At 40.4% G+C, this 144,179-nt stretch overlaps 1 protein-coding gene across 1 annotated transcript; it reads right to left on the bottom strand.

The window, feature by feature from the left end:
* Nucleotides 1-51,190: 51,190 nt before the first annotated feature.
* On the bottom strand, nt 51,191-137,566 carry GUCY2F (guanylate cyclase 2F, retinal). Its single transcript, XM_047715101.1, is given in 23 exon segments — nt 51,191-51,278; nt 51,354-51,375; nt 51,378-51,441; nt 57,300-57,394; nt 60,308-60,406; nt 64,166-64,208; nt 64,417-64,547; nt 67,998-68,209; nt 69,176-69,339; nt 71,636-71,784; nt 74,639-74,648; nt 74,846-75,032; nt 79,439-79,469; nt 80,122-80,248; nt 82,478-82,654; nt 99,377-99,466; nt 105,441-105,572; nt 110,864-110,960; nt 114,856-114,935; nt 116,297-116,658; nt 128,189-128,509; nt 136,836-136,975; nt 136,977-137,566. Coding segments are annotated over 23 exon segments (3,411 nt in total).
* Nucleotides 137,567-144,179: the final 6,613 nt, after the last annotated feature.

Here is a 144,179-nt window from a genome sequence, read left to right as displayed (position 1 = left end):
TGAAAGGACTACATTGAGTTGATTACTGAAGACCTTTCCTTCTGAGAATTGTTATTCCCAAAGAAAGAAAATGTATATAAAATCTTGAAAGATCTGTTGGAAAACTTCCTGTTGTGATAAGAGTTTTGACTAGGGAAGAGAATCCTGATTTGGCAACCATTGATCGTTGATCAAAATATATGCTTTTATTATAATTATATGCCAAAATCATATACAGAATGTAAAGATTTGAAGAGACCTTAAATTAGATCATCTAGTCCAGGGTTTCTCAACCTTGACACTATTGACATTTTAGACCAGATTATTATTTGCTTGGAGGGGGAGACTGTCCTGTGCATTGTAAGATGTTGAGCAGCATCCCTGGTTCACCAGATACCAGTATCAATTCCCCCAGACACACACAACTTGTGACAAACAAAAATGTCTCCAGACATTGCCAAATGTCCCCTGGGGATATGATTGCCAGATTTAGCTAATGTATTTTATCTGGCAACACTACCTGCAGATGGGCGGGGCAACTCATCCCCAACTGAGAACCATCAAAATTGTAGCCCCTTGCTACTTCGAAGTTCAGCATGGGCACCACCATGGAACTTGCCAGAAAAGCAGAATCTCGGGCCTTAACCTAGACCTACTGAATAAGAAAGGGCAGGCATTTAACAACTCCCCAGGTGATTTATATGCATATTAAAGTTTGAGAAACCTTGACTTAGTCTTAACCTTGTATATATAAAACCTAAGATTTATGTATCTATAGATAGATGATGATGATAGATGATAGATAGATAGATAGATGATAGATAGATATCAGACTTACTGATGATGCTTTAAAAAAGTACAGATTCCCACCATGATGTATTCTAATTTGGTAGGTCTGAGGTAAGGCCCCAGAATCAGTATTTCTAATTCTCACTGCTGCTTCTGCCCAGTAAGCCTAAAATGCATCAGGGTTTATAGAACATTTACCTATTTGCTCCAACCCTTTCATTTCACAAATGAAGCTAGGGTCCAAATGTGGTAAGTGACTTACACAATTCACAAAGTCTGAGTTGAAGAAGCATGTTTAAGCTTCAGAATTAGACCCCAGGCCTACTGACTTTTCATCTAGTATTCTCTTGCTATCCACTACTCCTTACACTGTCATTAAAGTTGCCTACCAAAAGTTGTCTCCTCCTAAGAGAAGATAAAGAAAGCAGGTGTTGCAAAATCAAATGGACTCTCACACCTCCAAAAACTGACATCCAGGACAGATAGTGCCCTAGTAGGAATGCTGATTCTGATATTTATCATCAGCTGTAAGGAATGTTGCATTTGAAAGCAGGCTGACCTAGGAGAAATCCATATCTCAATTCAGCTCAGCAGAGATTATTGCAGACCAAAGAGCAAGAGGCTTATAGATTCAGGTGCATTTTGAAATGAAATGAGGAGCTAGCAGTGAACATCTTAAAGCAATGAATCTGTATTCTACTTTAGGTTAGTTACAGCACTGAGACACACACACACCTGGCCAGTGTCACCAACACAGCCCCATCCCTAAGTAGGCATCCCAAGATGCAAAAGCATACCTTCTGGGTAGGATATGTGAGCTCAGTGCAAGGTATGCTGGGAGCCAGCCTTCACTTCAAAAGTATTTAGGTACCACCTCACTTCACAGATAACATTAGAATACTCTGGCATGGAGCAGTCTTTGGCTGCAGTTTGGGGCTTCCAGAAGCCACTGAAATTTGTGGGGAGGGGTCCAAACACTGTTTTTTGGGGGAACTGGTTTTTCCCAAGATTTTGTTTGTTTATCAGAGAGAGAGAGAGAGAGAGGGAGCACGTGCGCATAAGCAGGGAGAACAGCAAGCAGAGGGAGAAGGCTCCCTGCTGAGCAAGGAGCCTGATGCAGGACTCAATCCAGGACCTTGGGATTATGACCTGGGCTGAAAACAGATGCTTATCCAGCTGAGCCACCCAGGCACCCCCCAAACACAATTTTGACCCAAGGTCAGGGCTGGAGAATTTATTGCCTTCAGAAGTCAGCTTGATTTCCAGTATCTTCATATTCCAGAAAAAAAAAATGCAACATCCACCTCTTAAAAGAAGAAATCTGGAAATGGCAAGCATGAAGCAATATTTGCAGGCTGTCCACCCCACCCCAACCCATATAGCCCAGGGCAAAGGCAGATGGAAAAATTAATGTGTTCATTTGACAACTCCCCCCCAAAGGCTAAACCCTATAATTCATTTTTTCTAAGCCTCTAAGTTATTCATTAGTAAGTCTGAAGAGTGCCCAAGGGACACTGCTGGATTATATTTACCTTTATAGTTAAAATGATTTGTTAGGGTTTGTGAGCAATTTCTTGAATGCCAGTTGATTATTGGGTTGTCTTAGAAAAAAGAAAAAAGCTCATTCTCAACAGCTTATGACTGCCAATTTTCCCACCTGAAATTAATCAAGAAGTAGTGAAGTAGACAGGTAGAGTGCCTACTATGTGCCCTGTGCTGTGGTCAGCATGATACAAAATAAAGGATAAAAAAGATAGGCTATTTTCTTAATTCTTAAAGAACTCATAAATTTCATACACATGGAACAAAGACAATTACAAATTAAGGTACATGCATTCAGAGTTCAGAAAAAGAATAGTTACCTGAGAAGAAAGGCTTCATGGAAGAGGTGGAAATGTCTAGGACAGGGTGACTTTATGCCTTCCTAAATCACAAACCATTTCTAAAGCAAATAGTGATGTATATGAGATCATTGCTTCAAAATATGAGGTGAACAATGAGAGACTATGGACTCTGAAAAACAATCTGAAGGGTTTGAAGAGGTGGGGGAGTGGGAGGTTGGGGGGAACCAGGTGGTGGGTATTAGAGAGGGCACGGATTGCATGGAGCACTGGGTATGGTACAAAAACAATGAATACTGTTATGCTGAAAATAAATTTTAAAAAATGAAAAAATTATGAGGTACAATCATCTATTTGGGATTTACGTAGTTTTTTTTTTCAAATGTTATGACATTCATCCATTCAACAAATATTTATTGACCCCTACTATGTGCCAAGTATTTTTCTAGGAGCTGGGGATACACCAGTAAACAAGGCAGGAAAGCCCCTGCCTTCATGGAGAGTCCATTTTAATTCAGGAAAGAGACAGTAAATGTACCTTCAAATAATAGGATAGAGTGACAGAGGGTGTGATTTTATACAGGGAGAGCCAGCTAATGGCTCTGAGGATGTGACATCTGAGCTGAGACCTTAGTAGAATGAGAAGCCGGGTGAATCAGATACCTGGAAAGGACTGTATAGACTTGTTTTCCGTGGTCAGTCCTACCTTGTCTGAGCATCAGCAAGACTCTGTAACACCCTGCTCCCAAACTACCACCTGTTGCATTCAAGATAGCAGGTTCTATCTCCTCCTCTAATCCAGTCTACCTACTTCTGAGATTAAAAGAAAAAATAAATTGTTCCATCACTCCTTCAAGCTGATGGATTCTAGTTACCAGCAAGCATATTGGAAATATTGATGGGAGTTGGATGATCGTTCTAACTAACGTCAACTTTAATGCTAGAAGATGCAAATGGTTTAGTATTGACCCAGGCAGTTTAAAAACCACTAGATTCTCTATTTCTGCCAATCATTAAAAAATCTGAACTAAAACTATTTAAGACACTAATATTAATCCAACCATATTATTAGTCTGACAATTATTTTATGAAAACAACTGGAAAATGTTTCCTAAACTTAAACTCAAAAAAGCCTTCTAATTTCTGTTTTGATCTTGATAGTTTATTTTTTTTAAAGATTTTATTTATTTATTTGACAGAGAGAGACCACAAGTAGACGGAGAGGCAGGCAGAGAGAGAGAGAGGGAAGCAGGCTCCCTGCTGAGCAGAGAGCCCGATGAGGGACTCGATCCCAGGACCCCGAGATCATGACCTGAGCCGAAGGCAGCGGCTTAACCCACTGAGCCACCCAGGCGCCCTTGATAGTTTATTTTTAAGAGTGTATTATATCTACTTTATTCTGTAAGTTTCTTGAAGGCTTCAAACCAAAAGCAATAAAATTCTGAACTGATATAAATGCCTTCCCCTCCACTTCTCCAATTCTTTTCCCTGCCAAGTTCTTATAACTCCATTAAGCCTGTTCAACCAGCCTCATGTAAGGGTTATGTCCTCAACAGACTATTCCAGGATTGTAACTACACCTTATACTTTGTTTTACCCCTCTATTGTATCTAGCACTGTGCTTCACCCCTAAGTATAAATACTTGTTTGTTGATCAACTAAATGTAGGCACTTACTGAAGTAAGTCTGGAGAGAAGTCACAGTGCTATAGAAATTGTCTTTCCAAGTTTTTTGTTGGCAGATTGAGTTACTCATGTGTTTTCTGATAACTGGAATCCTATGGACAAGGGGAATGACTGACCTCGTCAACAAGTGTGGCTTCCTGATAAGTCGCTGAGTTATTTTATGGTAATCTGCCCAGAAAACCAAGTTATTTCTTACATACACAGGTCACTGAAGAGACACTTGACTTTCTTTCTGAGAAATGCAGTCACTTGTCTGGAAAATAGAATGGTCATTCCAATATTTTATCAGTAACACAGGATTCAGGGTATACCTGGTTTTTTGGAGTAGTGTCTAGGATGATGTGAGCATTTCAAATAAATTATTAATCATGAATAGAGAAAAACTTTCACTTAGATTAGGCTGATCAAGATGCTCTAGAGTGGGGACGCCTGGGTGGCTCAGTTGGTTAAGCAGCTGCCTTCGGCTCAGGTCATAATCCCAGCGTCCTGGGATCGAGTCCCGCATCGGGCTCCTTGCTCAGCGGGGAGCCTGCTTCTCCCTCTGCCTCTGCCTGCCATTCTGTCTGCCTGTGCTCGCTCTCTCTCCCTCTCTCTCTCTGACAAATAAATAAAATCTTTAAAAAAAAAAAAGATGCTCTAGAGTGGAAGGCACAGATGCAGATGTTTTGAAAGAACAGATTTGGTAAATTATATGCTATGGAGCTAAGACAGTGTTAACATTTCTAATATGGGGCCTATAAGAATAATGACTTCTTTCTTTACCTTAAGCATTGCATTAGGTGGTCAACCCTAAAGCAAAAGGGCCAGTAGAGCCTGTTTCTCTTCTCAAGTTACTACCATTGCCTCCAGTGTTGGCCTCCAGAAGGGCTGCATTTAATGACTCCTCTTCCTTCCTTCTGTTTATTTGTTTGAAAGCTAAGCTTGTTTAGTTAACATTGATTTGTTGTGGGGCTGTCAGGGGTGATTTATCAGTAGTTGTTCATAATGACCCTTAAAATGCAGCTGTTACTGCAGCCATGTCATTTTCGCAGTATCAGAGAAATGATTTAGTTGACATAGTCATGCTCTTTTACAACTTACTAAATGTATGGGGTGCTGAGCTTTTTCTATTTGATTTTGTTTCATTAAAATCTGATAATATATTAGGTAGATATTATCACTTAGCCTTGAAAGTTAATTTGAGCATTTTAGTTACTCAAAGTATCTTTAACCACATTTCTCCAACAGGACTACAATGAATTAAATGAGCGTGAGTATTGGAACATTTGGCAAGGTGATATTTGCAAGGAGATTTAATCTTTCAGGCTGGTCTGCTTTGCTCTCAAAGGCAACTGCTATTTGAATGTGCAATCTAATTTAGTAATGTGATTTCCTTTTCTGATTTTTGCTTTTTGTAACTATGCTGACATTTTTTTCCTTAAGAGCTATGATGTTTTTCTTCTGGGCAGGAAGTATTTTCTTGAAGGGTATCTTGACAAACAAGTTGATGAAGGGCCACTGGAACTCAAGTGGTAGAGCAGAAGAATACCACAAGTTTGTGGTGCCTGACAGCAGGTATAATCTTCATCCTGAGTAGATTCAACTTAGAATTTTCCCAAGAGATTTCTGACATGATTATAGATATATGAATCATTTGGGGAGAGTATAAACAAATTGGTACAGCTTTTACAGAGAGTAAAATATCGACAATATGGTATTTTCCATCTAGGGTATTGACAAAAATTTTGAGGTTTGATAAAAGCCAGTGGTGAAAAAGGTGTAGAGTAATGGCTAGTCTTATACTGCACTGATAAAAGTATGTATTACCTTCTGGAGAGTAATTTGGAAATATGAATAAAAATTGTAAATGCATGTACTATTTGATTCAGCAACCCCTTTTCTGACACTTGGATTAAAGAAATACTCTTACAATTTGACAAATGTATATACACAACTATATTCATTGTGGAATATGAAGAGAGAACACAGTGAGAAATGAGGCAAAGAGATAGAAGTGAGGTATCAGCAGGGTACTTATTTATTATGTGAGCTTGTCTCTCTGCAGCATGTTTGGTATAGATGTCTTTCCCCCCATTAAATGCAAGAAATAACCCCCCAGTTATTATAATAATCAAAACATTCTACCATACATAAGCCTTTCTAAACACTCCTAAAGTAGTACTCCTCTTCCTTGGTTGAGAACCACTGGGGCTTGATCAAGGATGACCATTTAGACAAGAAGTAACAAGTATTGGTAAGGGTGTGGAGAAAAATGAATGCTTGTGCACTGTTGGTGAGAACAAATTTGGTACAGCCAGTGTGGAAAACAGTATGGAGTTTCCTCAGAAAATTAAAAATAAAAATACCATATAATCATATAACTTCACTACTGGATATTTACACAAAGAAAGCTAAAACATTAATTTGAAAAGATATATACACCTCTATATTTATTGCAGCATTATTTACAATAACCAAGATATGGAAGCAACCTAAGTGTCCAATGATAGATGATGGATAAAGAAGATGTGGAGTATTGTGAATTCATAAAAAGGATGAAATCTTGCCATTTGCAACAACATGGATTAACCTAGAGGACATTATGCTAAGTAAACTCGGTCAGACTGAGAAAGACAAATACCATATGATTTTGCTTGTATGTGATATCTTAAAAAAAACACAAACAAATGAATAAACAAACAAGCAAAAAGCAGAATCAGACCCATTAATTCAGAGAACAAACTAAGGGATGCCAGAGAGAAGGGAGGGGAGATAGGCAAAATGAGAGAAAAGGAGTGGGAGATACAGACTTGCAGTTACAGAATGAATGAGCCATGGGCATAAAAGATACAGCATAGGGAATATAATCAATGATATTGTAATAGCATTGTATGGTGGCAGATGGTAGCTACAATTGCAGTAAGCATAGCATATTGTATAGAAAAGTTGAATCACTATCTTTTACACCTGAAACTAACATAACATTGGATGTCAACTATACTCAAATTAAAAAAAATTAAGAAGAACCTTGTCTTAGTCAATTATGCATTGGATTCTTGATTTCAGCACAGGTCATGATCTTAGGATCCTGAGATGGAGCCCTGCTTTGGCTCCTTGCTCAGCAGGCAGTCTTCTGGAGATTTTCCCTCTCCCTTTGCCCCTCCCCACTCAAATAAATAAACCTTTTTAAAAATTTAAGGAGGACTTTTTATGGTCCGCTAATGAGTTTGGACTTGCTCCTGTAGGATCTGAGCTTCTCAAACTATAGTAGGAGATGGTGTGCAAAAAGGTAGTTGAATTTCTAAAATAAACATTGCTAATCTTCTTGAAGTATCAATTTTATCTAAATACTTTTTAAGTTAATGGAAATATGGTAATATACAATTTTGTATTAAACACATATAATAAGGAATAGAATCCTAGATTATTATGAATTATTACAATAAAAGAAGGAAAAGTTTCTACTTGCACTGAGCTGATTCTAACTATACTCCAAACTTCTGAGGCTATTTCAGGCGGAAAGTTAGAGAAGCAATGGAAATTATGAATCAATGAGTGTTGGAAACCAGGAAAGTATGATCAGATTTTCATTTTAGAAAGATCCATTTCTCTGCAGTTGGAGAATATATTGGAAGAAGATGAGACACGCAGCCAGACCAGTTGGGAGTAATAATAAGTTATCTCGGAGAGGAAGGATGGAGATGAAAGATATTTAGAAAGCATACTTCACATGGCTTAATGAATGAGTGGATATTCAAAACAAAAGAAAGTAAGCTATTGATAATGCTGACTATGATTCTGCCTTGGGCAGCTGGTTAGTAATAAGATAGAGAAGTTAAAAGATTAGCAGAATTGGGGAAGAAAAGGCAAAAGTTAATTCAAATTTTTTAACATACTGATTTTGAGTTGGCTATACATTTCCAATGGATATATTGAGTAAATAATAGTAAACATGTACTTCCAACTCATGGAAGAAATCCAGACTGGTAATCTAGCTTTTGAAATTGTAATAATATTGGTGTTCTTAAAGCCATGACATGAATGAGTTAACCCAAGGAAAGAAAAAAACAAACAAACAAACCCAAGGAAAGTGAGTGGAGTGATAAGAAGAGTTCTGAGAACAGAACCCTGGGTGAGGGGGAAACTATTTTCAAAGGTTTGGTTGAGGAAGAGGAGCCTGCAAAGGAGACTGAGAATGAGTAATCCTAAAGGTAGGGGAAGAAAATCAGGAACGAATGTTGCCACGGAAGTCAAGAAAGGAATGGAAGGGAAGGAAAGGAAGGGAAGTTTTAGGTAGAAGGGAGTGACCAACAGTATCAATTATCAACTATCAACGGAAGATACAGTCAGGTAGTGATGAGATATATAAATTGAATTTGACTGTTGAGAGAGATTATTATAGTAGTTTCAGACAGATTGCAACAGGTTGTAATGGGTTGAAAGTTCCCACTACAGTGAGATAATAAAATGCATAGTATGATAGCTGGACAGCCCTTAGCCAGTACTCCCAATAACAGCACAAAAGGGAGAGGTCTTCACTTTTAGGGAGTCCTGTGTCAAATCTACCCTCAGGACATTAAGAATTTTCATCCACAACATGATTCCCATTCCATGTCCCCTAGAAAAAGGATACCAATTAACATAGTACCCTATACCCAGTAGGGAAAAAAATATGGCAGTTTGTTACGAGCTAAACTTTGAAGCCATTTGCCAGCCAAAGAGTATGAGGCATTGCAAATAATTGCATTAGTATAGACATTATTTGGACATGGAATAGAAATGGGCCTTAGTTCGTGGTCTCCAGCATGGTTGTTTAGGCCCTGTAAAATATATTGAGACACTTTCCCCTTCCTTCTCTGTGTCATCCTATGATGTATTTTTTTTCCCTCTACTAACCTACTCATAAGGGTTAAAGCGGGCTGTACATGTCTCTTTAGCCACTAACACCCCTGTAGCTGTGACACCATCATAAGTGCCACCTTTTAATCCAGGAAACCATGAAATATGTCACAAAGTACAAAACCTAGTTACTCTAACCTACTTAATAGAGGCAATTGCCCCATTCAGGCAGGAGGAAGATATTTCCCGTATGGCTCTCTGTTTGATAGGGGAGGCTCTTTGTGAATATGTGTATAGAGGCAGGAGATTTTCTGTGGGCTCTAAGGGTGGTCTTGAGGTCTGGGAACCCTCAGGCCATATTTCTGTCCACGTTTTTATTTGTGCACCCATAAAGAACAGATCTTAGAATGACCTAAGAATAGTTGTTCCTCAGCCTCTCATGAGTCACGGGCTCTATGGGAGGTCTGTAGCTATGCGTAGAAATTCTTCCCCAACATGAAGTTTAGGGACCCCATGATTATAAATGGAAGCATGAAGAAACGTGTGTCCCATATAAAGGTTTTGGAGTTAGTTATTCTTGTTATTTGTTCTGCGGTCATGAAAAAGATCCTTAAGTCCTCAAATAACTCCCCATTGAATTATGCCACCAGGCACTATTCCTTTGGGTTAAGCATGTATCTTTCTGAATTTCTTACACCCCTCTCCATCTCTCTCTCTCCCATTGGGGAAGCTACTCTAAAAACACACAGTTAGAATAAGAAGGGAGTAAGTGGGAGTGCTGGAAGTTTTAAAGACAGCCAGAAGATGTAAATTTGGGATGCTGAGGTCAAAACTACCAACTCTGGGAAGGTCTGGTTCAGAATTTGCTTGCTTACTTGCTGTCTATACTCAGTGTGAGAGCTTAGGCAAGGAAGCATCTGCGAAACCCAAGAAAGCATAGAACCACAAGTGTCCTTATCCTTGTCGTTCAGGATGAAACTGAGTATTTGTTCAGCAGGAAGCAGCTTAGTACATAGAAAGAAGTAATTTGGGACTCTTAGGGAAGAAGACAAGACCCGAGTAAGCCAGGGGCTGATGCTGGCCTGAACTTCAAGTATTTCTGCGCTTTTAGCACTGTGAAAGTGGGAAAGCTCCTGAAAGAAGAGTAAGGGAAGGGAGTGGAGATCATATGTTGTTAATTAGAAGGAATGAGAAGAATGCCACGCTTTAGCTTAAGTTCTCCTTGTAGGTTGATGACAAGCCACATGTAAAGTTTAAGATGAGCATTTTCAAACTCATCCTTCTGTGCCATTGGAGCAGCTCCAGCTATATGGTAAAGAAGCAGATGTGGCAAAAGAACAGGATGTTTCAGGCTTTGAGTTTCAAAGAGTCAAACAGAAGTGGAGATTTGGTCCTTTGGTCTTCTAAACACTGAAGATTGAAGGGTTTGTGGCTCTCTGGGGCTGTATTTCTCAGCCTGCATAGAGGTCCTGTTTTTTCAGGTGTGACTATAGGAGAAAAAAAAGAGAAACCAGGTTGGGTAGACCCTGTGAGGCAAGAATGTGGGCTTTCTCAGGTACAATGACAGAGATAAAAGGCCATTCCTGAACCTGCCAAGAATCATTGGGTATTTCACTGAAATTGCCACTCGGGACTCCCAGATAGGACAATATGCAAGTCTCCAAAAGAAAGAAAGTGTCTTCCCTGGATAGAAGACTGCTATATACCTAGATCTCCTCTGGATAGAAAAAAAAAGAAAGAAGACGCTTGACTGGGTATGCCTTTGCCTAGGGAGAATATAAGGAATTTTAATGACTTCCTGTGTAAAGTCTTGAGGGGCCTTGGGTAGCCAGTACAAACAGGAGGCATTTCAGTTGATTGGATTTATGTTTCTGAAATCAGGAAACAGGCCAACATGGGCCTCTGTTTAGCTCCGTTCCATGGGATTGGAAGTTGGAATGCAAGGAGATGCCGCCTCAGATTTCATCCTGTAATCAGTGGCCACTCTGCCTTTTTGACTTTTATCTAGTTCCTTAAAAAAATCATACATGTGTGTGTGTGTGTGTGTGTGTGTGTGTGTGTGTGTGTGTGTATCTGTGTGTATATGTATGTATGTAGTCCTCTGTGGTGACATCGGGGGCTGCAAGGAGGTCTGGCTTCCATGGATGGAATGACTAAGTCACAAAAGGATTTCCTTCTAGCCTGGGACAGTATTTCTGTAAGGTACAGTGATTGAACCATATGATCTTGAATATTCATTTCAGAAGCTCTTTTATGTAAGAAGCACAAAGGGCATTCTGGAGCTTCCATTTTCCATTTGCTGACCAAATCTCTGGAGTCTAGACTATTTTATCTTACATTCATTTCTACCTTGTCTTGTACAAAGAACTTGACACTTAAAGTTAGCCCAGGATTCCAGCTTGGGCTTTGCACGAACTAGCTATATAAACTAAACAGTTTACTAAATAAGAATAGCCACCATTGATTGTATGTTTACTTACTAAGTCAACCCTATGCTAAATACCTTGCATAGATTATCACATCTCACCCTCACAACAAACCTGGAAGGTTTATTATAAACCTGGAAGGTTATCCTCACTTGAGGAAGCTATTGCTCCTCAGTTGAGAAAATTCAAGTTTAGTAATTTACTTAAGGTCAATGGCTAATTGGTGGCAAAGTCCAAACTGGCATTCAGAACTGTCTCCAAAAGCTCATGGTCATAAACACTACAGTAAACTGTCTCCACCCCCATGTACACTGTACCCTTTGTGTCCTGGGTCCTTGTAAAATAGAAATAATACTTTGAATAATACCTAGTCTGTATTCTTTAAAAGAATGTTTCAAGGATAAAATGAGAGGATAGCTATTTCATTTTATGAACATTTATTGAGTGTTATGGGAGAGACGTTGTTCTAGGGTTTGGGTATTCAAAAGTAAATAAGATGAGTTTCCTTCACTCTATGAGATTATCATCTGGGTATGAAACTGCCTTAAAAAACATGAAGCACTGTACAAATGCCAATTTCCTATGATACTGTTTTATTGCATGTACAGTTAAGGAAAGCTAATAGCCATAGGTACAGCATAAGCTAGGGTAAAAATCCCACATGGCTTTCAGCTGCTCCCTACAAAACTTGGCAACCAGCTGTTACCAATCCCCATTGAGAAGGAAAGGAGAGGAAACAGGCAATAATTTGAAATGTGACCATAATGTAAGGCGACTGCTGCTTTTTTACAAGCTTATCAGGACATGCATATAGAAGGAGTAGTGTCCCCTTCAGACTAACACTTTGGAAGGCTAAATCCCTGCACATTTATTGCAATGATGTTGCCATTGCTCAAAATGTTTTTTGGCACTCTTCTTTAGCAACTGAGTTCAGAACCTGAAGCACATTTGTTTGAATATCCTCAGTGGTGATAAATCTTTGTCCTTTGAGGGTGGATTTGATTTTAACAAGCAGCAAAAAGTCACTCAGAGCCAAGTCTAGAGAATAAGGTGGGTGATCAAGCTCAGTAATAGAGTTTTTAATTAAAAACAACCACTCCCTCTCTTCTCCATTTCTTTCCCTGTCCACCTTCATTCTACCTGCCCCTCTCTCCATCTCTCCAGCCCTGCCCTCCATTCAAAGTGTGACTGTGAACCATTAAGACCACTTTTCTTGCATGGTTCATAGCCTAGTGTAAACAGAGGTTAAATGACTACTGCCAAGATTATAAGATTAGGTAAGAAGCAAGCTAGCATTAGACCCTGTGTCTCCTGCAAATCACAGCATGAGAAACCAACTAACAGAGAAACTTGATGACAAAGGGGCTTAATTAATGGAAATGGATACGCAAAGGACCACGGGTTGGTTCTTCATCCCTAAAGGTCTTTCCAAATCCTTCACAGATGACATAAGTATAGTGCTGCTTGGTGGCAACAAGAATTCCCTGTGATTTGGTACTTCTCTCCGGACAAGTCCAACTGGGGATCTGCCAACATCTCTGAAAACTGACTTTCCAAATAGGGTATAAGTGGAAGGAGGTAAGAACTCCCTACTTCTTATCCACTCGGGAAACAAAACAACAGCAGCAAGACTGTAAGAAAGCCAGAGCTGTCCCTGAGCAACACTGTGAAGGCAGAAAAATATGCATCCTTGGCAACCACTTTTCCAAATCTGTACCCCTCCCCCATCACCACCTTCTCCCTATTTCCCTGTTCTCCAGTGAGGGAGAAGTGTGTCTGATTTTTGCATTCCTGCTAAAGGGTTATACAGATCATCTGCATTTTTAGAAGGGAGCATCAGGGCTGTGATTTTCCCAAAGGGAAAGAGATCAGACCAGCAGAAACTTCTGATGTATCAACGAGGCAATACTTTTAGGCAAAGCAAGGGTATGACAAATCACCCCATAGAGACAATTTCTGCCACTCTTGTGCATGAACTTATGCCTGGAGTGAGCTCTATTGTAGGCTGCTTTCCCTCAAGTGCTGGGCACTATTTAAAGAGCTGGACTTTGAATTATAGAATTTCGGAGCTGCCAAAACCCCTAGAGAGGAGACAGTTCCCTCATTTTGAAAATTGGGACCTAGGAAGGAGCAGGATGAGGAGTGGCCTTCTCCCAGATCACACAAGGAATCGCATGGCCCCATGTGGGGCTAGAGCTCAGGTCCCTGGCTTCCCACTACACCAGAGCACACTGCAGTGAACACCTGACCTTTCTCAGGCATCTTCTGGCCAGCAGTTGTTTGCAGAAAGCCCAGCTCCTCATTCAGTGTAAACCCAAGACTTTTTGAAGTGGGCCACTGTTCTCATGTTAGTTACCTCTGGCTATTAATAGAAGATACTCTTGTGTTTCCCAATGAAAAAAGGGAGTGAGAGAAATGTCAAAGTCCTACACCCTTTCCAGAAACCCAATATCTTCTCTTTTGAGGACAAACAATCCCACTGGGAACTCAGGAACATTGCTTTTGAGCCCAGGCCGCCAGCATCCCTTCCACAGCAACTCAAGTTTGTATTTGCTGTTGAATCCCCAGGATGAACTATTGGAGAAAGTATTCTACCAATTATGTTTCCATGGGGCCCAGAGCACATGGTCTTGATTAGAATGAGCAATAGCAAAGCAGATTTCCCCCTGTGAAGGTCTGAAAACAACTTGAAATCCAGCCAATATTGTTCTAGCAGCCAATGCCTGGCTTCCAGCTGTTGCTTGATAAAATTTCCAAGCTCAAGGAGATGATACCTGGTGGGGTAGGTGGAGATACAAAAGGCCAAGCTAGGGAGGAAGAGAACCACAGAAGGACTTAGTTAGAAGTGTTATGTTATGGCTTCGCTCAGCCCCTCTGTCCCAACTCCAAATCCCAACACACCCAGGCAGAGCCGATTGCCAACCCATCACAGTATGGGGCTGCATGGTGAGACTCATTGGATACTAGGTCAATTCCTACATCTTATACAAAATCTTCCCAGACTATTATATCTCACCAGGAAGCCTCCCTGGCCTCTCAGAACTTACAGTAAGAATGCTGTTTCTCACAATTGAATACATCTTTCCACTATTATGTCCAGTTTTTCAGTATCCAGTGGGTATGTTAACCTTTTCATCCTAGCTATAATGTGTGGTTCTTGAGATCAGAACCTGCTTTCTCCTCCTTTGCATAATCCATAGTGACTCATTCCGTTAAGGCCTCATAGGTGATTGACCACAGAGGAGTCTGGAAAGGGCACAGAAGTGCAAACAGTCCCTTCAGTTTTTGCCAGTCTTTTCCACCCAGGTTGCCACTCTGATGTGCAGTATTCTGGGAAGGAAGAACACGAGGAAAGGTCAGGCCCTGAAGAGGCCACTGGAAAGAAGGTAAGTTGAGGATAGGTGAGTAGGTGAGTGCTTTAGGGGGATGTGGCAGTGAGGGCAGGCAAGTTGGGCACAGGTCAGGGATAAGGACATTAAGGGAAGAACAAAACGCCCCCCCCATTTTTATCTAGAGATTACCTTGCCTGGAGGAAGATCTGTGAGACACAAGGAAAGTTACAAGGAATCTAACTTCTTCAATCCAGATGTGAGCACTATAGCTCTTATTTGGGTACATATGGGAAGCAAAACTTTGCTGCTGTAGCTGTTTATGTGTGTGTGAAGGGGTGTGCTAGGGAGAGGAGGTTAGAAAAGCCAAGAACCTCATGAATGTGTGTGTGTGTGTGTGTGTGTCTGTATATTTTCACTTTCTTTTGTTTTTCACACTGTGTCCCAGCTTGGATGCTACTCAACAAAGTAATGCCTTTGTCACATCTTCTCTGAAATGTCACTAACAGGTCCCAATCCACACAGCTCCTGGCACCAATAAGATGGCATGAGAATAATATGTTGACTGCTACATGCTAAGTGGAAACACATGACCTATCAATCAAACAAGAATCAGTTTTTCCTCTAGGATGCAGAGCACTAGTAGAAAGGGAGGCCCAAGCTAGATGCAGAGAACTGAAAATAATACCTTCACAGACAAGCTGAAGAAATAAGTTGGTTTCTGGTTTGTTTTTTCTTTGTTGTGCCAGGAATTTCTAAAGTACCCAGAAAATTAAGAAGTGCTCTGACTCTTGAGGATTCCTGCAGGACTTCCCAGAAATCATAACAGCAAAAATGGTTCTGAATGTTTTCTGGGCAAGTGTCACATACTTCAGTGAGATTTCTTTGCTGGCTCTTATTATCCTGGCCTGTTGAGGCCGGCAACCTATCCCATTCCCTCAGGCTGGGGCTCTGAGCTGTCCAAACTGCAACCAGATTCTCTATCAAGCAGAGAGGGTGACCTGATCTTGAAGGCTTACCTCCCTTGTACACCCCTAATGCCTCACATGAGATGGCCCACTCACCACTATTTGCATCACCACCAGCAAACCCAGAAGTAATGAGTTTGTGGCAGCACAAGGAATAGAAGTTAGACAAAAGGGAACATTTACAAACATTAATTAAGGGAATTTCTAAAAAATTATTTAAAATAAGTGTGCTGTGGCATCTGCCTGAAGTGGCTTAAATGTGATTGTTTCGTCTTGCCCTTGGATCTTGTCATGTAAATGTCCTCCTCCTCAGAGATCCAGAGGAAAATCAACTTTAAGAGGGGTAATGCCTTAGCCCTCATTGCCCTCTTCTCTGCCACTCCCCTGCTTCTTTATCTTTTAACCCTGATGGCTTTGTGCTTGTTGAAGGTGGAAGGCAACACTGGGAGCAATTTCAAGTGTGGGTACCCTAGTTTCAGGAATTCTTAGAATTTGAACCTATCTTGATGGATGGGTTGAGGTGGGTTGGGGGGCACCTTTAGGTGTATCTGTATATATCTTCAGTTATCTTTTTTCTTTGGGAGGAAATAGACACAGAGTTACACAGGCATATCCACAGACACACACAGCCTTCCCAAACAGGCTTAACTACTATAAGGAAGCTGAACAATAGAACTACAACATTATAATGAAGGGCAAGGGGTCAAGGAAGACTAGTTTAAAGTTTTCTATATAAAATAGTTTTTTAAATAGCAGTACTAATGACAGAATTTTGGAGATGAAAGGGATCTAGAAAAAATCCAAATCTCTTCCAGAACTCCTGCCCTTAGTTATTTAGAGAATGTGTTTATTTCCTCTCTGTCCATTGAAGATGTACCTGCTACTTCCCTTCAATGTCACCAGAACCAGCACAGTTCACAGTTCCTCATAATGTTGGCCTTTAAGTCTCCCCTGCATAAAGGGGTAATGGAGTGTAATGGAGATACTGGGTTGCTGTTGTCTGGTGTTTCAACTGAAACTTTTATCAGAACTCCACAAAAGCTGCCACCAGAGGGAGAGACTATGACTGACTTGAAGGTGGAAACATAGCAATTTGGGCCAATAGGTAAGATAGTAGGACTTAAGAAATCCAGTTGTCCAGGGACACCTGGCTCAGTTGGAAGAGTGTGAGACACTTGACCTCAGGGTTGTGAGTTGGAGCCTTACATTGGGTGTAGAGTTTATTTAAATAAGTAAGCAAACTTTAAAAAAAAAAGAAAGAAATTTAGTTGTCCATCTCCAGGTTGAGGTGCTAAGCTGCATGAGGGAAATTAACTAAATACTTCTATAAATCCACTTAGACTATCTTACTTTATATCTGCTATACTTTCTTGGAATTGTCCTAAAGTCCATTTGGGTATATTTAGATAGTAGGATAAGGCATACAAGGGCAGGGAGGACCTCCTGCTTCTTAAGTTCCTGCCATAATTCCAATGCTGTGAATTTGCCGGATATACACATTCTGGCTATCCAGCTATGTGCAAATATGATCTCAACACAGCTCATTGTCATGACTCAGGGACATACGGAGGGAAGGTTTGCTCTATTTTATTTAATTTCATTTTCCCTCCCTTCTCCTTCCCTCCCCTCTCCCCTCTCTACCAGTGTCTCTCCTTCTCTCTCTCTTTCTCTCTCTCTTCTTCTCTCTTTCATTCTTTCACCCTTTCTTTCTCTCTAGTTCTTTCCAACACCTCTTTTAATAGCAAAAACTAAAAAGGCATTTCTTGGAAATCTGTGCTGCATTCAGCATGGCTGGGTGGAAACAAGTGTGCTAACTTGGCTGCAACGGCTCCTGCATGGCACAGAACTGACTGGCCTGAGGCTTGGCCACCTGACTCGTCAGGTCAGGGAAGCCCTGGTGTTCTTGCACTCTGCCCTCCATTGCTTTGGCTCAGCTCACAGCAGAGTGCAGTGGCTGGCCTTGTGAACTTTGGCAAGACAGCACTGTTATAATAGGCCAAGATGAGGTTTTCCTCAAGCCACTGTAACAGTCCCCTGGGAGACTGTGGATGGCCCAACCTAGCTGAGAATTCACTTCCTCTTAAGACTTCATCAAGAAGTTGTAAAACGCTCAATGACTTCCTTAGACATTGGAAGGAATACAGCTGCTGTCAGGCTCGGAATACTCACCCAGAGAAGCTTTCGAAGAAGTGAAGTTTTCCTAGGTTAATGAAAGGCAGTTAACTCAGCAGCCTAGGGAAGAAGCTAAGCTGGATGGAGGCAATTAGCCAGAATGGGTAATAGGCATTCCCAATTTCTACTGACAACAACGTGAGAGGAAGTGCTCTTGAACTAAAGCATATGGGCTTTAGGGGAACTTTAAGAGACAGTCTGAATTGCTGGCAGGCAACAGCCCAGGATTGGAGGAAGACATAGAGCGGATCTTTGGCAGTTTGGGAACTAGATGCGCATAATTGCTTGGAATGCTGAGACCACTCCAGTGTACTATTTGGTACTTCTGATTGAGAGGGCAACCTGGATGGGTTGGGCTATTGTGCCAACCAGAAGAGATTTTTTTGTTTGTTTGTTTATTCTCAGGACAGAAAACAGGAAAATTCCTTTCTGTTTAGGAAGATTTAAGGAAAACACATTAAACAATCTGTGAAATTGCTTTTACCTCAAGAGGTTGCTGACAATCAGCATCTGCTCAACCAAGATGCTTGTAATACATGGGCCTGATCTAAAAAGCTGCAAATTTCTCACCCAGCATTGCTCCAGCATTCTGGTTGGGGGAGCAGCTTCAGTGAGAGCTAAAGATGAATTTTCTTCCTATCTGAAACAGGAAGCAGAGAGGGCCAGGCTTTCTTAGGTTCTTTTGATTTTCACTCCAAAAACTCCCGCACTGTCTGCCCATCTTATGTTACTCCCATCCACTTTGTCATTCTTTATTCCTTCACCCCGGCATGCCAAACCATGTTCTCTGCCATCTCTTTCTTTACTTACTCCTTAGATTATATACGTATTGCTAACTGTATATGACTGGAATGTGCATTAATCAGAATATGATAGGCTATAGTATAATAACAAATAGGCTCTTCTTATATCTCAGTGACATATAAAATCTGATGAGAGTCATCAGGGGTTCTCCTCCAACTTGGACTACTTGGAAATCCAAGCTCTTTCCATTCTGTGATGGCACCATTTCAACATGAGTTCCAAGTTCTCTGCAGCAGAGTAAAGGAGGGCTAAAAATATTTTAAAGGCCTGACTATAGAGAAGTATACATCATTTCTTCCACATCCCATTGGCAAGGATGCAGTCACATGGGCCCACACCCAACTGCAAGGAAGGATGGGAAATGTAACTTTCCTGTTAGCCCAAGAAAAGGAAAATAAAACAAGACTTTGTGAATACATAAAATTGTCTCTGACAGAATTTATGTCTGTGGCTTTGTGCCTCCTTTTTCATCTTGGTGTCCGTTCTCTAGGGGAGCACCTTACTTCCTGGGCCCCCATACAAAAGGATGGGTATCACCATCTGGTGAGCATGAACATTATCTCAGAACTAACCTAGTAAGTACAGCATGGCTCCCCCATGGCCATAGTAACATGTGAAAGTAATCTGCCCCTTTCTCTAGTAGGAAAATGGGATGTAATATTTATCTTACAGTGCTATCAGTATTAGAAATACCATAAGAGAGACACAGGTAGAAAAGGGACACCTTTACAATCTTCACATTGACCCATGAGAATTCATGACCACAGGATGAATCCAGAAGCTTTCAGGCTGGCTTCTCCAGGATACAGTGAAACCTGTAGGATCTTAGAGTGAGCTATTCCGTGATAAGTGGACTGACAATGGCTGCCTGGCTGTCACTGTCAGCCTGAGTATATATATTTCACCCTTCTGATGAGACTGATAGGCATGCCTAGGTGGGGGAGATTATCTGGGTCTGCCCAGAAGAGTAGTAAAGATTTCATTATATAGCAATAGAAAGTTCCACAGAGCTGTTTCAAGGAATGGCAATAGCTACCATTTATTGAATGCTTGCTATATGCCAATGACTTTATATGTATATTTACATCTAATCTACATAAAAACCCCCCAACTTTACAAATATGGAAAACTGAAGAGAAGTTAAGAAAATGGCCCAAGATCATACAACTAATAAGTGACCAACCTGGAGTATGAATCCAGGTCTCTCTGGCCTATAGTGGCCCCTTGGTGGGAGATAGTGAGGGAAAGTAGCGTTTGGAAGAGTGAGCCCTTCTGCTTCAACTGCATTTTTTCTTCCTCTGCTCCAACTCCAATTTGAACTCCCACTTTCTCCACTTTTCCTTGTCTTGATAGCAGAGATCCAGAAATAAGTAATGTAGGAGAATAACTTGGTTTAGAAGAAGACTTCAGACCATAGAGACAGACCACTCAGAAAGGGTTTTTAAACCAAAGGCAATCTTGTCTATCATAAATGAACAAATTAATTTATTAAAAAATAGCATATAGCTAGAGAGCCATGAGCAATTAGTGAAGCGACCTTTAGTTCTCAGCTAGTAGACCCTAGCATGAAGCATTCTTTTGGTTATATAATACACAGCTGTAGGGGAGTCCTGAGCTGACCTTGCTGAATTTGTAGTAGGGCAGAAGAGTAAAAACAGGATGAGGAAGCTTCTGCCACCAATCAAGCAGTGACCAAATAGGAAACATGCTGGTAAACAAGGTTTGAGCTACCAGGGAAGGCTCCCTCAGCCCCAAGTGAAGCTGTGGCCAGGAAATGAACTGAGGCCAGTTTGGATGAAGGATGGAGTAGTGTAGGGAGGTTGTTAAAATTACAGGGGCCTGCAGATATGTCTAGTCTAACTCCCTCATTATCCCACTAAGAAACCATGGCTCAAAGGAAAGGGGCAGAGGACTTGCCAGAAATCACACAGCTAACTAGTGTCAGAACAAAGACTAGAACTTGGGTGTTTGAACTCTAACTAGAAGGCTCTTTTCATTCTGTCAATATTTAATGCAAGCAAACAGTATTTAGAAAAGATGGGTCCTCCTCAGTATGCACATTTGGAAATGTAGGGAAGAGATTATATTTTGGGAAGACTACTTGTGCTACATTACTTTACCCAGGGATGGGTACAAGATTGTTTCTGGAAAACCCATTTTTCTACCCATAGGACCACCCTGCTTTTAGCATACCCTCATGCTTCAGAAGGGTAATGGGAAGAACCATCCTTCCATCTTTCTACCCTTTTGGTCCAGAATTTTCCTATCCTATGTCCTCACACCTGACTCTTCTGGAAAACTAACCGGTGTCACCCCAGAACAACCAGAACCTCCAAACGGCTGAGATTGTTAATTCTCATATAGACCAGAACTTTCTAGAAACCAGTATGTGGACCAGTTTCAGTCTGTGACCATGTCTCCACTGGTCTATGTTGAAATTGGATAAATCATGGGACACCTGGGTGGCTCAGTTGGTTAAGCGTCTGCCTTCAGCTCAGGTCATGATCCCAGGGTCCTGGAATTGAGTCCTGCATAGGGCTCTTTGCTCAGCAAGGAACCTGCTTCTCCCTCTGCCTGCTGCTCCCCCGTTTGTGCTTTCTTTCTCTCTCCAGCAAATAAATAAATAAAATCTATTTTTAAAGAAATTTTATGAATCAGGACAATGCAGTGAGTTTTTTATGAATTAAATTTCTCTTAATTTATTCTGTCATTGCTACCTTTTTGGAACTAAAGTGTAATTTTATTTTTTTTATTTTTAAATGAAATAATGAGATTTTTGCTTATAGTGGTTTTTTTGTTTCACAAAATAAAAGCCAACCAACCTACACATTCCTAAATAAATAATTTGTACTCTTCTACAAAATTCTAAATTCTGAAAAGCACTGATATAAGCTACCCAGTCTGTTTCCAACAACAGATCTCCCCCCTCTTTAGGCCTTTTCTCTGCTTGCTGCTTATTTTCTCAACTTTGCTTCTTGCTCTGAAAAGTAAATCTTCAGATGCCAGGAACACAGCCAGTATTAGGTTTAGTGATGCTAATGCTAATCACTGCTTTATCAAATGTTTAATGAGACACCTAGGGACAGGCACATATGCCATGTCTGTTTGTTAATGGAACTGAGGGTAGCCACAGAATTATTAACAAATTAATTGCTCCATGATGTGAACCTCACACACCCCTCAGGCTCATCCTCCTAGCTATTGGCAAGATTAAAAGAAATAATTTGTTATATTGGGGACATCCCAAAAGGAAATTTGACAATGGCAAAGGGTTGGGGTAGTCTGCATGAAGGTGATTCCTTCTCATGATTAGAGCTGGGAAGCAAGACAAATACAAAACCCATAGAGGAATGGAGATACTCCTGCAAGGCAAAAGGACACTTTCTCATAACCCAAAGTTACCTTATCTCTGTTAGGCCAGTGGTAACCACAGGAGAGGATGAATGGCATTGCCATGGTCCAATAAGACTATGTGCATCGGTGTACCTTGGTGTTCCCAGGGCTAGGGTAAAATTAGGGAGATCAATTGTATGATTTTTTTTTGTCCATTACAGCTCTGCCATTCTGTGGGTCTATACACTATATCTGGCTAACTGCAGTGATCTTTAGACATGATTAGACTAGTAACCCTGAACAAGGCAACATATTTAAACATAGGCAAGATATTAAACAAGGCAACATATTAAACCAGTGAGTTTTATAATCTCCTGAGTTCTACAAATCCTAGACACAGCCTTACTGCTGCTTGGTAGTTATCTATTTTGGAGAAAGAGCTGTCATTTCCCAATGTGTGGCACTTTTAAAGTAGGATAGGACAACTGACATTCTTAACTTCCTTGAGTACTTAGTAAAATGAGGTGAGGAGTGATTAAGTGAATACTTACAAGCATGCTAAAAATCTAACTCTGTTGATCCTGATTCTGAGAAGTAGACATCAGGGTGCAATATACACTTGGCTTCCACTAGTTTTTCTGTTCTTTCTCCCATTACGGGGGTTCCCACAATCCTTACTCCAGGCTAAATACCTGATCTCCACCCTTGCAGTGCTTCTTCACTGGTAACACAAGAAGGAAAACAGTTTACAAAATCTGTGAGTGGGTCACAGGGAAAGGTACTTAAATATGTAAGACTGGAGGGTGCTCTGGATGAAGGACTAAAAGTAAAGATGTTCTGTGTTTCAAAATTCTAACTTCCAGATCTTCATCTCTTCTGAAATAAATTGGCTTGGTTAATCCCTAGCCATGCACCTACCATGTATGTTATTTTTCTCACTTGCATCTGGGACTCTTCCACTAAGAGCTTTTAGTTTTAATTGAAGTATAGCTGAGACATAATGTTACATTAGTTTCAGGTGTGCAACATACTGATTCAACAGCTCTATATGCTCTATATGTTATGCTATGCTCATCATAAATGTAGCCTTCATCTGTCACCATACAACACCATTACAATACTATTGACTATATTTCCTATGCTGTACCTTTATCTCCATGATATATGCATTCCATAATTGGAAGCCTGTATCTCCTACTCCCCTTTACACATTTTACCCACGACCCCGGACAACCATCAGTTTTCCTCTGTACTTTGTTTTAACTTATTTTAATTTTAATTTTAATTTAATTTTATAGGACTCTGGTTGTTCATTTGTTTTGTTTTTTTTAGATTCCACATATGAATTAAATCATATGCTATTTGTCTTTCTCTGTCTGACTTATTTCACTTAGCATAATACCCTCTAGGTCCATCCATATTGCAAATGGCAAGATCTCACTCTTTTTTGTGTTGAGCTGCATAAGCTTTTTATATATTTTGGATATCAACCCCTTATTGGATATATCATCTGTAAATATCTTCTCCCATTCAGGAGGTTGCCTCTTTGTTTTGTTGATAGTTTCCTTCACTGTGCAAAAGCTTACTATTTTGCTATAGACCCAATACTTCAATTTTGCTTTTGTTTCCTTTGCCTGAAGAGACATACCTAAAAATATGTTGCTAAGGTCAATATCAAAGAAGTTACTGCTGGGCGCCTGGGTGGCTCAGTGGGTTGAGCTGCTGCCTTCGGCTCAGGTCATGATCTCAGGGTCCTGGGATTGAGGCCCGCATCGGGCTCTCTGCTCAGCAGGGAGCCTGCTTCCTTCTCTCTCTCTCTCTGCCTGCCTCTCCATCTACTTGTGATCTTTCTCTGTCAAATAAATAAATAAAATCTTTAAAAAAAAAAAAAAAGAAGTTACTGCCTATGTTTTTTCTAGGAGTTTTACAGTTTCAGATCTCATATTTAAGTCCTTTATTCATTTTTAGTTTATTTTTGTGTATAGTACAAGAGAGTAGTCTACTTTCATTCTTTTGCATGTAGCTGTCCAATTTTCTCAGCACCATTTATCGAAGGGATTGTCTTTTCCCCATTGTATATTCCTGCCCTCTTTGGCATAGATTAATATTATACAATCCTTATCAAATACCAATAGCATTTTTTACAGAACTAGAACAAATAATATTAAAATTTGTATGGTACCACCAAAGATCCTGAATAGCAAAAACAATCTTGTGACAGAAGAACAAAGCAGGAGGTTTCGCAATCCCAGATTTCAAGGTATACCACAAAGCTACAATAATCAAAACAGGCACAAAAATAGACACATAGATTAATGGAACAGCATAGAGAACTGGGAAATAAATCCATGCTTAGATCTTCAATTAATCTATGACAAAGAAGAGTGCTTTGGGAAGTTACGGACATTTTAACAATATCAATTCTTCTAACCCATGAGCATGGAATATCCTCATTTATTTTTAATTTTTTAAGATTTTATTTATTTATTTGACAGAGAGAGATCACAAGTAGGCAGATAAGCAGGCAGAGAGGAAAGGAAGCAGGCTCCCTGCTGAGCAGAGAGCCTGATGCGGGGCTCAATCGCAGGACCCTGGGATCATGACCTGAGCCGAAGGCAGAGGCTTTAACCCACTGAGCCACCCAGGTGCCCCCTCATTTGTTTTTATTATCTTTAATTTCTTTCATCAGTGTTTCATAGTCTTAGAGTATAGGTCTTTCACCTTCTTGGGTAAGTTTATTCCTAGGTATTTTATTCTTTTTGGTGAGATTGTAAATGGAATTATTTCCTTTTTTTCTCTTTCTGCTACTTCATTATTCATGTATAGAAATGAAAGACATTTCTATACATTAATTTTATAACCTGCAACTTTACTGAATTTATTACTTCCAAGAGTTTTTTTTTTTTTGTGGATTCTTTAGCGTTTTCTATGTATAGTATCATGTCATCTGCAAATAGTAACAGTTTTACATCTTCCTTACCAATTTGAATGCCTTTTTTTCTATTCCTTGTCTGATTGCTGCAACTAAGACTTCCAGTATTATGAATGATGAAAATGGTGAGAGTGGGCACCCTTGTCTTGTTCCTGATCTTAGAGGAAAAGCTCTGTTTTTCACCATTGGGTATGGTGCTAGCTGTGGGTTTTTCATATAAGCCCTTTATTATGTTGAGATATGTTCCCTCTGAACCCACTTTACTGAGAATTTTTATTATAAATGGATGCTGAATTTTGTCCAGAGCTTTTTCTGCACCAGTGGAGATGATCATTTGATATTTATTTTTCATTTTGTTTATTTGGTGTTTCACAGTGATTAATTTGTGGATATTGAACATCCTTATATTACCAGAGTAAATTCCATTGATTGTGGTAAATGATACTTTTAATGTATTGTTCAATGCAATTTGCTAATATTTTGTTGAGGATTTTTTAATCTATGGTCATCAGGGATATTGGCCTGTAGTCTTCTATTTTTGTAGTGTCTTTGTCTGGTTTTGATGTCAGGTTAATGCTGGCTTTATAGAATATATTGGAAGTTTTCCTTCCTCTTCTATTTTTTTTGAATAGTTTGAGGAGAATAAGTATTAACTCCTCCTTAGATGTTTCATAGAATTCACCCACAAATCCTTCTGGTCCTGGACTTTTGTTTATTGGGAGTTTTTATTACCAATTCAGTTTTGTTTTTAGTAACCAGTTTGTTCAGATTTTATACTTCTTCCTGATTATGTTTCAGAAGATTCTATGTTTCTAGAAATTCATCCGTTTCTTCTAGGTTGTCCAATTTGTTGGCATGTTATTTTTTCATTATACTTTCATAATCCTTTGTATTTCTATGGTGTCAGTTGTTATTTCTTCTCTTTAATTTCTTTTTTTTTCTGATTGTTATTTATTTGGGTCCTCTCTGAGAACTTTTAACTGACTAAGTTAACTAATTTGACTAAGGCTTTTTGTTTTAGGAAGAGGGACCAGAGCAAAACAAGCAGGAGCATGAAAAGTCACCTACAAAATTCATGTCACCAAAAATGGGTTTTATCTTCACCAAACTGGCATGGATGTTTGGCTTCAGCCACAACACATGTAAGCTAAAAAATGTTCATCCTGTGTTCTAGGCTGCTTTAGTAACAACATGCTTAGGGATAGGGGTCCCATATGTGTCTCAACAAGTATCTTATTAATAGGCAGCCAGCCAGTTATCCATCACATGCATTGCCACCAAACAGCAGGGGTCTTAAAGAACCATGCCATGCCAGCCAATGTTTTTGTTTGTTTGTTTGTTTTGCATGCATCTGTTTATTTTTTTATTAACATATAATGTATTATTTGCCCCAGAGGTACAGATCTGTGAATCATCAGGCTTACACATTTCAGAGCACTCACCATACCACATACCCTCCCCAATGTCCATAACCCCACCACCCTATCCCTATCCGCCCAACCCCCAGGAACCTTCAGTTTGTTTCGTGAGATTAAGAGTTTCTTACTTTTTGTCTCCCTCCTGATCCCATCTTGTTTCATTTTTTCCTTCCCTATCCCCCACAACCTCCCACCCTGCCTCTCAAATTCCTCATATCAGAGAGATCATGTGATAATTGTCTTTCTCTTATTGACTTATTTCACTCAGCATAATACCCTCTATTTCCAACCATGTTATTGCAAATGGTAAGATTTCGTTTCTTTTGCTGGCTGCATAGTATTCCATTGTATGTATGTATGTGTGTGTGTATATATATATATATATCTTCTTTATCCATTCATCTGTTGATGGACATCTAGGTTCTTTCCATAGTTTGGCTATTGTGGACATTGCTGCTATAAACATTTGTGTGCAAGTGCCCCTTTGGATCACTACACTTGTATCTTTAGGGTAAATACCCAGTAGTGCGATTGCTGGGTAGTAGGGTAGCTCTATTTTTCAACTTTTGGGGGGAGACTCCATGTTGTTTTCCAGAGTGGCTGCACTTGCATTCCCACCAACAGTGTAGAAAGGTTCCCCTTTCTCCACACCCTCACAACTTATTTCCTGACTTGTTAATTTTAGCCATTCTGACTGGTGTGAGTTGATATTTCATTGTGATTTTGATTTGTATTTGACTGATGCCAAGTGATGTTGAGCACTTTTTCATGTGTCTGTTGATCATTTGGATGTCTTCTTAGCAGAAATGTCTGTTCATGTCTTCTGCCCATTTCTTGATTGGATTATTTGTTCTTTGGGTGTTGGGTTTGATAAGTTCTTTATAGATTTTTGGACACTAGCCCTTTATCTGATATGTCATTTGCAAATATCTTCTTCCATTCTGTCAGTTGTCTTTTGGTTTTGTTGACTGTTTCCTTTCCAGCCAAATTTGTTTTGTTTTGTTGTTTTTTAGCTTTCCTAATTGTCCTGTGGTCTGTAGCACCTGGCATTACCAGAATTCAAAATTGAATTTCTCTGGTTCAGTTGCTCAATTTACAATACATAGAAAATTTTCTAGACCTATACATACCAAACTGCATACAGCATTAACTCATGGGGTAGAGATTGGGGGATTAAAAGGGGTATTTTCCATTATAGTTTATACATGTTTGTATTGTTGAAAACTTGACAAGTATGCATGTCTTTTGTAATTTAAAATAACTTAATCTGTGAATACAGATTTGGTGCCAGTTTAAACTGGTTGAAGAAAGAAGGCAGACTTAGGCCAAAAGACACCTGAGAGAAAGAGGTGCCAAGAGTACTTAAATTTCTGGGCCAGGGATTGGTGTTGTCAGCCTGAAGTAAAGCCATGAGGGCTCCTCCCAGGTTGGGGTGGGGCTAGGAGTTTCAGGACTCCTGGGGGCACTGAAGGACTTGTTTCACCAACAGCAATGTACTTCCACTACCCCCAAAAATAAAAAATCAAAGTGGTAATGGGGTGAACTGGGAGCAGAGAGAATGAAGAAGTCTGTTTCCTGTCCCTTTTCCCTTAGCTCAAAACCTAACCTTAAAGTTATTTTATACTCAAAGGACTTAGAGGGCAGAGGACTCTTTAAATATTCCTTTTTCTCTCTTCTTTATTCACACAGCCTCAGCTTCTACCCATCATCCACCCCCTCTGACACCCCACCCCTTTCTACCTTTAAAAGCTCAGGATCCTTCTGGCAGCATGGAGTAGTTAGTCTCATTTGAAGCATTAGCAAATGGCTGTGCAGTCAATTTATTTAAAACTTTGGGGGAAAGCAGATTTGTTTTCATATTCCATCAAAGTAACCATGCCAGCCTGTGATCCCTAAAGGCATGCCCAGGTGATGGAAGGAAGGTGAATAAGAATATTTGTATGTACAGAATATAGCACCTTTTGTAAGGGCCTATTTTCCTCCACTGTTAGATCGCCAGGGGGTTTGAGTCCCCCTAGACAGTCAGGGGGTTTGAGTTCCCCTAGATGGTCAGTGGGTTTGAGTCCCCTTAGGCGCTCACCAGGGACAGAGAAAATCCCCACTAGCGAGTGTTTCTAGGGGACCGAGAAAATCCCCACCAGCGGCAGGCTCTGGGTAAGGGCCACTGGGTTTGCGGTTGTCTTTGTCTTGTCTTTTTGTTGTCTGTTGTGTTGTTTGTTGTGTTTGAAGGAATGGGGCAAGCAGAGAGTAAGGGGACTCTGACTTTTAATGGCTATAACTGGAGCCAACTGTGGTTAGTCTAACTCGAGACAGAGACTTTAAGGAATATTCCCAAGCAGCTGCCAAAACTCCATTTGTTTAGGGGAAGTTCCTGTCTTCTCTGGCCCGATGTGGACTGCCTAGCCTCTCCCCCTTGCTGGCGGGAAAGCATGGCATCTGAAGTGGAGTGGGCCCAGGTGGAATGTGAAATCTGTTAGCAAAGAGATGGCTAAACTGATGGTTAATTGTCTGTCTCAGGGTTTTAATGGGTAATTGTTAAAGTAGCTTTCAAAGTCTTTGGTAACCTAAAACTTTAAACCAAATGGGATAAAATGCTAGAGCGCTAGTTGCTGGAACTGGGTTTGTGCTTTTGAAATCTATTGGTAAACATGTTTTGTGCTTAACTGAATTCTGTTGTAATAGTTCACAATTGGTTAATATTTAGTCTTCACTAGAGATTGAGGTGTTTCTAAGAAAATGTAAATGGTTTTCTCTTTGCCTGCCCAGAGTTGTAAATGAGATCTCTTTGACTCATAGGCTTTTCCTTGATATGCTAAGTTACTCAGGGAGTACTGCTAAACCAATGATAAACCTTGGGTTACATTTGGGTAAATGCTGTAACTACTCTAGAGGTTCTATACATTTCCTAAAGTTTAATGTTTTGATAGGGTCATCACTTGATATTTAACCATATCTATTCTGAGTTTTTTTCATTTGCAATTGTTTTAATTCTCTTGTAAGATGGATTCCGCCTTAAAGGAAATTCATATGGGAGACTTTCAGGACAAATACAGGTCTTTGATATGTTAAAATCCTGGAACTGAAATGGGTAAAAATTTACAGAAGTAAAAGCTGCATTCGGACTAAACCAGAATTAGCAACATGGGACTAGATGAACTGAAGGAAATTGTAATGTTGTGTCTCTTAATGTTTTGTCGTATTTTAAACATGACTGGTTCTGTAATGTTTGCTCTTCCAGACTAGGGAAACTTTTTCTTAAGTTATCTGTAACTTACAGAGATGTAAAAGTACTCATTTGTAAACAAATCAAGGCATTCAACTTTTCTCTCTATCTGAACCCTCTGAAACCAAAAGGTCTCAGCAAGTATTCTTTCTTCCATGGCAATCAGTCATTTGCATACGTTCAATAAGAATCTGTTCTCCTTGTAACAGGACACCATTGGAAACACTGGTTACTTTACCAAGGCTCTGACTGGAATGTCATATTTGAAAAAGACTCAGATATGACCAGACAGTTTAAAGGAACTAAGGTTGACTTTATAAAACCTGGAGCTGTAAAGCCCTTTGGAACTGTTGGCCTGATAACTTGCTTACAGAGTTCCCAGCAGCCTCGCCAGGTGAGTAAAGGATGTCACTTTCTGCCAGGTGCAGGACCTCAGGAAGAGGAATTCGCCCAAATCCAACAGGTATTGCAGGCATGTCTGATGGCAACTACGTGGCTCGCCTTCTGGCCTGGAGAGGCTACTAAAAGTTCAAACTAGAAATTCCTTATAAAAAGTTCCAGCAAGGGGCGCCTTGGTGGCTCAGTGGTTAAAGCCTCTGCCTTTGGATCAGGTCATGATCCCAGGGTCCTGGGATCGAGCCCCGCATCGGGCTCTCTGCTCGGCAGGGAGCCTGCTTCCTCCTCTCTCTCTGCCTGCCTCTCTGCCTACTTGCGATCTCTGTCTGTCAAATAAATAAATAAAATCTTTAAAAAAAAAAAGAAGAAGAAGAAGTTCCAGCAAAGCAGATTCTAAAAGAGCTATATGATCACACTCACTGTTCTTGCTGAGCTTATGTAAATAATTAGGCCAAGTTTATTAAAACTGGACTTGTTTTTCAAATAAATTAGTCCTGATTTGGCTATCTCTGGAAATGAGGGTTATTAATAGCATGCCTTTATGGATGTTAAATTCTAGATTTGGTTGTCTTTAAATGTTTGTTTATCTAAGCTAGACAACTTGAGGTAAACTTCAGAGAAGTTGCACGATAGCTCATTTAGATGATCTTGCTTCTGCCAGTCAGCCAGCCCCGGATATAAGAAGGAAACTTCAGAAAATTGAAGGATTTGAAAGGAAGAATCTGACTGAGTTAGTGGGAATAGCAGAGATAGCCGCTGAGGACTATGAGTCATGCTTTCGGGGGACGAGAGCTCTCTTACAGACTCTGCAGGAAAAAGGATATCAGGTGTCAGCAATGAAAGCACAGCTTTGTCAGAGCCACACCACTTATTTAGGCTTTGATCTCCACGAGGGAGTTCCTTGGGATGGTGGGCTACTGCAGGCTGTGGATACCGCGGTTCGCAGAGATGGTGTGCCCTCTCTATGAACTGGCTAAGGGAGGTCTCACTATAATAGAGTGGACAGCTGAGGCAGAAGGAGTATTTTGGGAATTACAAACAGCCTTACTGAATGCCCCAGCATTGGCCATCCCAGATGTGACCAAGCCCTTCCACTTGTATGTGGATGAAAAGGCAGGGGTGGCTGAAGGAGTTTTGACTCAGATTCTGGGGCCTTGGCAAAGGCCAGTAGCCTATCTTAGCAAGAAACTAGATCCAGTAGTGGCTGGGTTCCCCCTTGCCTCTGCATAATTGCTGCAACAGCCCTCCTGGTCAAGGACGCAAGTATATTTACAGAAATGGACTAAATTAGACTATAAAGGGGGTGGGCTAAGACTAGAACAGGAAAGTTAATTCTTCCTCGAAGACTAGGAAGAAATTAGTAAGCCAAATACATCAGGGCACTCATTTGGGGACACGCAAGCTTAAGGAGCTTATGGGCAAGCAGTTCCAGGTTTCTAAATCAGGGCGTATGGCTCAGGATATGGTTGATAGATGTGCTCAATGTCAGGTGGTAAATGTGGGAGGAACTAGAATGGGAAAAGGGAAAAGAGAAAGAGGTAAGGAGCCAGGGATTTATTGGGAAATAGATTTTACAGAGATGAAACCAGGAAAATATGGACACAAGTATATGTTAGTTTTTGTGGATACCTTTTCAGGCTGGGTAGAGGCTTTTTCCACCAAACATAAGACGGCAGGAGTGGTAGCCAAAAAGCTACTAGAGGTTTGGGTTACTTCTCGCGATCGGGTCAGACAATGGCCCTGCATTTGTGAATTCAGTCTCACAGGCATTGGCCAAGGCCATGGGCACTAATTGGAAACTACATTGTGCCTAGCTCCGGGCAAGTAGAAAGAATGAACTGGACTCTTAAAGAGACCTTGACAAAGTTAATTCCGGAGACTGGTGGTGGATGGGTGGTTCCCCTTCCTTTCACTCTCCTCAGGGTGCGATGTACACCCTACTTAAACAAGGTGATCCCATTTGAAATCATGTTCGGGAGACTCCCCCCGCCCCGCACCCCCGCTCTGCCCTTGGCTACAAGAGGTTGCCCTAGCAGAAATGACTGATCAGTCTGTACTCCAGTCACTGCAGGCATTACAGTCTGTCTTAAAAAGAACCCACACAGGGATCTGAACTGCCCACACTGGGATGGAGATGGAGGTGGAACCACATCCTTACCAACGCTGTCACCAAGTGGGAAACTTGGAGCCTCGCTGGAAGGGACAATTTACTGTCATCCTGACCACCCCCATGGCAATAAAAGTAGAAGGCATCATGGCCTGGATTCACGCGGGTCACATCAAATGAGCTGAGGATGAGGACGCTCCCAGAGATGGATGCTGCCACCTGTGGACCCCGCTGATCGTGGACTAAAGCTAAGACTCAGAAACAATGAATTCATTGAGTTCATTGTTGCTCCTATTGTTAAAGTATAGGTGGGAGATATAGACAATTGCAAAATAGAGGAGGGCTTGACACACTATTTCTAGAAAAAGAGGGGGCTCTACGTAGCCCTAGGAGAGGAATGCTGTTTCTGGGTAAATCACACTGGAGTCATTAAAAACAGTCTGGCAGCCGTTAAAAAAGGACATAGAACTGGCTGAAAAGTCAAAGATTTGACTAATCTCCAAAGAAAAGTGGGGAATGTAAGGGCGTATTTAGCCAGAGCAATTCCATCCGGTTAAAAACAAGTCCCGGAAAGCCGTCCCAGGTAACAAAGCCCAAATACAAGGGTGGGTCAGGCCAGGTGGAGATATCTAATCAGTGGGGGCGCATACTGTCTCCCTAGCTACCAAGGAGTGTAGGTCCCGCCCTTTGGGTGCCTTTTGGGCGCCAATTCTGACCAAGGTGATAGGCTAGTTCAAATATCTACTATAGGGTAAATTGTAATTCAATTGATTCAATTGGTCACTTATGTGTGACCTAGCATGACTATGCAGCTTTCTCTGTGTGTTGCAATCTCATTGGCCACCTGTGTGTGGCCAGGCCCAACCACATGGCCTTTGCCCTTAAAAGCTAGTCTGTAAGGCAGAGAGAGGTTGCCTCTTTGTAAGAGACGGCCCTGGCTGGTCGGTTTGATTCTCGATGCTTGGCGCAAAATAAAGCTTTGCTTGACCTTCACTTTGTATCAGTCTCATTCCTTTGACCATGGACCCAACACTTTCACATAAATTTAATTCAGGGACTTCATCAACAGTTTGTTGTTTATCTGTACTGGATTTGGGGTGGGTGGACACCCACCAGGACACTGAGATACCTAGTGACTTCTGATGACTTGTTCAGTGTATGCCCATGGCAAGCCACAGGAGGGCAGAACAAGATGCCAAGAAAGAGGTGAACTGCTTACTTTCTCCAGCTTACTTATTTTAGGCTATCTAAGAGACTGATGATTGACCAAATCCTGAAGGATTAAGGGGCCTCTAGCCTGGTTCTTGACATAGCTGAACCAAATAGGTCATTGCTTTGATTCTCTCTTGCAAATGTGCAGCCCATTCCCAGGGCCAGTGCAAGTTTTGGCAAAGAGAATCAAATTGGATTCTGACTTCAAATTAGACTAGCCTTTTGGCCTTTGGGCATACTTTTCTTAGGATTAAGGCTGACCAGCCCCATTAACTAGTAGCTTATTTGCTTTTTGTTCCCAGGGGCACATCTTAGTTTAGGAATATGAGAAGACAACATGATGTTTGCACAAGGCTAACCAGTGAAAACGGTTTCTTGCAGAACACCTGACCTCAATAATCTGGAAAGAAACATACACATATCTAGTAACTTCTATTTTTCCAAGGACTTCCATATATGTTATTTCTTTTGAATTTAGCAACGTCTCCATGAATGAGATGAAGTAGAAACAAATAGTCCTATTTGACTAGTGAGAAAACCAAAGTCCACAGAGGTGACATGATTTGTCCCAGACTGCAACAAGCTAATAACAGCATTTAGACTAAGTCTGAAGTTTTCTAATTCCCAGAGTTATGTTTTGTGCTATATTCTCTTATGTCGGTTTCCTTTTTTTCCAAATATTTATTGAATACCTACCACATGCAAGGCACTATTTTAAGAACTGGGGATAAGGCAACAAACAGAAGTCCTTGCTTTCATGGAACTTACATTCCTGTGAGAAGAAACAATATGTAAACAAATAAACATAAAGTTATTATTTGTCAAGTGGTGTTGGATGCTATAAAAAATTTTTAAAGGAAGATGAAAAGTGTGATGGGTGCCATTTTTTATAAGATAATCATAGAAAACATTCTCCATTAAGATGATATTTGAGCAGACACCTGAAAAAAAGGAAAAAGGAAGATTATGTGAAGGCAAAGTATTCCAGGCAGAGGGAATGGCATGTGCCACAGCAAAGACTAAGGTAAAAATATACATAATGTGTTTGAGGAACAGTAAGGAGGTCATTGCATATTTTATGATGACATCCACAGACATCCTACTGTATATGAAAGCAGACAACACTCTCCCACCCTAGTCTGTTACTCATGCTATCAGAATTTGGGTGGGTTTATCAATAATATGACTCAGGGAGCAACTCAGTCAAGGCAGAGCCAAGCTCTCCAAACAGAGTAGGGCTCTAACTCTGGTAGCTTTTGTGGCATCATCAATCAAGAACTGAAACTGACTGTGCTACATCTGTATCAATTCAATTCAAATATAATATTTAGATTATTTTGAAGTTCTGTGTTAGTTTTGGCTAAATCACTTTAGAAAATGCAAAACATCAGTCCCAGTTTGAATCAATTCACTATATGTTAAGAAAACAACAACACGCTTTTTTAAAAGTTTATTCAAATTCCAGTTACTTAACATACAGTGTATATTAGATTCAGTGTACAACGTAGTAATTTATGCTTTCATTCATCACCCTATGTTCATCGCAAGTGTGCTTCTTAATCCCCATCACCTATTTAACCCACTCCCTCCACCTACCTGCCCTCTGGTAACCATTAGTTCATTCTCCATAGTTAAGAATCTGTTTCTTGGTTTGCCTCTCTCTCTCTCTCTTTTTTTTTCCCCTTTTCTCATTTGTTTTGTTTCTTAAATTCCACATATGAGTAAAATCATATGGTATTTGTCCTTCTTTGACTGACTTATTTAACTTAGCATAATACTCTCTAGTTTCATCCACTTTGTTGCAAATGGCAAGATTTCATTCCTGTTGATGGCTGAGTAATATTCCATTATATATCTCTCTACTCCACATTCTTCCTTATTCATTCATCATGGACACTTGGGCTGTTTCCATAGTCTGACTATTGTGGATAATGCTGTAATACATACTGGGATGAATGTGCCCCATTAAATTAGTGTTTTTGTATTCTTTCAGTAAATACCTAGTAATGCAATTGCTAGGGTAGTTCTTTTTTTTTAAGATTTTATTTACTTATTTGAGAGAGAGAGAGGGAGACATAGAGAGTGAAAGAGAGAGAGAGGAAGAATACGAATAGGATGAGGGGCAAAGGAAGAAGCAGACTCCCCGCTGAGCAAGGAGCCCATTCTGGGGCTTGATCCTGGGGCTCCAGGATCATGACCTGAGCATAAGGCAGATAATTAACCGACTGAGCCACAAAGGTGCCCCAGGGTCATTCTAATTTTAACTTTTTGAGGAACCTCCATACTGTTTTCCAGAGTGGCTGTACCAGTTTGCATTCCCACCAACAGTGCGAGAGGGTTCCATTTTCTCCACATCCTTGGCAACACCTGTTGATCTTTGTGTTGTTGACTTTAGCCATTCTGACAGGTGTGAGGTGATATGTCATTGTAGTTTTGATTTGTATTTCCCTGATAATCAGTGATGTTGAGCATCTTTTTATGGGTCTGCTGGCTATCTTTACATCTTCTTTGGAAAAATGTCTATTGATGTCTTCTGCCCATTTTTTAATTGGATTATGTATTTTTGGAGTGTTCAGTTGTATAAATTCTTTATATGTTTTGGATACTAACCATTTATCAGATATGGCATTTGTAAATACGTTCTCCCATTCTGTAGGCTGCCTTTTAGTTTTGTTGATTGTTTACCTTACTGTGCAGAAGTTTTGTATTTTGATGAAGTCCAGTAGTTTATTTTTGCTTTTGTCTCCCTTGTCTCAGGAGACAGACCTAGTAAGAAGTTGGTATGGCTGATGTCAACGAGCTTCTTACCTGTGTTCTCCTCTAGGACTTTGACGGTTTCAGGTCTCACATTTAGGTCTTTACTCTATTTTGAATTTATTTTTGTGTTTGGTAAGAAAGTACCCAGTTTCATTCTCTTCCATAAACAACACACTTTGGTTCAGATATCAGTTCAGTGAGAATATTTGGCTTCAGTTTGTAAAATGTGGCTTAACAAATATGTGTGGCTAGTCCTAGCATTTGGTTTTTTGTTTGGTTCCATCCAAATTCCAGTATTCAATATCCATCAGAGGCCCCTACTGTAAGCAGAGGTAGAGCTTCTTGAAGCATTGATGGTGTTGGTGGTATGAAAGTATTGTTTTTTTGTTTTTTAAGATTTTATTTTTAAGTAATCTCTACACCCAACATGGGGCTCGAACTCACAACCCCAAGATCAAGAGTCACATGCTTCACTGACTGAGCCAGCCAGGAGCCCCTATATGAAAGTTGTTGTTTTGTTTTTAATGTTTCAATAAATGATTTTTCCTATGTCAAATGTTTTGAAACAAACCCTCTAAGAGGCTGGAACTTGGGTTAACAGCACTGTGATTTAATGGTTTGTGTTTGTATATTTCCTTTCACATTTTAAAGAAACTTATTTCCACTTACCTGGCCAGAAAAAACCCAGGGAGCACACACTCTGACTCTGGTTGCTGACTATGCTTGCCCCCGACCCTTCTGTGTTTTCCAGTATCTGCTTTGTCCATCAAGTGTCTGAAAGCTAGGAAACTGTTCCCTCAAGTGGGAAAAAAAATTCCCAGAATTCAGAATTCCAAATAGTCCAATGCCTTGCAAAGTCTGTAGTGAAAATGTTATTTTGGTCTCCTTGGATAATATCACATGATGTGAGTATAGTAGAATGTGAATGGGCTTTGGAATCAAGATGAACTGGTTTTGATTCTGCTTGCCACTTATGTTTGTGGTCTTAGGTAATATGCATAACCCCTCTGAGCCTCATTTTGTTCATTTGTGAATTGGGGTTCACAATAGTACCTGCCTTCCAGGACTGTCATGAGTACCAGAAGAGATCATGTTTGTACAGTTTCTAGGACATAGTAGGTACACAGTGATAATGCTAATAACAATAATGAGATTTTCTGCTAAAAGGAATAGATTAGCAATTTCTGGATTTGAAAATGTTGTTAACTGGCTCTTCAGAAAACTAATGTTTGGAATTAATAGCCACAGTTGATGTTTACTCCAAGGATGATCAGCTAAAAAGGAGGTAAGTCTTGAAAAGTCTACAGCGACTTGATTTCTCATAGATAGCCGAGATAATTTCAGCACCCCTATCACAAACAAAAATCCACTTTGGAGACCATTTATCTGGTTTGGCTGCTTCTGTGGATTTGATTAAAAGGGTATTTGCCAAATTTTTTTTTTTTTTTGCTGTATTTGTCAAACTTACCTTGATTCCTTGGCTGAGAAATGGATTGGAAGAGAAGCAGAAAAGAAACTCCAACTATTACCCATCTGGCACTACCTCTTTGACACTGTAATAAAAAATGACTGGAGAAATTTCCAAACACATGCTCAGGATTGCCAGGCTGTATGAATACCCAGCTGATGTCACAGGATATGGATTAACCATTGAGTTATTTTAATGAGGAAGACTTTGGACAGACTCTAGGAGACAGCTTATTCCAAATAGTTCTATTGTAGTCAGGTAGGTGGATGGTTTATCAGACCTCTGGGTATTAGTCTGTTTCAATGGTTAACATTTGATATATTCAAGTGTCCTTTGGAAGCTAAGCTTATCTCTATGCCACTGACCAGAGAGACAGACAGGGAGGACAGGTCAGAATTACAGTTCCACTGAACTTAATGTCATCACTGCCTATAACTGACTTTGAATAAATTCAATTCTTTTTTTCCCAAGATAGAGAATACCAGAGAATACCACTCTAGTGAGTGTCATAAATAAGTGAATTAGCACTCACTGGCGTAAGTACAAGATAGAGTCTTGAAATCAGTTAACTTAATATCATGAAAACATTATTCTAAGGACTTAGTCTGAAAATTGTTACCTAGAAGATATGGCAGCTCTTAGCAGATTCTCAATCTGGTTCTAACTTTTCAGTCAGAAGATTTAGGCCAGAAGATTATGGAAACTATGGAAACTAAACAGTTGATATGTGATCCTAAATTGATCCATAGATTGGTAACTTCAAATCTTTCTCCCATGGGGGAGAAGAAAGCTGAGTAAATATATTATTCACATAAGCATGATTTACTTCCTTGTAAAGTCTAAAGACTAAGTCCATTTAGAAAGTGAAAGTCAGGAAATTCTTAAGAGTGTAGACTAAATAATCAAAAGTTGAGGCCTTTCCTTTCTATGATGTGATACAACTAACCAACTGAGCTTGTCCAAAAAATAGTTTGTGTAGCTTTTTCAGTCAGTGCCAAAGAGGAAGGGAGAAAATGGAAGATCATGGAATGGGCTAGAAATTATATTGCCACATGAAGACTTAATGAATCATTAATGATTCATTGGCTTCTTTATGGAAAGGGGTCAGAATATATCAAACAGAAGAACAGAAGTCATTATGGAGGGGCGCCTGGGTGGCTCAGTGGGTTACAGTCTCTGCCTTCGGCTCAGGTCATGATCCCAGGGTCCTGGGATCCAGCCCTGCATCGGGCTCTCTGCTCAGTGGGGAGCCTGCTTCCCTTCCTCTCTCTCTGCCTGCTTCTTTGCCTACTTGTGATCTCTTTGTCAAATAAATAAATAACAATCTTTCAAAAAAAAGTCATTATGGACACTGGGTAACTTTTCAGTAGCAGATACCCTGCTGATAGCCAATGTTTAAATTTAATAGTAACTATGCACCTCAAACAGAGGAGAAGTTCTAGTCCCAGCTCTGCCACTAACCAGCTGTGCAAACTTGGAGAGGATAATTTCTTCTCTGGGATTATTTTCCCAGTCCGTGAAATAAGAAAGTTGAATTAAATGATATTTGTGATCCCATCTACCTTTAAAATTCTATAAATCTATTTATTGGGAACAGAAAAAGGAATAAGAAGGTATAAAAACTGTATATTTGGCGTCTGTAGGTAGGATATTTGGGTAGATGATAAAGAACGTGTATCATAGTAATCAACCAATAAGCTTGACTTGCATTTTTATGAATATGTGCAAGAGCCTTTGCTAAGTTCTTGAAACAGTATGCCAACACTGCTATGAATCATTGAGTTATTCTCATTGCTGCGTTTATGCCATCTACTACTCACCATATCTATAATCAGAGTGCAAATCCCATCTGGTGTTAAAATCCCATGACTTACAACATGAGATAGTAAGGTTAGAATAAATACTGAAGTGGTTTACTTTGTTAATCTGGGAGTAATCTTGAAGAGATCTAGAAATTTAGGCATACTAAATTTAGACTTTACCTTTTCTATAATACATAGAAGCTGGCGTTTCTTTACTTTTACTGCTAGTATTAGGGCCATAAATGAAAGGATAAAAATGTTTTCTTCATGTCTTTAAAGTGTTTTCAATTCAATTTTCTATCTCTTAGCCAAGTTTTTTGTTAATGGAAAAAGATGTTATGATTGGTTACTGAAATATTTACATTTGGCTTTAGAATTTTGGGTTGAATTTTTGTTTCAAGAGGTATTTGTAATGCTTAGGGACTTCACACCACAAGCCAGACATTGAAGCTGCGTTGCAAAGGGCTATAGAAAACACTGGGAAGTTTAGCTAGCCCCTCTTTGTTCTCTCTGTGTGTTGAACATGGCATCTTTCATAATGATGCATAAAACTAGTTCAAGAGGTTCTTTAGCACTTCCACTAGGCTTGCTGCCTTTTCTGACCATATCAGCCAGCAGGCTTTTACTATATCTAACTACTATTTCCAAATATTTTTGTTTCCAACTCTTGTGGGGAAGCCTATTCTATAAGTTGGAGTAGAAAAGAAGAGAAATTGGGTTAGTAACAAAAGGGATTGAAATTGAATGATTCTGGTAATTCATCTGTCCATAATGAAGAATTGACTAAGCTTCCATATCACGGTGTGAAAATTATTAATGTGTATATGTTAACTTTCTCCTCTATCAAACAGAGGTTGACTTTTGTTTTCTCAGATTTTTACCACTCCATCCTCTTTCTTCTGTGTTTGGCAAATTGATTTTTGGCTTTTTATGATGAATCAAGAAGAGAAAGAACAAGAATACATCAGAGGCAAGGGGAAAGGACTTAGGCTGAATTCTAAGGCAATATACATAATAAAGTGCTTGGAACAAAGGCAATATTGAGAAAAAAGAATTGTTCCGCCTGGAGGTCCAAGAAAAGTTGGAGGGGGGGCGCCTGGGTGGCTCAGTGGGTTAAGCCGCTGCCTTCGGCTCAGGTCATGATCTCAGGGTTCTGGGATCGAGCCCTGCATTGGGCTCTCTGCTCAACAGGGAGCCTGCTTCCTCCTCTCTCTCTGCCTGCCTCTCTGCCTGCTTGTGATCTCTGTCTGTCAAATAAATAAATAAATAAAATCTTTAAAAAAAAAAAGAAAGAAAAGTTGGAGGGGGTGATGAGTTGGAGATAGAGACACTAGAGACCTGTGGAATATGATGGAAGAAAAAACAGGAGAGAAAGTGGGATTTCAATGAGTTTTTCTGAATTCCCTTCATGGATTTTGATTAGTGCAAGGATATGAATTATTGTGAAATTCTGTTGGTGGCTAGACTATGTCTTTGACCAAGACACTACTCTGACACTGGTCAGCAAGGGTCCTTACTCCAAAAAAGTTTCATTAATTTCATAAAATCATCTTTCTCTGAAGTTGAATGCCTTACCCCTGTAGATATGCAATGACACTTCATAGCAGATCTGACAAATTGTCTTTTCCCAGTAGCTAACCATCAAAGCCCTCCCTTAGGCTTAGGCCCTGGTGAGATGCAGTCTGGTGGCAATAGCACTATCCCTCATCCCTGACATTTGGTTAGAAATTGTAACTTTCCCATTGCTTTGGCATCAATTTTCTCTTCTTCCATCTTCATAGCATCCCTATGAGTTAGGTAGGACCAGAATGCATATCTCTACTCTCCTTTGCCAGCAAATATCTGGCAGAGACCACAAATCCTTAGACTCCTAATCTCTATTTTTTATATGTTTTTTATATGTTTTATAATTTATTCAACAATAAATTATCTGTGATCCAAAGGATAACTTGATACAGGAGATACTTGAGAGCAGATACGGATCATGTTAACTGTCCATTCTTCTAGGTACTCTGTGCCATGTCTCTATATTAAGCCAGACCAACAGAAAGCAATTTACCTTAACCATAATATCTTAGCTTTCTAAGAGAAAAAGACTCCTACTGGCTTAAGATGTGACATTTTACAGCTTTTTTTTTTTTTTAAGGGGAAGCAAAGACATTTCCATTTGAAGATAGTGTCTATGTCTTTTGTAAAACTGCATTGTCCATTATAATATACTACCTATCATATAAGGAATTACATGATAAATTCCTCCTAGAATTAAGTGGTGGAGGGAAAAAATCTATCTAGGCAGATGAACTCATAGTCATTTTACTTTTTTACTTGACAGAGAACCATGTGACCCAATTTTGTTGTCTTCTTTTTCTACCTTAACTGCCAAGAAACTCAAGAGTAAAATTTAGTGGTCAAATGCAGTGATTTATCATGAGGCTATCTAAAGCTTCTAATTCTGCTTCTCATTACTTCTTGTCTGCTTTTAATTTGAATTGATCTGTTTTCATGTGTTCTTAACATTTAAACACTGCTTAATTCTATTTTAAGGAGGCATGTTAGAAAATCATGGAATCAAAGACTCAAGTGGGAAGAAATATCAAAAAACCATTTATCCCAATCCTCCATACAATGCTAGAAATATCATCTACTCTTCCTCACAACATGGCCATTCAAATTCTTCCTTACATTGACCTTTTGCCTCCAGCTTCCATCATTTGATTCAGATTCTATCTCTTGAGGACCCATAAAACAAAGCAAAACCCTGCTCCCCATGGTATCTTTTCACATATATCAAGAGAGCTATCATAGCTCCTCGTAGTCCGTTAGTCTCTACTTCTCTTGGGTAAATAGTGTGTTTCCTAAGATTGGTTCTCTTCAAAGCTTCAAGGGAAAGCCACAATAATAACTGGATTCTTTTCAATGCATGAATCATCAAGAACACAAGAAATAACAAGTGTTGGTGAATATGTGAAGAAAAAGGAACCCTTATGCACTGCTGGTGAAGATGCAAATTGATGCAATCACTGTGGGAAATAGTATGGAAGTTCCTCAAAAAAATTTTTAAAATAGAATCCAATGCATGAATGGGGAGCATTTTTGCTATCAAAGGTTAATAACCTTCAAGAAAAAATAGCTAACCAACAATAGTATAATAAAAATGTGACTTGATTTATCTCTTTGGAATTTTATGAGGGGAATATGAAAACACTACTGGTTTTCAGATTAGAAGCAATGTATTTAACCTCAATTTAACAAATTTGACAAATACAAAATATACTTTTTAAATAATAGTTAACTAAATTATATAAATATATCATTTTACATATCTAGAAATAGAGACCAAAAAGGGTGATAAGAAATAGACAGCTATATGGGAAGAAAAACATTAAAGTAAAAAGGGAAAAGAGATAAAAATGCACAGAGAAAAGTACACAGGCATAGAAACATTCATTTATTCATTTAACAAATGTTTATTGAGTGCCATTTATATGTGTCAGGCACTGTGCAGAGTACAAAGATGACTCAAACATGATTCCTGCCCTCAAGAGGCTGTAACATTTATTATTTTCTCTAGATCAAAACATAAGAGGGATAACTAAACAAACAGCTATATAAAACAAGTAAGTATTATATAAACATTAAAGAAGTTAGGTAAAACTATTATAAAAATTCAGAAATAGGAACATATCACTAGAGAGAACAAGGAAGGCTTTATAGAGGAAGTAATATTTGACTATACTTTCAAGGATGGGTTGAATTAGGGCCTGTGGTGGTGGAAGGCAGGGGAGAGATTTAGATGGGGGAAAAGCATGAATAAAGACATGGAATCAGAAAAGTTCTAGAAAAAGAGCAAGTAATAGGTTTGGGCTAGAGCGTAAACTGTAAGAAGAAGGATAGAGAAAGTTAGGTTAGAACTTCACTAAGGAATTTATAAAAATGTACAAACATTAAAATTTTTTGGAACAAGACCTCAACTCTAATCCCAGAAAAGTACACTGAAATACAGACAGAGATACACACAGAGGGAAAAAATTACTTCTGGAGTAACATAACCACATTATGATACTCTTTTGGAATACTATCACTATAAACTATTAAAGTAATGTTGGATTTTCAAATTATAGGCATAAATGAGGATATTCCATGTTAATGTTTGTCCTGTAGGACCGTACTAAGTCAACCCAAGTCTGACCAATGTGGCAGGTTCTACAGACTCACAACCTTCCCAATGAATTTACTCTAACTTTAGGTTGTTCCTGGACCAAGGAATACTCAAAAGAGGAAGCATGTCTTGCTTCTTAACCACACTGCCATTTGTAAAGAACCTAGCTCCATCAACTAGCCCCCTAAAGGGCTCCCAGCAATTGCATTCCTTTTCTTTGATCTTTCATTCCAGGAAGGCATGGTCATGAGAGGTTCACCTAGGACTATTCCACATGATAGGCTCGATCACCCTTGAAGCAGCTAAAGTCAGTGAGCACAGGAGCAAAGTCCCTCTTTGTCTAGCTTATATTCACTAGGTACACAACAATGCCCACAACTCAGATATGGTTCTGGAGGATCGAGGTGGTGTCAACAAGAGTAATCTGAATTAGTTCTTATCTTGCTTTAAAGTCTGTGGGCTTAGTTCCCCTCTGATGTCCCTCACTATATACTGGAGTATTATTTGGATGATGGGCCCAGTGAAAATATTCCTAAGATGTCCTCTGTAGTCAGGCCACGTCTCAGATATTTTTGAGACTAATTCTGTAAATGGGGCTAAGGTCATGTGCTATAAACTACAAATGAATCCACAGGGTTGGGAAAAATTGGAAGTTTGTTTTCCATACACTTGGGCCAAATCAATTTAGGAATATTTATGGCTATGAATAAGATTCTGTCTGCATGGTAGAGGTGATTTAGAAATCTGCAATCTTCTCTATCTCTGGACTGTTATGTCAGTACAGTCACCTAGCTCAAAACACTCTAAACCAAAGTATTCCTGCCAAGCTTCTGCCCATATACATGGTTAGAGGTCTTACACCAGGTTCTCTGGAAGAAGTGTTCCTAAGGTCAAAAGTTGTCCTTTATAACTGAGATCTCTTTTTGACTTTGGTAAGAGCAGTTCCTCTTCTATTAACTAGATGGTAACCATAGGAAGATGACTTCTCTTCTCTGGACCCCAGTATCCTTTTTTATATTTCAATAGGGTTCATGATCTCCAAGGCCCTTCTAACTCTATAATTCTATATGCATATTTACTTGGAATTAGGTCACCTTTGAAAAATTCTTAATGGCTCCTGGAGCCATTCTAATTTGTAGTGAGCCAAAGTGAGAATATAGATTAATGGTCACCTCTATTCTCAGTGTCTCTTTGAAAAAGATCCACTATTGTTTGCCTGCAGTACACTCAAACTGGAAAAGGGATGAGATAGCAGGGTTTTTACAAACCACTCCAGAGAAACCCAAGCAACACATGAACAAATATATCATGTATTTTTTAAAGGTAACTTGTGTTTGTGTCTGTGGTCTACCTATCAGTTATCTTGACCTAAAAAGATGGCATGGCATGGACCAGGAAGGGGGTAAAGAGAATTCTATTACAGAGTTACCACTATTTTAATTGGGCTAGAATCAACCAACCAAATAGGAAATGTGCTTGATTAGGTCAACCAGATTCAACTGGAGAACAGGTTAAAATAAAATGGTCAATCCACTGTGGACTTTCATCTAATTAATGCTTACTTGATTCAACTAAGTTTTTAAGTTATATCCAGTTGTTTGATGTCACATAGATGTGACCACCAAGTGCATGAAGTATTACTATTTGGCTGTTTGCCACCTCCTACTCCTTGCAAGTTGATTCCACTTGGATTAAGGACAAGAATGTGATGAGATGAGTAGCTTGGTAATAAAGCTGTTTATAGTAAGTCACAAACAAAATAGACAGAATGGAAGTCCTTGGAACAACACTTTTTGGTAGAGTAGCTTTATGTAGTAAACCAAGTTAGAGCTCACTGATGAGGTATAGCCATATGCTATCTCCTCCTGCTTAGCTATGCCAAGAGAAATAAGAACAAGTGGATCACTGAAAGCTGCCCACATTCTAAGCAGGTTCAGTCTCTTACCACCAAAAGTATATGTAGCATGGGTAGGAATACAATAAAAGTGAAACAGGCTAATTTGGGAATCAGCTGACTTAAGGTATTATTTGGCTAAGTGGGTATTATAATAACATGCAATAATGTATGAAGTGAGCTCAAACAAGGATAAAATAGAATAAAGGATCTAAGGGGAATCTGAGCAATTTAAATTTCCTACAAACCTTTCTGTGTTTTTTAAATTTGCTATAATGAACCTGCATTGCCATTGAGATCAATAAGAAAAAAATCTCAAGGGACTTAAATGATGCCCCATGGGATGACCATTTTGTTAAGTTACATTGTAAAGTACAAGAAAACCTCAAATAAGCAGAACCTAACTTGCAATTTATTAACACTTAACTTTCTTTCTCTAATAATCTATTCTTAGAAGAGACAAATCACAAGAAAACAAGCAAATATAAGAGAGGTGATTAAACAAATTCAAATCTTTTGAAAACATGTGCAAATTGTTTTCCAAATATTTTGTTTTGTACAAGGAATATAAGCTAGAAAAGAGTTGTGATAAAAAATCATTTTGGTCCCTCTTAGCCACTAACTCAAGCCACTGTACACTAGTAACAGGTGAAGAGAAAAATAATCAATTGTATATAAGAAGTGGGCTTTACCACTATGTAAGTCAAGTGGTTCATGGGAATAGAGAGTGTTTTTCTTCTCAACAGATAAGTAAAATGCTCAGGCAAATTAATGAGAGCTTAGTTTTGGTCCATGCAGAAGGCCTTAATAAAAAAGAATCCAAGAAAGGATAGGCTGGTTTTAGATAGGGCTTCATGACTGAATCAAGCAAAGGCAGACGTGATCATGCACAAGACAAGATTAGTAGGCAGTTTGGTTGATATGCTGGGCTTGAGAAATACCAAAGAGGGAATAGGGGAAAGGATCAGACACAGAGCTAATGTATCAACCTCAGTGGGTCTTGTTGCTCAATATTTTGCAGACCTAGCCCTGGGGCTATAGTTCCTGCATTAAGGGACTGGACTAGGTTTGGGAGAATCCCAATCCATGGAGCCTATAGCTGAAGCCCCATCCCCCTCCCTTGCCCTCAATGATCCTTGCAGTACATACTAGAGGGCAGTGCCACCTCTTGTAGGAGAAGTGAAGTCCTCTGTTTTGAGTGGCTATCTTTCTTGGAAACTTCCCTTAGGCCTTGCCTCTCTAGAATTCTTTTTTTTTGGGGGGGGGGGGCCTCTCTAGAATTGTTAAAAGCTCAGCTTTTGACTAAGACCTAGCCACAAATGGAGGATAATATTTCATGTCTCCTCCTCTGCCATGTCTAGAAAAAGGAATTAGAAACTCTGATCAAGGAAGCTGAAAGGCAGCTTCAGACTTTTCTGCATGCTCTTGAACAGCTTTAGCATAGTAAATAGACAACCTGAGGCTGAGAGAGGTTAAGCTTCTGTGAACAGTCCGAGGGTGTTTTGACTGAAAGTGGAGGGGAAACTGCCGGGAAGAGCTTTTGACTTTAAGCTTAGATTCAGGGTAAGTTGATAATAGAGAAATTAAATATGAGTGAGAAAGGAATCAAATTATTCACTAGGCATTTTTTTAAAGTCTTGTTCTAAAGAATTAACTGCTTTACTGGCTGATATGTTTGGGTTCAGCTCTTTTAATAAAGAGATTTATTTTTATAATAAAAGGGAGGAAAAGCTTACTTAACTATTTTAAACATGTCTGTGACTTAAGTCTTATTGTTTTGGTCCATGTGACTGTGGCAAGCCATTGCCAATAACCCCTTGAAAGTAGAATCTGGAAAACTAAAAGCACAAAGTAAAAACAAATGTTCAAAGGGATCTATTTTAGGCCAGGGTAGGAACTTGAAAGGCAGAGTGGGCAGGAGAAGGGAGAAAAAGAACAAAATTTAAAGGGAATTGCCCAATTCACTCCACTACTTCTGTATCTTTTATCCTGACAATATCTCTTACCTCTCTTCCGTCAAGTTCAGAATATAATCCTGAGGCCCAGTGAGCTACTCGCCTATCTAGCAAGGACAATTGAATTATGTTGCTTAGATTCTCCTTACTTAGATAGGAAAAGAGGCCATGACAGTTGTGGAAAGATTTGAATAGTAAGCAATAAGAAAACAAAGGAACTTCTTCTTAGCCTTCAATTATCCAAACAACACAATTAACCAGACTCTTCTCCTCCTCCCTATTCCCTATGCATTCCAGTCAACTAAGGTCATAGTGGACTGGGATTCAGATGTATGTTTGCTGGAACGTTTGGTTTTTTTTCCTGGCACTAATCTCATAGTATCTGAGTTATAAATTATACTCATTAAATACTTTCTAGAGATTCAAACAAAATGAAAAAGAAACAAAGTGCCTCCTACTTTTTCCTGTGAAAATAGAGACCTTATCTTAGTCCAAGTTGGGCCTGCTATTTGGGAATGACTAAACTTAGAGGTGGTTCTCTACCCTTTCATAGGATTCACATCCATTGCATTTTACATTCAAATGGCCTTTTTGGTGATGGCTATGTAATGAACAAAACTTATTAAAGTTACTTCCCAGGGGCTCCCTTACACAAGAATTAGGCTTGAATAACCCTGTAGACTGGTCATCCTCAGAGGTATAGTCATTCACTAACTTCTTGCCCAGGCAGAAAAATTTGTTGAACTGGAGCATGGTTTTCCATTGCCTCACCAAAAGATTCCAATCTCACAGCCCTTCACTCGTGGGTGGGAGAAGGAGAACACAGTAAGTATACCTTCTCCATCCTAGCCTTTCACAGGATTTCAGTATGAATGATTCCAAGCCACACAACACTGCTCTACACGAAGAGCTTGCAAATTGCTAAACCTTCCTGGATCACTGAACAAATAAACATTATATTTGTCAGGTTTTCATAGCTAAATGTTGCTATTTATAAGGGTTTTTTTTTACAAGTTTAACAAAAAAGGGGGCATGTTAATATATAAGTAATCCTCAACTTACTAATGAGATGTGTCCTAAACATTTATAAGTCAATGATTTGGAACTTGGAATGCTCTGTTCCATAGAAACTGTGTTTATATATATATATATATATATATATATATATATATGTAGTGGTCAGGTTTCTAGGCCAGTCCTCAAAGGCTGATTTAACCCACATGGAGCAGTTATATTAGAGCTCTGGCAGGGGTTCTAGGTCCTGAGAGCAGAAGGAAAAGCATGCTTTCTTCCCATTCTTTACGTCCAAAGAAAACCCAGAGCAAAGGTTTAAAAGTGGGGGATTCTAAACTGACTTTTCCACTCCCATACTTGTTTTCACCCTTCTCCCATCTCCCAGGGATCCGTTACTCTTGTGTTGTCCAAAGACCTCCACTATGACCTTCCATCTGTCATAAGTGCCAAACTTCCTCATTTCTCCTGGTCCCAACCAACATGAAACCTCCAAGTGCTCCTGAACACCTAGCTCAATTCACCTTCACTCTCATATAAGGGATTCATCACCCCTTACCCTCCAAAAGGTACATCTATGATTGAAAAGCTCATCAACCCCAAATAGCCCAGCTGGTGAAATTCTAGGGAAAGTGACTAGATGAAGTGGTAACTTTTAGGAAAGTTTGGACAGTGGTAGGTATTTGGGGACATGAAGAAGAAGCTGCTTGGGAGATAGCAGGGCTCTGCCTGAGAGGCAGCCACAGCAGTCAGTTCACCAGAACTGTGCCCCTTTCACATTATCTTTCTTTCCTCCCTGTCCAACCCCAGAGGGCTCTCTGAATGTTTCAGATTTTCCCCTAACAACTTCCATGATGACAACAACAGGTGAGAGGCATTCATTGGTATCGTGGGCCTTCTGTACAATGGTCCATCTCACTAGCAGTCAGCCTGCAAATTCAGATAGAGTGGGAAACGTTGTGGAATAGGTGGTGTTACTAGATGACATCAACATAGGACATTTAATGAAAGAAGTGAAATGTCTGAGAGTTCTTGGATTTGGGTCAAGCTTTCTGATATTTGTCAAGGGTGCTCTTCTTGAGGATATTTGTTATTTGCACAGTCTGCCAAGGCCACTGTGGTCAATTAACATTTGATTAAAGCATAAGTGCTAACGAGGCCAAGATCAGAGGTCAAATCCATTTTGGGGCCAATTGGCTTCAACCTGTCCCAAATACTCACAGCCCACAGAAACATGCCCTCTGTCAAGGGGGTGCAGATGAGTGAGTATAAATGGCCTAAGCCACTTCCATCTGTAGGGCTGGGAAAGCATTACAATACACACAGTCAATGATGGTGAGTCAGCTGCAGTGTCCTCTACAAGCTGCAACACATTCTTAGGAATGGATAGGTTCTCACACAGTGCCTGCAATGTCTATGCCACCCCACTAAAGGGAAAACCCTTCAAGAGCTTCCAAGACCTTTCTTGTTGTGAAAGAAAGATAAAGAAAGAGACTGACTGTGTGTCTATGTGTGTCTGTGTGTTTCCTTCCCCTGGGAAAGAGCATTCCTGGAAATTAGGTGAATGTGCATCTCAGCTGCTTAATCTGCTTGTATTGACCAATAGGAAGAAACAGAGTTAAGCCCCAGGTGGCAGGATGGCAGAGGGTGGTACAGGGGGCTGCAGGGAAGCCACATACTCAGTACTGAAGACTTTCAGAAGCATAAATATTATGACTTACAGAGGGTACCTGTGATAGCTGCAGAAATGAAGATACACTGGGTTTCCTTAGGGGAAAAAAACAGTCATAGAGAGCTGACAAAGTCAACAGAAGCTAATGGGAAAACAAGAAGTATGTTTTATGCATTTGATAGTTGCCGCTAGAACTGTGATTATTCTGAAACATGCTAAAAAAACAAGGGAGCGAAAGTGTGTGGAGAAGTCATAATGTTTACTTCATAATCTTGTGATTTCTGAGGATATGTGGAGGGAACAATGGGTCTTAGGGTCAAAGTCTCCATAAAAGAAAAAATTAGAAAGCAAGGTAGAGATGAGATACTGACAGGAGCCCCAGAAAGCAATGGATTCCTCAGAGATAAATACATGGGGAGAATTCTTGATAATCAGGATGTTGGTGCTGCTTCAGAATCATACCATTCTAGTAGGAAGAGGAGCAATGGGGAAATTTGTCCTGAATTCAAGCCAGGCAGTCAAGGAGTAAAAAAATCTTATTTTGGTTGACAGTGCCAACCTCAGAAGGGATCAAACAGTGCCTCCAGAAGAAATGACATAACATCCCTCCAAGATGGTCTTGTCAATGGATCCTGGGAAAAAGGGGTCATCACAATATTGCTGTATTGTTCAGATAGATGTGAATCTCCAAAGATGTGAGGTGGCTCATCATGTGGTCCTGGTATTTGACAATGAAACAGAAAGTTGCACCTGTTTGATAACTGGATGACAAGGCCAGCCTTGTTAACATTCAAATGTGTTATCAGTGCAGGAGGCAACGGTCTTTCAGGCCAGGGCAGCTGACCTCCCTCAAATGTAGCTTGGTCTGCAACAGGCCTCCCCACAGTGTTTTTGCTCAACTCAGTGGAGATTGGAAATTCACCAACTTCATCACACTCTGCCAACAGAGTGTAGGCTGAGACTGGCACCCAAGCCAAAGGGAGCCCCAGCTCTGAAAATTTGGCAAACTCCAGTGTTCTGTTTTCATGCTGGCCATTACCTTATGGCTTGTTTCTCACCAGTTGCCTTTCTGCTTTTCTTCTTTGGAAGGCTGAAATCTCTATTGGTTGTAAGCCATGGCCCACTTGCCTGAGAGACACAAAAATAGTGAAGACAGTGGAACATAGTGGGGCATAGGAAGACTCTAATTAAGTGTGTACTTACCCATCTTTGCCCACTGGTGGGGCACAAGAAGGAGCTTTTTAAAGCCTTTTTTTCCAACCAGCCAGAAGGTCTCTTCTGTGCCTTTGCCCTTATTATAGAAAATACAAAAAATCATAAATGTGCTATAACCAGCTTTCCCAAAGATGTGCTTCTGATCAACAGTGTATAAGCATTCAGTTTGGCTCAGAAATTGCCTCTGCTTTCCCCTTGTCACCACTCCCTGGAGTCTTCCTTCCTACACAGCTTCCTTGCTATATATACCTGACAAGCTCCATAAGCTGACACAGTAGACAGACAAAATCTGAACACCATTTGGGGGAACTTGGGTGCCTCAGTCAGTTAAGCATCCAACTCTTGATTTCAGCTTAGGTCATAATCTCAGGGTCATGAAATGGAGCCCTGCCTTGGGCTCCATGCTGAACATGGAGCCTGCTTAAGAGTCTCTCTCTACTCTTTTCACACCACCCCTCCCCCTTCTCTAAAAAAAAAAAAGAAACAAAGAAAGAGAGAGAAAAGTGAACACCATTTGAAGCTGCCATCCAAATGTTTTGTCTACACACTGCCACACAGCTCCATTGCTGACCACGTGTGGTTGTTTAGCTTCAGAGTAACCAAACATCTGGATGCTGAATTCAAGAATTTGTTTGTCATTTTTGCTTTGATCTTTTGACCATAGGCATCCCATTGTCTTTCCTGTCTAGAGTACATATATTCAGAGTCTACCTCCCCCAATACTTGCCATCCAAAGGCTCTCACAGAAACCAAAAATTGGAATAGAAATGGAAAGCAGGCTATACAACTTTAAAGGCCAGGGCATCTTGGCTGCTTAGAGAGGTCTGCATTTCTGCAGTGTTCTTTTCTTCCTGCCAAGGGATTCTCACAGGTAGAGAGAGACAACATGGAGGCCTCCATCTACAGCCTGGTTCCTTGGTTGTCAAGAATTATGGTCTGAGAAGAAAAAGGGAGTGTAAACTCTAGCTAGTCACCCCAGGGCTTAAGTGACTACCTCAGAGGAGCCAAGTTTTCTGCCTCAGCTTTGCCCTCCCCTTTTTCTAATAAACCCTCCTCTCAATGTGTTTCACTCTCCTTTCAATTTTCTTTCATCTGTTCTTTCATTTCCTCCAATCCATAGGAAAAAAGTGTGTTTACTAAAACTGAGAAAAGTAATGGGATGTGTTTCCAACTCATTAATCTGAAATATGGTCTCACTCTTGGCTGATCTCATTTGGAACAGTTCTAAATTGTTTAACTTAGAAATTCCAATTAGGTTTCCCCCCTTTAAATATCAAATCCATTGTTTTTTATTTTACATCACATACATTCATCCCTTAGCAATAATGACCACAACCATAATAATAATAATCACATTTAGTGGAAGAATCTCAAAGCATTTTGCAGGTATTTGGTTCAAGGCTCTGAACAAGCCCACCATAGGCAAGTATGAAGAGAATACCACAACAACTCAATCTTCACTAGCTGACAACCAACTCACCCTAAAACTCAAATAATTGGGCTGTTTGGAGCCACTCTGTTTTCAGAAGAAGTGAACAACTTTTAAATATACTCATATCACTCATTCTTACATTTATTGTACCCTCACTGTACCAGGTGTGGAAATACAGAAATGGCTCTGTCCTTCAGGAGCTCACAGTGCAGTTAAATAAAAACACTGTCGGGTCACGTTTGGGGCTTTAAATACAAACCCAAATTTTCTGCCTCCTAAACTCTGTTCCTCACAGTACCTAGTGCAGTGTCTCATATAGAATAGTTGCTCAGTAGATAGACTGTTTCATTCACTAGAAAACTCAACGCTTGAGCAATTGGAATACTCAAGGTGTCATTGGACCTCACTTTGCTAAAGCATACTCTTAAGGCTCAAACTTGAGGATCTCAACCCTCAGGCGTATTTGGGTGTTTATCTTGAGATCAAGAGGCTATTGAGACAGTGTGCCAATACCCAAGGGAGCTTTGTGGATGCCAGGATTGTCCAGATATCTGGGTGAGTCCTGGGACACACACTGGGATGCCAAAACCAATGGTTGCAAAAGAGAATGGGAGTGTTATGGACTCAGGCAAGCTTCCAAATCAAACAGTATGCAGGGGAGCCCCAGGGGTTCTCTGAGGTTTTGGAGCCTATCCAGAATTCTTAAAATCCTAGATCTCTGTTTATCCACCCTATTTCCAAAATTCTGTTGAAGAGAGAGAAAGTGGGGGAGAACAAGTATGCAACAACTAAAACCTAAAGCAAACCCTTTGACTTGGTATCAATCCCTGAGCAGTCCCAGAAACCGCCCCCCCCCCCCCCCCGCCAAATAATAGTATCTTACTTTGGTCTGACACTTTTAAGACACTTTGGCATCTCCTGTCTTTTTTAATTCTCACAAAAACTCTGGAAGGTGAGTTTATTATTAACCTCATTCTGCAAATAGGGATACTAAGTTTCATGGAAATTAAATGACTTGTCAATAAGCAAGCATAGCTGAAACCCGAACCCAATTTTACTAAACTCCAGGTTTTATTTATTTTCTTTTTACTACAACTTAGCTATTTTTTATTGAGGTATAACTGACATACAACACTAGTTTCAGCTGTGCAATATAATGATTTGATATGTATATATATTAAAAATGCTCATCACAGTAAGTCTAGTAAACATCTTAGACTCCAAATTTTAAATGCTCTTCCTTCTATACCACATAGCTTTTCCAACACACTGGAGTCAAGGGAAGGTCTAGAGGCCAAAAAGCAATGGCTTGGAATTTTAAATCTTGTGATTAATGAGCTTCCTGATAATCACGGGTCAGAAGAGGACTCTCTGTGAAGAAATGAAAGCACAGAGAGGATAAAGTTACTTGTCCAGTGTTACACATTAAGTCACTGATGGGACAAGTATTACAGACCAGACCTCTGACCTTCATGACTATGCCAATAAAACCTCATTACTTCTTTTTCTTTTTTCTTTTTTTTTTTCAGAGAGAGGGGGTGGTGGGGAGGGGCAGAGTGAGAGGGAGAGAAAGAATCTTAAACAGGCTCCACACCCAGAACAGAGCCCAATAGGGCTTGATGTCGAAACCTTGAGATCATGACCTGAGCCAAAATCAAGAGTCAGATACTTAACTGACTGAGCCACCCAGGTGCCCCCAACCTCATTACTTCTTAGCTCAAATGCTGGTGTGTGTGTGGGGGGGGCACGTGTGTGTGCACACACTTACACATGTCCAAACTTCTGTATGTGAGTGCAAGGGGTTGAGGATGAGGTGGAAGAGGTTGGGGGAAAAAAGAGAAATCACAAATAAAACAGGATTACTGCTTAAGGGCCTGAGAATCAAATACTATTTATCCCCAGAATGTTACAAGTGTCCACCCTGCAAGGACATAAACTGGCTGAGAACAACCATTTGGGAAAGTCTTCTCAGAATGTAAATTTACCTAAAGAGGTCTTAGTAAATATAACTGATAAGCCTAGATATATACAAAGTCTCAGCAAGAAGCTTCAAACTTGTCAGAAAAACAGTAACTGAAATAGGACTCATGTAAGAGAAGAGGTAGTAAGACTTATCACCAGGCCATTAGGAGAGAAATATTGAAAAAAGCAGACTTGGCCAGTTAAGCACTGATGATTTGTCGCCAGTACAATACAAGAGGGGGTTGGAGTGGGCCGTAGGCCAACTCCCCATAGAGGCTGAGCTTGTCACCTCTAAATGAGTCCTCCCCCAATCTGCCTCAGCTTCCTCAGTTTGATGTCTTTCTTTGTTAACCCCACCCGCCTAATTATTCAACTGCACTATGTTCTCTTCTCTCACCCAACCCAATCCACACTTTTGATTCCACTAGGGGAAACAACTTAAAGTGTCATCATTCCAGTGAAGGAGATGGAGTGGGAAAAGAGTGTTGTTACTGGATCCAATCCTTGAACCCAAGAGAAGAGGTTCTGATGTAGGAATTTCAAATATCAGCCAGCTGGAAGGAGAGGATGTTTTCAACCATCCTATTTGCTATCACACCTCGCAGGCTATCAAATGTGGTCCTTCTGACCCATGTACTAAAGCCATTCTTGCTTTCCAGCAACACAGAGTGAATGAGGAATGGAAATGTTGGATCAGAATTTCTGAAGTGTGCTGGTAATATGGTCATATTGGGGATATATTGCATGCCCCAAGTGACAAGGAATCTCCTGTCCCCCAGTCCCTACTATGTAATGTCCAATACCTATCTCTGGTATTGCAGACAGCAGGGGTACAGAGACAGAAAGGATCTCCCATTTTCTCCCTTCCTTCTTTAGGACTTCCTATTCTCTTCGTCACATTGCCCCTCCCTCTCCCCTGGGGCCCCCTCTCTTCTCTCTCAGTATCTCCCTTTTATCAGGGAGCCTCTAACACCTCAACAAGCAAGGCATGACATGGCCTTAGGGAAAAACTTTCCTGCCTTTTCCTCCACCTTGCTGTATCAGGTTCCCAAATTCCCTGGGGTAAGGGAAACTGTGAAGTTTCAAAGGGCCCTTCTGAAGTAGTCCTGCTTTTATACTCAAAACGCCCAAAGATATGATTCTTCCTAACTAGAATTTGGGGGCAATAAAAGCCATGGGGGGTGGGGCATATTTTTCCTTTTCAGTTTCAAAAGTGTCACCTCTTCAGCTTTTAAGTGACAGAATCTGTGCCCAGCAATCCAGAGAGGAAAGTGCCTTGGGAAATAAAGCCACCTTTGTCATCCTCTGATAAGAAATGTCAATATATAGAGGAATCACAAAAGCCTTGAGTAATGTGATTCACTGTTCAAGTAATGTTACTACTTCTATCATCTCACTGAGTTCTCTGCAGAGGTGAGAAAAGAACCTCTGCCCCCTCATAAATGACTCATCCCATCTTCTAGAAGATATTCAGATCTATTGGAAGAGACAAACCAGAACTAACCAGAAAAGGAACTTATCAATCAGAACCAAGCCTTCCAAACTTTAACTTCTGAAATCCTTTTACATGTAAATTGCCACCATCCGAGGAAGGCTTGCCAATGACAGAAACATATTGTGCATCATTCAGCACCTGGGTTTTGCTTTGCTGAAGTATAATCACTGCGAAAATAATTTTCATGCACAATGGTACCATTGAAAGGATACTGAGTGGGAAGTCAGACTTCCCTGGGTTTTGGCTTATTCTGTCATCAGTTGACTGTGTGACCCTGATCAAGTTACTTCACCTCTCTGGGCTTTGGTTCTTTGTCTAAAAATGAAAAAGTTAGATGATCGACTCTCTAGAGCCTCTTACAAATGGGGAAGCCAGGGGCTCTGGAGCTACCTAGAGGAAGATGAAAAGAATCCAGTGGAGATGGCAAAAAAGAAAGAAAGAAAAGGTAAAATTACTCTAATCCTGAATCCCAGATCAATGGATTGTCCTAACAGAGAGAAAAGGTGCTTCAAAATGTTTGTCTTTCACGGGAACTGACTTTATTCCTCCTGGTCCTTCAGGGAAGACATAAAGCCTCTCTGTAAATGGGAGGGGGTCAATTGTGTGCATGAAAAATTAGAAAGGTGGCCACTGAGCAGGCAAATAGAAAACCCAAACTCACTAATACTTTAGTTTATTGAACCATGTCTGAATTTCAGCCAAAGAGTAAACAAAGTTTACTTTGTTAGAAGATAAAAATAATAGTGCAGTTCACTGAAAACCCAAATTCTGGGTTATCCTTTAAGAGAGAAAGAAGCAGCTCATAGTCTGAAAAACCCAGGAGTTGTAACACTCCTCCTCACTGTGGCCATATTTTAAAGAGAAGAAAACTGAAGCAAAAAGGAATAATCTCTTGGGAACCGCAAATATGGCTGGAAATTCTGCCCAAATTATAGCTCTAAGTCTCAGACATCCAGGTAAACTCTTTCAGCAGACCATGACCTCTCTAGAAGCAGGTGTGTTCAAGTGGTTTGATTTAAACAAACAAAAAAAAAGGATATTATACCCCGAGCGCTGTCCTTCCTCGAAGCTCTACTTCATAGCCCTCACTCAGAGCTCGAAGAATTGTCACGGTGCTGTGACTGACATGAATGAAGTAAGCTGTAAAAGAAAGACAGATGTGACTGGATCCTTCCAGGTAAAATCAATGAGAAAATATTAATGTAATAGATGGCCCCACTACTAAATGAACGAGACCCTAAGAAAAGTCCCTGAGAGAGAACTTCCCTTAGGATTTCAAAGGAGGAAGAACGGGGAATGGTGGCCTTCCTCACCAGGCCCAAATAAGGTGTTAGCTATAGCACCTATCAGCCTCCTAGACGCTATCCCAGATGAAAGGCCATGCAACGGAAAGATGTTAATTTAACTCTAAGGTTGTGATTGAGAAACCAGCTACCACTACTGTGCTCTCAGCTGAAATGTGACTTCCTCAGAGGCAAGTTAGGTGTCAGCAGCTTCTTCTCTGCTAAAGCAGAGCTTCCAAGGTCTACATACCCTACTTAAGAGACAGCAGGGTATCTTTTTACATACGCATCCATACAACCATGTTACAGTATCGCTGCACTTAAAATAGAACATCAATTTAAAAAAGAGTCCCAAGACCTTGGTCAACATTCTGTGACAATTGTACATTTATAGATTTCCTGTGGGTAGACGCATCTATATGCATATACACACAAATGTATTATTTTCCAACTAATGAGCCCAACCCGGGATAAGAGTGTTACATGGAAAACTATGACTAAAAATTTTATGTAGCAACTAAGTGTAACTCTTTGGTGAAGAGCAGTCACTTATTATTAACTCAGGTAGACTCCTTGACTTTCTCAAAAACTGTTATCTTATGAAGTAAGACCTGTTCAAGTTGAGTCTTAAATAAGAGTCCAAGACTTGTTCCCACACACACTTGAGAAAATAATTCTTTTAGAAGCTGGAAATAATCAAAGTAGGAAGGCACGGCTGGAAAGAACTGCAAGAAATTTCTGCTATGTGTTCTCATAATAACTTTCACATAATAACATAATAGCATTTTTCCCAGCTCAGTACTGTTGTTTCTGTCTTCCTTGCTAAGTCATGGTCACCCAAAACCTCTGTTCAAAAAGAGTCCCTAAAAGCTGCATGCTCGTCTAGGTGCCCTTTGTCAGCCCTATGTATACGACTCCACTAGCATCTGGTCGTCAGTCATGATCCTACTCGTGTGGAGCACACGGGTCAAAAGAGGGAGCTCGTTCCAATGAACACCCAGGTGTTTTGCAAGGAGAATCAGTCCAGCGCTAGGTCACTAGTTACTTCCTTTCCAGAATTAGTGAATTCAACCGGGCATAATGGTGATACTGATGAAATTAATTTTTAGTAGACCTCTGACGTGTCCTGGTCTCATATCCAACATGAGGCTATCTCTTTACAAATCTTCAAGGTGTGGAGCTTAATGCCCTATTTTGGTCACAGTCATTAGTTTCCAGAAAAGCATACTAACCAGCCCCTTTAGTCCTGAGACCACATGTGTTTGCTTCTTTGTATCCTTCACAATGCCTTCCTTGCATAGTCAGTGCTTAATAAACACCTGCTGTGCATGATTCATTCCATTTTCTTCTTCGTAGCTGCTCACTAGACAAGGTGATACCTACAACTGAAAATTCTATTTCTGCTTTCAGCTCTATATTTCCAATGTGAAATGAGTAGAGTTTCCCTGGTGCAGACCAGAATATGACTTCAATCTTCTACAAGCTTACATCAGTCCAGAGTGCTGAGCCAAATCTGCATTGCGGTTCCATGATCAATTTCACTTCATCCTGGGTTGCATTTCAAGAGCAAAGTCATACACATGCAGCAGTGTCTGGATGACTACTTCCATAGCTTCTGCCATGTCTATGGAGTTCGAAGACTTTCCCAGATGTCAGAAAATTTATTCTGACAACAGCTTCTAAGTTCTGTGCTGCCTCCTTAATCATGGCCGCACAGGCTAGATTGACTAAGACTGGACCCATTGTGCAAGCCTGTTTTTGCACATGAGTGATGAACAGTGGGGTCAGACAGGGCACCACCCACTGTGATATAGGCCACCATAATATCAGAGACTAGTCTGAGTATACTACTGGAGTTTGGGAAGAGCTTGTCTTACCTAGTAGCTGCTAAAGCCAGGGCTGCTAAGAGCTTAAGTGTTTTTTAAGTAGAAAACCCATGAAAACTGTATGTAGAACCTATTATTGTTTTCTATGCTTTCCTATATTAGCATAAACAAATTGCTTTGCTCAATCCTGATAAAGGGCAAGGCCTGTTGTGTTTCTGACATTGCCTTGTAGTGGCAGTAAATAACCAAAAAAGAGGTGCCAGCAACAGACAGATGGCATGAAGATTTGTACAGTTTTATTCTCAAAGAAGGGGGGAAAGAAATGGTATCTTTGACACCATGCTTGTTTTGATAAAAACTAAAGATTTTATATACAAGCTAATTGGAGTTAATTATTTCAGATTGCCAAGCTCCTTAGGTTGAAGGATTATTGCCAGCTAAATTCAAGAGGGCTATTTGATAAAACCAGAACTCCTAGGATCGTAATTAGTGCAGGAAGAGGACTAGAGCAGTAAACAGCAGTCGGGTGGAAAGCAGCTGATTCTGGTTGTGTCTCCACAAATTAGTTGAAAAACTAAATATGCCAGTCCCTTACTTTTTCTTTTTTCAACAAGACTTCCCCGAACCCACCATGCTGGCCAATTTTTTTTTTCTATTCCCAAAGGACATTTTAAGTTGTTTTGATCAAATTGACTGTTTCAGTGTCGCTTAGCTACAGCTTCGTAGCTAGAACAAGAAGGATACATATTTAATCCAATATCACCCCCTACTGGCTTATCATTAGAGACCAGGAAATTTGTGTGTAAAATCTTAATCTTAAATTATCTTTCATTTCTTTAAAAAACATTAAAATATTAGGTGTCTTGTTCTCCTTCTCTCTCTAGAAAAATAATCACTTTTCCATCAGTAGGAGGTTACCATCCCATCCCATCACAGGTACTCACGTAACCCTGTTGATTCCCTCCGAGAAGCTGTGTTCAAAGTGTCTCCGAACAGGCAGTATCTGGGCATGGTGAGCCCCACCACTCCAGCAACAACTGGCCCTGTAAAATAGCAGTCAGTTGGGATTACAGTCAACAGGTATATATCCAATGCTAATAGAGGAACACTGCCAAGGGGAAGGAATGTAGCTGCATAAAAGAACAAAGTTGCCACCAAATAGCTCTAGGAATCTGAAGGAAGCCCTACAGTGAGTAATAAACTCTTTGCCCTACAAGAAAGCAAGTTGATAATGATGCAGGCATGACTACCCTTCTGATTTACACTCTTGTTCCAAGTCACAGTTATACCCAAGATACTTATATCTGTCAACAGGGACAAATGAGCATAAAAGCCAAACCAGAAAGGCCTAGGCAGGGACTCAGGATCCAAGCATGTTTGTTACAATATAAAAGAAGTGACCCTTTCTTATGTCTTAGGGTCAGAAGAAGGGATCTCATGGGGTTATTTATTTCCCAGGAGAATTATTACTAAGACAATTGGAAAATCTGAAAAGAAGTAGAATTAGCTTTCAATCATTTGTGTTAGGGGCACGGACAAGCAGCATATATAGATAACCCAAGAATATATTATATTTGCCTTTACAATGTGTTTTGTTCTTACATTTCAATATGGCTGTTAGGTGTTCAGACAGTGAACATTACTTGCAAAAAACTTCAGCAACCATAATGAAAACCTAATTCAGAAATATTTTAAAAATTTGGGGTGCCTGGGTGGCTCAGTGGGTTAAAGCCTCTGCCTTAGGCTCAGGTCATGATCCCAGAGTCCTGGGATCGAGCCCCGCATCGAGCCCTGCATTGAGCCCCGCATCGAACCCCACATCTGGCTCTCTGCTCAGAAGGATGCCTGCTTCCTCCTCTCTCTGCTTGCCTCTCTGCCTACTTGTGATCTCTGTCTCTCAAATAAATTTTTAAAAATCTTAAAAAATTTAAAAAAGAAGTATTTTAAAAATTCTCCACCCTTACTTTTCTGGCCTCTGCTCCCTTTCTATTTGAAATTGTTCATCATTATCTTTTTGCTATTTCCTGGGTTAGAGAAAGTAATTAAGTGTTTTTGCTTCAAGAAGTTCTTCCTTTAATTTATAAGAATAAAAATAAATAAGAACTACAAAACTTATGTTTTTCATTTTAATTCATTTCTTCCCATTCATATGCATTCATTGGACACAGAGCTAGGCACCAAGGGGAATAAAAAAAAATGTAACATACTTGATCTCAGTTCTGTAGGAGTTTATAGTCTAATTAAAGAGAAAAGACTACTAAACAGGAAGCAAGTAAGCAACAACCCAAAACAATGTATGGTTGAAATAAGATAAATGGGGGGAGGGCTGCTAAATAGGATCCAGTTCAGTCAAGAAAGGTCCAGTGGAGAAGATGGAATTTAATTTGAATCGTGATGGGTGGGTAAGATTTGAGTAGGAGAAAAGGGACAAGAATCAAATATTTGTGGTTTGAATTGACCATGAAATTTTGGGAAGCTCTCAGAGAAAGCAGTCTGCCTAGTTCAGGGGCTCAGGAAAAACTGGAGACAAGATTGGATATTGGGCTGTACCAGATGGAAGACCTTGAACCACTAGAGAATTTTGAACAGGGAATTACATAACAAAAATGATTTTTCCTTTTTTCTTCTCAGATCAGTGTATAGAATGCATTGAACGGGAAGAAAGTAAAATCAGGGAAACCTGTTAGGTAACTGTTGTTGTAATGCAAGCACAAGGTCGTGAGCACTGGGAAGGAGGAGATGATAGGGAGTGGGTGGGCAGAAAGGGGAGATGAAACAGAGACATCATGAAAGGAGAACCAACAGACTTATTGGCTCTCTGACAACCATGAGGAAATTGGCATGGGCTTATAATTCATGGAAAAAGATGACTTGAACTTTTAGATATGTTGAATTCAAAATAATGGTGAATCATCTAAGAAAAGATGTGCTGAAGAAGGTTGAAGATGTGGAACTGAAGCACAAAGGAGAGATGAAGTCTTTTCTTTAAAAGAAAAATGCTGAACATAAGCATTCAGGATGCAAACATGAGTAAGATATGGTTCCTGCCATCAAGAAGCTTATAGTCTAGGGGTACCTGGCCGCCTCAGTTGGTAAAGCATGTGACTCTTGATCTCAGGGTCATGAGTTCAAGCCCCACATTTGACATGAAGCCTACTTAAAATTTTTTTTAACTTTTTAAAAAAGATTTTATTTATTTATTTTAGAGAGAGCGAGCACTCACACATGAGTAAACAAGGGGGGAGGGGCAGGACGAGAGGGAGAGACAATCTCAAGTAGATTCTCTGCTGAGAATCTACTTGATTCTCAGTGCTAATGTGGGGCTCTATCCTGCGACCCTGAGATCATGACTTAAACAAAACCAAGAGTTGGATGGTCAACGAACTGAGCCATCCAGGCACCTTTCCCCAAAAAAAATTTTTAAGAAGCTTATGATCTAATGGAAGGAGAAACAAGTAAACACAGATTATGCTGATGACTATGAGAAGGATGGATAGAAAGAAGCAAGAGTGGAAGCAAGGAGATGTTATTGCAGTGATCCAGGCAAAAGATGCTGGTGGCCTAGACTTCAGTCATGAAAGTCAAGTATAGACAAGACAGATTCAAGAAATATTTAAAAGGTAAAATGCTCAAGACTTGGTAAATGGTTGAATGGTGTAAGGGTGAGGGAGGAATCAAGGAGGATGACTCCCAAAACTAACTGGAGTAACTAGGTGAATAGTTGTACCACCAACTGAAATAGAGAATAAACACAGGAAGAAGAGGAAGCTTATGTGGGAAGAAAATAATTCTGTTTTGGGATTGAGTCTGAGGTCCATGTAGAACATTCAGGTGGAAATTTCAGCAGCAAGTTTGATATAGAAGGCTGAAGCTTAAGGGAGAAAACATATACAGAAGTGGGGATGGAGAGAAGTTTGGGTGGCTCAGTTGGTTAAGTAACTGCCTTCAGCTCAGGTCTTGATCTCAGGGTCCTGGGATAGAGTCCCGCATCAGTCTTCCTGCTCATTGGGGAGCTTTCTTCTCCTTCTCCCTCTGCTGCTCCCCCTGCTTATGCTTTTTCACTGTTTCTGTCAAATAAATAAATAAAATCTTTAAAAAAAAAAAAGAAATAGGGCTGGAAGTCATCAGCATACAAGTTGTACTTAAACCATAGTTGTACTTAAACCATAGATATGAATGAAAGAAAAGTATGTAAGGGGAGGAAAAAAAGTGGATGAAAGACAGAACCTTGGGCATCAATATTTAAGGGATAGACAGAGACAGAAGAGATGATCAGACAATGGTAGAAAATGAAAGCCAGGTTGGAGTGGGTCGAGAAACAAAAATCAAGATGTGAGGAGAGCAATTAGACCACAACTCAGAGCTTTACAAAAAAATCGGGTAGCAGCTACAGTTAGAGAGCAGGAGTTTCCAAGACAGCCAGTGAATGAAAGGAGAAAAAGCATTCAGAGAGTGAGGAGCATATCATAAAAGCCAGTTGAGGGAAGTTTTAGGCATAAAGTTATCAGGGGCACTCTACCCTTTTTCTAGTCTTCCCCTGAGGCACATAGGAAATGTTGGCTCTAACAAGAAAGGTAGATTGAAAGGGATTGGTACCTAGAACAAGGACTTCTGCCCAATGGTGTAGTACAGGTGTTGGGAAGAGAGTAAAACTTGGGTAGGCATAAAGAAATTAGGCACCATTAGACACCTGGATAATCCAACTGCCAGTAATCAGGGGAGCACCACCCTCTCCGACCTTTTCTAATCTTCTCTTGAGGTGCATGGGAATGTCTTTTCTTCCTGTAGCTGGCTGTTGTTACCTGAATGTAGGCCTATTCGAATCTGGACTGGCACCTCTGGCATGTGTCTCATCTTTTTTTTTTTAAGATTTTATTTATTCATTTGATAGATAGAGATCACAAGCAGGCAGAGAGGCAGACAGAGAGAGAGGAGGAAGCAGGCTCTCGGCTGAGCAGAGAGCCAGACGCGGGGCTCGATCCCAGGACCCTGGGATCATGACCTGAGCCGAAGGCAGAGGCTTTAACCCACTGAGCCACCCAGGTGACCCCATGTGTCTCATCTTAAAGGTCCCCAGGGAGCTCAGGATATCTAGGGACATGTTTGCAATCTCAACTGCATGCCGATTGCCATTCCTCTTTGGGAGGCCTGAGGCCACCATGTAAGCATCTCCAATGGTCGATACTTGGGAATCAGGGGAAATAGAATGAACAGAAAAATTGTGTGTGTGTGTGTGAGAGAGAGAGAGAGAGAGAGAGAGAGAGAGAGAGAGAGAGATGAGGAAGGCTTATTTCTTGTAAAGTGAGGAAGATGGTGAGAGACTGTCAGAGATTCAAGGTCTGGCTGCATATTAGAATCATTTAAGGAGCTTTATGAAAAAAAATTGATGTCTAGGTCCCACACCCATAGATTCTGAAATAAGCAACTTTGCAGTTTCTTGGCTGGCCCTAGAGAACTATCAGGCCCCAAGTAATTCCTGGGGGAAGGAAAAGAGGAGATTTGTAGGAATATCCATGGGTACCCATGGAAGAGTACCCTAGGAGAAGGTGCATATAATATTCCTCTAGCAAGTATTTCTCTAGAAGATTTCGGGTAAATGAGCTAGCAGCCTTAAGACAAGTATAGAAAAAGGGAAAGGAAGGAGGTAGAAGAGACTGTTCCTTCTGCTTTGCATTGTTAATATGATGAAGTTAGTTTTGTAGTCCCTTGAGTGTGAGAACTGAGTCTTTTTTCCACCAGCTACCCCCTCCTCTCCTAGTGCCACTTGTCAAAGGACAGAAGAACCCGCCCTCAGCTGCTTTAAGCTGGACACCTGTAAGGAAAGGCAAATCTGTATTCCTCATCTTCCCAAAAGAAGTGTGCTCACTCTTTTAGGTGACTAGTAAGTAGAAGCTTTTCAAGTAAATCCAAAAGATAAGTCTACTGGAAGGACTTCCATGAAATGTGCCAGTCTGACTCTGCGAGGACAAGTTTGGATCCAATTAAAATCCATGTTCTTCTAGAGAACTGCACTCACAAGTGCAATAGTTAAGACCACGAAACTCTGATGTCACACTGCCTTGGTCAGAATCCCAGATGTACCATTTACAAACTGTGTGGCCTTGCCAAGTCACTTAACTTCTCTGTGCTTTAGTATCCTTATTTGCAAAACAGGGATAATAAGAGTATCTGCCTTATGGAGTTTTCTAAGGACTAAATAACTTAACATATGCCAAAGCACTTAAAACCTGCCTGGTGGATAAGTGCAAGCTATCATAATCATCATTACCATCATCAAACTAATATGTCTTAACATAAGTCATGGGATGGTGGCTATGACTCAGCTCCAGAGAAAGTTCAGTAATCAGCAATAGGCCTCTCATCTTGACTTTCTATATAGCCAGTAACAATGATGCTTTGAATACACGAGACTTTGTACCTCACCATGCTTCCATCCAGGGCCTCCCTTTCCTCGTACAACTGGAGAATGGGATCCCTGTCCCCAAATAAGTATGCCAGCCTGCACAGAGGAAGGGAAGAGGTACAATCCAAATGTTATATGGGAGGGAGAGACTCACTTACTTGCTGGCCATTGTCAAAGAATAGTGGTTGACTCTTCCCCTAAATGAGTCAGTCACTCAGGAGTCCCCACACACATGGATGAGGAGAATAGAAGGGCGGGGAGCATGGGCAGTGCCTAGCCTTGGTGAAAGACTGTTGTGGGGGACTGTGGGGGGGGGGGGACATGAGCCAGCAGGAGGACACAGAAAGGGCAGGGGAGGTATAGAAAAAGGGGCTGGTTGAGATGGGTGGTGGCAGGAGAACAAAAAATGAAAACAAATCACCAGCTTTGTAATTTTGCAGTAACCTTCTCACTTCCATTTCAGATTATCAAGTGCTGGGGAGGTGATTTCAATTTTACAGGTAAAGAAAATGAAAACACAAATGGGTTTGGTGACTCACTGCTGGTTCAATTTTATTTCCTTTGCCCTGTTGCTTTTAATAAACAGGACTGAAAAATTAGATTTCATTTATGGATTTGGAGAGCCCCACTCTACCCTGGAAACAGCCCACGAACTCCTTACTGCAGCCATGAAGTACCAAAATATCTTATGGCCTCATCCCTAAGACTTCAGACAATTGTCTGAAGAGTATCAGCTGCATTGATTAAACCAGTGGCTGTGTTACTGCCCATGCTGAATCATCTTTGATTTTAGTTTCAAATGAATTAGCTTTCGGTGATTTGTTTTCCTCTTCAGGCTGCTTGAGTTCAACGAGCTAAGACAGGTAGTCTGGTTCTATGGATTTTTCCTCCACTGTGTCTTCCATGTGTGCTTCTTGATAAGTTTGCAGCTCTGGCTGATTGACAGGTATGATATCTATTTCTGAGCCCTATTTAGATGGCTTGGCCTAGCCCTGAGGCTCTCTACCTGACCTGAAAGGGCCCTGTCTAATCAGAGATAAACACACTGCCCTGTGTGTGATTTGAGAGTTGGAACATTTCAGACTACTGTGAAGGATCCAATGAATGGAGGTACTCATTCCCCAGCTCTACCTTGGTTCCTGGGACAGAGGAGCTGTCTAAAGTTTGGGATGCCTGGGGCATGTTTTTCCATCAATAAGACAAGTATCCATGTTTCAGGCAATGTAGAAATGGCCTTGCACAGCTATAAGATTTTTAGTCATTTTCTGCCTAGAGATAAGACAACATATAAAAATCAAAAGTAGGGAAGCATGGCAACCAAAGGAGTGAATGTAGTCATCTATTCTCTGCTCATCTTCAGCAACCTTGGATAGGAGGAGTGGAAATTGACAGCTAGAGGGGTGGGGGGGATGTGGGAGCAGTAGGTTGCAACCTCACACTTAATGACTTCCCTAGACCTCAGACCACAAGATAGGCTCATGGTTACCCAATAGCAATCCCTTTGACCTATGTGATGCCAGAGTTCCCTCCTGTATAAAAATGGTACTTAGGGGAACAAACCAAATTTTAACAGCATGTATTAGATCTACATGAGTTTTACCAAGATGAACTCTGTAGCAGTCACCAGCTATGGGCAAAGCACCAATGCTTCTTCTATCGCCCTTGTATCATATCTAGCATGATACTACCTACACCGTGGTTACTTAGTCACTGAAGTACAATAACCCTTTTGGCTCCAACCTCTTCTTAGTTCTAGAAAACAGCTCAAGAGAAATCTGCCTGGCAATCTCTTGCTCAGTTCATACCGTTATTTTATAAAGTGTGAGATTGTATGCATTCTGCCTGGCCTTCATTTCCAATAAGATACCAATGGAAGTGCTATACTATTTAAATTTTACGTCCTTAATCAGCGTTGGAGACAAACCATGAGTGACTCTTGACTATAGGAAAGAAACTGAGGGTTGCTGGAGGGGAGGTAGTTTGGGGGGAGGGAGTAAATGCGTGTTGGGCATTAAGGAGGGCACGTGATGTGGTAAGCACTGGGTATTATATGCAACTGATGAATCACTGAACTCTACATTTGAAACTAAAATAAATAAATAAACACATAAATACATAAATAAACTTTACTTCCTACATAACAGCATTCAGTAAAATTCCACCTTTTAATTTTGGGATTGCAAGACTCATATAAAAATTTCTCTCTAGAATATACTTCTCTGCTCAGTTACTTACCTTGTAGACATCATGACTGCCTATGACAGCATCAAAGAGTGTGTACAGGTCATTGAGAAGATCTACCACCTCAATAGGCTCACTCATGGCTGAGATGGTGGTGAAGCCCACAACATCACTGAAGTACAAGGTGATCAAGTCAAAGCCCTCAGGTTCAACCATGTAGCCCTTTTTGAGGGATTTGGCAACTGATCAAAAGCAGAGACAGCTATTCCTCAGAGGACACAGGCCTCCCGGCATGCCACACACACATCTGCTAAAACACAATTTCTCCGAAAATCACTGCCAAGTAAATGAGTAGGAAGAAGATGTCATCTGGATGAAAACATTAATTCATTAATTTAGTCTATAAATATATTTTGAGTGCTTATGACATGCCAGGTACTGTGCCAGATGCTGGAACACAGCATCGAACAGACAGCCTTGGTCTGTGTTTTTGTGGAGCTTTTTTTTTCTTTAAAGATTTTATTTATTTACTTGACAGAGAGAGAGAGAGATCACAAGTAGGCAGAGAGTCAGACAGAGAAAGAGGGGGAAGCAGGCTCCCTGCTGAGCAGAGCCTGATCCAGGGCTCAATCCAGGGCTTGATCCCAGGACCCCAGGATCATGACCTGAGCCGAAGGCAGAGGCTCAACCCACTGAGGCACCCAGGTGCCCCTTGTGGAGCTTTTCCTCAGCTGTCCCTTCACTCAGGGAACGATCCCAGGTGGTTGTTTACAAGAGTCCGATTTCTCCAATTATCTCCTAAACAATCATGTTACAATATGATCAGGTGTCTTGGAAATTTTGGAAACAGTATCAAAAGGTAAGGCTTTGAACAAGGAAGGAAAACCTAGAAAAACAACTCTGCTACTCTCCTCTAGGACCTCAAAGAACTGACTCTTTTTAATTGGTCAGCTTCTAGGCAAAGTCATGAAGTTACACATAGAAAAACAGAAACACCAAAAACTTAAATGACCAGCATGCTCCACAGGCAGTGGGAAATTAGGAAGGTGTGCTCTACTCCCTTGGTTTCCAATTCATCTTTGATTTGAAGGTGTGGCTCAAACCTACTGGAAGTAGAGAGGGTTCAGGATAGGGGGAAGGAGCAGTTAGTTATCGGTAATTTTTTCTTTCAATTTCTAATAGAACACACCGTTACAAGGATTCACACTCCTCAGGTGTTCACACATACAGTGGTAGCATCTGTGTTAGAAGTTTTTCCGTTTTCTGTTTTTCAATTTCCAGCTCTTCAGTCTGTTGCCGGATCAAATCTTCGAAGTTGCTAGAATATTGCTCCAAAATCCGAAGCATGGAGTCAATGATATTGGTCTCCTTCCCTTTATTCAAAGTTTTAAACTGAAAGTAAAACAGAAAAAGGACCCAGGGGAATTTTTATTCTCCAAACTCAGAGATGATGGAGTAGGACCCCTTATCACAAATTCCTTCCTCTAAAATGCCAGGGCACAAGAAGTAAACTGAGGTATAAATGGAAAAAGTCACCACTCAACCTCACTGTTACCCTGTCCGATTCACAAGGTTCTTTTTCCCTGAATAGCTCTTCCCCCACACTTCTGGCTCTTTGAAGTCTGAGCAAAGGTGTTCTGGGAAGGATTCTCCAGCTTTCAGATGCTGTCACATGGTAGTAGCCACTTCAAAGGCAACAGGATCTTGTCTTGAGCCTAGGTCATTTGTGAGTGGGATGAGGAGAGAGAGGGCAGGGAGTACTGTTTTATCCTTCTGGGTAATCAACCTATTAAGTCATCCTGACTTCTAATGTCACTGTGTTACCAGTTTTTGGATAGTGGATGGTTCTTTGACCTCTTAAATATGACCCAAGATCTATATGGTAAGATTTACTCCCTATTTCTTACCATCTTACCACGGAGGTCCAGGAATAATGATGTGCTTTAGCACCTGCCCTTCATGTCCATCAGGGTCATGTAGAAATTCAGCTGGTCTTGGCCCATTCTATGCCCTGATGCCACAGGGTGGTGGCTGCATGCCACAGTTTTTTAATGTGCCCTCCTGAGCCCTGTCCATCTACAGAAACAGGGAGCTTGGCATAGCATTGGAATCACGAGGGGGTAATCCCTCCTTGCTGATGTGTTCAGCATGCACAAGGCTGTGTTTACAACAATAAAAGACTGGTGGTAGTTTTGCTGAGCAGACATCCAGAAATCTGTCCCAATGAACCTTCTTATGCAGCTGGGCCACACATGGTCTCCTTAGCACTCAATCCCCCAAGGCTGATACCAGGAGTTTCCTTCTGAGCCAGATCCACACCTACAGGTCTACCAAGGTCCTGCAGGTAATCTCAGTAGTCTGCTCAGATGTTTGAGGCTCCCCTATTGCTTGACCCTGGGAACCTCCCTCTCCTTCTCAGCCCATTTAAGTTTTATTAGCTGCAGGGAGTTGGCAGGCTATCCTGGTCTTTCAGACAATCTAAACTTCCACCAAAGCATTTCAGTGAAGGCAGCCCTCCCAATGTCCATTTGAAGGCTGTATGATGTACACTCCTTCCATCTATCACCAGCTTCTCTTCTGTCTTCTGAAATAACATCTCTAGTATCAACACAAGGACAAATGCTTTTTCTCTTGCCTCATGGTAGGTTCTCAGAAATGTGACCTTCATGGTCTTTTGCCTTTTCCATACTACTGAATACCTGTTTGAGTGTCCTCAAGAGACCCAGTCAGTCTAATGGAAACATTGTTAGCTGGGGACATGGATGACTTCATACACAGGGCCCCTAAGGCTTTCAATCCACCTCTTTCTTTTTTCCGCCTCAGATACCTGCCACTCAGAAAGCATCTCAGTGCTGTACTCCAGCCAGGCTCGAAAGCCTCTCCACCAGAGCTGACACAGCATTCACAGAGAGTCCCCTCAGTTTCATTATCCTGTAGTTTCAACAAAGACCTAAGCTGCATGTTCCAATATAAGAACTGCACCCTAGGTACCCTTGGCAGAGCTTTCTCTGTCCTTTCCTCATTTCCCCCTTTCTATCCCCAACTCTAGGAAAAGAATCAGACTCTTTAGAAATTCAGTATCTTAAGGAGAAAGTTTACCATTTTTGTGCAATGTATTGCCTCAAGTAGTTCCCTAGGAACTTAAAAAAATCTCCTGGTTTTGTACTCCCCATTTGCACATTTTTCTGTCATGAGCCTCCTTTCAAAGACCCTATGTCTTTCCTCACTCCTCAAAACCACCTGGTGTTACTTCAGTGGTATACTCAGCAAAGTTTCCTGGCATCTCCATAGCAAACATAGCCCTACAAGAACTTGTGCCAAGCTGAAATCAAATATGATACCCATCTTTTAACAGTCTCAATGCCATTGCCTTGCAAGTGCCCAGTGGTTCAATTCTATTTCTGAAAGGTTGGTTAGGTCAGATTGTGAATGGTCCAGAATAGAGGTTCATATACAGAAGCACATTCAAATCAACCATTGCACACTTGGAGGATGTGCTAGGGGTGCCCCAGTATCAAAGGCCTCCAAGTAGCCACCCCAATGCTTCCTCCCCAAGAGGAGTGATTTTTTTTTTCTCTCTCTTGCAGGAGTTTCCTTTTACAATATGATGAAAACTCAAGGAGTTCGTTTGGGGTAGGCTGGCTTTAGGATGCCTTCTGGGCAGTGCTGAGATTCACAGAGTCCTTACCTGATTAAATACTTCATCAAAAGTTGGTCGCTGTTCTGAAGCTTCAGCCCAGCACTGCTTCATCAGCTGGAGACATTCGGGAGGGGCAGACTCAGGAGGAACCATGGGTCTGTACACAGGAAGAGGCTTCTTAACTCTGTCTATGATTTCTGTCCAGAAATAAGAAGAGAACGTTTTATAAATCATAGAAGGAGTGCCAAGATTTGACAAAGATCATTGAGTTTTAGCAAAGAAAGAGGTTTGTCAGGAAAAAAAATCACAGGGCATCTCCTTTGCTTTCTCCTTAAGTGGCTTGAATATAAATTGTCTCTGAGCAAAGGAAGTATTGGTCAATTTTAGGTTTTAGGTTTTAGGTTTTAAATGTGGCCTATCTGATGTCAATTTTAACACTATACCCCCAATGATCTGTCTCCCTTCACCCACCCCCAAATCATCTAAACTTTCCAGTCCCCACAGTAGACCCACCTAGCCCTCCCTGAAGGCCCAGACCCAGCCCAGATCCATGCTGTGAGTCCTGCCTGGCCCGTAGGAAAGAGGATTAAGAACTCCAATAAATAGTTCAGGACCTCATCTAGATCCTCCTAACTGCTTGTCCTTGAACTCCACTTTCAGTGGAACATGTACTATGTATCAGACTATGGACTAATGACTTTGAACACATTCTTCCATTAGATTCTCACTACAAACAGATGATGTAGGAATCCTTATTTTTATTTTACAGAAGGTTAAAATGACGAACAGAGAAAGTCACATGGCTAGCAAGTGACAAAATTTGAATTTGACTCCAGGCAGTCTCAATCTACTACGTTGTCCCACTTCCAAATACCTCAGACTTCAACCAGGAGTTCCAAAACTCCCTATTCAAATCCAAAAGCCATTAGTGACTGAGAAGTCCAGATCAGTTAGACTAATAGAGAGAAAATTCCCAGGAAGTAGAAGAAAATAGTTAACCTTCAATGTCTTCAGCAATCCACACCGGACCTCAAACTGTTCTCTCTGCTTCCAGGCTAGCCTTCTGCAAGCATTCTTAAAACATGAATTTGGCCATGTCATTTTCTTGCTTAAAACCCTTTAATGACTTCTCATAACACACAGGGTAAAATCTATGCCCTATCACTTCAGCTCATTTCTTATCCCTAACCCCCTCCCCAAAGCCCCAACTCCAACAGGCACCAAACCTTGCTTGCCCCACCAGTGTGCCCTTCCCACTCTTACATTGGCTGTAACACTCCAACAGTGCTGCTTTATACCTACAGTAGGCATCCCCTTGCCTCCATGAAAGAATAGGAGGTTGTTGCCTCTGACTTCTCCGCAATTTGTGACATCACACTTCTGCTCTTTTAACCCAGGTTGGCCTATACTAGTAATGTTTTCTCCATTGCAGTGCAGTTTTCTCCATTGCAGTACCCACTGCAGTATAATAGATTCCATGTGAGCCAATCCCTTGGAATGTGACTGCCCTCATCTACTCTCTGGTAAATGGAGTCCTTATCTTTTTACCAGAGCACCATAGAGTTGAATGGGTTATCTCTCTACTTAGGCCCAGTATAATTCATGCTCTTGAGGAGCTTATAGTCCAATGGAGGAGCTAAATAAGGACAAAGAATATAAGTGTTCTAGCAGACATTCCACACAGGTAAGCGCACAGGAGGCACATGGTCTGCACTGAAGAGGTCAGAGAAGGCTTTCCAGAGGAGGTGACAAAAACTGGATGAGGCAAAGTAGGGAGAAGGCGAGGGCATTCCAGGGACTCTGAACAGCTCTCTTGAAGGCACAGAGGTAAGACCATGGTACTTTTAGTCACGTGGTTTAGCTGGAGTGTAGGGAGTGACAGGAGATAAGCTCAGAGGGGTAGCTATAGGCCAGACTGCAAAGAGCCTTGTATGTCATGTGAGGAATCTGGGCTTCGTTTGATAAGTGATGGGAAACAGGAAGTTTTGAGTAGTGGAGTGATATGGGACTCCAAGTGAGGCAAAAGATAGCTAAGTATTTGGGTTTCTTTGTTTTTTTTGTTTGCATTTTTAAATTTTTTTATTTTGAAATAAATTTAGACTTCCAGAAAAGTTATCGAACTAGTATAATAATTACCTACTCTTCACTCAGTTTCCTCTAATGTTATTAACTTATATAACCATAGTACAAAGGAAATTAATATTGGTACATTACTATTACTATTATATTACTATTCTGGTCCTTATTTTAATTTCATCAGTTTTATTCCCAGTATCTTTTTCTGTCCCACAATCCAATTCAGGATCCCATATTGCATTTAATTATCATGTCTCTGGCTCCTTCAACCCATGATGGCTCCTTATTCTGTCCCTGCCTTTCATGACTTTGACATTTTGATGAGAATTGGCTAATTATTTTGCAGAATGTCTCTCATTTGGGGTGTGTCTGATGTTTTCTCCTGGGTAGACTGTTATACATTTTTTTTCCAAAAATTCCACAAAGGTGACATTGTGCCCTTTTCAGAGCATCATGTCAGGGGGTACATGATGTCAGTGAGCCTTGATCACTTGGATAAGGTGGTATCTGCAAGATCATCATCCTCTGAGGGCACCTGGGTAGCTCAGTGGGTTAAGCCTCTGCCTTAGGCTCAGGTCATGATCCCAGGATCCTGGGATCAAGCCTTGCATTGGGCTCTCTGCTCAGCAGGGAGCCTGCTTCCCCCTCTCTCTCTGCCTGCCTCTCTGCCTACTTGTGATCTCTCTCAGTCAAATAAATAAATAAAATCTTTAAAAAAAATCATCAGTCTCTGATAGTAAACTTATTATTTTTCCACTTGTAACTACTAAGTATCTAGTGGGTTCATACACTCAGAATATGCAAATATCCTGTTTCCCCTCTAACTTTTGCCTACTGATTTTACCATTCCTTCATGGATTGTGCCTGCCAGGCAATCATTTTGATGAAAGATGAGGATGAAAGCCTATGGCATGTCACAGGGAAAATATGAAATGACCATGCCATCCAGGAGCATCATGAGGGGTACTGAAATACCTGGCAGGGACTGTCTCAAAGGAGAGGAGGTTGCTTAAAAAGAGGGGGGTCCAACATAGGTCCTGTAAGTACTTGGCTTACATCATAGTTTGGAAAGGACCAGCTTCCTGAGTTGGGAAACTTCTTCCAAATGCCTAAATCTGTTTGGCTCTAGTCCCACCTGCTCCTAACATGCTATTTGCAGGCTAGCAGGCAGTTAGCACAAACACATAACGGGTGTTCGCTCTTCCGGCAAATTACAACAGCCTGGGTTAGGCTGATGATCTGGGTCATGCCAGGCTCTTGGACCAGCACTTCTTGCGTGATGATGGCAAAGCTATAGACATCTCCTGCAAAAGAACCTAACATGCTGCCCTTTGGGGTTCTCAACAGTTCAGGGCTGTCCGTAGCAACTCTGAAATGAAAGCATTGTTTTAAGAATGCAGGGAGGATTAACTGAAAGCCTTTGCAATGCCCTCAAGGGTTCCAATGGTGCTGTTTCATTGACTGCTTTATATTTTTATTAGACTGACTGGCATGCTAGTCCCCCCAACCCCGGGGTCCAAATCTATGAATCTAAGAAATTGTGCAGAGAGAAAGCATACTACTCTCCCCACTCCAGAACCATGCAGGCAGACACAGCAGAGGTGTGGAGCAGGGCAGAAAAGCTTGAAGTAGAAAAACTATCTGGCACTTGCTTTCTTGTTCTCTTGAGCCTGCAAGTAGCAATTGGCAGGCTTCCAGAGAAAGGCAAGTACACAGCCACTCTGGTTGCCATGGATTTGCTGTTGAGATCTATATGTGTCTGGTAATTTGATTGTGCTGGAGCTTAGGGATTCACAAGTTGCTTTCTCCAGGTCTTCTCTAAGAGGATTTGAGGATCTCCAGGCCTCCTCTATACCTCACAGAGCAAAAAGATGCAACACTTCCTTCAAGTCAGTTCTACAAATATTTATTGAGGGTATACTACGTACTGGATACTATGCTAGGTGCAGGAATGGTGCCAGAGTTGAATTAGACCTTGCCTCTGCCCTTACACGGTTCACAGAGTAATGGGCAGCATAGACATGTGATCCCCTAACTGCAATATGTGGCAGGACTACTTAAGTTAATGTATAAAGAAATACACACTGGGACACCTGGTTGGCTCAGTCAGTTGAGCATCTGATTCTTGGTTTTAGCTCAGGTTGTAATCTCAGGGTCATGAGATAGAGCTTCCCACCCTCTACCACTGTCAGACTCCATGCTCTGCAAGAAGTCTGTTTGAGATTCTCTCTCTCTCCCTCTGCCCCTCTCCCCACTCATGTCTCTCTCTCTCTCTCTCTCTCTCCCCTTCTTTCTTTGAAATAAATAAATAAATACATAAAACACATTTGTAATATAAATGCAGTAGTCAAAAATTTACATGGAATCATACAAAATTGCCATTTCTGTGGGTAAAAATGGCTGATATTGACAATTCCATGAGGCTCAAACTAAAAAAAAAAAAAAAAAAAAAAAGGAGAGAGAGAAAACTGAGCTGATCATATTAATCCAGGAAAGCTTCCTGAAAAAGTTAGATCTTAAAGGAGCTTTTTAAAAAAGTCAAGGATGCAGTTTCCTAGAGCTGAGAGGGTAAGGGCTTTGCAGGGAGAAAGAACAGTACGTGCAAAAGAACAAGAAGTAGAAAGGAGCAAATTGCAGATGGGGGTGGTGGTAAGCAGATTAGCTTGGCTGCAGAGAAGGGCTCTGTTAAGGAATAATGAGAAATGAGAAATGGGGTTGATGAAGTGGGGGAGGGACAGTGCCTAGAAGAATGAGGGCAGAAGGTGAGAGGCCCTGAGAGCCAAATGAAGGCATTTGGAGTGAATACAAAAGGCAGTAGGGGTTCGGGAGCTGGAGAGAGATTTGATGAAAGCTGTGTTCAGAAGATTAATCTGGCAACCTGCACAAGCTGGATTGAAGGAGAGAGGCTGAAGTCAGGGAGACCAGCTCGGAAGTCATTACAGTAGGAGCCAGAGGCGAGGTGAAAGGGGCCTGAATAGGGGTAGGGGTGGCAGCAGGAGAACAGGGAACAAGATACACAGGAAGGCTATAATGAAGAAGTTAGTGACAGGGCTGGGGATGGACTCAATGTGGTCCTTGGAGGGGAAAGTTTTGGAGTAAACAAGGGGTCGAAGTCCAGAAAGGAAGGCTGGAAAACAGCGTCTGCTGAGGGCAGGGGTGGTGGGAGGAAAGTGCTAGTTAACTTTTCATCTTGTTAACTTAGGTATTGGGAAGGGAGCCCAGGGGACAAGCTCCTGTGAAGCAGGAAGGAGGATGGAAAGGTCAGAGATTATTCTGGTGTGTTAGTGAAACCCAGGAAAGAAAATTCACCTTGGAAATTCCAAAGTTGAGCCAATCCTGATCAAAATGGTAGAACAGGGATTTCTAGCCTCACCCCCAATCATGTACTCATCTTCTCTCTTTGTCCTTCAGGTATCCCCAGTCTTTGTCACACACCACCCCCCCACACACACTCTCCTGCCCCCATGGAAGTGTCTGATATACTCACTAGAGTGGTTTTGCCTTTTTGCCTTTTTGCCTAGTAGGACTTAATATTTGCAAAGAAGACCCAAAGAGACTGAAAGTTACTTTGGTCAAAGGAATGCATTTCTGATTGTGGGATTTCTGGAATACCTTCCTGATATGGTTTGGAGGGAGGGCAGGAGGGTTATCTCAGAGCAAGAAAAATGCAGCTGTTTCTTCTGCTATCCTCTCTCCTACACATTTAAAAGCATAAAAAGGGAAAAGAAGACAAAACTCTCCAGTAAAAAGCTGGGTGATTAAATACAATCATTACCAAACAGTATTTTCAAAGAGCACTTACATGTATGTTGTTAATGGCCAAAATGAGACTTTATTTGCACCATACTTATGTAATTGAAAGTGGACAGTAATGAATACACTTAGGACCCACCCCCATTTCCCCATCTCCACTCTCAAGTATGATCCACTACCTACCATTAGACTTGAACTCTCAGGGAAACTAGAAAAATTACTTTGGCTTGTTTTGCATCCGCTGATGCCACTACCGACTCTGAGCCTTGCCATGGTGATAAAAATCAACTGTGGAGAGCCAGTGTGGTGAAGTGCAAAAGAACAGAAAACTCAAAGTCAAGAGACAAAAGTTCAAAATCTTAGCTTGGTCACTAAGTGGCTCACCTTACAGAACCTCTGCTTCCCCATCTGTAAAATGGACATTGAGTCAGATGATTTGCAAGAGCCCCCCAATTATAAGATTTTATTAGCCCTGTCATCTAAGGAGGAAGCGGCAAGTTTCCTTATTTCATTTTAGTACATCCATCTGCCGAGTCACCAAACATTTATTCTGCCAGGTATGGTGAAAGGCACTGAGGGAGGCAAGCCTGTTTCTTGCCTTTGCAGAGCTTGTAAGTTGAGTTGGGAGAGAAGACAGCTAATTAAACATGTAATACCAACAAAGTATGGAATTACAACAAAGTTCAAAGCCCTAAGGATCATAAAGAGGGAAACTTTGCTGAGCATAGAGGGTCATGGAAAGTCTCTTATTGAATCAGTGGTATTTAAGTTTAGCTCTGAAGAAGGAGTAGAATCTAGCCAGACTCAGAGGAGTTTATAACAGAGTGGGAAAGGAAGAGTGTCCCAAGTGATGGGCAAAGCACGTGTAAAGGTCTGAGAGTAAGAGAGAGCCTGGGGTAAATAAACAACTGGCAGGAGTTCAGCACTGCTAGAGCCCAGAGATGGAGGGGGAGTGATTAAGCAGGAGAGGTCCACAAGGCCCAAACCATACAGGGCTCATAAGCCATGTAAGGAAATTTGAACTTTATCCTAAGAGCAATGGGAAGCCATTCAGTGAATTTTGGCACAGCTCTAGCATGATCAGATTTGCAGTTGAGAAAATTCACTCTGGCTGCTGTGTGTGAAGAATGGATTGAGCATCCAGACTGCCATTGCAATTTGGAGAGTGAAATGACACAGTAAGAAGGAGAGACAGAGCAAGAGACAGGGTACACACACACACACACACACCCATCCTTTCCCCACTCTAAGACCAGAGTTTCTTAAGTTTGCAAGTTGCCAGCCTGTGAATTAAGTGGAACTCCAGGAAGATGGGCATTGTGTTTTAGCTTTTAGAGATGACTCATCTTAACAGGAAGCTAAGTACTTGCTGATCCGCAGCTACTGTCCCCGACATCCTAGCATTAATACCAGGCAACTACTCCAAACTTTCAAATTGGAATTAGCCAAACAATAACCATAAGACTAAGTTGGCAGCAAGCACAGGTCCACAGAAGTGGTAATTTAGCTGCATGTAGGGGCCAGTCTTCAAAAGACCTGAATCAAATTCCTGGAACTGCTGCTAAGTAGCTGTAGGACTGGGGCAAATCTTGAGCCTCACTTTATCTCATCTGTAAAATGAAAGAGTTGGACTAGATGCCTCCCTAACGTTCAATATTCGGCAAGTTTTATAAAGCACAAAGATACCACCCCTGATAACTGGGCTCTCTTGTCTACATCTACCCATATGTCTCTCTGTATCTTTCAGTGTTTGTTTCTCTTACATCAGCAGTTTTAAAACTAACACTGCCAAAGATTCTTTTAAAAAATATACGTTGTAATTTTCATCTGTCCCTCTGTCTCTTTTTTTGGGTTGCCCGTTTCTCTGCTTTTATGTCCCTCTCTCCTTCACCCTTGCAATGCTAGTTAAAAATTTTAATGCCCAAACTTCCTCTATGTATTTAATTCTACTCATTCTCTCTCCTTACTCTTTCTTTTTCTTACTTCCTCTTTTCCATCAGCTCATTCCTTCCTATTTCTCACTCACCCATTCCCAATTCCTCATCGCAGATTTCTCCCACTTCTTTGATCTGTTATGACCTCTACAGGCATTGTTTGGTGCAGCCACTAGGGCGCTAAATATAAGACAGAAAATACCAAATGCGCATTATGGGCATGCCTACTTATCTAAGTAGAAGGCCACAGTTCTGTCTGAAGCCATCCCAGGCAACGCATAGAGTATTTACTTGCTGGGACCCCCCTCCTCCTCCTCACTTCTTTCTCTTTGACAGAGACAGTAAGGGTAGGCTCTAGTGACATCCCATTCCAGAATGTGCTTTGTGGGGGTCCAGCTACCAAATTACCTTCCATTCAATCTGACAAGTATTTATTGAGCACCTACTGTGTGCCTATCGCTCAGCAAGTTCCTCCAGAGACTCCTGGGGTCTCCAAACAATACAACCTAATCCTGCCACAGCGGGATCTCAACATTATTGCACTGGCTTTGTTCTGAAGGCTAGGCTGTGCTGAGATTACAGCCTGCAGACTTCATTCAACTCCTTTGGCTTGGAAATGAGGCTGAATTTTCAACAAAAGTGGGGAGTTGAATCAGCCTGAGGCTTTAATTCAGTGCATACTCTCATTTGAATTTTGGAGTTACCTTGAGTGCGTCAGAAGAGTATAATAATACATTGCTTACCTTCCGCAGAAGTTTCCTCTTGGGAGACTTAGAGTTTCCAAGATGTCATTAAAGCCATAATCTGTCACTTTTAGTACAAAACACCCATCTACCACACAGTTCCGAGATTTCAACCTCCCATGAGCAAACTCTCCGTGGTGTAAGTACTTCATGCCCTGCAGATACAAACAAGATTTATTTAGTAACTTTTTTAACTATTTTGTGCTTTTAAGGCCAATTTCTGAGCTTGTTAATGGCATGAGCTATTATGGGCCAGAATTCAGCCCCTTTTTTTCTTATATGCAGGCAAAGCAAAACTGTAACAACAAGAAATATTTCCGGGTCCTTTCCAGCTCTAAGATTTTATGCTTTTGATGAAGAATCATATCTTGTATGTCTAGAGAATGGTATGCTATTGGGAGATTTATTAACATTTCAAACATAGGATGGATCCATACATATGTAATTTCCAAGAACTGGAAGATTCTGATTTTCTCCCCAAAAGATCTAGTTCAACTTTCATTCACTGTTGGAAGAAATGGAAATTGGTACTTCCTTTTTGGTGGACAGTTTGGCAGTAGATATCAAAATTGAAAGCATTCATACCCTGTGACCTAGGGATTGTGCTTCTTCTCTAAAGAAATGCTTGTACATCTGCACAAGGAGACACAAGAATGCTCAAGGCAACTATGCTTTACAATATTATATAATTAAAATATAATAAGTATCTGTCAAGAAGGGACTGTCCAAATTATGTTGCATATGAACTATGCAATATTCTGCAGCAGTTAAAAATAATAAAATAGATCTGTATGTACTAACAGGGAGTCATGGCTAAGCCATAAAGTAAGTGAAAAATGAAAAGGTGCAAAACTACGTAACAGTATGTATTTTAAAAAACAAAATCTATAATGTATGTAAATATACGTGAAATTAATTGCTATGTTAATCACCAAATTGTTAGCAATGGTTAACTGTGGGGGAGGATGTGAAAGAGGGTTGAGTAAATATTAATATTTTTCCTGTATATATTTATATTATTTGATTTTTAAATTTAATTTAATACATTACTTTTGTAATTAAAAATAGGTAATTAAAAAGAGGAAAGCTGAATATTGCTGATCTCTGCAGCTTGCTTTATATAACATTCAAATGTGATCTACAGGGACTCTTTTCAGATGGGTTTACTCATTCACATATAAATACAATTCATGTTCTAGTGCAATCATCTCAGAACTGTTTACGCTGAGCCCTTTTAAGTATCTGGCTCTATTTTGTGGCCTGACACCCCTCTGTATTTGTATGCTTTACATCTTGTGCCCTCAGAAATTCTGAAGTTGCCAGTACTCCCAAGCCTAATCTGCAGAGGGTGAGATTTCCCCTGGGGATTGTCTAATGCTTGGGTTTCATTCATCATGCTCCTGAGAGGACTGTCATTTAGAGCCTTCTCCCTTAAGTCATGGGACCTTGTTGATAGGATGAGTGGAAAGAGTACTAGAATTGAAATCAGGAGATTTGGATTCTATTATCAGCTCTGCCACTTAATAGTTGGCTAATAAATATTTATTGAGCACTTACTATGTATGGCAGACACTATAAAACAAAATGTACCTCATTTAGCTTCTCTGAGCCTCTGTAAAAGGAGGCTAATCGTACTTATTTTATGGAGAATTGGAATGAGATAATGTCTATAAAACTACCTTGAAAAGGGTTAGGCCATAGTATAAAGGTTAAGACTGCGGTCAATATGCAAGAAGCTCAGCAAGCCATTGATTAACCAGTTTAACCCCATAAAGATGCACATGGACACAATTTGCATATTATTCCCAGGAGTTCATGGACTCCACCAAAGCCCATCAATAGACCCATCCATGAACCCCTCTGACTCTCAGTAGTCCTTGCCTCAGAGAATGGAAGTTCTTCCTGATAGAGCCTATGGTCTTCTGGCTTTCTGGTCATGCTGAGTTCCATAGTTATACCTATGATGTGCAAAGACTTATCCCTTAGTTCTAGTCTGAACCACCTTTTAGAAGGTGAAAACCAGGAAATGAGGCTAAGCAGCGTCAAAAGATCTGGGAATGAACACTTTTCCACATCCAGAAAGCAGAGAAATGGAATGGAAGGAAAGGTTGCTTAAGGGGAAGAGTGCTCAATGGCAACAGAAAGTAAGGACTAATCTGGCCCTCAAACTGGGAGAAAAGAGTGGGGCAAGTAAGTCCCTTCTATATCAGTACCTTATAACAGATATGGGCAAAGGGACTATGAGAAGGGCTAGGGGGCAGACCCTAGGAAGGAACTTGGAAGAATGAGATCATCACAATGATCCAAGGAAAATTAAATACCCCAAAACTTTTAAATTCTAAGCTACAGGGAAAATCTAAGATTTCCTCAGTCTTTTTATTAACCTTGAAAAGATCCAGCAGAAGTGATGATTTAAATATCCAGTCAAGTTTCACATCCTGATTTGTCAATATGTCTTCTAGGCTCCTTCTGGAACAGAATTGTGTCACAATGGCAAATATCCCTGAATCATAGAAGAAGCCCAATAAAGGGTTAATATTTTCATGATGCAGGTCCTTCATCTGGAAATAGAGGGAGAGAGGAAAGTCACAACTGTCCTATCACAATTGGGGACCAAAGTTTAGGGCACATACCCTTCTCTTCATCCTTCCTATGACTGCTTACTGTGAAAAGCTGAATTTTGGTCCCCATGATCTCCAATCTTTAATGTTAGTCCTGTGATTATTATGTTTTATGGCAAAAGGGAGATAATTCAGATAGGCTTAATCTGCTTATATGAGCTCTTCAAATCAGAAGAGGAGGGAGGAGAAAAAGTCAGAGAGATTCAAAGTGTAAGGACTCAACACTCCATTGTTGGCTTTGAAGCTGGAGGAAGGAGGCTAGAAGCCAAGGACTGTGGGCAGCCTCTAGTAGCTGGAAACAGCTCTCAGATAACAGCCAGCAAGGAAATGAGGTCTTCAGTCCTACAGCTGTACAAAACTAAATTCTGCTGATAACCTGACTGACCCTAGAAGTGACTTCCCCCCAGAGACTCCAAATAAGAGCACAGAGTGACTGACACCTTGACTTTATCCTTATGTGACACTAAGTGGAACACCCAGCTGATCCCACTTAGACTTCTGATCTACAGAACAGTGAGATAATAAATGGGTGTTGTTTTAAGCCTATGTTTGTGCTACTTTGGTATGGCGATAAAAGTTCTACTCACCAATTCCACTGTGTGGGGGAAGGGGTTCCCCACACAAGCAAGCAATTCTCCTATACCAGCTGGATGTCCTATAATTCAACTCAATTCTAACACTATCTACCTGGAGATAGCATCAGATTCCACAGGTTAAGGGTTCAGTCCTACAAGACTGCTCCCCCATACACACTTCAGACACCAGTCACAAGTCCAAGTCCCCTGGGCTTTTACAAACCAGTTATAGACTGAAGGTTCTAATGACCCTCACCTTGGGTTTGATTAATTTGCTAGAGTGGCTCACAAAATTCATAGAAATATTTACTTACTAGATTACCAGTTTATTATAAAAGGATATAATTCAGGAACAGTTAGATGGAAGAGATGCGTAGGACAAGATATGGGGGAAAGTGTGGAGCTTCCATGACCTCTCTAAACGTGTGCCACTCTCCCCAAATCTCTATGTGTTCACCAACCTAGAAGCTCTCCAAACTCTCTCCTTTGAAGTTTATGAAGGCCTCATTACATAGAGGTGATTGATTAAATCATTGGTCATCCGCGGAGTCAACCTTCAGTCCCTCTCCCCTCCCCAGTAGTCAGGGGTGTGGGACTGAAAGTGCCAAATCTTCTTTTTTTTTTTTTTTAAGATTTTATTTATTTATTTGACAGACAGAGATCACAAGTAGGCAGAGAGGCAGGCAGAGAGAGAGGTGGAGGCAGGCTCCCTGCGGAGCAGAGAGCCCGATTCGGGGCTCCATGCGGGGCTCGATGCGGGGCTCGATGCGGGACTCAATCCCAGGACCCTGGGATCATGACCTGAGCTGAAGGCAGAAGCTTAACTCACTGAGCCACCCAGGTGCCCCAACCGCCAAATCTTCTTGGTGGGTTTTCAGGCAACTAACTAGCTCCCATCCTTAGGTGTGGTCCAAGTCTCATTAACATAACAAAAGACAATTTTACTACTCTCCCCACTTAGGAAATTCTAAGGGTTTTAGGAGCTCTGTGCTAGAAATACTGATGAAGAATATATATATATATATATATATATATATATATATATAATAAATTGGGTGTTTTTTATATATAGTATATATATAGTAATACATATTACTATATATATATTACTATAAATCACAATATCATAGGCAGTGATAGAAAATTAATGCAATGGTCAAAAGGGGAGATTTTAGAGAGAGATCTCTGTTGGCATATTAAGTGAATGCTAGGGTTGTGGCCTTCATCCTGACTCTTTAGGGACTCTGAAATGGAGCTCGGTGAGCCAGGAGAACTAAAGAAGTTTAATACAATGAAAGGTGGAATAGATTGTCTATTTGTGAATATTTATCTATTAAAATAAATAGCTTACATAAACATCAGGCCAAAATCTTCAAAATTTGTTTCAGAAGAAACATCTACAGTTTTGACTCCATTTTCCCTTGCATCATTAATTTTTTCACTAATGCAAGAAGCATTTAGTATGTACCCACAATGTCCACGGAACTAGACTGCATGCTAGAGATACAGAGTTAAACAAAATGAAATGTAGTACAAAATTACAGCTGTCAGCTTATTTGTCTATTACTCCCCCTTTGAATATGAACTCTTTTAGGACAGTAATCACTGAAAATGTTATAAATACCAGAGAAGTAAGATAAAGATGAAGAGAGAAGAGTGTCTGATGAATTTGACCAGTAAAAAATTATTAATTATAGAAACAACCTATAAATATGTTTACACCGACATACATATATATATATACACACACATGCTCACATATATATACACAAATTTTATATATATATTTTTTTTCATGTGGGAAATAAGGGAAAGGGTTAAATCACATATTATTCTATTCTGAGCATTGAGAGCATAATGGAACATTAACTGAGATGGAGTGCACTGGCTTAGAATATGAACTTACTTCTCCAACAGGGGGTTCCAAGCTGGTTTAATTTCTCCCTGGTGCGAATGGCAGCTATTGACCGTTAAAGCTGCCTTTTAAGGGGTGCCTGGGTGGCTCAGTGAATTAAAGCCTCTGCCTTTGGCTCAGGTCATGATCCCAGGGTCCTGGGATCGAGCCCCGCATTGGGCTCTCTGCTCAGCAGGGAGCCTGCTTCCTCCTTTCTCTCTCTCTGCCTGCCTCTCTGCCTACTTGTGATCTCTGTCTGTCAAATAAATAAATAAAATCTTTAAAAAAAAAAAAAGCTGCCTTTTAAGCATAAAAGCCTGACACCCATTACAAGTCACTTAGTCCACTGCAGATTAAACCAGCTAAGGAGGACATGTAAATTCAGCCCACACATAACAAAGTGGGCACTTACTATGAAGGTTTTATTATGCCATCTCTTAGGAAACAAGCAGCAAAAACTATTGGGTTCTAAACTTCTTTTGGAAGACAGAATACAAAGTTAGGTCTGTTGGCTGCCCAACACAAATCTATTTCCCTTCTTATTGGGAAAACAACTAGTCCACATTTTACAGCTTCCCTTGGACCTAAGTATAGCCATAGGACTGACTTTTAAGCAGTGAAATGTAAGAGGAAGTAATACATGCTCTTTTCTAGGTTAAGGCTTTTAAGAAGTAAATATATGCCTTTCATGTTATTTTTCACTTGTATAGAGGAATGCAGATGATGACAGGGTCCTAGGAGAGGGTAGAGCCATAAAATGGTTATATCCTGGGTCCCTGAATCCCTATATTGGAAAGAAGTCACCTGCTATCAAAGAACAACTACCTTGTACTGTTATTTGGATGAAAATTAAACTTCTGCTGTGTTTGAGATATTAAATATTTGAGACATAAATATTTATTACAGAATCTAGCTTTACACTAGTGGCCCTAGCATGTAAAACATTCAGGTTTTCCCTAGATCTTTACAGTCCTATGTCCTCAGCTACAACCATCATATGTCCTCAGCTACAATCAATAGAGAAGACCCCATACCAGGTAGATACCTACATTCAGTCATGTGCTACTGATATTTTGGACAATGCCAGGAAGCAGAGAATGTTTGGAATATACCCTTTTTAGTAAGACAGTCATCTGAACATTTACTGGGTAGGCATGTACTTCACCCCTTCAATAAAATAGTCATCATCAAATGTTCAAGAGTTAAATTGTCCTGTCTCCCAAGATGTTTGTTAGTACTCTTTCTGACATGAAACCTTTAAGCATACAATCACCAGAGGAACATGCTCCTGAATCAAGCATTAGCTTAAGTGATTTTAAAGAGGTCTTCAACTGCTTGACAATGTTTCTGGGACATTGTAACATCAGAATAATTCCTACTTGCACTGCAGCAGCAATACCATCCTAGTGGCAGGTATGGACCCTTATCAAAATTTAATTCTCCCTACCAGTGCCTGCCATTGCTATATCAGCCATTGCTACCTATTTTGGCAATAAGATTTTCTACCTCCATGGACTAACTGGCTGCTATGTCTTTTCTTCTATTTCATTTTGTTTTGTTTTGTTGTAGAGAGCTATTATTCAAGACCTCCTACCCTTGTATCAATCTATTCACTCTTTTTTAAAATTTAATTTAATTTTATTGTTTTCAGTGTTCCAAAATTCACAGTTTATGCACCACACCCAGCAATCTATTCACTCTTTACCACCCAGAGGTCAGTGGTCATATAGAACATATTAACCACGTACTAGTGGAAGATTTCTGATGTTATGTTTCCTGCCAGTAATACTTCATTAATTTAACAAACATGTATTGAATATCTTACTATATGTTAGGTCCTGAGGTAAGGGTTGGCAAGACAAATGGTGAACAAAATAGTATATGGTCCTTAACTTCTTAATTTAAATAATTACATGAAGAAATGTAAACTTGTGGGGTGCCTTGGTGGCTCAGTAGTTTAAGCGTCTGCCTTTGGCTCAGGTCGTGATCCCAGGGTCCTGGAATTCAGTCCCATATCAGGCTCTTTGCTCTGTGGAGAACCTGCTTCTCCCTCTCCCTCTACCTCCTGCTCCCCCTGTTGTGCTCTCTCTCTCTCTCTCTCTCTGTGTGTCAAATAAATAAAATCTTTAAAAAAAAAAAAGAAATGTAAACTTGCAACTCTGATAAGCCCTGTAAAGGAGAGGCACATAATGTAAGTATGTATAATTGGGGCTTTGACCAATCAGAAAAGTTGAGGAAGGTTCCTGGGAAGTGAGAATTGAGCTGGGAGTTAAAAGATAAGTGGAATTAACCAGGCAAAGAAGGGAGAGAAAAGTATTCCAGAGACTGGAAGAGCATGTGAAAAGGCTCTGTGCTGGGAGTATATCACAGTCCAAAGACAGAAAAAAAAATCCAGTACGTCTGATGCGAGAGGGTAAGGGAAATATTGTGGTATGAGATAAGGCTGAAGAGGCAGGGCAGAGCCAGACCCTAAAGGCTCTAATAGACCATTTTAAGCAGCCTTTTCTTGATATTAATGGCAATTAGGGGCACTTCTATACTATGGAGGATATAGTAAGTCATGGCAGACTACCATTCCTGATACCACAATATTAAAAATCCAGATAAGTTGCAAAAATATATTTTAAAAGACAACAAGGATATGTATAAGCAAAAAACAAAAACAAAAACAAAAACAAAAAACAAAAAACAAAAAAACAACCCTGAAATTAAGAGGGGCAGGAAGCCTTCTGAGATAAGCAGATTATTGCCAGACATTTTCTTCCCTTAGGACATTTGCTAATCCTTGGCACAAGCTGAAGATCAGGTTTGGCCTAGCAGAAGGGCTTTGCTGGGAAAAAGAGAAAATCAGCACAATTTTAGCAATTGTGGAGTACTGGCATGACAATTCATAAACTTCAGGAGACCTAAATGTGAGCTGGATCCCTCAGCCCAGTATATAGTCTGAGTTTGGAAACTAAGGAAGACTAAGAAGCTTCTATATAGTGAGCTGAAATCTCCTTTAGTCTCCCAATATTCAGAACACAAAGTCTTACTATAAGAATAAGGCCTGCCGCAAACACATGGCTGGACTTTTCCTCAAAATATTTGCCAAATTTGGAAGCATCATGGGGTAAAGGTAGAAGCCAAAGAATAAGGATCAAAGGCTCTGAAGCACAGTCTGGACATACCAAACTTTAAAAGTGGAGAATACAGAACCCTGCAGGCTTTCAGAGGGATATGCTTGGGAAACAACAAAACTAGAGGTGCACTGAGTCTAATTAAAACTACAACATAGCTTCAATTCAGCTCAGTTTCTGATTAGATGAATGCGTTTACTTCTTTACCTTACCCACCTAACAGATGAAAAGAGAAAACCCTCATTGGTAGAACATAATGCCTGGAGTCTCTATAGTGTCTTTCTATGAATTGTCTACCATATAATAAAAAAATTACTAGGTGTCTGAAGAGGCAGAAACAAAGGAGACAGAAGACAATGGAATATGCTTTTAAATAATCCAAAGACCAAAACCTCCATAAAATATGGGCCAATATTTTTTGAACCATGAAGGCAGCGGAGAGTGACCAAACCCACAAATGGAGGTAAAGGTAAACCTGAAAACACACTAAAATAGGTAAAATGTGTGTTTTTTTCTTGTTGTTGTTGTTGTTTTGTGAAACTGTATTCCCCAAACTGTCATGACTTGAAGGCAGAAAGTGCATCCTGGCAGGTTTGAGATGTCAGAAGGCAAAGTCCGAAACCAAAAGAATAGTTAGAAAGTTAGGGAAGAATTCCTGGAAAGTAATAAGCTATAGAGCAAGTTCAATCCCAAAATATACATATAAAATTTGCTCAAACCTACATTTATCATGGTGAGCATCTCATAAAATATGTAATTGTGAATTCCTAGGTTGTACACCTGAAATTAATATAATATTGTAAGTCAACTATACTTCAATTAAAATTGTTTTTAAATCTGCCCAAATGCTTGGCTGAATGTTAATCTTTGCATGCACGGGGAAGATCCCAGGGACCTCATAAAAAGGCAACAACTAAACCTGAAAGCATGGACCAGAGATTTTAGTTACTATATACCACATGGGAGAAGTTAAAAATTGAGTCTAGCCAAGATAACTGCCTGCAAAAACAAACAAAAATCATTCTTCAGAGCAATCTAATGGAATCCAGAATTTCTAAAATACATCATTCATAACATTCAGCAATTTTTAACCAAAAAGCCTTAGATATGCAAAGAAACAGGGAAATGTGACCTATATTCAAAAAAATAAAAGCAGTCTGTAGAAATCAACCCTGAGATGATATAGATGCTGTAACCAACAGAAAAGAACTTTAAAGCAGATATTCCAAATATATTTGAGGATGTAAAAGACAATGTATACAAAATGAATATACAGATGGGAAATATCAGCAAAGAAACAGAAGCTATAAATATGAATCAAATGGAAATTCTATAGCTAGAAAATATAAAATTCACTAGATTGGCTTAGGAAATGACAGAAAAATCAATGAACTTGAGGAAAGAGCAATAAAAAATACACTAAGCTGAACAACAGAGAGAAAAAAGATTGGGGATAAAATGAATAGTCTCATGATTAAAAAAAATTTCACAGAAAATCATAAATAAGGACATCTATGAAAAACCCTTCAGGTAACATCAAACCCAATAGTAAAACATTAAATCATGTTCCTATTGAGCCAAGAGCAAGGGAAGGATGTCTTTCTTCACCAGCTCTACTCAATATAGTGTGGGAGCATCACAACACTGATGAGAAAAATTTAAGAAAACTTAAATAAATGAAGATCTATACCACATTAATGGACTGGAAGATTCAATATTGTTAAGATGTCCATTGTCACTAAGTTGGTTTATAAATTCATACAATTTGTATCAAAAGTTCTCAAAGCCTTGTTTAAGTAAAAGAAGCTGATTCTAGAACTTACTGAAATTTAAAATGAATGTTTTTATCCAAAACAATCTTGAAAAAGAACAAATTGGATGTGTTTACACCGCTTGACTTTAAGATTTACGCTAGAGCTATGATAATTAAGCAGTGTGTTATCAGCAGTACAGTACATTAATGAGTTAGTGAAACTGAGTAGAGTCCAAAAAATATACCTACACACATATAGTCAGTGAATTCTTACCAAATTGAAAAGCTAACTCAATGGAAAAAGGAAAGCTTTTTTTAAGCAGTTAGTGTAGGAACACTGGATATATCTATGGAAAAACAATGAACCTAGATCACTCTCTCAGTCCATACACAAATACTAATTCAAGATGAGTCATCATCCTAAATCTAGAATCTTAGAATAAGCAAGGATTTCTGGGTAATTAAAATAAAATAATCAAGAGATACCACTAAGAAAATAAACAAGCCACTGACTGAGGAAAAATATTATAAAACATGGATCTGACCAAAGGTTTATATCCAGGATACATGAAGACTGTCTACAATTCAAAAATTAAAAGACAAAAAAAAACCCACAATTTTTTATTAAATGGCAAAAATTTGAGTGGGCAATTCACAAAAGAAGATACACAGATTAATTATAGACATATGAAAAGGTGCTCAACAACTTTAGCCATCAAGAAAATGTTAATTAAAACCACAATAAAATACCATTTTATACACACCACAAAGGCAAATATCAAAAAGATATATGTTGCTGAGAAATTAGAACAAATGGAACATCCATATATTTCTGATAGTAGTGCAAAATGTTATAACCAATTAGAAGAGCTGGTTGGATGTTTAATATAAAGTTACACTTGCATCTGCTCTATGACTCACTTAGTCTATCCTTTTTTTTTTTTAAGATTTTTTTTTCTTAACTGAACTCTACACCCAATGTGGGGTTTGAGCTCACAATCCTGAAATCAGGAGTTGCATGCTCTACCAACTAAGCCAGCCAGGCACCTTTCAGTTAGTCCGCTCTTTGAGTATTTACCCAAGAGAAATGAAAATATATGTTCATAAGAATACGTAAAAAATGTATAGTTGCCTATTAAAAGATACTCAACATCACTAATTATCAGAGAAATGCAAGTCAAAACCAGAGTGAGACATCATGCCACACCCACTAGGGTGGCAACTATTAATAATTTTAAAAAGAACCTGAAAATAATAAGTGCTAGCAAAAATATGAAGAAATTAAAAGCCTGTGTACTGTTGATAGGATTGTAATTAAATGGTGCAACTACTGTTGAAAATTGTATGAAGATTCCTCAAAAAATTAAAAAAAGAGCTACCATATGATATAGTAATCCCACTTCTGGGTATATACCCAGTGAATTGAAAACAGAGTCTCAGAGAGATATTTGCAAACTCATATTCATAGGAGCACTATTCACAATAGCCAAGAAGGAGAAGCAACCAAATCAAGAATGAGTGAATAGCATACAACAGAATATTAATCAGCCCTAAGAAGGAGGGAAATCCAGTGATACATTACCACAAAGATGAACCTTGAAGACATTATGCTACATGAAATAAGCCAGTCACAAAAACACCAATGCTGTATGATTCCAATTATATAAGGTGTCTAGAGTAGTCACGTTCATAGAAACAGAAAGTAGAATGGTGTTAGCAGAAATTGGAGGGAGGGGAAAAAGAGAGTTGTTGCTTAATGGATACAGAGTTTCAGATTTCCAAGATTAAAAAAAAGTTCTGGAGGTCTGCTTACAACAATGTGATTATACTTAACAGGACTGAACTGTATATTTAAAAAGAGTTAAGGGGGGCATTTGGGATGAGCACTGGGTGTTGTATGTAAGTGATGAATCACTTACTTCTACTCCTGAAATTAAAGTCGATTCTTTGTTTAAAAAATTTTTTAAATGCTAATTTTGTGTTTTTTCACAGTTAAAAAGATTATAGGTGCCTTATTCATTACACCAAAACACTAGAAACTGGCCAAATGTTCATCAGCAGGAGAATGATAAGCAAACTTTTATATATTTATAAAATGAACTACTACTCAGCTATTTTAAAAAATGAACTACTGTTACATTCAAAAACATGAATTAATCTTAAAAAGTACTATGCTGAGAGAGAAAAGCCAGGCACATAGGAGTACATATTGCATTATTTTATTTATATGAAATCTAAGAACAGAAAAAAATACTAATTTATGGTGATAGAAATCAGAACAGTAGTTGCCTCTGGACTACGGGCTTTGACAGAGAAGGGTAACAGAAATTTCTAGGATGATGGACACATTCTGTATTTGTTTTGGGGAGTGGCTACAGAGATGCATGCAATTGTCAAAACTCATTAAATAGAACATATAATTAAACCTGAATAAAAAATTTATTTTAAAAACACAACGATAACTATGTGAAATAAGCCAGTCACAAAAAAGACAAAGGCTGTATGATTCTACTCATATGAGATAGCTAAAGCAGTCAAAATCACAGAACCAGAAAACAGAATGGCAGTTACAAGGAGTTAGAGTGGGGTGGGTAAGGGGAGTTGTTTAATGGATACAGAATTTCAATTTTGCAATACTAAAGAGTTCTGACAATGTGTTGAAAAACAATGTAAATATACTTAGCACTACTGAATTGTATACTTAGAAATGGTAAATTTTGTTATGTTTTTATCACAATTAAAAATTAAAATGTAAGGGGTGCCTGGGTGGCTCAGTTGGTTAAGTAAGTGTCCAAGTCTTGATTTCGGCTCAGGTCATGATCTCAGGGTCCAGAGATCTAGCCCTATCATGGGCTCTGCACTGAGTGTGGAGCCCTGTTGGGATTCTCTCTCTCCCTCTTCCTCTGCCCCTCTACCCCTACTCCTGCTGATGCACGCGCTCTCTCCCTCTCTAAAAATTAAAAAAAAAAAAAAATTAACAAAAGAAAAAGAAAAATTTTTAAAAACCAGTGAGGGGTATCTGGCTGGCTTAGTTGGTAAAGCATGCAACACTTGATCTCAGGGTCATGAGTTCAAGCCCCATCTTGAGCACAAAAATTACTTAATAAAAAAATTTTTCTTTAAAAACCAATGAGATACCTGTATAAACCCACTAGAATGGCTAAAACTATAAATACTGAGAGTATCAAATATTGCTGATGATGTAGAGCAAAGGAAATTCTCATAACTTGCATGCAGAAAATTAAAATGGGAAAAGGTTTGATAGCATCTTATAAACCTAAATGTACACTAACTTTAACATGGAAATTCCACTCCTATGTGTTTAACCGAGAGAAATTAAAATATGTGTCCATAAAAAGACTTGTTAAAAAAAAGAGAGACATGTAAAAAGCATATTCCTAGCAGCTTTATTCACAATAGATAAAATTGGAATCAGCCCAAATGCCTGTCAACAGGAAAGTACATAATTAAATTCTGCAATATTCATACAATTGAATACTACTCATCAATGAAAAGAACAAGCTATTTATACACACACAATAACATGGATTAATATCATTTGGGATGCTGTATGATACCACTTCTATGAGGTTAGAGAAGAAGCAAAATTAATGTACAATAGGAAAAACCCTGGAACAGTGGTTCCTTCCTTGGGGGGGGGGGGTTGGGACACAAATTTACTGATGAACAGAAAGGAACTTTCTGGAGAGAAAGAAATATTTCATATTAGGGATCAGCATTCTTTTTCTATAAAGGTACATATAATAAATATTTTACTTTTTGGAGATCATATACTATTTTTGTTGCATAAGCTTTGTTTCCCCCCCCCCCCACCTTTGTTCTTTAGTCATTTAAAAATGAAAAAACAGTTTTAGCTCCCAGGCTGTAGAAAAACAGGCCAGGGGCGCCTGGGTGGCTCAGTGGGTTGGGCTTCTGCCTTTGCTCAGGTCATGATCCCAGGTTTCTGGGATGGAGGCCCACATCGGGCTCTCTGCTCAGTGGGGAGCCTGCTTCCCCCTCTCTCTCTGCCTGCCTCTCTACCTACTTGTGATCTCTCTCTTTCTGTCAAATAAATAAATAAAATCTTTAAAAAAAAAAAAAGCAGGCCATGGACAGATTTGGCGCATGGGCCATAGTTTGCTGATCCCTATTCCATATCACGATAACCATCTAGACCATTTGGGCATATCCTTTTATCAAAATCATAGATCTATAATATAGACATTTCAATGTAAATAATAGTACTTCAAAATGCAAAATAATAACAATAGCAATAATAACCAAGTTAGAGATGAAATAATAATGGTAGAATGTTGGTAATTTTTTAAGCTGGATGATGGGCATATGGAGTTTGGTTATATTATTCTGCTTCTTTCATATATGTTTGCTATTTTCCATAATAAAAAGTTTTTAAAAAGAAAAGAAAGATTTCCAAGATATAGCTGAAGTAGTATTTAGAAGGAATTTTCTAGCTTTAAGTGACTATATTAGAACATAAGAAAGATTTCCAGTTTTAAGAATTATAAAGAGCAACAAATTAAATACATAGAAAGTAGGGGTGCCTGGGTGGTTCAGTAAGTTACGTGTCTGCCTTCAGCTCAGATCATGATCCTGGGGTCCTGGGATGGAGCCCCATATGTGAGGCACCCTGCTCAGTGGGAGTCCGCCTCTCCCTCTCCTTCTGCCCCTCCCCACTGCTCATGCTTTGCTTGCTCTCTGTCTCTTTCAAATGAATAAATAAATAAATCTTTTAAAAAACCACAGAAAGTAGAATGAAGGAAATAGCAATATAAATCAATGAAATAGAAAGTACACATACACTAGAGAAAAATCAGCAAAACCAAAAATTGATCTTTGGGAAAGATTTTAAAAATCAATAGTCCTCTAGCAAAACTGACCAAGAGGGAGAAAACAGAAATTATCAATATCAAGAATGAAAAGCGGGCATCACAATAGATCCCAAGGCTACTTAGAAGATTGCATGAGCATATTAGGTACATCTTTGTGCCAGTCAGTTTCACAGCATATATGAAATGGACAATTTTCTTTTAAGCCATAACTTACCAGAAGTGGTACAAAAGGAAATAAAAGGTTTGAATAGTCCACTATCTCTTCCAGAAATTGAACCTGTAATTTAAAATCATCATACAAAGAAAAGAGTAATAGGAATCTATTTAAATAGATTTAAGTAGAAAACTGACAAGACCAGATTCTATTTTGAAAAGACCACTTTGCAAAATGGAGAAAAGATTTGAGAGTGATAAAAGTAGATGTGGAGAGAGTAGTTAAAAGACAATTACCAGTGGTTGCCAGGGATTAGGGAGAGGGAGGTATGAATAAGTGGAGCACAGAGGATTTTTAGGGCATTGAAACTATTCTGCATGTTACTATTATGGTAGATACATGTCATTATACACTTGTCAAAGCCCACAGAAAATACAACACCAAGAGTGAGCCCTAATGTAAACTATGGACTTCGGGTGATCATGATGTATCAAGGTGTCCATCAGTTATGACAAATCAGGATGTTGATAGTGGGGGAGGCCATGTGTGCAGTTTGGGCAGCGGGCATTTGGGAACTCTGTACTTCCTATTCAATTTTGTTGTGAGCCTAAAATGGCTTTTTAGAAAATTACTCATCTTTATAAAAAAAAAAGATAATTGCATTAGCTCTAGTGGAAGTTGATAGTGGTTTGGAGCAGGATGGTAATAGTTAAAAATAGAGGAAAAGAACATTGGAGGTTGAAGGAGCATGGAAAAATCTCTGAAGTATGAGTTGTAGAAAGCAAACTAACAAAGTATAATGGACTTAAAAGACAGTGGTAAAGAACATTTTAAGAAGAAAAACATGAATTTATAGTAAAAACAATATACCTTATTGCATGACTTTCTGCCACAATACTTAGCTATTTGAGTGCGGGCACAGAGAAAGTCAAGAGTTAAATTGTCCAAAATCTGAATTTTTTTTAAAGATTTTATTTATTTATTTGTCAGAGAGAGAGAGGGAGAGAGAGCAAGCACAGGCAGACAGAATGGCAGGCAGAGGCAGAGGGAGAAGCAGGTTCCCTGATGAGCAAGGAGCCCGATGTGGGGCTCGATCCCAGGACGCTGGGATCATGACCTGAGCCGAAGGCAGCTGCTTAACCAACTGAGCCACCCAGGCGTCCCCAAAATCTGAATTTTGAAGATATGTTTGACCAGAAAGTGAGAAATAAGAATGTGTCCAAATGATGGCTTATGGAATCTAAAATTAACACAAAAGAAGACAAAAGAAGAGTTCATGGGTTGGAAGAAAGCAGAGATCAGTAGGCAGGAAGACCTGATGTAAAATACAGGCACAGGTGAAAAAAAAGGAGGATACAGTCAGAGTACAATGTCTGAATCTATGATTTCGGAGGCAAAGCATTTTCAGTAGCAATTAGAGATGATGACAGAGCCCAGGGTATAATAACAGTAGTGGGTGGCCAAAGTAGAATGGAAACAAAAAGATGATTAGAGATTACATGGCAAAAAACAAAGTAACCGAGGTATTAGGTGGCACAGGAAATATGCCAGACAGTTATAGATGGTGGTGAAGAGCATGAGCCTGGGAGATACAGCCTGATTTTCCTACATACACTTTTGCAGAAATTAAGGCCCTAAAGGGATGTTGAAAGTTATCAGTCCTTTGGCCTTCTGACTCCTTCTGTTTGCCTTTCAACAACATCCATCTCACTGTGCAGGGCTCCTTTCTATAGCTGTCTCACCAAGATCTGCTTTCCAGTCTGGCTCCTAGTATCCAGTCCCAACATTTTAACATCATGAAGGCACATAAGTGGTCAAGGCAGTGTTGGACACACAGTGATGGCCCAGTGAGTTCTATCTCCTGCTTTATAAAAGTACTAGAAAGGAATTGGGGCCTTTCACATGATAAATTCTGGAAAACTCTGGCCTTGTCCCTAGAGCTGAGTTACTATCTGCACCTGACATGGCCACATGAGTCAGTAAGAGGACATGTAAAAAGATGTTATGAGAATAATGGGAGCCAGTTTTCTCACTGTTTAAGAATGGAGTCACAGTATGGAAAGGGGAAAGGACAAAATTAACTGTGGCATTCAGTTATAATTAGAAGCATTACTGTAAATTCATGGTTTTAGATAGATGATAGATAGATTTGAATAAAATTTAAATTGGTACATGCACATTGATATAAATAAATGAATAAATAAATAAATAAATAGTAGAAAAGGTAAGGCTCTTTCTAACAACACCAACTGATAAACACAGAAAGAATACTGGAGTTAGAAAATCAATGGGTCCCTCTAAAACCAATATAAGACATTATGTGTTAATTAATTGAATTAAAATTTTAAAAATGTTTAAAAAAGAGAGAAAAAAAAGAAAATCAATGGGTCCTAAAACTAGTGAGCAAAAGTTTGATGAAAAACAAGATATTTACACAAACTTAAAGTATCAGTTTACAGATTATTACAGATTATTATTATTATTATTATTATTACAGATTATTACAATGGGAAAAAGACAGTAACTATACTGGAGAGATTTAGTAGATTTTGAAACCACCTAAACCAAGTAATCAAAATTAACATTACAATGTGACAATTGATATTGTATGCCTCCTGATAAAAAGTACTGAAAAGCATAACATCACTTTTGTAGTATTCTGGCTGGAGATGCATAAACTAAATCTAACCACGAGGAACATGGGATAAACCCAAATTGAGAGACTATCTACCAAATCACTGATCTGAATTCTTCCAAAAATATCCAGGTGAAGAAAAAACAAAGAAAGGCTGAGAAACTGTTCCAAATGAAAGGCACTAGCGAGACATGACAACTAACTATAATACGTGATCCTGGATTGGAAACTGGCCTGGGGAAAATTAGCTATCATTTATTTTGACCATTGATAAAATTAAAATATGGACAATAGTTATATATTATTATATCAATGTTCAATTTTCCAATTTTGATAATTACACCAGAGTTACATACAAGAATGCCTTTTAAAGGAAATACAAACTGATGTATTTAGAAGTTAAAGGGTGGGATGTCTACACCTTACTTTGAAATGGTTCAGAAAAAATAATATACATGAGCTTACAGAGAATGAAAAGTAGGCAAAATGTGAACAATTGCTTAATCTTGGTAGGGTATACAGGAATTCCTTGAATTATTCTTGCAGCACTTCTATAAGTTTGAGACCATATCAAAATCAAAAATTATCCAAAAGTCATGGACACATTCTATCTTGGGTCCATACCTATCTTATTTCCCCTAAGTTTGACCCTGTTAGTCACCCAACTTTGAAGTTAGCTCTCTGTTTAGCATCCTGGATCATCACAAACCAGTGTGGGATTGCCTATTCTAGCTCTGACGTTGGCCGCCCTTCTGATTTCATCTCTCATTATTTTAGCGTCAGCGCCAAGCATCGAAACACCTAAGAGAAATACCAAATCACAGCATCTCATCTGATCCCTGGGATACACCCTGTCCACAGTAAGCCACATATCTCCCATTTCCTCCTCTCCTTTGTTTTCTCACTTGTACAGTGTTTGGGATGTAGAAGGTGTCTGATTCATACCTGTTGGATTAATTTGAACTTGCCTGCTTCATAGATGTGAAGAAATCCATTATTACTTTCTAAAACTCCCACTCTTCTGAGACTGAAGGAACCACAGACAGTCTCTGTGAATCTTTTATAGACTCAAAGCTCAAGAAGGAGCCAAGATTTTAAACAATTTGGGTGGAATCCTCCTCATCCCTGCCTTATCTACACACTGCTCCCTTAAACAAACCACCCAAGGACTCTTTAAACAAAATCGGTGGGACTTGGGAAATCACCATTTTTCTTATGCAAGTCATAATTACAAGATGACTTTTCTAGGCCTGGCAACTGGAGATTCTGAATGATTATGGGATATGTACTTAATAATAATCATAATAGCAACCATTTTACAAAGAAGTTATACGTCAGGAAATGTGCAAGATGCTATACGTGTATAGCATCTTTTAATCCTCATGCCAACCCTGGAAGTAGACATTAATATACTTCCTTTACAAATAAGGAAAGTAAGACTCATGGGTTTAGGTGGCTTGCCTAAGTTAAAATAGCTCTTAAGGGGGTAGAGCTAGGAATGGAATTCATGTCTCTTTGACTTCAGAGTCTATACTTCTGCCATAGCATTACATGGTCATATCAAGACAGTCACAGTATTCCCTACACTTACCTGTTAAGGGTCTTCCTAACAGCTGGTATTAGTTACTTCGGAGAAAGGATTGGTTTTAGTGGGAATGTACATAAACAAGGATTTCTCATACCATTTTAAACATATCACTTGCACTGGATTTGATGGACTTAAGGTCTCCAAAACCTCCAAAGGGGAACTTTTTCAGCCATACCCAATCACCCTAGAAAGAAAAGGCAGAGAAGAGTGATGAGACTTAGTTGCCAACAGCTCTAGAGCAATGTCCCTTCCATATGAAGGGTTTATAATCAGACCATCAACTCAAACAGGCTTTGTTTTTCCTCCATCACACTCCACCACATGGACACACTGTATCTGAGCTAAAAATGAGGTCATGCAGGGACACCAGGGTGGCTCAGTCGGCTGAACATCAGACTCCTAATTTCGCCTCAGGTTATGAACTCAGGGTGGTGAGATCAAGCCCAGAGTCAGGCTCCATGCTCCTCGGGGAGTCTGCTTGAGTTTCTTTCTCCCTCACCCTCTGACCCTCCCCCCCAATCACTCTCTCTCTCTGTCCTAGTAAATAGATAGTTGGTAGATAGATAGATAGATGATAGATAAGTCAAATATTTAAAAAGGAGGTCATGCAGAAAAGTGAAAGGTAAAAATTCCAGTTAACTAAAGACAGGGAAACCACAGCAGGTAGGCAGACTTCAGAAAAGGAAAGTTATCACTCTCTGCAATGACTCCTTTCACTAACTGTAGAAAGTGCTAGGTCATTTCACTTATTCATAGCTAAGTGATGTAGTACTGGGTATGCCATGATTAATGATGATGGTTGGTGGTTGCAATTCTTACTGCCTCAGGCATCCTTGGTGGGAGATGTAATGCAGCAAATGTTTTCTGCATTTACCTTGCTCCATTTTTCTCCCGTGGGACAGGCAATTTTGGGGGCCTCTTATGCTTCGATCATAACCAGTTGGCTTTAGTGTAGATTAAACATTTCTTATTTGGATGCACAAATGTACTACCTTAGTAATATGAGTCACCTAGACCCTTTCAGAAGTCTACTTCTGACTTTTTAAGTACAAAGCCGCTATTTCTAAGGCTGCTGTCAAGTCAAAAACAATTATTTTATTGTCTTTACTTTAACATCAGCACCTGATTGATAATTTTCTTCTCTGTTCATAGCCTCAAGGACTAATCAGTCATCAAGCCCTATTTCGTTTCTGTTCAACCCAAATTTTTTTAGAAAAGCAATACAAATATGGATTCCTTTTTCTCCCTGATAATAATAATAATGCCTTGCATTTGCACAGCGCTCTTTACCCTTCAAAGTGCTTTCACATATATTACCTATAGCCTGGAGATTCCATTTCAGGCTGCACCAATTTGTCGTCAAGGAGAGATAATAAAGCAGAGAGCTCTGTGCAGTCAAATTCCAGAAAGAGAGTGTAAGCATTCTCTTAAGGAATATATCCAGCTGTGGCACTGCATCTGGAGACCTGCCAGAGGCAAAGGCTAATAACAGGAGCTGCGGGCATCTGAGTTCCACGCCCACACTCTGGGTTAGAGGGCATCTTTGAGCCGAGGAGCTTGAAACCCTTTAACTAGGGAATGGCTCTTGGAGGTCTTTGGCAGCTGAGCAGAACTGTGCCAGCCAGGCTCAGTGCCCACAGAGTCCAGCAAGGTTAGTCCAGGATCCTCACCTGCCTGCAGCAAAATGGCCAAGCATGAAAGGCAGCCTTCCTGGTCTCTTGCTGGGAAATTCTCTGAGCCTGGTCCCAGGCCAGCTGCATCACGGTCACCTGGGAACTGGTTAGAAAGGCTGAGTCTCAGGCTCCACCCCACACTTAACTTCCTTAATCATAGGAGTCAAGAGGGCCAGACTCGAGCTCAAGCTCAAAGTCTTAGCCTTCAGGGGACTTTACCCTCTACAGGGATCAAAGCCAAGGTTTCAGCCAAAAGACAAAAATTCTAACTGGGAATTCACAAACCCAGTAAACATGCGGGATATAGTGGTGGGCAATAAAGCCTTTCCAACACCTTTGCAATCATTTTCCATGGCCCCTGGTTACTACTAGCTGTTAAGGCACTTTTGTGCTAATTAGAAAGGGTGTTTTCCCACAAGGAACAATGAATAAACAAATCAACATGTGAAAATATAATTTTACAGCTGGTGGCAGCTGGGCGATGTTGGGCGGCAGCCCTGGTTGAAAACATACATGCATGTGCCACGCCCTCATTTACTCTTACATCCTCCAGATACCAGGGAACACATTCTACTGGCAGCATGGCTGGTCTGCATACCACCAACCCCTACCTGCCAGGTGGAGCCTCTTTGTCAGGTTTGGAGTCAGGCTGTAGAAGTGGAGGAGAGAAGCTGAAATTGGACCTCCAAGAATATTAGGCAGAAGAAAGGAGTAACCTCAAAAAACTCCTGGGGAATAGTCAAGGTAGCATATAATCAGGTGCACATATGTTTTATTTTACCAGTGGCTATGTACGTGCATAGTCGAGTGTACACATATAAATGTAGCTACGAGAACTAACCCCCACTGCCTTGTTTCTGAGCTAGGCTGGGGTCAGAACCTCTCTGCCCAACCCTTCACCACTCTAAGTTAGTACATGTCTATAATGTGAATAGTACCCTCTTAAATATGCGTGCCCTTGTGCAGTGCACAACCTGAACATCAGGACTGGCAACCCTAACTCTACCTCTAACCAGTACCTAATACTGTCTTCCTGGAGTTAGCTTTATTGTAGAGAGGGGTTAGCCTCTCTCTGGCTTATTACCTTTTAGAGATCATTAAGCCGAGCCTTTTTCCCCCCAGCCAAATCATCAAATTTGAGAGCTGGAAAGGGTCTTGGGTATCCCTGTTCTAATCCCTTCATATTTTGGTAAAGAAACTGAAGTCTAAAGAGATGAAGTGACTTGCCCAAGGTCAGAAGGCTAGGTAGTAACAGAACCAAGGTCTTCCCCTTTCCACTTTCTACTTTATTGCTCTTTTCTCTCATGGCTTTCTTTGGTTTGGGGGATTTGTGTGTATTTATTTTAAGATTGAAATAGTTTTCACAAACTTTATAAGCAGATTTTTATTGAGTCTGTGTGTGTTCTACTTCATGAATAATGAGGAAAAGGAAGGAAACAGGCAGGTTTTATCTTCACCACACATGCATTATTTGTTTTGTTTTTTCTTTTAAGAGAGAGAATGATAAAATACTTCATTCATCATTCAGTTTTTAATTAAGAGGAAGAAACATCCAACTCTAGCCACTAAAGTTTTTAGAAGTAATTTAAAGTCCATCAGTTTTGCGCTAAGGCCATGGAGCATTAACTAAGAGTCAAGAGAACTAGGTCCTGGATCTGTCTGTGCCTCAAATTCAGCGGTGGCCTCAGAGCAACCACTTCGTTGGTCTGAGCCCCAGTTTTCTAACGGACAGAGCTAGACAATTCTGTGATGAGAGAAGTGGTTGGTGGAAAGGAGACGGTGGGGGCGTGTGGAGACAGCGCTCTAGGAGATATAGAAGAAGGTGGGAAAATAGAAGAAAAAAGGCTCTGGGAAGGGAAGATGATGGGGAGGCTGTGCGGGGAAAGGGGTGAGAGAAAGGAGACAAAGAGGAAAACATAGAGTTTGAGAGGCAGAAGGAGTCAGAGATTAAAAGGGAGGGTAAGTTCAGTGGGTTCTCGCTGAGCCTATCAGGGTTGCATTCATGCCCACCTCACCCCTCTCCCCTAGACTGTGGCTATCAGAGCAGACAGTGCCATGTTCCCACCATATCTGGGGAGTTTTCTCTTCCCAGCGGTCTGCTCACCTAGCTTTCCTCTCCTCTCTCAAAGAGGATCTATGAGAGAAGGGTGGATTTTCTGGTCCAGTGGCTAAGGTAGGGACGCATCTCTGTGTGCAATCAAAGTGGGAATCACTGATAGAAATTCCTGTCCTTTGGGGGAAGCCTGTCCTTTGTTATTAGTCATCTGCTCCTCCAGGCCCATTAGCTGGAACTTGCAGATCTTCCAGTGACAATTCTTATGAAAAGCTGATTTATTTCACACAGAATCTAGATAACGAATCTTCTTTAAAACATTCCCAACAGAGGACCATTTCAGAAAGCACATTGAACCTCTTTGTTTGATCTGTTGGTTCAATTAACTCACTCCTTCCTACAGTCCTCTTCAGCCCTAGCCAGGCAGTTTTCCTCTTCTGTGGTTTTCCTTCACACCCTGCCATCAGCCTAATCTTGACTTCATGGTGTGGTATTATTCTCACTAACACCCTTCTTTTGTGCAGATAAAGGCTCCCTTTGGCCTCAGTTGAGAAATCCTCATGCTCTGACTGAGCAATAGTCATTATGGGAACTAACTCAACTCTCTGCCTCCTTCCAAGAGGTGGAAATATCTGATAGATTCTTATAGGCCAGTTATGTACAGATGTTTACTTTTTCCCTTTCTCAATTCTACACTATAACCTTCTGTCTCCACCAAACAAAACATACCACAACTCGATACATAAATTCTTCCACAGCATCAGAGAGTCATGTAGCATATCTGAGTCAGAAGAGGCCTTTGAGATCTCTTAATTCATCCATCCCCAGCCCTGGCTACACACATAGGGAATCTTGAAAAAAATTCCAATGCCTCAGCCCACCCCATACCGACCAAATCATAGTTACTAGTGGCAGAGGCTAGGCACAGGTATGTTTTTCAGGTTTCCATGGAGATTCCAATGAGTATCCATGATTAAAAATTTGGTTCAACCCCTCATTTTACAGTTAAAAAACCAAGAGACCACCCTAGATTACTGAAATTTATTTCAGAATCTTAGCAGTGTCCGTATACTCATAAAACCATCAGCCCACTGCATTTGACATTTAAAAGCTTTGTGATTATCTTGGTTTTGGTCTTTGAGAGAGTAGAGCTATCAATTCCCCAAAACCACAAGTTTACACTTGAAGCAAATCTCCTCTTTGGGTCAATGAGCTTCGAGGCAAGATCCGGAGGTTTCCTGCTTCAAATTTAAGTCAGAGCCCTCAGGTACACTGACCAAATATATACCATGCCAATCTTGGCGTTTTAGGCATCTGGCAATTATTTGGCCAATGGAGGAGAGCACTCACTCGGAAAATTCAATATGTTGGGCAGTCAAAAAACTCATTCTGTCCTGTTTTGGACTTTCTTTGTAGTTACTATTGACGTTGAAAGTGTTTGCTGCTTTTTGGAGTATCTTCAAACAAAACAAGGAAAGCACACTGGGAAGGCATCACTTAGGAGGGACTAGTTTCCCTCTTACCCCCTGCTTAACTCTTTCCTGCTGCGAAGAAACAGTTCATCTCTCCAGCTGTTGCAAGATTTGTTCTGGTTGCCAAATTCCAGTATCTAAGAACAAGGGGCCACGAGTGGCCTCTTAAACTTGAAAGAAACTTAAGTGAAATTAAAAAAAAAAGATTTCCATTTTACACAGCAGAAGGTCACCTGTTACTCCAATAGAGAGCACAGGCTGAGGAAAAAAAGAAATAATTTTTAAAAGATTTCAATAATATCAGAGGGTAACAGGTACAGGAAGAACAACTAGAATTTGAAGGGAAGGGTTTGCCCAAAACTTTACACAAACATATTTCTAGACATTCCATCACAAACAGGTGACTCAGGAAGTCAGGAAGTCAGGAAGTCATTTCTTCTATTATTATACGCTATCTTCTAGAATGAATGACATGATAAACTGCATGGATCTGCCAACTTTTTTTTAAGGATTTTAATTGTTTTTTAAATTATTTATGACAGAGAGAGATAGTGAGAAGAGGGAACACAAGCAAGGGGGAGCTGGAGAGGAAGAAGCAGGCTCCCCACTGAGCAGGGAGCCTGATATGGGGCTCGATCCCAGGACCCTGGGATCACGACCCAAGCCAAAGGCAGATGCTTAACTGACTGAGCCACCCAGGCACCCCCTGACTATTTTTTCACATGCACAATAAATAGATGGATTTGAAAGATTAATGAAATTATAAATAAGTAGATCAGTTGCTGAGGAAAATCATTGTCCAAAAGGTTAGGGAAACAAGTCCATGAGTGGATAGCAAACAAAAAACTGGAAAGATTTTCCAAAAGTCTCAATATTTTTACCCAAAGACTAAGTCCTAAATCACTGTCTCATTTTAAAAACCAAGATGTCAGCAGATAAGATAGCTGTTGGATAGCCTACCTCGTAAATGGATATGTTGGAGTTTTCATAGGTATCTGGAGTTAGACTCCCTGAGAAAAAGGGGAACCTTGGAAACCTTCCACTTTGGACTTCTGAGATGATCTGGAAGCTTACACTGGTACAACTTCCTCTCTGTGAAAGGATTAGGGAAAAAAGGTTATAAACAAAACTCCCATGATTTAGGACAAAGCAATGAACTGTGGTATAGATACTGCGCTCATCTGGCTTTCCTTTTTCTTTTTTTTTCCTCAGATAGTAACTATATGAGTTGAACTTTGTAAACAGGAGATTAATTTGCCCATCCCCCAGCACAACTTTTTTTAGGCTAGGTTTGTTATCATGCTTCACCTCTGTATACCATGAAAGAAAGGTAAATGTTCGCAGGTACCTCCGTCTCCTAGAAAGGATTTGATCTCTGATTTGGGGGACGCTTGGGTGGCTCAGTCAGTGAAGCATCTGCCTTTGGCTCAGGTCATGACATCAAGTGAGGAATCTGCTTCTCCCTCTCCTTCTGCCCCACACTTACCCCTCTCTCACAGACTCTCTTTCTCTCTCAAATGAATAAATTAAAAAATGTTTAAAAAAAAAGGAATCAGAAATTTGGGGGGGCAGAGAAGAACACCAGTCATAATTTAATCTGATATCCTCACTCTATAGACAAAAATAAGAACACAAGCATCTAACATTTTGGAAAAAATCAACAGCAAAACTAGCACATAATCCCACCCTCTGGCTCTCACGCCTGGCTCCTTTGGTTATACCATCTTGAATGGCAGCCTTCGTTGTGCAGACAAGATTAATGGCAGAAGGTATCCCAGAAAGCAATAAGAGAGTAGAGAGTGAGTAGATCGTCTGCCCATGATTTATGAGTCTGATGCTTAAACAGACCAAGTTCCTTATTCCTTGATTTGCTAACTTGTACACCTAAGTCTGGTAAAAGGGGATCAGGAAGTGCACCGTTGAACGACAAGAGGAAGACTTATCTGTAATCTGTAGTAACCTTTAAAATCGAACAGCTTTATCTTCAACTAAACCAGCAGACTTATTTCATAAGAAAAAAATCATAAATCAACATGTTCCTCATATTCTTCTCCATGTCTCCAAATGTGCCTTTCTTGAAATTACAGTAATTCAGAGCTATTATTGTGTAGGCTAGCCCCCACACTCCTCAACTCTAACACCCTCATTTTACAACAAGGAAATATAGACCTAGTGAGGGCTATAGGCACTGGAAGAGGAACATGGATGTTACCATTCCCAGTCTTGTGTTTTTTCGAACGCACCATGCTCTGTTTCACTCTTGCTTGCCAATAAAAATGAATCTTAAGTACTTTCACATACTCTGCTCTTAATGGTCTTTGATAAACTGAAGATAACTAGTCGATTTAGCCCCAAGTTAAGTTCATTCTATCAAGACAAGACTATCACGAAGTTCCAAGGCACTAGTAAACTATACTCAGCTCTTAATGTGTTGAAATCCCAACAGCTCGCAATTCAGACAAGATGTAAAACTTGACTCTTCACATAACCCTTGCATCAACCTGAACTCTCCTCAACAGAGTGAGGCCAGGGAGGAATCTACTTCTCTTTCATTCTTTATTTTCATATCTCAGCAGGAGCACCTAGATCTGTATATTGAGACATAGACCCCTGCGTGAAGGGACACAGGAGAAAGCAAGAGAATGTGCCAAAATCCACATACATTTGGACTTCAGCTTTACTTTCTTCTAAAAACTTCCTTTCCTGACCTGACTTCTACTGACCTGCCAATTTTTCTGGACTGGATTAATTTTATATTCACCAAGAGTTTATACTTTCAGACATTCCATTTGGATGGAATTCTTGGCTTGGCTTCTTGACTGATTAGACACAGCCAGCTGCAAGTTTGTGACCACACAGCGATTTAGGAAAATGTACACTTCCCCTACCTTTTCCTATCAGAAACTGATACAAACCAAATGCCAAAAAGGATCTGGAGTTCAAGAACTATGTTCTAGAATAATGCCATCCTTTTCCACCAGGGCCAAAATAGTAAAAATAAAATAAAATAAAATAAACATTCCCTATAAGGTTATCAGTCCCTGTTGCTCTTCATTTTTCTCACTTAATGCAGTGAAAAGTGATTATTGGTTGTGTTTTTTTTCTCTCTCTCACTAAGTCAAAATGTATGCACAAGTGAATGAAAGGATCTATCATCATGAGCAAGATTTTAAAAACTTGGGTACTTTGTTCATCTGAAAGTAGCCCTATTCTGTTATCTTTGGTGATTTCTTGCAATGCTGTACAAAACCCAAACATGTTTTGTGTCTCGGTAGGAAAGAGAGAAGGGCAGGGGGAGCTTTTCCACACTTCACTGGATTATTGCAAAGCCTCTGCAAAGAGAGAGTTAATTCAGCCCGAAGTTGATCTGTGTTTGTTGCTTTGACACTTGAGAGCCAAAACTTCGAGGCAATGGACATGAACTGAATACCACCCCAGAGGTGGGATTTTTAAAAACAGGTTTATTGCTCTTGACCACTTTAGTAAACATTGCTATGTTTAGAAAGATGACTTCTAATCACCTGCTTTTACTACAGATTACCCATTTCTGGATAAAATATCTTGTCATAGAAGTAACTACTTGTTTTCTCAGTATCAGGTTATCTATCAGAGCTTGCACTCCAGTATCTGCCTCTTCTGATGAAGGTGAGAAATTTCATACGAGGCATATGGGGTATGACAAATCCAGACAAATTCTACCAAACTGAGTGAGGTCCAGGGTCTTCTGGTGGCTTCAAAAATAGAGACTAACATCAGTACATCTTTACAGCATGAGAGTGGAATGTAGCTTTCAGCCACAATGATAATTTTGGCATTTAGCAGTACATTTCCAGGAACATAATATCAACCTTACAAAAAAAAATTAGATGACTAGAACAAATCAGAGTTAGGGTTGTAACTGAGAATTAAGCTAAACAGCTGAACATTTCATCTGATTCCAACTGCACAGAGTATTGCCATGTAATCCCATCATCACCCAGCCAACTAGTTCAAGTATACCTTTCTCTGCCACGTTTACGCAAATGATCAGTTTGGTCACAGAGATCCTGAATTCTCAGACCTGGTATACTGGTTTAGTAAAAGTAAATGTCACGTGGGGACAAATAGGATGTGTTTGCATTCTCTCCTTACATCCTGCTACCACTATACTAGAATTTGGACAAGCAAATGTCTTCATTTTGGCCACATAGACTGGGCACAAAGAGACAACCTCTCCCGTTACTACTACAGTTGACTAAACTCTTCCTCATGCTTTCTTTTTTTCCAAGCTTTTGTTTATGCTGTTTTCTCTGCCTACTGGGGTCAGGAAGGTAAATACAAATTGGTCACATAGACCAAATGTAAGATAGTAGAGAGTGATGGCAAGTGGGTCAAAATGCAGAGAGCATGCTTCTTCCGAAAAGGGCAACTACTACTGAGTCCTGAACAATTGCCATGATAATACCCAAGGCTGACAGATCTTCCAGCCTTTATAAAACACCCAGAGGAGAGTGTGGGTGGCTCAGTCAGTTAAGCATCTGCCTTTGGCCCTGCTTCTCCCTCTGCCTGCTACTCTCCCTGCTTGTACTCTCTCTCTGTGTCAAATAAATTTTTAAAATCATTTAAAAAAATAAGAAAATTAAAAAATTAAAATACCCAGAAATCCAGGTCTTTATGTGCAAACTTCCAATTTCAAAGTTCTGGCCACTATTTTTTATAACTATAAGGGTCAAACAAAAGTGGTTACCAGTTTGTGACCTGTGACCTAGACAAATCCTATCTGTCCTTATTTAAGACCCAGCTTTAGTGCTGAGTCTCTTAAAAAAAAAAAAACCCTTCTTCCACTGATACATCTCCTCTGACGTTCACCATATTTCTAGTGTCTTTTGTTCAATATGGCAGCTATCAGCTCCCTTGTGTGGTATAATTTGCATCTCTGACTTAGCTATAATTTCCTTGAAGGCATCTCTCACAAAGCCTAGTCCAGGGCCAGAACAGGCATTCAGTGAAGAGCACCAGTTGTTACACAATAACCATCAGAACAGAACCGCAAATAACCATCAGAACAGAACCGCGTGCCACCCCCCCAGGGACATTCAACTGATTTTCACTCATTGATTCACTCACCAAACTTTGGCAAGCACCTATTACACTATCAGCACAAGGTTGGGAGCTATGGGCTAACATTAAAAGAAAATGGATCTCTGCCCTTGAGGAATGAGCACTCGAACGTGGAGTTCAGATATACTGAAGAAGGGCTATATGAAGTCAAAGCTACATTGTTGCTCAAAGTGCACTGCGTGGCCTTCACAAAACTGTTGTAAGACAGCACCTTCCACTAGAACTGTAACCTGAGTCACATATGTATTTTTAATCTTTCTAATAGTCACGTTAAAAAAAAAAAAAACATAAGAAGCAGGTAAGAATAATCTTTTTTTTTTATTTTTTATAAACATATATTTTTATCCCCAGGGGTACAGGTAGGTAAGAATAATCTTAATAAGTTTTATTCAGAGGGGAGGAGCAAGATGGCAGAGAAGGAGACCCTGTTTCAACTGGTCCCCTGAATTGAGCTAAATATCTACCAGAATACTCTGAACACCCATGAAATCAGCCTGAGATGTAAGATTATACACTTCTGGATCTCTACAGGGGCAGGAGATCATTCATGGAGAGGTGTACCTTGCCTGAATCGTGGTTGATATACTCAGCTCTACATCCCCTCAACCACTTCTCACCAAAATGACTAGGAGGAGGAACACCCAACAGAGGAAAAATTCAGGGACTGTGCCCTCTGCCACAGAACTATTGGATATGGACATAAACAGTATGTTGGAAAGGGAATTCAGGGTAACAATTATCCAGGCAATGGCTAGGTTGGAGAAGACCATTAGTGGCAACATAGAATCTCTAAGGGCAGAAGTGAGAGTTGATCTGGCAGAAGATATGCTTTATTTGACCCACAACATCCAAAGTATCATCATTTTGACATGTAATTAATCTTTTTAATTTAATGAGATATTTTACATGTTTTTGTACTAAACCTTCTAAATCCAGGGTATATTTTACGTTTAGAGCACATCTCAATTTAGACTCACCATGTGCTTTTTTTCAAAGATCGACCGATTGATGTGAGTGAGATATTGAGAGAGAGAGACTGAGAGAGCATGAGTTGGGGGAGAGAGAGAACCTCAGGCAGACTCCACACAGAGCTCAGTGCCTGACACGGGGCTCAGCCTCACCACCCTGAGATCAACACCTGAGGCGACATCGAGAGACAGACCCTTAAACGACTGAGCCACCCAGGTGCCCCCAGACTTGGCCCATGTTAAGTGCTCCATAGTCACCTGTGGCTTGTGAATACCATATTGGACAGTGGAGCAAGGGAGGGGGTTGCTCCTTACCTAACTGCCAAAGTGGGGATTGATAAACGTCACATCCTTCAAAGTCAGTAGAATTCTATTGGGTCCTTTAATCAACTGGATTTTATTTATACGACACCTGAAACAAGTATAAAATCAGAGGGTCACAGGGAGCTGGGTATTTTGTGAACCCAGGATAAATTTGCCCTGTGATGGAAGTTTTAAAATATACAAGATAATGGGGAGACTAACTACACATAAATCTTTACTCTCATACTCACAGCAAAGAGAAACAACAACCCTGATTCTCACCACTCACAAAATTACAAAGACCAAAAGAGAAAAATGAAGATGCTATTGAAGAGACATCAAAAGGGAAGGATGAGGCTGCTGCATGGGGACAGTAAGTCAGACTAATAAAATGGCGATCCCCCCCAAAAATGGTGATCCCACATCAAGAGCACATTCAAAACAACACCTTGCAATACTCATAAAGAACTCACCACCCTTTCTCATATGCCACAGTACATATTCTAATAATACCCAGGCCGAGAAGCATTCATCTCCATTTTATAGGCACAAAAACACATTCAAGAAACAAAACAAAATTAAGCAAATTGTGCAATTCCCTAGCCTGAGGCAGAGCTGGGACTCCAGTCCTTGGTCCCTGGCTGCGGGCCCAGATTTCTGTCCACAAGACCACTTGTCTTGTGAAGTAGCATCTATGCGTTGCCAAAGCAACAGGTTGAAAAGTGGAAAAATTCAATCAGTTGGTTGCTTTGTCTACATGATTCCAAACAAGTAGGCTGACTGGGTTTTTTTTTTTCTTTTACTGAATTGGTCTCTTGTCTGTGCATTACACAGACACAATTTAAACCTGATTCTCTTCAAACATGCCCATTAATTTGCAGCAAATGTAATTATTTCCTATAAATCAATTACTAGACACATAGGAGTGTTTGATGTCTACCCACACTGCCAGGTAGGTCATCTCAGTTGAGCCGACCGGGCAACTTAAGGACCTGAAGGATACCTTGGATTTAGTCTGTGTGGTTGTTTTGTTCTGTTTTGTCTTGTGGATGCTGACAGCTACAGTTTGCCTTCGCTTTTTCCACAACCCCTTAATGGCCACCCTATGAAATGTATTAGAGCCTGTGCCAGAGTGTGGAAAACAACCACTGAATCAAAATGCTTTGTCAAGTTACTGTAAGCAAGTCTGCGATGTCACTGTAGCTTTAAGCACCAGTAACACTGTCTGTTTGTCTCAGTGACTCCACTGGTTTGTAAACAAACAATTAATGTGTTTCTAATTGTCTGCCCACAAGTATGACCCTTATCACTGTGGGAGCTGCTGCCCTGTGGTGAAAATTAAAAGCGCCCTGTAGTGAATTCTTGGGTAAAGCACATGAATCTTTTGGCAAAGTAAAGCTTCGCCCCCTAACTTATCTGTTTCATATGTGTGGTGATGTCTTAAAGCAGGCACACCTGTGAAAATAACCATGCTACACACTCTAGTAGAAAGACAACTGGACTCCCAATCCAGAGACCTGGGATGCAGTGCAGATTCTGTCATTAATTAGCCAGATGACCTTGGGTAAATAATTTAACCTCTTCATGTCCCGTGTCCTCATCTGTCTAGCCAGATAATGGCTTGTGCATTACCCGCTTATAGAGTTGTTTTGAAAATCAAATGAGATAATATATGTGAAAGTGCTTCAAAAAGCATGAAGCACCATGAAAGTATAAGAGCTCATTATTATCATTATCATCATTAGTTTTACAAAGCACTGAAGAGCTTTATAGAAAGGCGAGGCAATCTGGTTCAGAGTCGGGAGAAAGGAGGAGTTCAAAGAATCCTTTGTTTTGGGGTGGTTGGGTTCTTTGCACGTCTTTCTTTCTGGAAAAAAAAAAAAACTTAAACAATCAAAACACAGAGAAAAGGAAGGAACAGAGAGTCACTTTCCTGCAAGTAATCACCATCTATTACAGACACTCATCAGACACTCAGTTCTGATTGCAGCCGTGGTGGGCAGAGAGAAGGAGGCAGGCAGCAAAGAGAGGGCATCTTTTGTGCTCTGTTAGCTGAAGTACCAAGGACCAAGTGACTCTGGGAAATAATGTGCCGCTCTCCCATCTCGGAGTTTTCGGTGACCACTTCAAGTACCAATTGTCTCAAACTCATTTTCCTCTCCAATCATGTCCATCTCCAATCATGTCCCTCTCCAGCCTTCTCGGCCCTTCAGCCCACAAACTCCAAACATCCCCCTCTTGTGATTTTATAAACTTTTCCCCCTTGCCTTCACAAGAATTGCAGATTGAGCTCACTCTAAGCCGAAAGAACCAGTCCTTTCCATGGGAAAGACCAGTGAGGCCAGTCATTGGAGGGGGGAGGGTGAGGTGGGAGGTTGACAAGTAACCTAAGCAGCTTAGTGACTCCGTTTTCAATCTTGCCACGGGATGTTTTGGCATTATGTAGCCAGAGCCCACTACTCTTCGAATCTCCCTAGAGAGGGGAGATTTCTGATTAGATGACATTTATTTTCCCTAAGCATCTAATGATGTTAACTCAATACTCTGGTCTTAGGCGGCAACTAAACTCAATACATTAAATTTCTGTTCTGAGCCAGAGTATGTCACAGTCGCAGAAATTAAAAAGAACCACCTTTGACATAATGTTTTTGTCAAGTGTGTTTTAACAATTCACAAGATACCCACCACTCTGTATGGCTTTATCAAGTTTCTAATATAAGGAAATTGAATAAGAGTGGTTTTGGGGGGTTTTTGTTTGTTTGTTTTTTGCTGTGATGCCAACATACTAAACGCTAAGAGTACCACCTGTTAGAGTTTAGAGCTAGGATTTCACAGACTCATTATAACATCAGAACTGGAAGGGCTCTTCAATTTCACTTATCCAATCCCTTCATTTTACAAATGAGAAAATTCTGGCTGAGAGAGGTGTAGTGCCTTGTCCAAATTTACACAGCTGTTTAGTACACTCTGGATATTTTTCTCAGAACTTGCCAAAGGAGCTCCACTCCATTCCCACCAAGTTCATGTCATATTGTTGTGAGGACCACTCTTATAAAAAGATAACAAAGGTGTGGTTAGCAGGATGGAAAGTGTGAAGTGGGAGGGTCATGGTTGATTTCATTTTTTACTTTCCCCAAATCATCTTAATTTGGGGATAGGTCAACTGTTAAAATGCCAAGATTATGAAAAAGGAGCATCCTATTAAGCCATCTTCAGCCATGCCATTTATGCCCCGATCCTGAATTCATTCATCAGAGTAGTTGGTCACCTTTTATGGGATCTGAGGGAGAAAGACAAAGACATGTTGATAATGATGACGTTGATGATTAGCTAGGATAGCTTTTGTCCAAGGAAGAAGGACAGTGTGAATCTGGAGTATAATACCCATGGCAAAAGGTATGAGTGTCAAAGTGAGGGTTCTGGGCTCCCAATAATCAGTGGGAGAATCCCATGTGCCTGGGCAGAAGGTAGGACTTTACCACTCAGAGTGCCTCCTCTGAGTCAGGTATTATTCTAGGTGTTTTACATACTTCAGTTTATTTAATAATCCTCACTACAGTCCTGGGAACTAGGACCATTATTCCCAACACCTGGATTCTTGCCAAAGTCTGACTAATTCTTGGAACTAGTTAAAATATCCCAATTTTATTTTGTCCTAGTCCATACCATTTGAGGAAAGAGGTGGGTAGTGGAGACTGCCAGTGGAAAAGGGAGCACAGATAGGGAGTACACAGACCCTAAAGTACTAGTTCTCTTATTTCACGATAATGGAGCAAGCCAGATTTACTCACAGACAACACCGACAACACAGCTGAGGAAGTTATTCTTGGCATCATGAAAACACTTCACTCTAAATGGGGCCAGTAGGGACAGTAAACCGCTATAGAAAACAGAAAATCAGTTGGTCATGTAATGAGGAAATTGTACTGAAACATGACTTCCTGGAAGTAAATACTAACAAAGCTATTATGGCCTTTTACATTTATATCAAAAAAAAAATGTACCATATAAAGTAAGCAAATCCATTAATAGCAGGGCTATAAGCAAAGCAAGTCAGACCGTCACACAAAGACATGGTCAATGCCTATAGAGAGCAAGAGGAAAAATTGCATTACCAGAGAGAAGCTGTAAATAAAGGGCACCACGAAGCAGCTCCTCGTGCTTTCTGGTGAGTCTAAAATCAAGCCACATCTACCTAACTTAATTCCATTTTTCTACAGCACAGTATGTCTTGTTGACTTTATGGACACAGAAAGCAATTTCACTGTTCTGAAGCAAAACCACTCACCACTCTGACAATAACAAATCACATGAATTAAGGGTGACCCGGGTGTTGCTTTGGAGGAAAAAGTCCATGAATGGAAAATTTTGAGTACCTTAATTTAAGGTGGATGGCAATAGAATTTTTGAGAATAAATATGTTATCTCACCTGTGAAGGGTAAGTATTATGTCACCTTCATAAAATAAAAGACATTTTAAATTCACTAGAGTCCATAGACCTTGTGTGTTATAGATGAAAAACATAACACTTGTCCTTCAAGTGTGAGTCTGGTTTTGATAATTAGGGTTTCGCCGAGATGTAAATTACCCTCTAGGAAACCTAAACATTTGGATAGATTACTGAGATTTCAGAAGGAAATATATGATGACGCTAACGTCAGGGTAGTATGGTATGTCATACTCAAGCAAATTAGAAACTGAAGTCCATTTCAAACAGATGCATTTGGTTTTAGAAGGGTGTGGTGTACACTCACACAGGAATAATATGGATCCTGCCAAAGTTCCCCTCTGGCTCTTAGAGATTTGATGGAATTTCCACTCTTCCTCAAGCTAGAGGAGTTCCATCAGTCAATCTAACTGCAAGTATTTATTGGACACCAACTGTGTTGGTTGGGGGGGGTGCACATAAGAATTATTAGCTATGGTACCTGCCCTCAAGGAGCGGTATGTTTGGTCGGGGGGAGAGACAATCAATACACAAGAAACAATTGAAAAGCAATTTGGTGCTAAGCTGTGAGGTACAGACTTTTAGTTCAGTGGGAGTTCAGAGAAGAAAGGGTATAGAAATGATATCTTGATGCAAACTGACTGACAGGTTTTGTATACATCAAGGGAAGAAGCAGTGATCTTTCTAGCAGGGAAAATGATCACAGGTCATCGTCAACAATAGACTGAGGAGAAGATTCATGCCTTCCTCTTCTTAGAGTAACCTCTTTGGAAGTGGGATCATTATGAAAATGAGTGAGGGTGGCTTTTAAATTGTAGATGATTTTCCAAGGCTGTAAAATAGCTCTCATCTTCATTATTTTAAATTAACTACCTGGAATGCCAAGATGTTTATCTCCCTGGAATGCAAATGACTGATTCTTTGAGTGTTCCAGTGTTAAAATACACCTTCCCTTAAATAGGTTCCCTTGTAACCCACGCTGAGCCAAATTGACTACCAATGATTTTTTCTATTCCTTACCTCGACAGATCTTCCCTTCTGCAAACCAGCATTGTGCATCTGCTCAAGGGGGCCTGCCACCAGCCGTTTCCATGTCCACAGTGTAAGTGCTATAGAGTTCCCATTCTTTCCAGTTGGTGTCCAGGATTACATATGCTGCAATTCCATTTCCATTTGAATCTGTCCTTATCAACTGGCTGAATCCATAGAACTGCGTGTTTCTGGAATGCTGAACCAGGCTGGCAGCACTAACCTGTCCATTTTCTTTCATAGCATTATTCATGGCTTGTGCGATAAAGTAAATTGAATTATAGGTGGTTCCAAACAATGGTGAAATATATTTTTTAAAATTACAATTACCTTGAGCCCTGGTCGCCCTAGAGCAATCTCAGAGTGTATTCCAAGCCTGTGTTCATTATTATGGGCTGCACGTCTGAGTGGAGGAGAGCTATGAAGACCCAGAGGAAAAAAACAATTGTTTCTGAGGACTTGCTTGGTTTCTCCCCCAGGCCTTCACATCTTTAAATATATCAAATATGACAATTTTATGAGCAAACCAGTCATACACAATATATTTTTATGCTCCTAAACTAAGAAAGTGATTTAGAGTTATAAAGGACACTAAAAAAACAAGTATGGAATAGACAAGAGGCACGCAAAGGAGATTTACCAGGTTAATTACCAGTGCATTATGCATGATAAAATCATTTTGCTGGCACTACTAGAATGGAAGGTGAGTGTGGTAAGGCTGTAAATAATGTGTTTCCACAGTCCATGTCTGTGTCCTGTCTTAGTCCAAAATGGCTCTTCTCCTAGACACGTGCTCCCCGGAGAAAGTGAATGCTAGAATACAGTTTGAAACACACAACCCCACACATACACATGCAAACATGTATCTGTATGATACATACACATACACATACACTCCCCCAAAGACAGTGCCAAGTGTTGTAATGCATGGAGAATGTGGGTTTTAATCAACAAACCCTATATCCTGCTGGTGTCCAAAGAGGCAAAGCTTTGTTGAGAAGCCACTGTAAAGCGGTAAGGCTTCTACAGTGGATAGCGTGACTCTGCCTGCCATACATTTAAAGTAAAAGCAATAGCATTTGGTGTACTATCCCTGACACACTGCTCAGTGTGTCAGGGATAGTACAAGAACCATGGCTTCACGGTTTTCCATAACATTTCACCTCTAGAATTGAGTTCAAGAAAGCGATGGTCATGCCATTTTACTGAGCTTCAGAGAAAGCTGATACTTGCTACTTTGGTTTCACCAGGACTAGAAAGCTATCTTCCTCCTTCATCTGAATAAGAGGGTTTAAAATTGAGTGGATCATTTTTGTGTTGGAAAGACAAGTCAAGATGCAGAGAATTATAGTAGCAGCTAGCAAGACAATGCCATGCCCTGTTGACAGAGCAGCATGTTGTCAATTACCCAAGGAGTATCAAAAATACCAATGCCGAACCCAATGCAGACAAACAAAATGATATACTTTAGGTTTGGGATCCAGTAATCAGTATTCCTAAAGTGCCCCAGGTATTCTAATACACATACGTGGGTTAAAACAATACAGAAGAAGAAGACACAGTGGCCTGTGGTCTCTTCCTAATACCAGAATGTTAGGCAAATCATTTATACCCTCTCCCTGGGCTTCAGTTTCTTCCTCTCTAAAATGTCTAGAACCACAAATGTCTACAGTTGGAGATCATTGGGTCTAGGTCTCTATCTCTTTAGACAGGAAAGGAAGGCTCAGAGTAGTTCAATGATCTGTCAAGGTCACTGACTGGGGCATAAAATCAGGACTAGAGCACAGGTTATCTGTTCTTAGTTTAGCATTTTTGCTTGAAATAGGCATCACCTGAAGTCTTTTTTAGGTGCGAAGTCCTTGGTCCTCTTTCCTAGCAACACTCACTCCATTGGGGATCTCCCTTGGTCTCATGGCTTTAAATACCACATTTATGCTATAAATCTCAGATTTATACTTCCAGCCCAGACTGTTTGCTAAATTCCAGGCTCATAAGTCAACTACCTACTCTGATATCTTTACATGGACACTAGTTTTCAATGTACCCAAAATCAAGCTCCTGATTTTCACCCAAAATCTTCCTGCTTCATCTATAATGATCTTCCCCATTTTTGTTAAGAGCAGCTCCATTCTTCCAATGGTTCAGGTGAAAAACCTTGCCCCAGATAACAGAGCTAACTAAGAGCAGGGCAGAAATCAACATTTCAGTTCCCTGAGTGTTTGTCCAGGGATGTCTCTCCACTGACTCGCCTTAACACACACTATAGAAGGAGGCATGGCGAACAGGTGCCATGTGCATCCACAGTTAGTCACCTAACACACACTGAGGTCCCTAAAAGCATTTTCACTAACTTTCCCTTTTGACTTTCTCAGATGCTCCATTTAATTGTCCTCAGGATTTTTGCGAGAGCCTGCCTGTTTTCTGGGGCTTTGGTAGGTTATGACAATAAGTTAAAGCTGGAAGGTGGAGTATAAAATCAATACTAGTAAAACAAATGAGTGTAAGAAAAAAAAAAAAAAACCACAGGGCAGCAAGCCCCTGAAAGCAGAGAAAATGCTAGTATTCTGTTTTGAAAGGCACGGAGCCTTCTGGGAAAGAGACTGTATCTACCTACAGCCAAAAGCAAAGATTGAAACTATTAAAAAACAACACCCTCACCTTTGAGTTGACCCATCTCACAGGATTTTCAGCTAGTCAGGCTATGCTGCCTTCTGTGTTCTTGGAGTGACCCCTATTAGAGCTGACTGACAGCAACTCTCCAAGACGACTGAAACCTGAAGCCTGTTTTTCAGGATTCTCTAGCCTCCACCACATAACACACCTGCCCACGTACATGTGTGTGCGTGTGCGCATGCGCGTGCACACACACACACAAACACACACACTCTACACACGTGCGTGTGCATGCGTGCACACACATACACACACAGAGCCACAAAAATAGAGGGACCTGAAGCTAAAGGAAAGGGCATAGCTGTAGCAATAACGTTCAGTTTGTGTTGCTGTTTCACCCACTGTGCCCTTCCGTGCCCTTCAGTAGTAGAAATTGTCCCTTCCTGTAAGTCAAAGGCACACTCTGTGAGCATTGGTCACAAAAGGTCTCCAGCTGCAGCTGCTGAAAATAATGAAAGAAGAGGTAGAAGATGGGATGAGGGAACAAAGGCCGTCTCCACACCCTCTGTCCCCGCTTCTGACTACAGCTCCAAAGAAGCACGATAGGATTGGCAGGAGTTTCTGTCAGGTGGATGACCTTGTTGACATCACACTCATGACTCAATCTATTAGTTTTGCCTGCTGCATAGACCTGAAACTGATTGAATAAATTATGAATAAATGAATGACGATTGATTGTTTGTTATTCAGCAAATTTATCTAGTTCTACCCCAGGCTTCTTGGAGTTTGGTATCCAAGAAAACAAGGTCTGGGTCAGGAGCAGTGATTTTCAAATTTGTTCAATTTAATGGTTCATGCTGTCGTTAAGTTGACCATCATCCATTCGATTTACTGTGCTCACAAGACACAAAACAGGCTTCCAAAGTATTTTGTCCTTAGAAACATAGATTGAAACATACCTGGGTCAAAAGCATCATTTGAAGGACAAAATGGCAACATCACTTTTGAACAAAAAGCCAGGCATGTGCAGAGATCAAGAAACCAGATGGTAATCAAATTCCTCTTATTCAATGTGGTACCTCCAACAATGCATTATCTCAACCCTTAGACTTAGCCGAGAGATGGCTAATAACCCAATCTATTTGATATGATACTCAGGAATATAATACCTTTATTTTTATAGAATGATCCCCTTATTGTTTTTATAGAATGATATACAAAGATAAGTGTAGCCATTGTAAGTAGCAGGCAACCTTTCCTGACAAGCGTCTGGTGGGCCCCATCCTGGAATGCTTCAGCCCTAACCACGTCCCCTGACAGGCACACATATTTAAGCTAATAGAAACCAGTGGGTTCCAGGAGCTTCAGGGCCTCCTGGGCTTGCTGAGAAATCCAGAGGATTTCCTTTGCTTAGGCAAATAAGGCCACATTTGGAAAAATTATCCCAAATGTGTGTTCTAGCAATATGCATTTGTAGCCAGTAGCATTTTCCTGAAAACAAGCATTAGGAAGACAGCAAAAGTAAAGGATTAGGCACTAAAACCTTACTTCAGAAGTCAAATTTTAAAGGTACAAAGTGATAATCCTTGCCCAATCATCCTGAGACTAAATTAGGAAGTTTGTCACTGGCTTCCTACCCCCCAATCCCTCCATTTTGATTCATTGTTCTCTCTCTCTTTTTTTTAAAAAGAATTTACTTACTTATTATTTGAGACAGAGAGAAAGAGAGCAAGCATGAGTTGGGGAGAGAGGCAGAGGGAAAGGGAGGAGGAGACTCCCTGCTGAGCAGGGAAGTAGATCCTAGGATCCGGAGATCATGGCCTGAGCTAAAGGCAAACTCCCAACTGACTGAGCCACCCCGGCACCCCTGATTTACTGTTCTCCTTTCATGGGTCCTCATAAAGTCCTAGTACCTCCTAGGTTAGAGGAAAACAATCTGAAAAACCCATTCAAATCAAAGTGTTAGTCACTTAGCAATATTACATTGAATAAAGCATTGGACATGGGATACAGTGTAATTTATTATGTAGTTAAATGGTCAGGTTCTGTTAGCAGATCAGCATTGGAATCCCAGCCCTGCCACTTGCCAGCAGCTGTATGACCTTGGAAAAGTTACCTTGAGCCTCAGTTTCATCATCCATGAAGTAGAGATAATAATACCTAATTTGTAGGCTTGATCTACAGATCTGATGAGAACATTTATGTTAATTACCAGGCACAGAGTAAGCACTGAATACATGAGAGCTGCTATTATCTGCATTTCAGAAGAGGAACACATAACTCTAATAATACCATCCTGGAAGAATAGTGGTCAAGTACCTTATCCCAGTCTTGAATTTGTGACCAATAAGTAAAAATCCCAATTTTATTTTATTCTATCTTAAGATTTTTTTATTTGTAAGTAATCTCTACACCCAATATGAGGCCCAAACTCACAACCACGAGATCAAGAATTGCACACCCTACTAGCTGAGCCACCTTGGTGCCCCTAAAAGTCCCAATTTTAGACCCAGTGTTCTTAGCACCTTAAAATGGTAAAACCGTTCCCCTTCATTGGGGAAAAGACCTTATTTCTATTTTGTTCTCCATGGTATCACCTGCAAAGTGCTGAGCCCATAGTAATAATAAAAAGAACAACACTAATACCACTAATAATAAACATTTATTAAGGAGCTATTAGGTGCCAGGCAAGCTCTTTATGTGTATTAACTCATTTAATTCTCACAACAACTATATGAGGTAGGCACTATTATCACTCCCAACTTAATATAATGAAAAGAAGATACAGAGAGCTTAAGTAAATGTACAGCACTCTGCCTTCAAAGCCCATGCTCTTAACTGTGTTATATCTGAGCTTAATAAATCTTTGCTAAATCAAGTAACTGCTAGATCCACCAATAACTTTTTTGTAACTTCTTTTTTCCTTCATGACTTCCTGATTGAAGATAGTGAGATCAAGATTTTTTTTCCTCAGTCTCCTCTTCCTCTCAAATATCACTCTCAAACAAGGAGAACAAGGAACAGAAACACCAACCTTCCACACCATTCCCCCAAGGGGGAATGTTGGTAAACAACAAGCAGATTCCCCCCCACCAAGAATCCTACAAAGGCGTAGGAATTAGAGGCACCAAGTACTGTAGAAGTTTGAGTGAGGCAGGACTTTAACGGAAGGACAGCCCTTTGAATGTCCTTGTAAGGAGTGATTAGATATCTGCCATCTCCACCTCTATTAAGGAAAGCCAAACCCTGCTGGAAACAGGTTAAATTGATTCAGAACAGCTCTGGAGCTGGGACACATAATCCAAAGGAAGGTAAAAGTTAGGCAAGCCACAAAAAAGAGTGATGAAGTTGAAGTGTTTATACTTAACAATGAGAGTCCCAGTCTCCCCCCCCCCCATGACTCCTAGAATAGTGACAACCAGGATTATGACTCCCAAGAAGATGGGAGTATTCTTCCCTGAAGAGAGTGTAGCCCAAGAGGCAAGTTCTACAGATACTGACAAAAAACTTCAGCTGGCTAGCCAATTTCTCCACTGGTTAACAAACACACAATGTACATACACCTTCCAATCTATCTCTTAGAGCTTCATTCTTTTCATTCAGGATCACCAGAGAATTAAGGAAATTAAGAATTAAGGAAACTTCCAACATGAAATAGAGAGACCAAAACAAAGAAGCATGAAAAATTAGAAATGGAGAAAAACACAGGGAGCAGAAAAGAATTTCAAAGAAAGTACAATGAATATTTTCTAAGAAATAAGATAAAATACCATATTTACAAAACAAAACCAGGATGCCATCAAAATAGACTAATCAAAAAGCAAGAACCAACTCTTGGAAATTAACAATATTATAGGGAAAAAAATTAAAAATCAGTAAAAGAAGATGCAAAATTGTGAGGCTCTGTTAGGAAGAGTAATTTATAACAAAAATATGGATGATACAAGAGAAACAATTAGACAATTAAAAAATCAACCCAGACAATCTTATAAACAACTAATAGTATTTTCAGAGAGAACAAAGACAATGTTGTCGAAGAAATTATCAAATAAATAATACACAGACATTTCCCAGGTAGAATGAGACTGAAAGGCCCCACAATAGATACTGCATAATATATGTCAAGGACACAGACATCATCATGAAATTTCCTAACATCAAGAATAAAGACAATCTTAAAAGCCTCTGGAAGAGATAGGGAGGAATGAAAAGAGGTTGCATTAAAGACTCAGGAATAACAATGGCATTGGAATTGTCAATGCCAATAATGGAAATAAGAAGACAGCGTGCCATGTCTTCAGAGTGCTAAAGGAAAATTATTTTATTTTATTTGATGGTTGATTTTAAGTAATCTCTAGACCCAACGTGGGGCTCAAACTTAAAAGCCAGAGATCAAAAGTCACATGCTCTTCCAACAGCCAGCCAGGTGCCTTAGGGAAAATGATTTTTTAACCTAGATTTTTATACTCAAACTATCAACCAATAGTGAAGATAGAAGAATGACTTTCAGATATGCAAAATTTCGAAAATTTACCATCCCTGTACCTTTCTCACTAGACAGTGTGCTCCACCAAAACAAGAGTAAACTGGGGGAAAATAATGGGAGCCACAAGATTCATGCAAGAGTGGATTCAGCACAGAGAAAAAAGAGAAAGGGACCTTCCAGGGTAGTAAAAAAGGAGATATTAGCATAATAGTTGTGCAGAAGCTTTAGAGAGCAATAAGTTTAGATTGGAACAGGAGGACAGAGAGCTTCAGGAAAAACAAATGAAACTGATAAAGGATTTTTGCCATGTATAAAATTGTTCTGTGAAAATTCAACAGCTTTATCAGACAGTGTGGAAAAACTTCAAAATTCAAGTTAAGGTAAACAAATTTAAAAACGAGACAATTGTTAACCCCAGTAAAAATCAAAAGTTACACACAGAATGAACTGTTACCATAATATACCATATGTATCAGCAATCAATGATATTTAGATAGGTATAATACAAAAAATACCAAATATGAATTTAACTAAAAATTGTGGCATACCTATATTGAAGGTTTGAAGGAGCATAAGGAAGTATATAAGAGCTAAAAATCCTCAACTGTAATAGAAAGTCAACAAATAATGTCTAAAAATGATTAATCAAGGGGTGCCAGCGTGGCTCAGTCCCTTAAGCATCCAACTCTTGAATTTGGCTCAGGTCATGCGTGAATGATCTCACAGTTGTGAGATGGAGCCCTGTGTCAGGCTCCACGCTGGGAGTGGAGTCTGCTTAAGATTCTCTTTCTCCATGGGGCATCTGGGTGGCACAGCTTGTTAAGCAACCAACTCCTGGTTTCAGCTCCGGCCCTGAACTCAGACTCATGAGATTAAGCCCTGCTTCAGGCTTGGTGCTCAGACAGAGTCTGCTTAAGATTCTCTCTCCTTCTGCCCCTCCCCACAGCCTCTTGCTCTCTCTTTCTTTCACTCTCAAATAAATAATCTTTAAAATTACACAAAAGACTCTCCTTCTCCCTCTACCCCTCCTCTCTCTCTCTCTCTCTCCATCTCTCAATAATAAATAAATAATAAATTGATTAATCAAGAGATAACCAAGAGAGAGAGAGACCAGTGGTGGTATGGTATTTACAAACCCAGAAGTAAATAGCAGAATGAAAAGCAAAGAAGACAAGAAAGTGGTTGCTTCTGATGAAAGGTGGGAGGGAGGCCTAGGAACTGCTTTGTTGTTGACACAAACTTTTTAGCATTTCTTAACTGTTAAAACTATGTGTGCATATCACTTTGACAGTCTTTGGTTTTACTTTTTAAAGAAGAGCATAAATTAAAAGAGATTGCAAATACTGCTCTAGGCAATATAGCCTCTCTATGGAAATTTTAACTCCACTGCAAGTTATTGGGCAAGAGAGAAATATGGCCATGTTTTTCATATGTTTGTTTATTCACTTACTGTCCCTCTCACAGGAATTTACACCGCAAAAGATCAGGAACAAGAGATGTGGTAGGAAACATTTGACTCTATATAGAGGAAAATAGCTCTTATTTGTATCATTTACCAATTTCTGTGGTGCAAATACTCCCGATGGCTGGTTTCTAGCTACCAACATGATGCCACTGGACACAGAATTGGGAAAAAGTGCACACCATCAGCTTTTGTAAACAAGTTCCAACACACCACTGACAAAAATCTTGTCTTGTTAACTGTTCTATCTGGTGTTCCACACAATGCATGGCGCATGGCAGGTGCTCAGCAAATAATTATTGATCTGTTGACTTAACAGGGCAAAAACAACAGGAGTCCAGGGACAAATAAACAATGCACTACATCTTTTGATCTAAGAAAATATCACTTGGAATTCTGAAAGCAAAATAATCTTGAAAGCGAAAACTATTGAGCAATTTTCTGCTAGGAATCAGAAAACTTCAAGAGTAGGGAGCTGAAATCAGATTCAAACTTAGATGGTAAGTATAAGATCATTCTGGCCCCAAGGAAGAAAAAGTGGAAAGGAAGGAAACTGTGAGCCAGACATTCTGCTAGTTACCTTACACGTGTAACTTTATTTAATCTTTGCAATAATCCTAGAAGATGCAGATCACTAACCCATTTTATAGATGAGAACACTGAGACTCAAAAAAGTGGAAGTAATTTGCCCAAGGACACACAGCTAGTAAGAGTGGAACTCTGGTACTTAAACCCAAGTGTGTCTAACTCTTTATCATATGCTTTCTCCTATACCAGCTGCCTTCAAAAATTTAGCAAAATAATTTAGGCAAAAGAAGGTTTTGTTTATCAGAAATCTGAAGATAACTGTGTCATCCTTCTCTTAGTCTTTGGTTAGGAGGGTATACCCTAGGAACCTGCAAAGAGGGGGAGGAAATGCATCCAAACAAGCTGTTTTATAAGATCTAGATCCTTTGCTTTAACTCTATTTTCTTGTCTAAAGCAGGGTACATGCTGCCTAGCAACGAAGATAGTGGTGTCTTTTCTTTTCTTGCCTTAATTACCTTATGTTTTCCACAAGGTATTGTGGTGTAATAAGGTGTAATATTTGGATCAAATATTACAAGTAGTAGGTCTGAATTTTTTATATAAAATATCTGTTCATATATATGCATGTACAATACACACACATACAAACACACACACACAACACACCCCTTTCTCCTTCCCTCATTTCATGATTAAAGTAAAAAGATGTACTCTGTATCGATGTGGTGTCGTATCATTGGCTAAAAAATACAAAAATTCACCATCTCTTTGCTTGCCTGTAAATAACACCAAACAACTGGTTTGAGCAACCATTCTTAGGAATCTGAGGGATTCTTGCAATTCATGACCAAACTGACCACTTGTTTTTAAACATCTGTGTGTCTCCTAAAAGAAAGATTTATTATAAACATCTCAGTAGCAATAAAGTTCAAAATCTGCCCTGTTAATATTTCTGCTGGTCACCTTTTTTTATTAGAACAAGAATCAGCAAAATCTTTGTTATCAATACTTAAACTAAACCTAAGTTTTATCTGAATTATTTGTTCAGAGGCAGAAGCAGTCCACGGGATAAAGAAATAAATGGTGGATATAAAAAAGAATATCATTGAGAATGTGAGTGTTAGACACAATCAGCTGCCTCCCTGACAGCCTTCTTCCCTGCTAACAGAATCTCAAATCTGTTCACATTTTTCCAGCAGCCATAGGTTAACCATGATGCTTCTGTTCCTCTTCCTAAATGATTGATTTTGGTATGTATATAAGACATGAATGTGATCAAGAAAGTGTGGAGAAAAGTCTGCCTGAGGAGCTTCTGGGAAAGATTTCCTCACTCTTAAAAAGAGACACAAGAAAAGATCATTGCCCATTTTTATCTGGAGGCAGTTCCACCTATAATATGTAATGTCTGGAACTGTGGCAGCCATCATGGGACCTTAAGACTAACCAAATAACGATGGCAAGATAGCATGCTACGGCTTGTAAAATGGAAAGATGAGTCAAGTGTGGTTCATTGATAACATCGTTGGGCTGATGAATAATGGACCCTTGAGCTCCCATACCTTCAAATTTTGAAAAGAAAAATCACCTGGGCCATTTTGTGTTGAACAGTCTGTTACTTACAGCCAGAAGCATTGTAACTGATACATATGCTAGCAAATGCTAGAACTTTTAATTCTACTCATGTGTTATTCTAAATACTTCTAAAACTGACTGCCTTCTACATCTAGCCTCCAACCTACAAAAACCACCTCTTTATTTTTTCAAATCTAACTGGTATCTTTGGCCTCCCCACCTTCTTCCCATATTCCTTGTCTTTTTTGGATGTTTTTTTGGATGTCTTTTCTGTACTTTGTTCCCCTCCCTGCTCCTTTACCTTCCTCAGGCCCTTTAGTGTCTGTGATTTGAATCTGAAAAGTGTTTATACATATATTCATTTATACACATGTAAATATCACATCTTACATATTAGAAGGGAGGAATTCTTCCCCATTCCAGACTATTCCTCTCATACAGAGATAGCTCTACTAGCAAAAAAACATCTGACCTCTCCTCACCCCCTTACTCGTTCCCTCCCACAAAAGAGGAGTGTTTTAACCTGACTGGTTAATTTGGAAGGAGAACTAAGGATATACAGCCCAGCCCTTCCTAACTTCTTTCTCTTGGGAGCCACCTACCTATAGGAAGCACATACTCCACTATGCTCCTCCAGGCTGTACATTTTACAAAAGGCACGCCCTTGTGGTGCTGGAATATGGTGGTCCTACAATGTTGTTGACTAGGTAGGGAAGTCTGGGTAATCCTCAGATTCAGTACTGGGAAGCTCAAATGCTTACAAACAGAAGCCATATTCTCTAATACCAGTTTTATCAATAATAAATTTAATATGGTCTTATACACCAGCTCTCTTTGATTTTGAATAGATTTAGAACTATTCAAACCAGCTGAACTTGGGTCAGACATAAGAATTCTCTAGCTCCCTTGAATAGCACTAGTATATTATAAAATTTTTGTTTCCCTCTTCTTAAATAGATTTTACTTATTCTTCACAGCTGCATGCTGTCATTATGGGCAGCTTGACAATTAAAAAAAAAAAGCTTCAACAATGTGTCTTTGTTTTACAAATGTTTCCTGCAAACAAAAGGTGTTTTTAATTTGTGCATGGTTGCCTCTTCTTGACTGGGTTGCCTATGCAATAGAGGCTTTTCACAGGAACAATATTGACCTTCTTGTTGTTTGAGGGTCTCCACTTATGATAACTTATAAATCTGCACTTACCTGATCTGACTCCAACTTCTCAGGAATTTCATGTATAGCTGCTGCCTCAGTATAGGCTTGATAGAAGGTTTTTTCTTGGGACTCCACTGTAATGGTCAACACAGCATCATAGGCTTCCCGGAGTTTCGGGTTGTTCCTCAGGACCTGGTAGGCAGTATGCTTATAAAGTAAACTGTAGAGCAGAGCATCATAGGGAACAAAGACATAGTTTCCATCAGTCATTTTCACATCATGAGCCCATTCCAAGAGATGCATCTGAGTCTCTCCCCCAATCAAGGCCGAACGCACATACATGATGATTAATGAAACCAATAAAGCTGGAGGATTATGGCAGTAATACGTTAGTAAAATAGAATTCCAAAAACCACAGATCAGGAAAAATAAATAGATGTGTTATAACCAACTGGTAAATGATTTTTATCTTACACCTCTAAGATGATCAAGATGTTGAAGTGCTGAGCTAAGGCTGAGGTATGCTCAGGACCCTGGATTCGGCAATGGGAGGACACAGATATGACTACAGCCTACAGAGCCTACTACTAGACAGGAATAAGAATAAATTTAGCAAATGGGAGGTAGCATAATGAAGAGGTTTTGGGATTGGAAGATTCAGGTTTATATCTTAACATCACTAGTCATTGTTAGCTGTATACCCTTAGCTTACCTCTCTCTGCCTCACTTATAAAATGGAGATCATAAATATGTACTTCATAGGGTGGTAGTGTTGATTGAAGGAGCAATTCGTATAATGGGCTAAGCACATAGCACTCAAAAAATACTACCTAAGAATAAGAAGGCTAAAGGGTGAGGATGGGGGATATTCTCAGAACCACCACTGCTACTTATGGCCCTGCTCCTGCAAACATACATTCCAATAGATTTTGCACAACTGTTCCCACCCTTACCATGGCCATTATAGACAATGAATGGCACTAGCTCACACTCACCTCTAAATGCTAATAATATTATCAGTGATATGTTCAACTTTTAAAAATCTAACTTCCCTGTAATTGGAATTACTTTGCTCTCTATTAATTCCTCCTAGACTTATGAAACTATGTTGTTTGGTAAGGCTATGCTAGAATAGAGTGGATTAGAGGAGGCCACGGTTGAAGAATGGCAGCAAGATCATGAGACTGAAAGTCTTCTATCCAATTTCGCCCTTGGCATGCTAAATGAGTTTAGTTTAAGCCCACTTGTGCTTCAGTGCCCACATCTTTAAAATGCAGATTCCAAAGCATTTCACAGGTACATTGAGTAGTTTAATTAGATAATGCCTGGCAAGTATTCTAGCTCCTCGAAGAAAGGCAAAGGTCCTATTGATATTGGTAAATATTAATTATACGTGCTTTCACGGAACCTTTAATCTCAGGAAATGAGTACGCTTAACTGCGTTCAATGACTGGTCTTTGGCATTTACATATTTCTTCATCTATTTCCAAAAACTTTTTTACACTCGTTAAATAACCCCCAGAAAATTTCCCCTTTGACCTAGAGCTGATAATTTCAGTTTTTTAAGGTGTAACTAGCAAGTTATGATGATGATTTAAATCACATACACACACACAGTGTAACTTTCAGTTTTCAAATGACCATTAGTTCTTTCAATATAATTGCCCTAAAAGGTTCTATGTGTATTCTGATCCTTAAATCTTCCTTCAAATACTCTGGGATATCTTTGGAGCTAGTTCATGAGCCACTCAAGGAATTCAAACTCCTTTGTTCATAATTACACATTGCATAATGGGAAAATGGAGTGCCAGAGAGGTTTGACAAGGCAAAAGCTGGATTTAGAAGGAAAAACTAGAATCAAAGTCATCTAAGTCTCTAAATTTGGTTGCACCATTAAACATGAAACAACATAAACATAAACATTAAACAACTAGTCCAGTAACAGGTCCACTGAGGGGGAGAAATGAGTTAAGTCAGCTGTTTCAGGTAGTTGGCCAGTTTGTCCACCAGGATCCTTAGCAAGCAAGTCAGTATTGGCATCTTTCTTCAACAAAAACAGAGATTAGGTGATTTGACGAAGGTTACCCAACAGAGATAAAATTTTATTTACTATATTTCAAGGAATATTAAAATTACTTCACTAGATGGAATGTTAAATGGAATTGTGTTGGTTGAAATACAGCAAATACTTTAACATACACTCTGTGTAGTGGGTGCTGTGGTGTACCACCCATCTGCACCCTTCACAACTGACACACTCGTTCTCCTAGCTCCTGGGGGTGGGGCTGTGTCAGGAGATGATAGCTAATACCTCTCAGAGAATTGCCCTCAGCTGAGGAGAGCCACTTCTCACAAGGTCACATCCCCTCAGAAGTGTGTTGGAGCTGGCTGGTACTAGTTCAGAAGAGCCTGTGGTTAAATTTTCAGGGATTCTGTGCACCAGTCAGTGTCAGACTGGTAGCTTGAAATTGGGCATGGTGGGAGTGATTATGGAAATCTCTATGAAAATTGGCAAACATTATAAATCAGGGCAATCTTCCCCCCGACAAGCCAGCTATTCAACAATCATTATCACATTGTACCCCTTTCTCAACATCAGCATGTACCCAATGACTGGTCAAGGACTGTGTCTTATTTATCTCTGTATCCCGGTACATCTTATGCACCCAATGAACATTGTTTAAATGAATGCCTGAAAAATCAGAGGTTGTACACTTGGGTATCTTTTGTGGGTTCCTTGAGATGTAAGGCATGGGCATATCTGGATTGTTAGTATGGAGGAACAAGTTGAAGTGATATTTACCTGGCAGATAAATTCTACCATACTTGTCCTTGATGCTTAGTGTCATTAATTATGCTCAAGACCTTACTCTCGACCTTAATCTCTCCTTGTAATTTTTCTTTCATGGGCCCACACTAAGGATATCTTAGACAAAGAGTCAGAATTTTTATAACTGGAAAGACTCTTTGAGACCTACTCGTTCCTTTCATTCCCCTCATTATTTTACAGATGAGAAAACAAAGCCTCGGAAAGGGTATGATCTCAGTCTCCTCCATTTTTTACATGGCAAGATCTTGCCATTGAACATGACTGAAATAGAAAGCATAAATACTGAATTCAAAAACAGCATCTTGGGCGCCTGGGTGGCTCAGTTGGTTAAGCAACTGCCTTCGGCTCAGGTCATGATCCCAGAGTCCTGGGATCGAGTCCCACATCAGGCTCCCTTCTCCTTGGAGAGTCTGCTTCTCCCTCTGACTTTCTCCCCTCTCATGCTCTCTCTCACTGTCTCTCTCTCAAATAAATAAAATCTTAAAAAAAAAAAACATGACTTTAAAAAAAAAACAGCATCTTAATTTAATAGATTGAGTGCTTTGTGAACAGGGATTTGTGGGTGCATCTGTTCTACATGATGATTTTACTAAATAGCTTTATTATCTCAAAATTACATTCATTAAAATGGGATTTTACCTGTAAGTTGTTGTCAGGCAAGGATTAGTGGACAGAAACCTTAAATCCTCGACAAGGCCTGGGTCAACGGGTGATCACTGAATAATACTAATTTGTAAGTTTCCATCCTGATTGTTAACAGTCAGCCACTCTATAGCCAAAACAAGGATCAGGAGATACATCTTGCTGAGATCCCAGCTCACCATGATATGATACTAGCACTTTCTCTGTGCTTCCTGAGTCCCACTCAAAACATCAGCAACTATGTCTTCATACTGTGGTACCCACTAGGGCAGGCTCTCCAGGACCTTCTCTTTCACCCTCAACACTAGCAGCAAGAAACATCATGAAACTCCAGGAGAAGTTCATTACTAAGTCACTCTACTCCTACTTTTTATCTTCTATTGAAATACTCTGTCTGATAGTTCCTTCAAATTGAGGAACTGTGTTTCCCAGAAGACAAAGTTCACTTTTTTATTTTTTACAGATTACTGGTATAGAGTCCTTAGTGGAGGAAAACGGGCCCAGTCTCACACTTAAGTCCTTAGTCCTTACTAGTTGTATTCATACAGTGAGCCCACAGTATTGCTCCCAAGCCCAGAAAGCACCCCACCCCCACATTCTAGTGTTCTTTATCTTCATTTTAACCGTTCTGCAACATCCCCTATCACTGGTGTGTGTGTGTGTGTGTGTGTGTGTGTATCACTATATATTTTAATCTATTTCATTTTAACAAATGTTGGGGGGGGAATACACAAGCCAGAGGAAGGGGGGCATGCTCTGTGATTTATCCCAAGTCTCACATTCCCCCAGGGTTCAGCCATCTGACCACACTGTGAAAGAAGTACACCCAGACCCTCTTCCTGTCAGCTTTCTTCCATGCAGTCTATAAAATGGATGCATAAGAAGAAGGTGGGAGGCTCTGGAATCAGCCTGCTTCCCAGCTCCACCCCCCACTGTGATTGGGTGCAGGCAGCCTTCCGAGCACAATTTAAGAACAGGGCACTGGGCAATGTGTGACTGTTTCTTCCAGCTAAGGACACCCCCCTCCCCCGCCACCCTGGACACACACATTTTTGGCTTTAAGTCCAGAGACCATCACTTACTTACCTGCCACCCATGTTGAACCCATACAAGTAGCTCAGCATGATGTCAGACACACATTACATTTAATGGCCATTCCACCTACACTAGGTCATGTTTTCTTATACCCAATATAACTGGTATTCCAAGTGCATTTATTGCTTTCACATCGCGGCCCAGCTTGAGATAAGTTTTTAATATTTCTCTACACCTTGCAACATATGTTTTCTTCAACTTTTTAAAAACTGCTATCCAGGTAAGACCTCTTAAATGTTGAAAGCTTAGATGCTGGATACTTCTACAGAAACTTCTTTGTGTGCTGGATCTCCAATAATTTTATCATTGCTGATATCAAACCCATTCATGACGGCAGGTTGTCTTTCACCATTTACCTTTATGTAGGCTTATCCATACCAAATTCTATACAAAATGCCCTATCAACACGAAGGCTCTTAGCCACGGTATTATCAATATCACTGTTGTTATGACTATAGGAAAATAAGGCCAACGCTGGCTACCTTGAGGCACTTAAAAGAATTTCATCAGTGGGCCCAACAATTAAGAAAGAAAAATGGAAGAACTGAACTATACAACCTACTTGGCACACATGGTTTCAAGTGAGTATGCTTTGGGGACATACCTCAGGTAGACAGGAGGCAATAGAGTGTAAGTCTTTCATCAGACCAGTGGTTCTCAAAGAGTGATCCCTGGACCAGCAGCATGACACCACTATGAATGGGTTAAAAATGCAAATTCTGGGGCCCTTCCCCAGCATTTCTTTCTCTTCCTGAACCAGAAACTCTGGAGAGGGAACCCCGAAATCTGTGTTTTAACAAGCCCTCCAGGGGATCCTGGTAAACACCAAGGTTTGAGAGGCACTGTTTTAGAGCAACCTGAGTACATAGCTTGGCTTTCCCATTCACAAGCTGTGTGACATTTGGCAAGTTATTTAACCTCTTTTGGCCTCTGAAATCTTATCCATAAAGTGTGTTAAATAATAATTAACCTTATTACTTAGGGATGTTGCAAGAACTGAATGAGAAGGTTTGTACAAAACCCTTGCAAGGGGCCCCTGGGTGGCTCAGTGGGTTAAAGACTCTGCCTCTTCACTGTTATTGTGAGCAGATTGGACCAAACCCATCTTTTTCCCATTTTTATTACTGCCCGATATTGCTGGGCCTCTCCAAAGGACAGGATCCATTTCCACCGTATTTTGTACATCACAAAATGTCCTTCTGTGAAGGTTCGGGTGGTGACCCACTGTGTAAGGAAGAGCCTCATATCCAGCGGAATAGGGAAGGCAAGGCTCAGAGGAGCTCCCACAGAAAGCTTAGTCCCTTTTCCATCAAGATAGATAACAGCTAGGAATACTTCAGCAGTTTCGGTCCCACCAGGTAAGAGGGACTAGAAAAATGAGCCAGAGATTTGATCTGGTATATGCTGTACTTTGTTTGTTGTAACCTTTCTCATGGCCCTGTTGCTCCAGTCCATAGTCATTGGCCTCTGACTCAGTTTCTCACCGGATCTCTCACTTTCTGATGGGACCAGAAATGGGACCTGTACCCCAGGCTGCTTGGTTCAAGTCCTGGTAGTCTATTTATGTTCATACTCCGGATCCTACTTCCCATGCTTCTACTGGCTGGGGCACAGCTCTCACCTGACAACAAGCCTATCTTACTTTGACTCACTCCCCTTCCGTGACTGCTAGCATCACACCCCACTCACCGCTTTGTCGCGCCCTCAGATGCCACCAAATGGCTGTACCAAATGTGAGTACTACACACCTTTGGATACTCCATACTGTCAGAGGTCATACCCAGGCCGCAGCCCAACTGATAGCTCAGTTTCCCTGCTCCCCACCCCCACCCACATTCTGACTCCTGTCACAGAGTTCCGGACCTGTCCCATCTGAGTCTGTCTGTGTTTTGTCCGAAACAAGAAGCAAAATCCTGCAGGGCCGAGCTTTGTCTTTGCTGCCTTTTCTCTCCCTTTCTGAGTCCCTACTTCACTTCCCGTTGCTGTCCTCCGTACCCAGGGTCGGCCTCTGCTCCATAACCACAGAATTTCCTCTCTAGGCTTCCCCCTCCCCAATCTTAAAACTTCCATTCCTGTAACAGGCTGCTGCATACTGTTATGAAGAAAAAAGTCTGATTAAACAATGTTATATTAAAGTAATATTATATTAAACAACGTTATATTAAAGTCAACTTAAAGTAAAGAACATTTATTTGCATTTTCATTAACTTAAAGCAGTGTTTCTTTTTTTTTTTTTTAGATTTTATTTATTCATTCGAGAGAGAGAGAAAGCAAGAGAGATCACAGAGGGAAAGGTTGCGGACTCAAGGTTGAGCGGAGAGCCGGATGTGGGGCTTGATCCCGGGACCCTGAGATTATGACCAGAGCCAAAGGCAAACACCTAACCGACTGAGCCACCCAGGTGCCCCCAAAGCAGTGGTTCTTAACCCTGGCTACATTTTACATGCACCTGGGAGGATACTGAAAATACCTCTGCTGGGGCCTCATTGCAGACCACCAAAACCTCTGGATGTAGCGTTCTGGCACCAGTTGTTTAGAAAAGATGTCCAGGTAATTCTAGTATGTAGAGTGAGAACCATCGACCTACAGGAATGAATCTCAAAGAGTAGGGCCATAATATGTACATTTGCTATCTCTCTGCCTCAAAGGACGTGTGGGTGGTGAGCACTCAATCCTAACTTCTCTCAGCCCAAAGAGTTTCAGGGCCTGGATTTATTTAACATTTCATGGTAGAGGCCAAATTGTCATTTCAAAGAGTATACTATTTAGAATGGGTGGGATGCGAATCTCTCATGGAATGTAAGCTTGCAGGAGACACTGGACTTCGTGAAGATTTGTAACATATTCTAAAGTTATACGAAATCTGTGAGCCTGTTTCTGGCATGACTCCTCCCTGGAAATGGTTTTATATCTTTCAAAATAATTCTGTGCTCTGCTTTGAAAGTATCAATCTCTATTATGAAGTAATCAAAGCCACACTGATTGCTTAACATTATAGGATCTTGTAGACTGGAGCTGGAAGCAGACAACTGCAGTTCCAGGAACTAAAACTTCTTGCCCTCATCTTCCCAAAATGATCGTAATGAAGGTCCAAATACTGGTGACACTTGAAACTTATAATGGGCTTCTGTTTATCGGCCAGGCTAACCCTGACCATTCTCTAACAAACCCATTGTTATCTTAAGGAAATGACTGGGACCAGGACTAATCCTAGCAGTCATCAATTTGACAAGTAGTTTCTGAGCCCTCCGTTCGTTCTCAAGCAGTGGAGTGGCTTGCAATAGCGAAATGAGCCATGTTCCCACAAATCACTGACACTTTCCAGGAAAAAAAATCTAGTTTTTAAAAAAACTGGAATAGAAAATACCAAAAGCAAGTGCCACAAGGGCCTGCAATAAAAGTAAGTAAGAGACACTGGATTCCAGAGGACCAGGAACGGCTCTTCTTCCCCCAAACCACCTCAGCTAGGTCTGGTGACAGTAGCTTTGCTGGGGTCTGCCCTTTGCTTCAGGTTTTGTCCATGGTCTCTGCAAGAATCACCTTCAACATCAACCTTCTCTTGAAAGGGGAAAGGTTAAAATCTGGGCTGACTCCTCATTTTAATATACTTTTATTTATCAGCTAGGTCCCTGGGAATGGCACATGAAAAGATAAGCCCTGTTTTTGGGGGGGGGGGGCAAGGGAGGTGAGTGCAGAGGACGGAAGGGAAGTGTATATTGTGGAGTCCAGAGAAGACAGGTTCCAAGTGAAAGGTGATGAAGCAGGTGGCAAAGAATGGGCCAAAACAGAGCCACAAAAGCACCCCTCTTTGGCTGATCTCAAACTACTGGGGTCCTACAGGTGTGGAAGGTGTGTGGCTCCCGTTGCTCTTGATGCTGAGAGTAGGCACTGGGACCCAATGGCATTTATAACCACTTTGTACCTTTATTTCGTTCATCAAACAGGCTCCCTTGAAGCTGAACAGTCTTGGAGCCTGAGTGTGAGTGCAAGAGGGCGGATGCCTGATGTGCTCTCCTAGGGTGCGAGGGTAAGAAACCTTTTGGAAATTGTCCTATTCCCAGCACACACACACACCCCCTTCCCCGGAAGCCACGTTTAAACCTCAGCGGGGAGAAAGCGCTCACTGAGAATTCGGTCAGCCTGACGAATCCGCAGGAGCGCTGTCCGAATGCTGCGGCTGTCTTGTCCTGAGCTCAGGACGACCCCTACCGGTAGGCCCCGGCTCTGCAGAGCGCTTGGTATTCGATTGGCGGTGTGCACCCAATGTCTTCATCTAGGAGACGACTCCGGCGTGAGCCCACTGGAAGTATCTCATGACAGTTACCAGCACCCGGCCCGGAGAAGGGAGTGTCCGAGAAAAGGTCGGGTGGCTGATTTTATTGTCTAATTCGTAATTCACACAAGCCCAAGAGAAAAGCCCTTTGTTCCAACTGTTTCCCAGGAGCGAGGAGGCCTCGCAGTTGCCGGGGTTGACAGGGCCAATGAATCTGGTGGTGGCCATCTGGTGGTGAACAATGAAACTGCAAAGGGCCCTGGCGGTCTGGCAGTCTTCATTGAGAATCACATATGCAGAAGAGCAACCCGCGTCAAACGATGGGTCCCTGTTGAAGCGCTCAATGACTAAGCCAGCAGCAACCTCAGGCAGAGCCTTTGAGAACAACGGGTCGCAAGTCCAAGGGCCCACTACCCCTATCTTGTAGAGGGGCGCCCACACCCACTGTGGGATGCACGCGAGGGCCAGGAGGCACGAGCACCATAGGAGCTTGAAGGCTGCAAGGCCATGGTGTTTTCGCTGTCTTCTGGGAGCCGCACACCAGAGCATAAGGTGAGAAGAAGGCCATGGTCCCCAAAACATAGCCCTCCTGCTTCCAGCAAACTAGTGAGGAAATGTCTGAAGGTTAGTCTGCTTTCCTGAGACGGACCGTTGTGTTTCCAAATGCCTGTCAATAGGAGGGAGAAATTCATTACTTGCCTTATTCCTGAAGCTTCTGGAAAGACTGATTATAAAAGAATGGCAGTTCCCAAACCACCTTGACCAAAAACGCCTCTCCTTCCCGCACTGTCTGTACTCCTTGTCTCAATAGATGGCACCTCCACCCACTGTTTGGCCCCTTGTTCCAGGCAGAAACCTGCTAGTCAGCTGATGCTCTTCCTTCATCTCTACCCCCACATTCAATCTATTACCGAATCCTATTCAACGTTGGCAACAGCTACCCACTTCACAACGTTGTGAGGATTATGTGGATAAACATACAGCAAGCACATGTTGTTAGCATTATATTAGTGATATTATTATCATTATCACTTCTATAGTTTAAAATGTGCTCATTTATCTCCACCCTAATGCCTCTTGGAGAGAGACACAGATATAAACCCATAATGACAATGCAGAATTTAAAAAATAGTATGATTTTATGTAGATCCGCAGAGGAGAATAGAGAGGATCACCCAAACTCTGATTTCAGGGGGAGGTGAGGAGAGAGAAGAGACAGTCCCTCCAACTTGAGTACTGAAAGAAAGGTTAGCCAGGTTAATGGGGTTATGAGGGTGATGGTACTAAGCACCTTCCAGGCAGAAGGAACAGCATATAGTAAGACACAAAGGTTTTTTTTTTGTTTTTTTTTTTAAGAAAAGTTTTTGGGGCGCCTGGGTGGCTCAGTGGGTTAAGCCGCTGCCTTCGGCTCAGGTCATGATCTCAGGGTCCTAGGATCGAGGCCCGCATCGGGCTCTCTGCTCAGCAGGGAGCCTGCTTCCCTCTCTCTCTTTCTCTGCCTGCCTCTCCATCTGCTTGTGATCTCTCTCTGTCAAATAAATAAATAAAATCTTTAAAAAAAAAAGTTTTTGTTTTTTTAAAGATTCTATTTATTTAATTGAGAGAGAAACAGAGAGGACATGAGTGGGGGCAAGGGCCGAGGGAGAAGGACAAGCAGATACCCCAGTGAGCGGGGAGCTGGTCTCAGAGCTCGATCCCAGGACCCTGAGATCATGACTTGAGCCAAAGTCAGACACAACCAACTGAGCCACCCAGACCAGGCACCCCTAAAAATTATTTTTAAAGAAGAGGATATGTTAGATACTCAGAATTCCAAGGCATTTGTTTTGTTCAAATCTATGATGGCAGCTAAGGCAAGGGCCAGGTCACCAAGATTCTTATATGCCATTCACAGGTTTTTAGATTTAATCCTGTAAACAATAATTTTAGGCAGAGAAATTGCATAATCAGATTTCCATTTTTAGAAGATTGTTCAAATAGCAGTGTGATGAACAGGCTGCAAAGGGGTTAAGACTGGGGACTTCCAGGTTCAAAGTTGTTGTATTAAGTCCATATTGGAAATGATGACAGACCAAGAGAGGGGCCATGAAGATATAGAAGAATGGAGAGGAATTCCACCAAGATTAGAAAATATCAAAGAGATTAAGAAAGTAGAACCGACAACAGCTTGGTGACTGACAGAATGGAGAAGGTAGGGAGAAAAAGGACCCCCAGATGATTCTGAGCTTTTCAGACCTAGGCAACTGGTTGGAAAATGATACAAGTCTTTGAGATAGGGAACACTGGAGGAAGGTGGTGAAAATATAATGCAGTCCATTAGACATGGTGAACTCATAAAGCCTGTAGAACATACAAGTGGCAATACTCAGGACAATTTGACACACTGGATCTCATCATAGAAAGCTGAGCCAGAGAGAGAAATATGAGTGTGATCAATTGATAGAGAATAATTAAACACATGTAGAAGATTGACAAAAGAGAGTTGTGAGGTAAAGAACAAGATACAGCCCTGAGAATTCATGTCACTTAAAGGTCAGGCAGAGAGGAAAGAGGTCATAATGAAAACTTAAATGGCAAGGCCAGGGAATCAGCAAAATCCAAGAGACAGGGTGGTATCTTACAATCCAAGGGAGCTGAAGCTTGGGGGATGAAAAATGTTTATACCATCTCACACTCCCTTGAGAAGTCAAGTAAGCTAAAGATAGAAAAGGAGCTGCCCATTAGATTTGGATTCAGAGTAAGGCTGCCAGTTAAGGGGACCACAGTGAGTCAAAAATGAATGGGAATTAGTGAAGTGGAGTCAGCAAATGTAGAGAACCCTTTCAAGGTGATACATGGAAAGGGTTTCTCCATCTAGCCCTTGCCTTTATCCCCTCATCTCCCGCTGTTTTCACTTGATGCTGCAGTAAATTTCCTGCAGACATTTATCACTTAGCCTATCGGGCATAGGATTTGTACAATGCCATTCCTTATGCCTGAAATTCCCCTCCCTTCCTGCCTTTCACATTCTACTCCTGAGTTCTAATGAACTTTACCTTCAAGATCCACTTGAAGTGTTCCCTCCTCTGTGCAGCCCTAGTTAACACCTTCAGATTGAGTTCATTGTTTTTTCCATCTGTGCCTCATACCCATTAGGGAAGATGTCACTGTGATTTATAAATTGCCCCTACTTCTGGTCTACATTTTGGCATGGATACCATTGGATATCTCTACATTTACGGGACCTCATACTTCCAACCACAAACAATGAGCAATAACGAAGGCAACTCCCTATGGGGAACAGAGACCACTGGATTGGGAACTTCTAAAGGTCTTCTTCATGGTCCTCATGCCTAGTCAAGTTCCCAGCATAGTAGCTATCAAATAAATATTTGTGAAATGAATTCATAAAACATTAAGGATGATCCAAGGTCAGTAATAACCTCACCAGGCGTAAGTAGAATGAATTGCTTGGTGGGGGGGAGGTATTAATGAGGGAAATCCTTAGTGAATTTTTAATTCCATCCAAAGATCAAAATAATGGCATGGCTCTTTTCAAGGCTGATAATTAGTGCTGGTGTGTACCAGTCAAGCTCAACTGGTGGTTCATTACCAGCAACAATTCTGCCTGTGCCAGTCTTGTTGGTTATTATCTTGAGTCTCATTCTTAATTTTATGGGAAAGTCTGACTCCTCAAGAGACCAGTCAGGGGCACACATTCAGGATCTTAAAGACCTACCACAATAGTATACCTCAACATTTGTAAACAGGCGAAAGTGGGTTAAAATGAAGGTCAAGGAATACTTAGGGAGGAGATGTTTCAAAACAGCATGAGCCAGAAGCTGAAGGGTGTATATGATGGAGAAGGAAAACTTCCAACTTTACTTTGGGGGAAGTAAAAAGGTGGTTCTGGGCTGATTATATCCATAAGTTCCTCAAATCTATTTGCAGACCTTCAGAGTAATCTAGCCCCAATCTCCATTCCCCCAAATAGATTTATTCTGTTTGCTGACTGTGTTGAAGGCATGAGGGTGAGATTCACAGTGGATGAGTTATGAGATGTAGACTTCGCCTTCAAAAATCTCCCAGCCCAACACTACAAGCTGAGCTCTAAGGAGCTCACATGCTTCTCTTCCCACTCTCCCCCAACCCCACTCTTTTATCTGTCATGGCAAAATTTGGGAGCCAGGGTACTCTCTGGGTAGCATGGAAGAGGTTCCTATATTTGGTCTGTATTGTGATGAGGTTATTGAACTAGATGATATCTCTGTCCTTAGAGGACCTTGCTCTTTCAACCACTAGGAGTAGATAATAGAGAGGGTAACTCCATATGGGGAAGAGTCCTGTCCACAAGCAACAGGGAAAAGTGGCCAACCAACTGCCTCTTCTCCCACAAACACACCCAGTTTTGTGAGTTCTCTCCCATAAGTACTACATTTAAGCCAGAAACTAGCATTTGGTTAACAAAAACAAATATTTATTGAGTTCTTGCTATGACTCAAACACTGGGCAAAACTCATGTGTTATCTTCTTGTCAAAACTCAGTCAGACGGAAAAAATTCACCATAGTCTTTGAGGCAGGTATTATTGTCACCTACACTTACAGATGATGAAACAGAGGCTCAGAAAGGACAAGGAACTTGCCTGAGGGCACACTGTGGTAGAATGGGGATTTGTACCCCAGTTGATTAAGCAGTAAAACAGATAGACTGTTGACTGCCCCTAATCTGTGAAGTTACAGAGACCATTATTATACCTTCTTTGCTACACATATCAAGTTTGACTAATTCACTTGTGGTTTTAAAAATTCCCTTAGTCCGGGGCACCTGGGTGGCTCAGTGGGTTAAAGCCTCTGCCTTCGGCTCAGGTCATGATCCCAGGGTCCTGGGATCGAGCCCCGCATCGGGCTCTCTGCTCAGCAGGGAACCTGCTTCCTCCCCTCTCTCTCTCTGCTTGCCTCTCTGCCTACTTGAGATCTCTGTCTGTCAAATAAATAAATAAAATATTTTTAAAAATTCCCTTAGTCCCCCCACGAAAGAACAAATTACATAATGAGGGGTTGGGGGAAGAGTAAACCGGGAGGAGCAAACACATTCATTATCCAACCAGAAGGAATTTGCCTCTACTGTTGAAGCCCAGTCTTGGAACAGCTCTTTTTACTGGGTTTGGGAGGTACCAGTCACACTGTATTCTATATAGAGCTAATCCTAGTCTTTGAGAATGGAAATTTTGGGAGTGCAGATGTGGAATGTTAGTTCTGATTCTCAATTTCCTCACCAGTGAATTGGAGGTAAATTTAATTTAATGATTTTGAAGTGAGGGATTAAATAAGATAAAATGCTGAGCACACACTTTTCTTTAAATAAATACTAGTTCTTCCTTGCTGTTTAAAAAGAGGACTGCATACGGAATCAGGAGGCCTGAGTCCTGAAACCAGTTCTGCCGCTGACTTGCCATGTGACATTGAAGTTTTCATTCCTCCTCTCTATCTCTCTCGTTTTTTTCCCCCTCAGCTGGACTAGAGGATCTGGAAGTCCCTTTCCTCTCTCATATGCATTGATCCTGGGATTCTGTACATCTTCCAGGCAGTGACTTTATTAAACCTCTGCTCCTGTTAAACTGCTTTCCGAATTCATTCAACATTCTCTAGCCTTTGCTGTTCTAATTAGTTTTTCACTAGTGTTGTATTTCTGCAAGTGGTTTGTACTTAATTCTATCTGGCAGATCCAGTTCCTGATTGTTTTAAAATATTGGTCTAGAATCCTCTATCAAACACCTACAGTGTGAAGTGTGACCCCCACCCCCCACACACTCAGATCAAATGTTGGAGTTATGCTACATGGAAAAAGTCTGGGTTCCTAAAACCACTCATTATCTTATCTGCATTGTTAAGATGTATCCTTTGAGATCCTGGTTTGTGCTATCCCTGAAACTACAAAAGTGGGGAAATATAAGGCCTGAAATTTCACCAAGAAATGCAACTGGGTACACCAGAAGTAAGAGGACAATAATGTCTACCAACAGAGTTCACATGCAAGGTAAAATTTGTACCTTCCCTGCTTGCTCTTCTCACCATTTTATGTGACTGACACATAATAGGTACTCAACAAAATCTTGCTGAATAAATAGTGAATGAGAGAAATGGAGCACAAATGAAATGTTTTATATTACTATGTTCCTGAGTAGGCTCTATTTAAGGCCTTGTTCAAGAACTATCTTCGTCACAATCATCTAGTATGTAGTTTGTCTTCAAACTTTTTTTTTTAATATTTTATTTGAGAGAGAGAGACACACAGTGAGAGAGGGAACACAAGTAGGGGGAGTGGAAGAGGGAGAAGCAGGCTTCCCACAGAGCAGAGAGCCTGATGTGGGGCTCAATCCCAGAACCCTGGGATCATGACCTGAGCTGAAGGCAAACGCTTAACGACTGAGCCATCCAGACACCCCGGTCTTCAAACTTCTGGTCTGACTCTCTCCACCCTCCCTATTAATGGAAAGAAAAACAACTCTAGAAAAAAGAAGCTTTTCACATAATTTCCAGTGATTTGTAAAAGATCAATATTTGAAATTTCCCATATTCCTTCCCAACCAATGGTGTTTCCTTTTTAAAAAGGTGTCAAGAAAAGTTTATGCCACAGGAATTAATCTCCAATAGTATAATTTCAATTTCGAACATCAGTTGCAGGTAGGCAAACGAGGAGAGACCACTTTTGGAGTTGAAAAACGAAGGGACTTTTGGTGTTCCTCAAATCAAAGTGATTAGCTCTCTATTCTAGATGTAAGACTGACATTTTTATGTTATAATCCAGGCCATTCCTCCTAAGCACAATGCCTACACATCTCAAGTTCTAAAAACTTTGCTTTCAACATTAAAAGGATCATACACATGATCAAAGGAGATTTATCCCTGGGATGCAAGGATGGTTCAAAATACCTAAATATTTCAAAATACCTAAATATTTTGACACACAACGTTAACAGAGTGAATGATAAAATGAATGAAGGATAAATGAAGGATAAAAATCACATCATCATCTCAATCAGTACAGAAAAATCATTTGACAAAATTCAACACCCTCTCATGAATAAAAACTCTCAACAAACTAGGTATAGAAGGAATATACCTAAATATAAATGACAAGCTACAGCTAACGACAGACTCAATGGTGAAAAACTGAAAGCTTTTCATCTAAGGTCAGGAATAAGATAGTGATGC

The sequence above is a fragment of the Lutra lutra genome, chromosome X (genome assembly GCF_902655055.1).
Source record: "Lutra lutra chromosome X, mLutLut1.2, whole genome shotgun sequence".
Lineage (NCBI taxonomy): Eukaryota > Metazoa > Chordata > Mammalia > Carnivora > Mustelidae > Lutra > Lutra lutra.
This window is presented reverse-complemented; position numbering and strand designations above follow the sequence as displayed.